At 32.9% G+C, this 144,179-nt stretch overlaps 8 protein-coding genes, 1 long non-coding RNA gene and 3 pseudogenes across 32 annotated transcripts; 8 read left to right on the top strand and 4 right to left on the bottom strand.

Annotated features, from left to right (window-relative positions):
• Window positions 1-1,739: 1,739 nt before the first annotated feature.
• LOC133817205 (golgin candidate 6) lies at window positions 1,740-63,547 on the bottom strand. Of its 17 annotated transcripts, XM_062249644.1 has the most exons (27): window positions 63,137-63,547; window positions 62,950-63,002; window positions 62,425-62,477; window positions 61,998-62,144; window positions 61,812-61,885; window positions 61,652-61,721; window positions 29,753-29,806; window positions 29,553-29,648; window positions 29,309-29,365; window positions 22,626-22,678; window positions 7,578-7,705; window positions 7,445-7,497; window positions 7,017-7,163; window positions 6,831-6,904; window positions 6,671-6,740; window positions 6,113-6,166; window positions 5,913-6,008; window positions 5,344-5,394; window positions 5,176-5,262; window positions 4,961-5,074; window positions 4,797-4,868; window positions 4,347-4,529; window positions 4,134-4,237; window positions 3,931-3,979; window positions 3,786-3,851; window positions 2,620-3,387; window positions 1,740-2,511 (listed from the first exon to the last, which is right to left on the bottom strand). In XM_062249644.1, the coding sequence occupies exons 4-27, from the start codon at window positions 62,055-62,057 to the stop codon at window positions 1,945-1,947; spliced, it is 3,147 nt and encodes a 1,048-aa protein (XP_062105628.1). In that variant the 5' UTR covers window positions 62,058-62,144; window positions 62,425-62,477; window positions 62,950-63,002; window positions 63,137-63,547; the 3' UTR covers window positions 1,740-1,944. The 17 variants fall into 17 exon arrangements, with proteins under 17 accessions (XP_062105628.1, XP_062105630.1, XP_062105629.1 ...); XM_062249646.1 differs by lacking the exon at window positions 29,309-29,365 and having other exon boundaries at window positions 63,137-63,546; XM_062249645.1 differs by lacking the exons at window positions 62,950-63,002; window positions 63,137-63,547 and adding an exon at window positions 62,558-62,644.
• LOC133817211 (uncharacterized) lies at window positions 11,296-13,957 on the bottom strand. 6 transcript variants are annotated; one of them, XR_009885513.1, is made up of 5 exons: window positions 13,594-13,957; window positions 13,136-13,461; window positions 12,610-12,752; window positions 12,022-12,233; window positions 11,296-11,876 (listed from the first exon to the last, which is right to left on the bottom strand). It is a non-coding gene; the product is annotated as an uncharacterized LOC133817211 (long non-coding RNA). The 6 variants fall into 6 exon arrangements; XR_009885515.1 differs by having other exon boundaries at window positions 13,136-13,256; window positions 13,594-13,896; XR_009885514.1 differs by lacking the exon at window positions 13,594-13,957 and having other exon boundaries at window positions 13,136-13,256; window positions 13,351-13,549.
• LOC133817207 (beta-fructofuranosidase, insoluble isoenzyme 1-like) lies at window positions 16,648-18,944 on the top strand (annotated as a pseudogene).
• Window positions 26,934-29,308, top strand: LOC133817210 (beta-fructofuranosidase, insoluble isoenzyme 1-like). Its single transcript, XM_062249665.1, has 5 exons — window positions 26,934-27,791; window positions 27,975-28,133; window positions 28,221-28,459; window positions 28,754-28,844; window positions 28,938-29,308. The coding sequence occupies exons 1-5, from the start codon at window positions 26,937-26,939 to the stop codon at window positions 29,118-29,120; spliced, it is 1,527 nt and encodes a 508-aa protein (XP_062105649.1). The 5' UTR covers window positions 26,934-26,936; the 3' UTR covers window positions 29,121-29,308.
• Window positions 32,566-46,688, top strand: LOC133817206 (beta-fructofuranosidase, insoluble isoenzyme 1-like; annotated as a pseudogene).
• LOC133817208 (uncharacterized) lies at window positions 36,624-41,611 on the bottom strand. 3 transcript variants are annotated; one of them, XM_062249661.1, is made up of 7 exons: window positions 41,292-41,611; window positions 39,678-39,735; window positions 39,323-39,408; window positions 38,845-38,883; window positions 38,534-38,614; window positions 37,951-38,043; window positions 36,624-36,853 (listed from the first exon to the last, which is right to left on the bottom strand). In XM_062249661.1, the coding sequence occupies exons 1-7, from the start codon at window positions 41,433-41,435 to the stop codon at window positions 36,800-36,802; spliced, it is 555 nt and encodes a 184-aa protein (XP_062105645.1). In that variant the 5' UTR covers window positions 41,436-41,611; the 3' UTR covers window positions 36,624-36,799. The 3 variants fall into 3 exon arrangements, with proteins under 3 accessions (XP_062105645.1, XP_062105646.1, XP_062105647.1); XM_062249662.1 differs by lacking the exon at window positions 38,845-38,883 and having other exon boundaries at window positions 41,292-41,608; XM_062249663.1 differs by lacking the exon at window positions 38,534-38,614 and having other exon boundaries at window positions 41,292-41,604.
• On the top strand, window positions 52,038-59,513 carry LOC133817209 (beta-fructofuranosidase, insoluble isoenzyme 1-like). Its single transcript, XM_062249664.1, has 7 exons — window positions 52,038-53,047; window positions 56,428-56,436; window positions 56,763-57,622; window positions 57,806-57,964; window positions 58,053-58,291; window positions 58,589-58,679; window positions 58,772-59,513. The coding sequence occupies exons 1-7, from the start codon at window positions 52,879-52,881 to the stop codon at window positions 58,952-58,954; spliced, it is 1,710 nt and encodes a 569-aa protein (XP_062105648.1). The 5' UTR covers window positions 52,038-52,878; the 3' UTR covers window positions 58,955-59,513.
• Window positions 63,548-65,055: 1,508 nt separating the features above from the next.
• On the top strand, window positions 65,056-71,927 carry LOC133813895 (beta-fructofuranosidase, insoluble isoenzyme 1-like; annotated as a pseudogene).
• Window positions 71,928-104,294: 32,367 nt separating this feature from the next.
• On the top strand, window positions 104,295-106,015 carry LOC133813896 (uncharacterized). Its single transcript, XM_062246927.1, has 2 exons — window positions 104,295-105,108; window positions 105,200-106,015. The coding sequence occupies exons 1-2, from the start codon at window positions 104,974-104,976 to the stop codon at window positions 106,013-106,015; spliced, it is 951 nt and encodes a 316-aa protein (XP_062102911.1). The 5' UTR covers window positions 104,295-104,973.
• Window positions 106,016-111,303: 5,288 nt separating this feature from the next.
• LOC133813897 (uncharacterized) lies at window positions 111,304-113,426 on the bottom strand. Its single transcript, XM_062246929.1, has 3 exons — window positions 113,407-113,426; window positions 112,566-113,365; window positions 111,304-112,502 (listed from the first exon to the last, which is right to left on the bottom strand). Exons 1-3 carry the CDS (start codon window positions 113,424-113,426, stop codon window positions 111,304-111,306), a joined length of 2,019 nt encoding a protein of 672 aa, XP_062102913.1.
• A 2,602-nt stretch (window positions 113,427-116,028) lies between these two features.
• On the top strand, window positions 116,029-117,596 carry LOC133817213 (large ribosomal subunit protein uL2z). Its single transcript, XM_062249666.1, has 2 exons — window positions 116,029-116,551; window positions 117,000-117,596. Exons 1-2 carry the CDS (start codon window positions 116,112-116,114, stop codon window positions 117,343-117,345), a joined length of 786 nt encoding a protein of 261 aa, XP_062105650.1. The 5' UTR covers window positions 116,029-116,111; the 3' UTR covers window positions 117,346-117,596.
• A 22,961-nt stretch (window positions 117,597-140,557) lies between these two features.
• LOC133817214 (uncharacterized) lies at window positions 140,558-143,491 on the top strand. Its single transcript, XM_062249667.1, has 2 exons — window positions 140,558-141,006; window positions 141,872-143,491. Exons 1-2 carry the CDS (start codon window positions 140,944-140,946, stop codon window positions 142,964-142,966), a joined length of 1,158 nt encoding a protein of 385 aa, XP_062105651.1. The 5' UTR covers window positions 140,558-140,943; the 3' UTR covers window positions 142,967-143,491.
• Window positions 143,492-144,179: the final 688 nt, after the last annotated feature.

Here is a 144,179-nt window from a genome sequence, read left to right on the forward strand (position 1 = left end):
CTTTATTAAAAAAAAAATTAGCTGAATTTATATTTTAATTCTCACCAACAAGCCGGGAGCTGCTGTGTAAGTCTTTGTCAACTCTTATGTGTAAGTTTTCATTATTCTCTCTTTTGCTAGGTTAGTGTCATTTGGAATTAGTGAAGCTTAATTGATTAACCCAAAATTTTCAAGCAATGTGTATGTAGTAGTGACAATTTTGTGTAGACGAGCTAATTCTACGCTTGAAATTCCTATTAAAGGAGCCAATTTTTTATAATTTTTGTTTCTATACCAAAATTCCAAAATTATTATTTTATATATAATAAGTAGATAAATATTATATTTTGCATTATTAGTCCTCCACCATCTCACAAACAACCATGTTGACAACAAATTAAGCCTAAAAAATTGCTAAAGGGCAAATAAAGATGCTCTATCACATCTTTTAAGACATAACTTAGCTAATTTGCACAAAATGCAAATTTTATATTTTAAATTTAATCCGATCCAATCTATACTAATAAAATTAGGTAAGTTATTATATATCTCTTCTGTTTATAAAGTGGGTAAATAATGGTTTTAACGCTTTTTTTGTTGTTGTTATATTTAACTTAATATTCCAAATATTTAACTAAATATACTTTAAAATTAATTAAAATTAAATATTTATTAATTATATTAATATAAATATAAATATTATAAAATATCATTATTAACTTCAAATATTATAAAATATCATTCGATATTATGAATTTAAATGTTATAAAATATTATTACTATAATAATATATAACATAATATTTAATCTTAATTTTTATAAAATTATGCTATAATAAATATTTAGTAATTATATTAATATAAATTCACATGTTATAAAATATTATTTTTACAATAATATATAATACATAATACATATATTATATAAAATGTCGTTTGCATACAAATAATATAGTTACTATAACTAAATAAGAAATTAGAATATCATTTATCTTCTATCAAGAATAAATAAGTTTTGTGATTTGAATAATATATGAATGTTTTGTATCAAATAGGGTAGTTTGTGATCTAAAAAGTTATCGTATAATTTTTTTCTACAAAAAAACATAAACAATGTTTTGGTTTAATTTTTCCTTTAATACGTTTATATCATTCTTTTATATATAATATTGTTTATTTATTTAAAATTTATATGACAACCATAAATACTTAATAAATTTTCTAAATAAAACTAAGCAAATATATTCCACCTAGTATATATATATATTTAACTATTTGTGAATTTTAATATTTTCACTATATCTAATAATTTATTTTAACAACAAAATAAACAAAATACTGAAATGATGAAGTAAAATACAACGTCAACTTTTATATTTGTATATTAGTTTAAATTTTTTTATTAATATTATTTTTTTTAAAAATGAATAAGATAGCTGTATTTTATAATATATTCATTATTTTTTTTTAATTCTCTTTTAAATATATAAATATATATGTATAATAATAAGTGTATCTGCCCACGTAGATACAAACTATTTGCATATCAGATTGGATCATGGATAGAATTTTTTTAAACTCAAACACATCCAAGAAGAGACCCACTTATATTAATGTGTGGTGCTTACTACGAAACAACAAATGAACCCATAACAATGCTCAAAGCTAAAACATCCAAGTCTTCTTTGTAATATTTGTCAACATTTCTCTAAGTTGCCATACTCTTAAAAGAGAGATTAGGGGTGAGTTTGCAAGAAAATCTGAGGAGGGTCTGAACTGAATTAATCATAATTTAAAGTCAAACTTAAAAGGATTAAAAATAAAGTTAGTTCAGGAATTCAAGCATAGCAAATTTTGTAAAACAATCTGTACAGTTCAACCAGAAAATGTACAAGGGTGAGAACCAGAGCAGGAAGGCAAAGCAATGCAATGCAATGGAAGTAAAATTCATATAAAAGACCCATCATCATTCTTCTTCCTCATCTTCATCGTCATCATCGTCTGCAAGTCCAGCATCATCGCCGATACCTTCAAGCAGTTGGTCCACATCCTCTCCCAACTCCAATAGCCTTGCACTTAGTCTCTCCACTCTACTCTGTTCTTGCCCAAGGCACACCAGCAAATCGTTGAGCTCTGCTTCACTCTCCTTTTGAGCTTCTTCCTTTGCTTCGGCCTTTATTGCCTCGATATCTGGAATCGTTGAAGACCCTCCTGCTCCGCTTCTTAATGCTTTCACCTCTTTTTCCAAAAGGAAATTTGCCTGCTCAAGACTATTGTAAGCATCTGATAGGCTCTTCAGATCAGATTCCATCTTGGCAGCTAAATTCTGGTACATGGATGACTCTGACTCAGTCTTGGCTTTTTCCGATTTGAGCAACTCCAACCGTTGAGATGTTTCTTGAAGATCTCGTCTAAGTTTCTCTACTTGGACCCTGTCTAAGGCTCCACTCGCTCTAGGCTCAGTTTGGGAGTGACTTCCCCCTCCAGACTTCGCCAGGTCCTCCGCCAAAACAGAATTCCGGCTAAGAAGATCCTAGAAGAAAAGACAGACAAACATCAATACATAGTCTCACACGTGCCTTTATTTCAGGAGAATTATTTAACAAAGAACTCAAGGCACAAAATCTTACAAGAAACACACCTGTATCTCATTGCATTGCTTCTCCACAAATGCTTTCAGCCTTTTGATGTACTCTGCATCGCTTTCCCCACTCTTCTGTTCCAATTCAGCAGGCACTACAGCCACCTTGCTCTTCGGATGACTGTAAACATCTATAATTGCTTCCCTAATATCTGCCTCCAGTCTCTTAACCAGGGTCACGAAAAGGGTGTCAAATATTGATGACATTATGGGATGATCTTCATTTTTCCCATCAGGCGAGTAACTCTCATCAACATCTTCAATGTCTGCCATACTAGCGGCAGTAGATCTACTCAGTGTTTTACGCGGCTGGGCGGAGCTTGCGGTAGCAAAATGGTAGCTTTTTTGCATCTCTTCAAACTTCAGAAAGTATGATGTAAGTCCAACTTTCTGGCTTACTGTATCAACTAGTGAAAAAGCATCTTTACCACTCTCAATTGATTTATTGCAAATCACACATTCTCCCAATATAACAGCAGCCAACCCCCTTGTGCACACTGGTTCAGATTCATTTGCCAACAACTCGAGCAAATATGTAAGGTGGGCTCGTGAATCTAGAAAACAGTTCACTGCACTTGGGCAGTCAACAAGCCAGGTGACTAGCAATTTCAAAATAATAGGTTGAACATATGCATTCCTAGCCCCATTAGACTTTCCATCTCTGTTTTTCATGGAAGAGGCAAGAGCCAAATATTTTACCATGCGGTGCATTAGAGGCTCAGAAGAACCTAGAGATTGCATGGGTGCCTCGAGTTCAATTTTTAAAACCTGGAAAACATCTCAAAATATGATAATATTACATGGGAGAGTCATATTCTTGCAACTTTGTAAGAAATTAGATTTTGAAGAACAAAATATCATAATATCAAAAAGGTAAATTGCTCTTGGGTTCTTTTCATCAAATTATAGGTAATATTTATAGAGCAAACAAATGCTAATTCAGTATGGCTCTAATTTAATAGACAATTTAGAGACACAATAATTTTAAATCTAATTAAAGTGAAGCCAAAACTCCATTGGCTTTAAAATGTCTTAAGCTCACAATGATCTAGAAGAATGACTACCAGATTGCTAAGTTATTTGATACTCTACGGACTTTTCAAGTTAGCCCAAATGAAGAAACATTAAAAGAATCTGTTAGTACAGAGGTGCATGCAATGACGTACCCTTTCCTTGCACTGGATATTGTCCTTGAGTACATAAGAAAGAACACTAGCGGCTCTGCAGCAAGTCTGTACATCAATACATCAGTTAAATGAACAGATATTTCAGTTTTACAAAATTTGCGATGCCAGCGAAATACTTAATTACCTCAAGATCTCCCTCACTTTCACTCAAAGTAAAACCTCGTAGCAGCATGCTGCAGTGGAATTACACTTTACTGAGCTTCATCATCAAAACTTGTTTTATATATATAGAGATATTTATAGTAAAGGGGCAATGACTTAAGAATGCTTAAAACAAAACAATACTGAAACTAAGTCCCAATTAGACTACACTTTCATTAAACAAACCTTCCAAATGACATGTTTACATCCTCCTCAATAGGAGCATGAGCCATGGGGTATGGTTGAGGGATTAATGTGGATGCCAACATTGCTTGACCATCCGCATTTTCCTGATTCAAATGTCAGTGTAACATACACAACAATATTTAGTAAAATATTCAGTGATATGCAACCAGCCACAACAAACAATTGTAAAGCGAACTGAAAAGCATTATTAACCTCGCAAAAGCTTTTAAAAACATAATCAGCTGCAACGAACTCTTGTGTACTGGAAGTCCTCAAGATTATCCGAAGAATCGAATTAAGAGCAGGTTCTTGCAGTCCTTCACCAAGAGTTTTGCTTGCAAGAGCCTCAAGATTTTTAGGATGCCCACGTATAAGATCACCAATGCATTTTAATGCCTGGAAGTGAATACACCTTTAAATATAGAAAACTAGAATAATATTTCCAACTTTCAAGTGCCTCACAAACAGATGAAATCTATCAAACCTTCCTTACTTCAGCGCATTAAGAAGGCAATTAAAGCTGAGGCATTACCATACGTACAAATATTATACATTTTAAGCTTTAATCAGGCAGTGGATGCAAGTTTTACATGGCATAAGAACAAGTGTTAACAAGAAAGAGAGAGCAAGTTACAATATCAAGTGCCAGAATAATTATCTTACCGAACATCGAACAGCAACAGGTGCCCACTGGCTTTCAACACCCAACATTAGAAGATGGTCCAATACTTTTTTCTGCATCAACCAAGCAATTTATAGTATTGAATCTGATCATTTTGAGAGTTTTTGTGGCACTAATGATAACAAATAAAAGCTTCATAACAAACCTGAACAAGGGTTGCCTTATTTGTCAACCTGTTTGCTTCTTTCCCAGGATCAGCCTCTGAACCTCCCATAATTAATAAATTAACGGTTTCTAACACGCTGAGTAGATTAATTGTCTACTGGCATGGTGTTTGTTTCATGACAACAAGAAAATTCCAGTAAGGTTTGTGCAACAGATGTACAATCACCAAAAATTACATATCCTTGAGAACCTAACCTTTTGTTGGGTGAAACTATAACTAACTCCTCGTAGCTTCAAAATTGACAATAAGGGATCAAAGCCTATTGTCTCCCTCAACAGTATCTGAACAAATATAGTAATTTATCACAAAATTGATAGAAAGAACTCCAATGCATATCGATGGAAGCAGTGAAGGCCACAAACCTGATTGGATGCATTGCTACGGAGAAGATTGTTTAACAATTCAAGACAATCCTGAGCAAAGAATAAGAAGTCAAATCCATAGCCATACACAAAAATCATTAATCTGTATGAAATATAAATAAGCAAAATTTTCAAACACAAATCTTATGAATTAGCAATTGCTTATTATGTAGGCATAACAGCATAACCACAGATGGGTCTTTCTAAAAACTTCTAGGATAAAAAATGTCCTTTGACAATCTAAGGCCATGCAGCAAAAAATGCTACTATCTGTGTTCTACCATGATGAACAAGTATGTCAGTGGTCTGTGGCACAATTTTATAATATGAAACAAGTAGCATAAATAAAAGAAAAAAATTTTAACATAAACAATCTACCAATCTAAAGGACATGAGTACCAATTATATCACGAAACTTCAAACATGGAAATAGTAGATGGATTTATTAAAAAAAAAATCAGCAATACTTCTACATTGATACCATAGCTTATAAATAAACATCAAAGAAACTACACAACACGATTAATTTAAAGTAAAGCATTAAGATAAAAAGAAACTCAATGAATTACCTGCACGACAACACCACCATCTGAACCCCCTTCCTCTTTAATAATGCTAAAAAGTTTCTCAAATGCACCTTCAAAGACCACAATTTTTTGAATTTCCTGGAGTTGTAATAAGTTTAAGCACAATCGTTCAATCAGTGGAACAGCCAAAACCAGCAGATAAAGAATTAGAAATAACAATGAACATGAGACAAAAAACTTACCTCAGCTTCCCGGGTCAAGTAAGTAAGAAGTAGTAAAGCCTCATTTCGTATAACCTAGAAGAAAAATCACAGTTATTAAATAGTATTAAAAAGAAAGAAATGGAATGACAGTACAAACAGAAGGCTTTTTCAATGTAAAGCCACAAGGTTCCAAGAGCAGAAATTTTAAGGGGCCTCCATACAATTTTCTAATGTAAGGTTGTGTGCAACCAGTACATAAAACATTATGATGTGAAGGCTATGATGTAAAAACTAGAAAAGTATATCCATAATAAAGTTTAAATTAATATACATACATAATTTTTTTTTAAAAAAAACAAAGCACCACAACTTGTATTATTACTGAAAAGAATAATACAAACAGAAGAAGGTGTATAAAGATTGTACAACCATCTTACCAAGAAAACATAAAACAGCTTTAACAAAGTACAGGAAACACAAAAATTACAGGAAGACTTGCCAATCTCTACATATATACATATATAATTATGAAAACTAAGAAATTAAAATAAGAGAACTGTAAGAAAGGCTTCTTTCATTCATTGAGCATGTTAATACCTCACGATCCATAAGCATATCCATCAAACGTGTTATACCACGAGGAATCGTGAGAATGGCTTCCTGTAATCTGAAGATGATCTCAGCAAAAATCTTTCCAAAAATTTAGAGGAAAAAAACTGAAAGTTGAAGATTTTGTGATTAACTCTAAATCTAATACCTGTTAGGAGAGTTTGTGAGAAGAGCTGTCAAGATTTGAAGAGTATAATATCGAACATAAAAATCATCCTCGGCCTGCCAAAAACTCCAAGGAAAACCACCAGGAAAGTTATAAGTGTAAGCAAATCAGAAACAAGGTAAGGCGAAAATGAACTGGTTGTTTCGCATTCCAGCAGAGAAGGCTCACCAACAAACTCAGAAGAAGTGAAATGCTGTCTGCCTCTCTGGAAAGCAAATCCGCGTTCATTAACTCAGGTTGAACCTCATTTTTTTGTGCTTTCACATGGCCAATAGGAGTCAAGGCACTTACAAGAGTTTCTAGAGCACCTCGGATCTAGATGAATAAATGTGATGAACGATTAACTTTCCCACGTAAGAAAAACAAGAAAAGCAATAAATTCAAGTTAAAATCAAAAGACTTTGTAGAAGAGAGGTAAACACCATAGTTGAATGAAGCATATAACAGCAATAAAATAGTAGTGGATTACTTTCCATAAATCATAATATACAACAACAAAAAGCCTAGTGATTTGCTATCCAGGTGGCTGGAAAACGATTTCAAATGTCTGATAAATCAAAGAAATCATATTGTACAAAAAGAGAGAGATTAGTAACCATTTCTACATCATCACGTTCTTCCTTTAACACGCTCATCAGAACAGGGAAGCCTGCAAAGTGAGCAAAAAATATCAGAAACGTCACCCACATAATGAAAAACTTAAAAAAAGCCATTAAAGCAAGCACTCACCCATTGCACCAAATGCCAATTGTGCAGCACGATTTTCTGCCACAACAGACTGAAGCTCAACCAAAGCGTTCCTCCTGTCCTCTGCCAGCTTACCATTGCTTATTCGGTCAAGCAATCGTTCAACATAGCTTTTGATGCGAACACAAAAATGTAAGTCAATTTTGACACGCATAAGTATAAGTTTTTTCAAGACATGCAAAACAATATTTGTAACATAAAAGGAATATAAAAAGGAGCTTAAGATACTAAACACGTTTTATCTTCACTTCCAGATCCTCATTAAAAATTAACTTAAAATGTGAAAACTTTTTAGTGCATTTATAGCCAACTCTCTAAAATCTAAACACACCCATATATACATAAACAATAATAGAACCAAACCAAATGATTTACCTATCTTCATTTGAACCGGAGTTCTCATTACCGAAAACCAGACCAACAACGCCCTGCAAGAAAATGAATAGCTTAATAACCAAACCCCAAGTAGCCAAAAGCACAATGACACCTACGATTAGCAATATCCAATCTAAAATCAGCTACTGAATTTGAATTTTTTTTTAAAAAAAAAAAATTGTCGATCACCTTATATCCAGATACCAAATCCATGTCGGGAAAAAATCACCAACACTCGAGAAATCCCTGAAAGAAACGGCAGAAGAATTCACGAAACCAATCGCAAAAGTAACAATCGATGATCGAATCACCCAATCGAAAGCCCTAATCTCAGAAGCGAATTAGTTTTTTTTTTCCCACGAAACGCAGAAACGTGTAACAATAGGGAGAAGTCGATCTGAGACAAAGATAGAGTAGAGTAGAGCAGCTTTCGAAAGCTCAGCAATGGTGGACTTTCTTGATCTTCTTGTTCGACAATTCACAACTAGATTTTATTTTTATTTTTATTTTTATTTTTTTCCCTCTGTTGAGATTTTAGACAAACAACCTCTTTCTTATATTTCCTTTTCTTTTCTGTTTATTTTAAGGTGTGGGGCGGAGCTGGGTGGTTTGGGCGAGTGGGGTCGTGGGATGGCTCGGTCTGGTGAATGGGTCGACGAGAGGGGTCCGTGGCTGGGTGAAGGATGTGGGGTCGCGGGATGGCTCGGAGTGGACTGGGTGCGGCTGAGAGGCAATTTGACAATGTAATTTGATATATAAAAACAAAGATATATATGTATATATTCTAAAAAAAAAATCTGAAATTATATATATATAGCTTTTTGTGAATCCGAATAACATAAATATATATATATATATTTTAGTATGTATTGATATCATTATATATTAACATATATATATATAGTAAAATATATACATATATTCCAAATCGTGCCCCAAGAGCCAGTTTTTTTTTTGTTATTATTTAGTACTATATATATCTATTCTATATAAAAAGTGTGTAGATAACGGAAGTTATTGATTTTAACAGTTTTTTAATTTTTTTTAGTTAATTTTAACAAAATATTTTTATATTTAACATAATATTTTTATATTTAACAGTAGATTGTAAATATGAATTAAACTTAAATAAATTAAAATAAGATATTTTTGAAATACTTTACAATAATAATTATTTAAAAATCATAAAATCATATATTTTATAACTTAAATAAAATTTAATCAAACTTGATATTATATTAAACATATAATATATAATCATTGGTTAAAACAAATATAAACCTAGACAAAAATAAATAAATTAATTAATTAAAATAAGATATTTTATGATAATTTAAATAATTAAATCATATTTATTTAAAAATAATAAAGACATGTATATTATTTTTTTTATCTTATAAATTTGTGTGATAGTTTGTTTTTATCAAGTTATTGTAGCTTTTTTTCTTCATCAAATTCACCAAAGGACATTGCGAGAAATATTAAAATCTAAAAATAGTTGATGCTACTGTCTACACTATGATTTTTTCTATTCTTATTTTATTTCTATTATCAATTTCTTTTTAAATATTATTCTATTTTATATATATATTATGTAATCTTGTAAATATATATATATGTCAACGTTATGTTTAGATATCATATATGTAAAGATTATTAATATAAATATTTATATATAATTCATTCGATTATAAAAATATATATTTTCAAAAAGATAGTGAATCAGTTTTTATTAAAATTATATTCAATGTTTACAACTTTAAAACTAAGCAAATGTGCATTGCACGTTGCTTTTACCTAGTATATATATATATATATAAATGACACCATGACCCAAGTTTGTTTCTCTGCCCAGATTGCTACAGTGCCCAAGATGTGCTTCAGCAACCCAACTTTGACGGAACTCCTCATTTTTTAGAAATATTTGCTGCCATTTTGCTGCAGCAAAAATTTCGCAAAACCTTCAGACTTCAAACTCACTTCTAAACACCCTGTTTCTTGCTGTTTTAACACCTAAAACACCAAAATAAACATAAAACTGATCCAAAACATCACAATAAAATGGGATTAAAATTACAAAAAGTGAAATTAAAATAAACATAAAACAAACTATAATTAAAAACACTCATATATATATTTTTTCTTTCTTTCTTTTCTTTCTGTTTTCCTCTTCTTTTTCTCTTTTTTTTTTTTACATATGCAATATCAGTTTACACTTGCTTCTTTTTGGATTGTCTTTAAATTAGTGCCTGAATCACTTGACAACCCAAATCAACCTCAGCTTTAAGGATCCTCCAAAGTGATGGAGGTCTTCTCTCAGTCGACCTCGCCTCCCCCAAAATTTGCTCATTTCCTTGTTACCTTAAATGCTCTTTCCAAATGTTCATCATATAATTCCACTACACTATTGGGAAACACCTTGCTCACTAAGAACCCACCATCACACATTGATTTCACTAGAGAGTTTGAGAAAAATACTCTATTCCCAACTTCCAACATTTGTGATTTAGGTTTGCTACTATGTTTCTTTTTCTTCGGTAGCTTTGGAGAATGTGATGGTTCTTCTTCCTTACTTATCCATGGCTCCCCACCTTTCTCAATTTCGTCAAAAGGGACCTTTTTCTTGACTCCATTACTATACTTTCCATGCATCTTTTCAATTATCTTGAAATTAGAAGCACTTATGGCCAAACAAGCTTCAACTTCATTAGGAGAGCGTATAGGATTAAAAACTTTGAATGTGACTTGTTCGTCTTGAGCTCGAATGGTGAGCTCTCCTTTTTCAACATCTATCAACGTCCTCTCGGTGGCAAGAAATGGTCTCTCCAAAATGATCGGTACATCCCTATCTTCCTCATAATCAAGAATAATGAAATCCGCCGGAAAAATGAACTCGTCAACTTGTACTAGGACGTCTTCAATCTTTCCCTCCGGATGCACCATAGAACGGTTAGCCAATTGCAAGGTGAGTGTAACACAATCGAATATCTATCAAAAATATCTTACTGACAAGAATATCTATGAACTAACACAATCGAATACTTGATTAATTAAGTAACTTTAATTAAGATGATAATAAGGTCTAATTAAACCAAAATAAAACTCTCGTGACTATTGATTTGGATATTCAATACAAAGCAATTATATCCTCTCATACACATGAAATTGTTGACCCATCTAAGAGGCCCAAAAACTCTTCCAAATTAACTTGTTGGCCTTTTATTCTTAAGGCATTTTCTTTGCCCTTAATTTTAAACTCTTGTAGACCCTTTATTCCACAGATCAAAAAAGGACTAGTAAGCCTTGTGCTGTTCATAGAAACAAGTTAATGGAATGCTTTGCTACTAATATTATTATCATTACTTCTTCCAAAATAGTTCATATACAGCTGAGCCTATACAAAACAGGGCAAACGACTATGATACCCATTGTTTAAGCCGTTGCATAATGGTACATACAAACTCTCTAACTAATAAGAAAAAAAATCCAAAGCTGATTAGTAGTTTGGCTTCTCTAACATCATCTTGGTGCCATTGTTCAATTGTCCATGCCCATTTTCACCTTCTTTAATAACACCTACGGAAGTGAGTTGGCAAGGTTCGACCTCTTCCAACATATGAACTACTGTTCTCATGGAGGGCCTTAGAGTTGGAACCTGTGATGTACAATGCACTGCAATTTTCATCACTTTAAGGGCATCTTCTTTTTGAGCCTCTGATATGGTTGAGTCCACCAAATCAGTCACACTCTCTTGGCTCTTGAATTTTCTATAAACCCAATGAACTATGTTCTTGTTCTCTCCAAACTCTGGCTCCACTGGCCTCTTTCCTGTGACCAACTCCATTAACACCACTCCAAAGCTATAAACCTCACTCTTCTCATTGATTTTGTAGGTGTATGCATACTCTGAAAAACACCAAAACAAAAACAAACTTATCAATGGCATAACATAACATACTTCTACACTTGTATATATAAAACAATTGGTAAAAATAGACTCTGCAAAATAATTTAATTTCCCCAATTCAATAAAAAAAAAGTTAATTATTACCTGGAGCAATGTAGCCAAGTGTCCCAGCAATGACACGAGTCCAATCCCCACCTGTTTGAACAATCTTAGCCAATCCAAAAACAGCAATCCTAGGCTTCCAATTCTGGTCCAACAGAATGTTACTGCTCTTAACATCTCTATGAATATTTGGCCTCTGACAGCCATGGTGGAGATACTCAAAGGAATACTGGACAACTCAAGGAAGCATTACCCTATTATGAAAAAATTATGGAGAAGTTGTCATTCAAGGTAACAGGGTTTATGCAAAGTTTGGTTCAAAGTTCCATAATTAAATCTACATCCACCTTAAACAACTTCATGAAGTGTATAATAAATATAGAACAAAGCTAGTAGTACATGCAGATAGTTGTTTGTTGTATAGAGAATTAAAGATGTTATTGCTTTACCTTAATTAGATTATTATGACATATAGTGGGAACAACTATGTATGATATAAGCTTGGTTTGCTGTGTATGATTATGTGCACAGGAGTTGGGGAATACTATTCATAATTAAAGTGTTTGCATGTTAATAGGCTTTCTCTTTGGTTGGACATGAGAGTGAGACTACAAGAAGGTTGTAACTTACTTTGTCTTGCCTGTCAGGGTTACAAGAGACTTGAGCAGCTCTACATTGATCTTGTCCGCAAGTGCACTTTTTTATGATATCAAATCAGACTTATCCTTTACATACATATAGATGGAGTTTATTGGCTTCAAAGTCAAGATGTTCTTGATTTGCAGTCAAGGAAAGCAAGACCCAAAACAATCATTGTTAGTAATTGAGAAATTACATTAGAAAAATACACATAATTATTGTGATTGGTCAACAAATAGCTAACTAAGTTTTCAGACTATTAAGTCAGTTTTTAACTCCAACATCATCAAATCGAACTTTAAGCAAATTCAACAACAAAAGTTATACAGATAATTTTTAAAAAATAAATATCCTCTTAATCTATCCAAATGCTAATCAAACTCATGGCAAAAATTAAATAAAATTTCAAAATTCATTACTTCAACTTTCTATATTCAAGCTATTTGAAAAAATAAGTACACGGGGGTTTTATGATTTATCTCAAAACGAAAGAAAAAGTGAAAAAAAAAAAAACTACATTGACTGTCCTGGGGAGTCCAGAATCGTCGTTGAGCTTCCGTTGGAGGAAGTCCGAGAGCGAAATGCTCGACCCTTTCTCCGAACCTTCCTTCTGAGAATCTTCTTTCGGAACCCCAAAACTAGAAATTCCATAACCACACACAAACAAAGACCGAAAATCAAATTGAAAACTAATAATAATAGAAAAAGAAAACAAAACTGAGTTAGTCTTACGGATTGGAAGAAGGGGTGAGGAGTGAAGAAGCCAACTACTCTGAAAGGAGTTTGCTTCGATTTCATTACTAAAATTTCAATGGTTTTTTTTTTCCTTATTAGCAACACAAACTAGAGAGAAAATGGAGGAAAATCACAAACCTTAATCCCAAACAAAATCAGAAAAAGAGAAGAAGAAGAAGAAGAATAAATCATATGAGGAAGAGACATGTAAGAGATAAGAGAAATAAGAGAGTGGTGTACCTGAAGAAAACTTGGAGAGAGCTAGGAGAAGCCATTGAAGCTTGAGAAAGCTCTCTTTGCATGAGAGGGTTGAAATAAAAATTGGTTTAAAATTTTTTTTAAAATATGAAAATGGTGTTTTAAAAATTTTAAAAAATTAAAAATAATATTAACTTACCGAACATGTTTTTCAGTTTTGTTATCAAATTTTTTATTATTTAATAAGAAAACTATTTAAAAAAAATTTACCGAACAGGGCCGTTTTTTGACAATATTTTTTTTTAAATTTATTAGGTGTCCCGAAGACGGTACTAAAAGAATGACTCTACTCTATCCAAAACAAAATTACTGTAACGACTAAAGCTAAAATAATGGATAATAAATAATCTAAATATAATAATAGAATGAACTAATATTCAAAAAAATTTAAAGATAATGACTCTACCTAAATATCTTTAATATTAACTTTATTATTAAATAAAATAAAATAAATTAAGTGTACTAATATTCAAAAAATTTAAAGATAATGACTACCTAACCATAAATAAGTTTGATTTATGTTAATATCAACTTTATTATCAAATAAAATAACAAAATTAAGTGTATTTCTCAATCTCATTATAAATACCCTATATATCTCATATCTCATATCTCATATCTCATACGTTATAGAAAACTTTCTTTAGTTTTCAACAATAGCTTATTTGAAGGTTTTATCCATTTTGATTTATATTTTCAGCTGGGTCCGGCATAGCCATGGTTCACATGAGGTCTATCTAGAATATCAGTCTCTCGACATAAACAATGTCAATACTACTTATAAAACCACTTACCATTTTCAACCAGAAAATCATTGGATTAATGGTCAGTTTTTTATTTTGATTATTACTTTTCTATTTTCTTACTTTTTTTTTTTTAATTATTGAATGGTATTAACTTCACATATCCAAACATATTTTGATTATACTAGGTAAAAGCAACGTGCAATGCACGTTTGCTTAGTTTTAAAGTTGTAAACATTGTATATAATTTTAATAAAAGTTAGTTCACTATCTTTTTAAAAATATATATATTTTTATAATCGAATGAATTATAATTCTATATTATATATAAATATTTATATTAATAATAACCTTTACATATATGACATCTAAACATAATGTTGACATAGATATATATTTACATGATTACATGACATATATATATAAAATATAATAATATTTAAAAAGAAATTAATAATAGAAATAAAATAATAATAGAAAAAGTCATAGGATAGACAGTAGTATATATTCATCAACTATTTTTAGATTCTAATATATCTCGCAATGTTCTTTGGTGAATTTGATGAAGAAAAAAAGCTTCAATCACTTGATAAAAACAAACTATTACACAAATTTATAAGATAAAAAAATAATATGCATGTCTTTATTATTTTTAAATAAATATGATTTAATTATTTAAATTATCATAAAATATATTATATTAATTAATTAATTTATTTATTTTTGTTTAAGTTTATGTTTGTTCTAGTTTTTGAATTTGGCAGTAACAACAAATTATTATATATTATATATTTAATATAATATTAAGTTTTGATTAAATTTTACTTAAGTTATAAAATATATGATTTTATTATTTTTAAATAATTATCATTGTAAAATATCTCAAAAATATCTTATTTTAATTTTTTTAATTGTTTATTTATTTAAGTTTAAGTCATATTTACAATCTACTGTTAAATATAAGAATATTCTGTTAAGTATAAGAATATTATGTTAAAGTTAACTGGAAAAAATTAAAAAACCCTTAAAACCAAGAATTTACGTTATCTACACACTTTTTATATAGAATAGATGTTGCATTGCTTATGTGGTGAACGTGAAAGTTTTATTTTTTATTCATTGAAATTATAATATATATATTATTGTGATTATTTTTTATATGTATATATACTGCCTTGCTGAAAAAATTATTTTTTATACAGTGTGATTATGATTAATTGTATATAGATTTTTTTTTTATGATAACTGAAAACAAAGTTAAAAAATAATAGAATATGAGTTATATAAAATCAATGGAACCAATTCTCTCTGTATTTTACGAGTTTAACTGTTTTTTAATTAGTTTAAGTAATATTCTTCTTAGATGTATTTGTTACTTTGAAAATAAATTAAATAAAGGAAATAAAAAACTCCAAAACTTTATATAATAATAGTTGCTAATTTATATATATTTATTCAAAGGACTCTTATTACATATTAATGCTTAATTAACATCTTTTTATAACTATCACAAAACATATATAATATTGTTTTTATATATTTATTAGGTGTACATATCATATGCATTGTTTTGTTCTATATAGTAAAGATATATTATAGACAGTGAAATTTATATTATTAATTTGGTCTTTTTTTTAACACAATTAATAGAGTTAAAGATTTAATTTCCTTGCCAATTTATTTATTCTTTATATCATAAAAGAGAATAATAAACTTAAACCATCTATATGTTTATCACATTTGTATTAGTTGCACATTGTTTTATATCATCCAATCTAACCACTTTTTTTTTTTTTTCAATCTTCATATGGGAAATGACAAATTATCTAGACCCAAATAATTTTTATTGTTTTTTATTTTTATTATTACTTTTTCTATTTTCTTACTTTTTTTTTTTTTAATTATTGAATGGTATTAACTTCACGCATCCAAAAATATTTTGATTATATACTGCATTGCTTATGTGGTGAAAGTGAAAGTTTTATTTTTTATTCATTGAAATTATAATATATATATTATTGTGATTATTTTTTTTTATATATTATTATTGATTATTTTTTTATTGTAAAAAAATTATACAGTGTGATTATGATTAATTGTATATATTTTTTTTTACCACAACTGAAAACAAAGTTAAAAAATAATAGAAAATGAGCTATATAAAATCAATGGAACCAATTCTCTCTATATTTTATGAGTTTGACTGTTTTTTTAATTAGTTTAAGCAATATATGTATTTTATATAATGAACAATAATAGTTGCTAAATAAAATTTGTAATAAAAATGAAAATGCCAGCTTAAAACAAATAGAAAAACTAAAGCAATAAGTTGAAAATAGAGAATTAACTCTAGTAAAAAAAATACAAGTTGATAAATGAGTGAAAGAAAAAAAAAGTTTGTTAAAATAAAAATAAAATAAAAGATAAATATCGATAGGTAGTTAAAAAATTTTGAAATAATTAGTTAGTGTTAATTATCACTAAAATTAAAAGACAAACAAAAAAGATCATATAATCAACGATAGGGTGAAATTTAAATTATTAATTTGTAGCTATTTTTTTTGTGTGTGTGTGAAAGATGTAGATGATTATATTGGTCTTACTTTTTTTTTTTTTTGTTGACAAAATATCAATCTTACTCTTTAAACTATTGAAAGGGATAAAGCTAATTTATATCTTTATTAAAATGACTCTTGTTACATATTAATGCTTAATTAACATCTTCTTATAACTATCACAAAACATATATAATATTGTTTTTATATATTTATTAGGTGTACATATCATATTAAGAGTGAAATTTATATTATTAATTTGTAGACTTTTTTTTTTTTACACAATTAATAGAGCTAAAGATTTAATTTACTTATGCCAATTTATTTATTCCTGATCTCATAAAAGAGAATAATAAACTTAAACCCTTTTGAATGTTTATCACATTTGTATTAGTTGTACATTGTTTTATATCATCTAACCGCTCTTTCTTTTTTCTTTTTTTCAATCTTCATATTGGAAATGACAAATTATCTAGACCCAAAGGGTGAGTATATTTTCTCTGCCATAATGTTTATTATTTATTTTTTTAAGGAATTTACTTATTTCGTACCTTATGTTTTTGTAAAATATTATTTTGGTACTCTCTTTTTTCAATAATTATATTTTAAAATCATACATATTTAGTACCCATATACTAAATATTTTAAAATACAAGATATTAAATATGTATGATTTCAAAATAAAGATTACCAAATGAACATTATTATAAACACAGATACAAAAATGACACTTTACAAAAACGCATGGTACGAAATAGTTACCTATCCTTTACTTATAAGTATTTTATTTGAACATATAATTTACATAATTTTCTCTTAAAAATCAGGCCCGATGTATTTCAATGGGGTTTACCATCTATTCTACCAATACAATCCATGGGGAGCTGTATGGGGAAATATAGTTTAGGCACATTCAGTATCAAAGGACATGGTTAACTGGGAATCACTTGACCCTGCCATATTCCCCTCAGAAACTTATGACATAAATGGGTGTTGGTCTAGATCAGCTACTGTTCTTCCTAGTAACAAGCCTGTAATCATGTACACAGGAATCGACCTCACCATTAGACAACTCCAAAACTATGCAGTGCCCAAAAATTTATTTGATCCATATCTTCGTGAATGGGTGAAACCAAAGAACAATCCAATAGCAGTGCCAGACAAGGGTGAAAATGCCAGTGCATTTCGTGACCCAACAACCGCCTGGAAAGGCAAAGATGGTCACTGGAGAATAGTGGTGGGAGGCAAAAGAGATCTTAGAGGTATGACACATTTGTATAGGAGCAAAGATTTCAAAAATTGGATCAAAGCTAAACACCCTTTGCACTCTGTCCCAAATACTGGTATGTGGGAATGTCCTGATTTTTACCCTGTTTCGCTTTCTGCTGGCAAAACTGGTTTGGACACTTCTATGCTTGGTGGAGGTATAAAACATGTTTTGAAAGTTAGTCTTGATCTTACTAGATATGAATACTATACCATTGGTACTTATCTTCCTGAAAAAGATAGGTATGTACCAGATAATACCTCTATTGATGGTTGGGTTGGATTAAGATATGATTATGGCAATTTTTATGCCTCTAAAACATTTTACGATCCCCTTAAGATGAGAAGGATTTTGTGGGGTTGGGCCAATGAGTCTGATACTCGTGATGATGATGTTGCAAAAGGATGGGCTGGAATCCAGGTAAATGAATAATACCGAACTTATTCCAATTCATTAAGCATTCTCAAATTAAATATTATGCCTTGAAGAGGACTCGAACCTCCACGCTCTTTAGCACGAGATTTTGAGTCATCTTTATTTTTATTTTTTTTGTTTCTTATGTCATTATAACGATTAACTTTTTTCTTTTATGTATTCTTATAGTTGATTCCAAGGACGATTTGGCTTGATCCTAATGGAAAACAAATACTACAATGCCCTATAGAAGAAATCAAATCTTTAAGGGATCAAAAGGTTGAAATGAACAATTTGAAACTCCAAAAAGGAGACTTTTCTGAGATTAAAGGAATAACAGCTGCCCAAGTATGTCAAAAAAATTGTCATTAATTTTTAATCAATATTTTGATAGAGCCTTATATTTAGTGATATTACCATTTTTTTGTCTACAGGCTGATGTAGAAGTTGTCTTCTCATTTCCAAGTTTAGAGAAAACTGAAAATTTTGATGAAAGTTGGGATAATGCAGAAAATCTATGTGCACAAAAGGGATACCAAGTTCAAGGTGGTATTGGACCATTTGGACTACTCACATTAGCTTCAGAAAAGCTAGAAGAATTTACTCCAGTATTTTTCAGGATATTCAAAGCAAAAAAAAAGAATGTAGTTCTCATGTGTTCTGATGCATCAAGGTTTGGTTTTTAAAAATCATATCTATTAATTATAACATGAGAAATTGGTGAAAATGAATTCGTTTTTAAAATTATTTTGCACTCACCTACTTTTAATAATTTTTTGCAATATGATTTTTGTCTAAATTTTTTGAATTATTATGAGAGATCATTTTACAAATAATTATTAAAACTAGGTTAGAGTGTAAAATTATTTTTTTTAAATAAATCATTTTTCCAACGTACCCTTATAATATATTATAATTATAAATTAATTATTTTAAAGAATTATCTATACTAATTCATTTTGTATAGGTCTTCATTATCGCCCAACTTGTATAAGCCATCATTTGCTGGATTTGTTGATGTAGATTTGACTGATAATAAGCTTTCTCTATGAAGTTTGGTAAGTAGTTAATAGTTTAGAATTAGTGAAATTGCTTTTTTTTTTATTAACTTAGATTTTTCACATTTTGATTATATATATATATATTGTGTGTGCAGGTTGATAATCATAATGCCCATTTGTATGTGTTCAACAATGGGAGTGAGACTGTAACAGTAGAGAACCTTCATGCATGGAGTATGAAACGCCCTACAACAATGAACTAGTCCAATCCAAATCATGAGTAGTATTTTTGTTAGATTTTATTTCTAGTGTTTTGGACTTTATTAGTTTCAGAATTTTATTTCTAGTCTTTCTCGATTTTAGTTTTTTCTTTTTTTCGTGAAAATATCTTTTCTATTTGGATTTTAGATTTAGATGATGAATAAAAAAAAATTGGACTTTGAAATAAAACTATTTATTTGTGTACCTTTTTAAATGACCATTCGCCTACTAGTTCAACAACTACATGGTACTACAACAAAATATTTCTTTACCGTATGTCTAAAATTTTGAATTATTTTGAAAATGCACAAAAACATATTCCAAAGTAAAATTGATCTTAGTTTATCAATAATTTTAACCTTAATAAGGTAAATGATTAATTCTAATTGTAGCTATTTATAGTATTAGATTCCAAAAATGACTGAACCTACCATTTTTTTCTCTACATTTTCAAGCTTTAAACTCTAGAAATAAGCCTAATTAATTTCTAATACTTTTAATATACTAAAACAATCATATTATACTTTTATTCTACAAAAACAACATTAAATTTTATTTAGAATATAAAACTATAAACTCACATTTGAAATAGATATTTGCAATTGCAGTGGTGGTTGTGGAAACATAACAAGGGTTACTACGTGTGGTGGTTGCCGAAAAAAGAAGTGTGAGTGGATGAAGAGGGGTGAAGAAGAAGATGGAAAATTACTAAATTAGGACTTTTGTTTTAATGTTTATTATTAGTGTCTTGTATTAATTAAAGAGTAAAATTGTCTATACAATTAATTGAGTAACAAGAGATGTCATTTTGCTAACAAGTTTTTAAGGTAGGCTATAGTGCAAATTGGACACTAAAATAGTTCTATTTCCTCTAATTACTCTAATAATATTTATAGGCATAGCCTAATATTACTACACCTTTCCTGGGGTGTTCAAATCGCCCTTTGAATTTTTGAGTTAATTTTTTTTTATTTAATTTATTTTCTACTACTAAAATTCATACATTATCTTTATTACAATTGTAGAAAAAAAAACATATTTTTTGTTAGTTTAAAAATTGTTTTAAGTAGACTATTCAAACATTAACTAAAAATTAACTTAAGGTTTTACTTCTTTTTTATATTGTCTATAAGTAAATGTGAACAATTGTGTTAACCGAGAGTGTAATGATCAAGTTTAGCCATTATCCAATGATCAACATCTTACAACTTTGATTGTAATGCCCCGAGCTTTTAATAAGGTTTAGTACTTTAATTAGCATGGTTGATATTATTGTGAATTATACTATTATATAATTAAATATGCTTAATTATATGCATTAAATGAGTTTAAAGACTCGTTTTTTATAATTAAAAAAAAGTATTTTCGTAATTTTGACTTGTTGAGGGTGTAATTCTAAATATTATGTAATATGTGCAATATGACCACATTATTATGTGGATACATGTTATTTTCAACAAGAGTGGATCATTTCGAGCAATTATAGCAAAAAAGTCACAACGGAAAAAAATACCCAGCTCGAGTCGAACCTAGAGGTATTTTGAGAATTTTCACATTTTAAGGATAGTGGTAAAATAAAATTAATGGATAGGATATTTATGCTTGTTGGATATCAGTTGATAATTTAGAGATTAGTGAGATAATTAAATTAGTGGTTTTGTGGGAGTTATAGGAAAATGACAAAAACGCCCTTGTGTGTGGTTAAAGGGGTAACGAGTTTGGAAAGGCTAAAGGGTCATTTGACCACATAATTAGAGAAAAGATGACCATCAACTTTAGAGTTGGTCATTCTCACGATATCCTCTCTTTTTCTCTACCTCTTTCTTCTTCAAACTTAGCTTCATACAAGAATGTTTAACAATTCAAGACAATTCTGAGCAAAGAATAAGAAGTTAAATCCATAGCTATACACAAAAATCATTAATCTGTATGAAATATAAATAAGCAAAATTTTCAAACACAAATCTTTTGAATTAGCAATTGCTTATTATGTAGGCATAACAGCATAACCACAGATGAGTCTTTCCAAAAACTTCTAGGATAAAAAATGTCATTTGACAATCTAAGGCCATGGAGCAAAAAATACTACTATCTATGTTCTACCATGATGAACAAGCATGTCAGTGGTCTGTGGCACAATTTTATAATATGAAACAAGTAGCATAAATAAAAGAAAAAAAAATTAACATAAACAATCTACCAATTTAAAGGACATGAGTACCAATCATATCACGAAACTTCAAACATGAAAATAGTAGAAGGATTTATTAAAAAAAAAAATCAACAATACTTCTACATTGATACCATAGCTTATAAATAAACATCAAAGAAACTACACAACACGATTAATTTAAGTAAAGCATTAAGATAAAAAGAAACTCAATGAATTACCTGCACGACAACACCACCATCTGAACCCCCTTCCTCTTTAATAATACTAAAAAGTTTCTCAAATGCACCTTCCAAGACCACATTTTTTTGAATTTCCTGGAGTTGTAATAAGTTTAAGCACAATCATTCAATCAGTGGAACAGCCAAAACCAGCAGATAAAGAATTAGAAATAACAATGAACATGAGACAAAAAGCTTACCTCAGCTTCCCGGGTCAAGTAAGTAAGAAGTAGTAAAGCCTCATTTCGTATAACCTAGAAGAAAAATCACAGTTATTAAATAGTATTAAAAAGAAAGAAATGGAATGATAGTACAAATAGAAGGCTCTTTCAATGTAAAGCCATATACATAAACAATAATAGAACCAAACCAAATGATTTACCTATCTTCATTTGAACCGGAGTTCTCATTACCGAAAACCAGACCAACAACACCCTGCAAGAAAATGAATAGCTTAATAACAAAACCCCAAGTAGCCAAAAGCACAATGACACCTACGATTAGCAATATCCAATCTAAAATCAGCTACTGAATTTGAATTTTTTTTTAAAAAAAAAATTGTCGATCATCTTATATCCAGATACCAAATCCATGTCGGGAAAAAATCACCAACACTCGAGAAATCCCTGAAAGAAACGCCAGAAGAATTCACGAAACCAATCGCAAAAGTAACAATCGATGATTGAATCACCCAATCGAAAGCCCTAATCTCTGAAGCAAATTAGTTTTTTTTTTTCCCACAAAACGCAGAAACGTGTAACAATAGGGAGAAGTCGATCTGAGACAAAGATAGAGTAGAGTAGCTTTCGAAAGCTCAGCAATGGTGGACTTTCTTCATCTTCTTGTTCGACAATTCACAACTGGATTTTTTTTTTCCCCTCTGTTGAGATTTTTGACAAAACAACCTCTTTCTTATATTTCCTTTTCTTTTCTATTTATTTTTTTGACAACTTTTTTTTTTTTTTTAAATTTATTTGGTGTGAAGGTTGGAATATGCATATGTATATTATGTATTAAGATAGGTATTTGTCGCACGGTGGTACTGTTGTTGTGGTTTTGCTACCGTGATGAGGTTCCATCACTCCTTTTCCCGAGTGTTTTTTGTGGGTTGTGTCGAGAATTTTAAATAAATACTATAATGTATACATTATTTGTAGCATGTAATGAATAAGAAAAAACAACTAGTTTCACGGAGATTAATTATATGTGTATCCAAAATATTTTCCAAATATACATAATAATTATTTAGATAAAAATAAATAAATAGTAAAACCTATTCTGTTCCAAAAAAAAAATTTGACTGTAACAACTAAACCTAAAATAGTGGATAATAAATAATCTAAATATAATAATAGAATGAGTTAATATTCAAAATTTTAAAAGATAAGGACTCTACCTAACCATAACCATAGATATCTATGGTTTCTGTTAATATTAACATTATTATCCAATAAAATAAAAAAATTATTTGTATCTCTCAATCTCATTATAAATACCCTATGTATCTCTTTCTATTTCGTTGGTTAAAGAAAACTTTCTTTAGTTTTCAACAATGGTGTATTTGAAGGTTTTGTCCATTTTGATTTATATTTTCAGCTGTGCCCGCTATAGCTACGGTTCACATGAGGTTTATCCAGAATACCAGTCTCTCGACATAGACGATGTCAATACTACTTATAAAACCGCTTACCATTTTCAACCAAAAAATCATTGGATTAATGGTCAGTTTTTTATTTTTATTATTACTTTTTCTATTTTCTTGCTCTTTTTTTTTTAAATTATCTAATGGTATTACTATTAACTTCACATATCCAAACATATTTTGATTATATACTGCATTGCTTAGGGTGAAAGTTTTACTTTTTATTCATTGAAATTATAATATATTACTGTGATTATTTTATATATATATATATATATATATACTGCCTTGGTAAAAAATTTATTTTTTATACAATGTAATATGATTAATTGTATATATATTTTTTTTACGATAACCGAAAACAAAATTTAAAAAGAATAGAAAATGAACTATATAAAATCAATAGAACCAATTCTATATTTTATGAGTTTAATTGTTTTTTTAATTAGTTTAAGCAATAGATGTATTTGTTACTTCAAAAATAAATTAAATAAAGGAAAAAAAAGTTTTTTAAAATAAAAGATAAATATCGATAGGTAGTTAAAGATATTTTAAATAATTAATTAGTGTTAAGTTTATTAATTTGAAAGATATTTGAAATAATTATTTATTTAAAAATAAATAAAAGACAAAAAATCATATAATTATAAATAGGGTAAAATTTATATTATTAATTTGTAGCTGATTTTTTTCTGTCTTACTTTTTTTTTTTTTGACAAAATATTGGTCTTCCTCTTTAAACTATTAAAAGGTTAAAGCTAATTTATATATCTTTATTAAAATGACTTATCACATATTAATGCTTAATTAACATCTTTTTATAACTATCACAAAACATATATAATATTGTTTTTATATATTTATTACGTGTACATATAATATGTGCATTGTTCATTGTTCTATATAGTAAAGATAACTATAGACAGTGAAGTTTATATTATTAATTTGTAGACTTTTTTTTGACACAATTAATAGAGCTAAAGATTTAATTTACTTATGCCAATTTATTTATTCCTGATCTCATAAAACAGATTAATAAACTTAAACCCTCTGTTTATCACATTTGTATTAGTTGCACATTGTTTTATATCATCAAATCTGACTGCTCTTTCATTTTTTTTTTCAATCTTCATATGGGAAATGACAAATTATCTAGACCCAAATAATCTTCATTGTTTTTTATTTTTATTAGTACTTTTTCTATTTTCTTACTCTTTTTTTTTTAATTATTGAAGGGAATTAACTTCAAGTATCCAAACATATTTTGATTATATACCACATTGCTTATGTGGTGAAAGTGAAAGTTTTATTTTTTATTCATTGAAATTATAATATATATATATTATTGTGATTATTTTTTTTATATATTATTATTGATTATTTTTTTTATTGTAAAAAAATTATAGAGTGTGATTATGATTAATTGTATATATATATATATATTTCTTTTTTTGATGAGTTTGACTGTTTTTTTAATTAGTTTAAGCAATATTCTTCTTAGATGTATTTGTTAGTTAGAAAATAAATTAAATAAAGGAAATAAAAAAACTCCAAAACTTTATATAATGAACAATAATAGTTGCTAAATAAAATTTTTAATAAAAATTAAAATGCCAGCTTAAAACAAATAGAAAAACTAAAGCAATAGGTTAAAAATGGAGAATTAACTCTAGTAAAAAAAATACGTGTTATCTAAAATACTTCTCGACTTCTTCGTATTCTTTTTTTCTTTGGTTGAATTCTTTTCGGAAACTTTACCAGAATTTATTAATTGTTTTTAAACTTGCACGTAATCTTTCACCAATGTGCTGGTATACAGTATACACTATTATTGAATACATAAATATATATAATATTTTAATAGAGAAAATGGTGTGATGAAGCCAAAAATTTTAAGTATGAAGTAAAAAAACAATTAAATTATTATATAGGAAAATTTACACATGAAAATTAATTGTTGAATTAATTTAGAAAAATAACGTGTGAAACTTTTATTTAAAAATTTATCAGGCTTCACTATACCAAAAAAAAAATTCCACTTCTCTTTCTTCGACCACCACATGCTCCGACCAATTAGGAAAAGTTTTTTAAAATAAAAATAAAATAAAGAGTGAAAAATAAAATAAAAGATAAATATCAATAGGTAGTTAAAGAAGTTTTAAAAATAAATAAATAACAAAAAAAAGATAATATAATCGTAGATAGGGTGAAATTTAAATTATTAATTTGTAGCTGATTTTTTTTTATTATTATTTTTTGTGTGTGAAAGATGTAGATGATCATATTGGTCTTATTATTATTTTTTTTTTGACAAAATATCGATCTTACTTTTAATAGCTAATTTATATCTTTATTAAAAGACTCTTGTTACATATTAATGCTTAATTAACATCTTTTTATAACTATCACAAAACATATATAATATTGTTTTTATATATTTATTAGTTGTATATATCATATTAAGAGTGAATTTATATTATTAATTTGTTGACTTTTTTTTTTACACAATTAATAGAGCTAAAGATTTAATTTACTTATGCCAATTTATTTATTCATGATCTCATAAAAGATAATAATAAACTTAAACCCTTTTGAATGTTTATCACATTTGTATTAGTTGTACATTATTTTATATCATCTAACCGCTGTTTCTTTCTCTTTTTTTTTCAATCTTCATATCGGAAATGACAAATTATCTAGACCCAAATGGTGAGTATATTTTCTCTGTCATAATGTTTATTATATATTTTTTAAGGAAATTTACTTATTTGGTACCTTATGTTTTTGTAAAATATTGTTTTGGTACCCTCTTTTTTCAATAATTATATTTTTAAATCATACATATTTGATATGTACTCAATATTTTAAAATACAAGATATTAAATATGTATGATTACAAAATAAAGATTATCAAATGAACATTATTGTAAATACAAATATAAAAAAGACACTTTACAAAAACGCATGTACGAAATGGTTACCTATCATTTACTTATAAGTATTTTATATGAACATATAATTTACATAATTTTCTCTTAAAAATCAGGCCCGATGTATTTCAATGGGATTTACCATCTATTCTACCAATACAATCCATGGGGAGCTGTATGGGGAAATATAGTTTGGGCACATTCAGTATCAAAGGACATGGTTAACTGGGAATCACTTGACCCTGCCATATTCCCCTCAGAAACTTATGACATAAATGGGTGTTGGTCTGGATCAGCTACTGTTCTTCCCAGTAACAAGCCTGTAATCATGTACACAGGAATCGACCTCACCATTAGACAACTCCAAAACTATGCAGTGCCCAAAAATTTATCTGATCCATATCTTCGTGAATGGGTGAAACCAAAGAACAATCCAATAGCAGTGCCAGACAAGGGTGAAAACGCCAGTGCATTTCGTGACCCAACAACTGCCTGGAAAGGCAAAGATGGTCACTGGAGAATAGTGGTGGGAGGCAAAAGAGATCTTAGAGGTATGACACATTTGTATAGGAGCAAAGATTTCAAAAATTGGATCAAAGCTAAACACCCTTTGCACTCGGTCCCAAATACTGGTATGTGGGAATGTCCTGATTTTTACCCTGTTTCGCTTTCTGCTGGCAAAACTGGTTTGGACACTTCTATGCTTGGTGGAGATATAAAACATGTTTTGAAAGTTAGTCTTGATCTTACTAGATATGAATACTATACCATTGGTACTTATCTTCCTGAAAAAGATAGGTATGTACCAGATAATACCTCTATTGATGGTTGGGCTGGATTAAGATATGATTATGGCAATTTTTATGCCTCTAAAACATTTTATGATCCCCTTAAGATGAGAAGGATTTTGTGGGGTTGGGCCAATGAGTCTGATACTCGTGATGATGATGTTGCAAAAGGTTGGGCTGGAATCCAGGTATATGAATAATACCAAACTTATTCCAATTCATTAAGCATTCTCAATATTCAATATTATACCTTGAAGAGGACTCGAACCTCCACGCTCTTTAACACGAGATTTTGAGTCATCTTTATTTTTATTTTTTTGTTTCTTATGTCATTATAACGATTAACTTTTTTCTTTTATGTATTCTTATAGTTGATTCCAAGGACGATTTGGCTTGATCCTAATGGAAAACAATTACTACAATGGCCAATAGAAGAAATCAAATCTTTAAGGGATCAAAAGGTTGAAATGAGCAATTTGAAACTCCAAAAAGGAGACTTTTCTGAGATTAAAGGAGTAACAGCTGCCCAAGTATGTCAAAAAAATTGTCATTAATTTTTTAATCAATATTTTGATAGAGCCTTATATTTAGTGATATTACCATTTTTTTGTATACAGACTGATGTAGAAGTTGTCTTCTCATTTCCAAGTTTAGAGAAAGCTGAAAATTTTGATGAAAGTTGGGATAATGCAGAAAATCTATGTGCACAAAAGGGATCCCAAGTTCAAGGTGGTATTGGACCATTTGGACTTCTCACATTAGCTTCAGAAAAGCTAGCAGAATTTACTCCAGTATTTTTCAGGATATTTAAAGCACAAAAAAAGAATGTAGTTCTCATGTGTTCTGATGCATCAAGGTTTGGTTTTTGAAAATCATATCTATTAATTATAACATGAGAAATTGGTGAAAATTAATTATTTTTTAAAGTTATTTTGCACTCATCTACTTTTAATAATTTTTTGCAATATGATTTTTGTCTAAAAATTTTGAATTATTATGAGAGATCATTTTACAAATAATTATTAAAATTAGGTTAGAGTGCAAAATTATTTTTTAAAAATAAGTCATTTTACCAACATACCCTTATAATATATTATATTAATAAATTAATTATTTTAAAGAATTCTCTATACTAATTCATTTTGTATAGGTCTTCATTATCGCCCAACTTGTATAAGCCATCATTTGCTGGATTTGTTGATGTAGATTTGACTGATAATAAGCTTTCTCTACGAAGTTTGGTAAGTAGTTAATAGTTTAGAATTAGTGAAATTGCTTTTTTTTTATTAACTTAGATTTTTCACATTTTGATTATATATATATATTGTGTGCAGATTGATAATTCTGTGGTGGAAAGTTTTGGAGAGAAAGGAAAAACATGCATCACATCAAGGGTTTATCCAAGTTTGGCCATTGCTAATAATGCCCATTTGTATGTGTTCAACAATGGGAGTGAGACTGTGACAGTAGAGAACCTTCATGCATGGAGTATGAAACGCCCTACAACAATGAACTAGTCCAATCCAAATCATGAGTAGTATTTTTTTAGATTTTATTTCTAGTGTTTTGGACTTTATTAGTTTCAGATTTTCTAGTCTTTTTGGATTTTAGTTTTTTTTTCTGAAAATATTTTTCTTTTTGGATTTTAGATTTAGATGATGAATAAAAAAAATGGACTTGGAAATAAAACTATTTATTTGTGTACCTTCTTAAATGACCATTCACCTACGAGTTCAACAATTTCATGGTAATCCTCCACACCCTAAACAGATCTAAAATTACTAATTTAGACCGTATGTCTAAAATTTTTAATTTTTTTGAAAATGCACAAAAACATTTTCCGAAATAAAATTTAAGTAAAGCATAGCTTATAAATAAACATCAAAGAAACTACACAACACGATTAATTTAAGTAAAGCATTAATATAAAAAGAAACTCAATGAATTACCTGCACGACAACACCACCATCTGAACCCCCTTCCTCTTTAATAATACTAAAAAGTTTCTCAAATGCACCTTCAAAGACCACAATTTTTTGAATTTCCTGGAGTTGTAATAAGTTTAAGCACAATCATTCAATCAGTGGAACAGCCAAAACCAGCAGATAAAGAATTAGAAAGAACAATGAACATGAGACAAAAAGCTTACCTCAGCTTCCCGGGTCAAGTAAGTAAGAAGTAGTAAAGCCTCATTTCGTATAACCTAGAAGAAAAATCACAGTTATTAAATAGTGTTAAAAAGAAAGAAATGGAATGACAGTACAAATAGAAGGCTCTTTCAATGTAAAGCCACAAGGTTCCAAGAGCAAAAATTTTAAGGGGCCTCCATACAATTTTCTAATGTAAGGTTGTGTGCAACTAGTACATAAAATATTATGATGTGAAGGCTATGATGTAAAAACTAGAAAAGTATATCCATAATAAAGTTTAAATTAATATACATACATAATTTTTTTTTAAAAAAACAAAGCACCACAACTTGTATTATTACTGAAAAGAATAATACAAACAGAAGAAGGAGAAAGGGCTTCTTTCATTCATTGAGCATGTTAATACCTCACGATCCATAAGCATATCCATCAAACGTGGTAACCACGAGGAATCGTGAGAATGGCTTCCTGTAATCTGAAGATGAAAAATCTTTCCAAAAAATTGCAGGAAAAAAACTGAAAGTTGAAGATTTTGTGATTAACTCTAAATCTAATACCTGTTAGGAGAGTTTGTGAGAAGAGCTGTCAAGATTTGAAGAGTATAATATCGAACATAAAAATCATCCTCGGCCTGCCAAAAACTCCAAGGAAAACCACCAGGAAAGTTACAAGTGTAAGCAAATCAGAAACAAGGTAAGGCGAAAATGAACTGGTTGTTTCACATTCCAGCAGAGAAGGCTCACCAACAAACTCAGAAGAGGTGAAATGCTGTCTGCCTCTCTGGAAAGCAAATCAGCGTTCATTAACTCAGGTTGAACCTCATTTTTTTGTGCTTTCACATGGCCAATAGGAGTCAAGGCACTTACAAGAGTTTCTAGAGCACCTCGGATCTAGATGAATAAATGTGATGAACGATTAACTCTCCCACTTAAGAAAAACAATAAAAGCAATAAATTCAAGTTAAAATCAAAAGACTTTGTAGAAGAGAGGTAAACACCATAGTTGAATGAAGCATATAACAGCAATAAAATAGTAGTGGATTACTTTCCATAAATCATAATATACAACAAAAAGCCTAGTGATTTGCTATCCAGGTGGCTGGAAAACGATTTCAAATGTCTGATAAATCAAAGAAATCATACTGTACAAAAAGAGAGAGAGATTAGCAACCGTTTCTACATCATCACGTTCTTCCTTTAACACGCTCATCAGAACAGGGAATACAAAAAGGAGCTTATGATACTAAACACGTTCTATCTTCACTTCCAGATCCTCATCAACCCGTTAAATTAAAATGTGAAAACTTTTTAGTGCATTTATAGCCAACTCTCAAAAATCTAAACACACCCATATACATAAACGATAATAGAACCTCACCAAATGATTTACCTATCTTCATTTGAACCGGAGTTCTCATTACCGAAAACCAGATCAACAACACCCTGCAAGAAAATGAATAGCTTAATAACAAAACTCCAAGTAGCCAAAAGCACAATGACACCTACGATTAGCAATATCCAATCTAAAATCAGTTACTGAATTTGAATTTTTTTTTTTAAAAAAATTGTCGATCACCTTATATCCGGATACCAAATCCATGTCGGGAAAAAATCACCAACACTCGAGAAATCCCTGAAAGAAACGCCAGAAGAATTCACGAAACCAATCGCAAAAGTAACAATCGATGATCGAATCACCCAATCGAAAGCCCTAATCTCGGAAGCAAATTAGTTTGTTTCTCCCACGAAACGCAGAAACGTGTAACAATAGGGAGAAGCCGATCTGAGACAAAGATAGAGTAGAGTAGAGTAGCTTTCGAAAGCTCAGCAATGGTGGACTTTCTTCATCTTCTTGTTCGACAATTCACAACTGGATTTTTTTTTTTTTTTTTTTCCCTCTGTTGAGATTTTAGACAAAACAACCTCTTTCTTATATTTCCTTTTCTTTTCTGTTTATTTTTTATTTTTATTTTTTTTAAATTTATTAGGTGTCCCGAAGACGGTGGTATGATGTTCCATCACTCCTTTCCGTGGGTTTTACTAGAATTGGGGATGATTATGATGTACTACAATGTATACAACACTTGTAGAATATAATGAATAAAAAAAAAACAACTAGTTTCGTAAAGATTAATTATGTGTACCCAAAATATGTGCTAAAACATCACACAATGTTACTGTTTAAACTATGAATCTCAATTTTAAATATATATTTTAAGTATGACTGACAATTCGTGTAAACGTGTTAGATTCGTGAAAACTAAAAGAATGATCTACAATAGATTAGAGAAACTTTTTGGTAAAACCTACGTGTGGGATATTATTCTCTAATGTATCCTAGAGAATAATATCCCACACGAAATAAGTGTGATATTGTTGAGTTATTAATAAGAATATTAATAACCATATGAATCAATCAAATATTCTCCAAACTTGTTTAGCGAACATTACTTCTATAAAAAGATAAAGTTTAAATCAAACACCACTACCAAATGAGAATACTATACTATGTTTTGGACAAATTTTACTTACATTATAACATACATAATAATTATTTACATAAAAATAAATAAATGGTAAAACCTATTCTATTCCAAACAAAAAATTATTGTAACGACTACAGCTAAAATAGTGGTTAATAAATAATCTAAATATAATAATAAAATAAACTAATATTCAAAAATTTAAAAGATAATGACCCTACCTAATCATAAATATCTTTGGTTTATGTTAATATTAACTTTATTATCAAATTAAAAAAAAAATAAGTGTACTAATATTCAAAAATTTAAAAGATAATGACTCTACCTAACCATAAATATCTCTAATTTATGTTAATATTAACTTTATTATCAAATAAAATAAAAAAAAATAAGTGTATCTCTCAATCTCATTATAAATACCCTATATATCTCATCTCTCTTTCTATTTCGTTCGTTATAGAAAATTTTCTTTAGTTTTCAACAATGACTTATTTGAAGGTTTTATCAATTTTGATTTATATTTTTAGCTGCGCCCGGCATAGTCATGGTTCACATGAGGTCTATTCAGAATACCAATCTCTCGACATAGACGATGTCAATACTACTTATAAAACCGCTTACCATTTTCAACCAAAAACTCATTGGATTAATGGTCAGTTTTTTATTTTGATTATTACTTTTTCTATTTTCTTACTTTTTTTTAATTATTGAATGGTATTAACTTCACATATCCAAACATATTTTGATTATATACTGCATTGCTTATGTGGTGAACGTGAAAGTTTTATTTTCTATTCATTGAAATTATAATATATATATATATTATTGTGATTATGATTAATTGTATATAGATTTTTTTTTATGATAACTGAAAACAAAGTTAAAAAAGAATAGAAAATGAGCTATATAAAATCAATGGAACCAATTCTCTCTGTATTTTATGAGTTTATCTGTTTTTTTAATTAGCTTAAGCAATATTCTTCTTAGATTTATTTGTTACTTCAAATATAAAGGAAATAAAAAACTCCAAAACTTTATATAATGAAAAAGAGTATAATGAACAATAATAGTTGCTAAATAAAATTTGTAATAAAAAAGAAAATGCCAGCTTAAAACAAATAGAAAAAGTAAAGCAATTGGCTAAAAATAGAGAATTAATTGTAGTAAAAAAAATACACATCAAAAAGTTGAAAAATTAGTGAGGAGCAGAAGCATGGTGGGCCCATAACCCACAGGCCCCAGGATCGTAACCTGCCTTTGATACCAATTGAAAGTGTTATACCTAACTTATTGAATCAATAATTGATCTACTAGAACAAAACAAACAATCTAAAGCAAAATAAAATCACACATAGAATTTTACAAGCTTCATCTGCACTGGGAACGAATTCTAGCCGACTAATGCTTGGATCGGGTAAGATGTAACTTTCACTAATAAATCCAATGTTAATTATAATAACCAGTTCAGAAATGAAATCAACATCTTTACAATACAAAAGTTACAGATTACCCTAAAAACTTGAATAATCACTCAAGAACAGTTTCCAAATCCCTTGGAACTTGTGAACCGAATCCCTCGATTCAAACACTCGAGATCCCCTCGAGCCAGCTAGTTGAAGAAAAAAAAAAGTTTGTTAAAATAAAAATAAAATAAAGAGTGAAAAATAAAATAAAAGATAAATATCGATAGGTAGTTAAAGATATTTGAAATAATTAGTTAATGTTAATTATCACTTGCAAAATCTAAGAAAAGAGTTTTAAAAATAAATAAAAGACAAAAAAAAATCATATAATTATAGATATGGTGAAATTTATATTATTAATTTGTAGCTGATTTTTATTTTTATGTTTATGTTTGTGAAAGATTTAGATGATCATATTGGTCTTACTTTTTTTTTTTTGACAAAATATCGGTCTTACTCTTTAAACTATTAAAAGGGATAAAGCTAATTTATATATCTTTATTAAAAGGACTCTTATTACATATTAATGATTAATTAACATCTTTTTATAACTATCACAAAACATATATAATATTGTTTTTATATATTTATTAGGTGTACATATCATATTATGCATTGTTGTATATAGTAAAGATATATTATAGACAATGAAATTTATATTATTAATTTGTAGACTTTTTTTTTGGCACAATTAATAGAGCTAAAGATTTAATTTACTTATGCCAATTTATTTATTTATGATATCATAAAAGAGAATAATAAACTTAAACCCTCTATATGTTTATCACTTTTGTATTATATGCATATTGTTTTATATCATCCAATCTAACCGCTTTTTCATTTTTTTTTAATCTTCATATGGGAAATGACAAATTATCTAGACCCAAATAATCTTCATTGTTTTTTATTTTTATCATTACTTTTTCTATTTTCTTACTTTTTTTTAATTATTGAATGGTATTAACTTCACATATCCAAACATATTTTGATTATATACTACATTGCTTATGTGGTGAACATATACTACATTGCTTATGTGGTGAACGTGAAAGTTTTATTTTTTATTCATTGAAATTATAATATATATATTATTGTGATTATTTTATATATATATATATTGCCTTTGTGAAAAAATTATTTTTTATATAGTGTGATTATGATAAATAGTATATAGATATTTTTTTTTTACAATAACTGAAAACAAAGTTAAAAAAGAATAGAAAATGAGCTATATAAAATCAATGGAACCAATTCTCTATGTATTTTATGAGTTTAACTGTTTTTTTAATTAGTTTAAGCAATATTCTTCTTAGATGTATTTGTTACTTCGAAAATAAAGAAAATAAAAAACTCCAAAACTTTATATAATGAAAAACAGTATAATGAACAATAATAGTTGCTAAATAAAATTTGTAATAAAAAAGAAAATGCCAGCTTAAAACAAATAGAAAAAGTAAAGCACTTGGCTGAAAATAGAGAATTAATTGTAGTAAAAAAAATACACATCAAAAAGTTGAAAAATTAGTCAGGAGCGGAAGCATGGTGGGCCCATAACCCACAGGCCCCAAGATTGTAACCTGGCTCTGATACCAATTGAAAGTGTTATACCTAACTTATTGAATCAAGAATTAATCTACTAGAACAAAACAAACAATCTAAAGCAAAGTAAAATCACACATAGAATTTTACAAGCTTCATCTGCACTAGGAACAAATTCTAGCCGACTAGTGATTGGATCGGGTAAGATGTAACTTTCACTAATAAATCTAATGTTAATTACAATAACCAGTTCAGAAATGAAATCAACATCTTTACAATACAAAAGTTACAGATTACCCTAAAAACTTGAATAACCACTCAAGAACAGTTTCCAAATCCCTTGGAACTTGTGAACCGAATCCCTCGATTCAAACACTCGAGATCCCCTCGAGCCAGCTAGTTGAAGAAAAAAAAAAGTTTGTTAAAATAAAAATAAAATAAAGAGGGAAAAATAAAATAAAAGATAAATATCGATAGGTAGTTAAAGATATTTGAAATAATTAGTTAGTATTAATTATCACTTGCAAAATCTAAGAAAAGAGTTTTAAAAATAAAAAAATCATATAATTATAGATGGGGTGAAATTTATATTATTAATTTGTAGCTGATTTTTTTTTTTTTTTTTTTGTGAATGATTTAGATGATTAAATTGGTTTTACTTTTTTTTTTTTGACAAAATATCAGTCTTACTCTTTAAACTATTAAAAAAGATAAAGCTAATTTATATATCTTTATTAAAATGACTCTTATTACATATTAATGCTTAATTAACATCTTTTTATAACTATCACAAACCATATATATATAATATTGTTTTTATATAATTATTAGGTGTACATATCATATTATGCATTGATTTGTTCTATATAGTAGAGATATAGACTCTGAATTTTATATTATTAATTTGTAGACTTTTTTTTTGACACAATAGAGCTAAAGATTTAATTTACATATGCCAATTTATTATTTCTGATCTCATAAAAGAGAATAATAAATTTAAACACTACTACAAAAAAATGATTTTTAGGACTAACATTTTTAAGAGCCTAAAAAACTGAGTCCTAAAAGAATATTTTTAAGACTCGCAACGCGAGTCCTAAAAAATCTAGTGCTGAGTCCTAAAAAATTTGGTTGAGTACCTTTAATTAAGTTTATAACTCGCATTGCGAGTCCTAAAAGAATGTTTTTAGGACTCACAACGCGAGTTCTAAAAAATCTGGTTGAATGCTTTAGGTAATATTTTAGGACTCGCTTTGCATGCCCTTAAAAGTAATTTTTTTTTTTTTTAATTCTGCTACAATTTTCATTTTGATTTAGAAAAAATATATCCCAATAAGTATCCAAAATATATTATATATGTTAGATTTCTAAAATTTCAAAAGAAAATACAACAAAATAATTTTTTATTAATTAATCAAAAATATCATTTCAGTATTTAGTCTACTCGGCTTACAAAATCATATTACATGATAGTTTATACTACAATCAAATTTTATCATCGACAAATATTAAACAAGAAATGTATACAATGTTAGTGAAATATATTTTTTATTCTAAAAACTTCAATTGTCAATGTTGTCTAGTATTACGCCAAAGAAATGCATCTCAATATAGACCTGCACATTATAAAAAAATTATTTAATTATAAATATATTATAATTCAAACTTATAAATAAATACACACAACAATTATAATTAAGCATCTTTTAAGAGACCCTTTTAATCATAATCCACCTCTTAATCTCTAATTTCATTAAAACTTTAATGCCGGCTTATTATTTATTATGATGTTATGGTTTAAGTGGGAAGGAGCTTAAGTGATAAGACATTAGTACTACTTAATTACTTGATTAATAAAGAAACATCACTAATTTGAATCCTATCTTGGATGTACAGTGGGTTTCAACTAAACCTTATTTTTTTAGCCTATTCAAGTAATTAAAGATTTATCTTAGATCTAAGTATGTATTTAAAATTCTATAATTAACTTGATTATTAATTAGACCGTCAAATATTGAATATCCGGATCACAAATTTATCATTGTGGCAGTCATCTTTTTCATATTTCCACACAAAACTAAGTAAAAAAAAATCTATAGAAAATCGGATAGCATATCCCCTAATTTACTAGCCTAGCCATCTGTCACAATCAACACAAATATGTCAAACAAATCAAACAACACACAGGTTTCAATCCATATATCACCGCAGCACACAAAATTCTCAGAACCTACTTCACTAAGACATGCAAGTTCTCAATCTTCCGTTATCACCGCAGCACACAGAGTTCTCAGAACCTACTTCACTACGGATGAATATCTAAGATATTCAAACTCCACTAAAGTGTAATACTAAAGCAATTAGAGAATAAACACATACACATTCCTTCGTTTGATCAAGGGGAAACATAATTACCAAATCAATTACTAGTTCTATTGTTAAGAGACAAACTCAGAATAAGACATTATCCACTCTAAGTTTAAAAATAGATATCAAGAGCTACGAATGAATATCTAAGATATTCAAACTCCACAAACTCCACTAAGTACAAAAATATTTGACAGATAGCCATAAATAAGAAGTCTTAACTCAACTAGGAAACTATTATTTTATAATTCAAACTCAGATAAACTCTAATAAAAATCTTTAAAATATATGAAAGCAAAACTGCAATCAATTTCTAATTACATGAAACGTGTTTGGTATTAATTACCTGTTCTACACCTTGAACTAAGGACCTTTCCTTTCTGGAAGCATCACCATGTTCAGCTTCAGCAGCTAAATTGTCATGGACATCCACAGCATCCTATTAACAGTGGCAAACGTGAGAAGTAAAGGCAGTGAGAATATTTACAAAAGAAATTCATAGTGCTTATAATAACAGACCAATTTCAAGCAAAAAAATATTCTAAATGTTATTGCTGCAATGCAGGAATAAAATCCACAATAGCAAGAACTACTAAAAAAGACTCCAGCAATCAAAACCATCACACAAGAAAAAGAAACAGACAATTTATTCTTCCTTATGATACTACAACAAATAGATGTAGCTGTTTCGCATATGAATATGTAGAAAGAAAAAATTCTAATACTGTACAACTTCCAGTTCTCGTGCTGCTCAAAATAATTCAGTTCTTAATTAAAAATCATAATATATATTAAAAATTTCATTAACCTACTGGAATTGCACCTAAATATATTTCATAATCTGCTGTCTTTCATTCTTGTACACAAGCTAATCTATAGAGAACAGAATTCAATAGAGTATTATTTAGAGGACCTGGACTATTACTTACATGGGAGTTCGAAATGAAAATTGCACATTTAAGTTTAAATGGCCAGCTTTGATGTACACTCAAATACGTGAGTATGGCCACCTAACAAAAATAATTAAATGAACTAAGGACTAATTATGTTGATCAATCAATCTAAGTTAAGAACTCAGTATATATGTTATCCTTTGTTGTACTTGATTTCTCATGTCTTGGTACACACAACACAATCAAACTGGGTAATGCAACCACTTATTACCTAATTTGTATAATGCTAATTATGGAACATAAACTATATGATGAGAACTTTGTATTAACACTTGTGTTTTACCAACCTTCATATAGCCTTTGATCAAAGTGAATCTGGTAGAACCCTGTTCGATAACACCAGTTCATATAACTCTTTAAGTTTTCTCCATTTTGCAAAGAGAATCAATTACAATACTATATGTTGGATGTCAGCTATAATAAGAGTAAATAATTTATATCATTAATTTGACATCAAATGTTGGGTGCAAGTAGACCTAATATGTGTATATAGAAAAAGCACTCATAAAAGCACTTATCACACTTTAGTCATCCCTTTCCTATTGCAAAACAAAAGATAAGTCAAAATAAATGGTTATAAATCTCATTTCACAAAAGAGAGAAACAGGGCAATTCATTACCCTAACTGCTAAGAAAAATCCACAAGTTAAGTTATAATAATTTATCATTAGGAGGTTATAAATCTCATTAAACATTTTACAACATGGATTGAAGATTCAATTGAAGTTTTACAACATGTTTAGAGGTTGAGATAGATAGATTTACCTGAACAACATTTCCAACCAAGATCTCTTGAAATCCAAGTCCAAGTATTCCATCAAAATTAGCAGCCATAAATGTGAAGCCAGGTTCTATAATTGTCTCATTAAAATCCCAACAATAGAAGTCGTACTCATTAAGTGTAACATTATATCAAGAAACGACCATATATAAATTTTATTTTATTTTTAAAAAATATTTTCCAAATCACAATACAAATCAAAAAATTAAATCAAACTCTAAAACTAGCTCAACAAATGGTTGGAATGAAGATCAGACATTCCAACCCAAATAAATGAATTAATGAACTCATTCTGTCAAAACCCGCACTGCCCAACCCAAAACACACATACGTACATACCTGATATGAGAGAGATAGAGCATCTGAGAGAGAAGCTATTTTCACCAAAAGCTTTCCCCTTTCACAAAAGAAAAACAGAGAACAAATTAATACAAAAAAAAAGTAGATATAGTTAAGAAATGCAAAAAAGAGATGAGTGAGAGATAGAGAGAGAGGGAGCCAAGAGAGACAAAGAGAGTAGAAATAAAAATGTAGAAAAAAAATACAAACTTGAAAATGGAACAGATCTTGAGCTGAAATGGGTTTGCGTTCATGGAGAGATATGAGAGGTAGAGGAAAGATGGAAGAGCAGAAAAGTCAAAATTGGTCCAATGAATCTCATTAGAGATACATGAACTCAATAATAAATGCTACTTAATCAATAAAAGAAAACAAATACTGATAATTACTTTATTGAGCCTGAGTAGGCAAGACAGCAGTGCAGCCATCACTGACAATTACTTACAAGGAATAACATCTCCCAGCACCCAATATCATATCCTTTAAAAAATCTTAATAAAGAAACATATACAAAGAGTTTCAAACAAGCAAGGATAATAACTTATATACCGTACTTTTAAAATAACTAAGCCAAAGAAATATATATATATATATATATATGTACGTACATACCTTTATATATATAAACATATGTAGGTCAATTAGAACTAAACTAAAAGATAAGAGAGATCTATGCATATAATAATCCTTCCACCCAAACACTAATAAAAAAATAAATGACATGAATCGGTATTATTGAAGCTACTAGAACTTAATTACTACTACTAATAATTATATTTAGATATATTCTCTAGTTGATATTTTGCCCAAAGTTCAGAAGATAGACAAAGAAACAGAGAGTGAGCTTGTTCATAGCTTTCCTAGCAAATTTCTTTTGCAAAAAAAAAAAAGATATCTATCAGCAAATTCAACAAGATCCAATCACTAAAGTAAAGCATAGTAACTTCATCAAATGAGCACATTACATAGAGGCATTTGATCAAATACCTAGCAGTAGTTTTTTCCATGTATTAAATCCTGCAGTTTCCTAGTCCTTGATAAGTACAGAAGATGCTGAGACATGAATCAAACTTCCAACTTGTCATTTTAAAGCTTAAAATGAAACAATTTTAACTCAAAAACAAAGAAAACCAATATCATGAATATTTAGAAAGAAGTATCTTCTAAACTATAATGTAGTCTAGAATGTCAAATATTACACCTAAAATGAACAAACTAGAGTTGTCGAAAAGCTACTTCTATCTTCAAAGAACAGAATCGTTGAGAAGCCTCGAAGATTGTCGGAGATCATAATAGCTGACATTTGCACAATAAAAATGAGACAGATCTGGAAGAAGCAAAAAACAAACCTAAATGAAGAAGGAGATAGGCTCAAGAGCAATGAGGAGGAAGAGGAGGCGTTGACGATAGTTGTATTTGCCAGCGATTAGGTCGGCGGCGAGGTCATTCCCGGTGGGAAGGAGGAGACCTTGAAGGAGAAGATCAATCTAGGATCATTCCCGGTGGACCCAAATGGAAAAAACACTTCAAACACATAACCCATATGAATAGGAAAGGAGGAAGAGATTACTAAATAAATGGAAATAAATAATACATGAGCTAAAAAAAACAAACCTTTCCACCGAGATAGATCCTCTCCATGGCCATAGCTCTCGTGTCTCTCAAAGTCCCGAAGCCAAACAGCCCTCTGCCCAGCCCCTGCGCCGTCGAGCCCAGACCCGAGACCCCCCCACCCGCCGTCGAGCCCCCCCGAGCCATCAGTCGTTGTTGTCGAGCCCAGCCACAAGCCACCAGTCGTTGCTGTCGAGCCCAGCCCCGAGCCCCCTGCCGCCGAACAGCCCGACCCCCCTGCCGCCGTCGACCACCATTCCCCGAGCCCCTGCCGTCATCGTTCGGGCCTAGTAGAGAGCATGCGAGAGAGAAAGGGAGAAAGGAAAGTAAGGATCGGGTAAGGAGGGAGGGAGAGGGATTTGGCACTTATATTTTTTTATTATTATTTTATTAATAAAAATCAGATTATATTATTTAGATAAAAAAATATGATTATAAAACTCCTAATTTTATACTCCTAATACTGCAAAAAAAAAAAAAAATCACAACTATACAAATTCCCTACAAACTTATAATAATTATTATTTAAAACTTAAACTGCTATTTAATTTAAAAACTAAGTAAAAGTGCACTTTAGCTATCTTTATTTTAAAAATATATATTAATTTATTTTTATTAATATTTTTTTAATTTTCATATAAATTTAAAATAAATAAACCATGCCACATATTATAAAAATTATAACTAGTAAATTTATATATTAAAATTATTTTACAATATTTTTCCAATCAATAAAACAACTTATTTTTAACTAATACTAATTTTATAAATATGTTAAACAATAAGTGATTTTATGCTCTTTTACTTAACAATTTTAAGGACTTGCTTTGTGAGTCCTTAATACTCTTTTAAGACTAGCAAAGCAAGTCCTTAAAAGTCATCATTCCTAATTTTTCAGCCCAGGTGTTTTTAAGACTCGCATAGCAAGTCCTTAAAATTGTTAAGTAAAACACTCATTTTTAGCCCATATTTTTTTAGGACTCGCTTATCTTTTTAGGACACTCATTGCGAATCCTAAATTGTGTTTTTTCACGACTCTCAATGAGTGTCCTAAAAACTCTATAAATATTTTTAAGGACTTGTATTTATGTGTGTGTCCTAAAAAAGTGTCCCGTAAAGGGTATTTTGTAGTAGTGAAACCCTCGTATGTTTATCACATTTGTATTAGTTGCACATTGTTTTATATCATCCAATCTAACCGCTCTTTCATTTTTTTAATTATATATATATATATTTTTTTTATGATAACTGAAAACAAAGTTAAAAAATAATAGAAAATGAGCTATATAAAATCAATGGAACCAACTCTCTCCGTATTTTATGAGTTTGACTGTTTTTTTAATTAGTTTAAGCAATATTCTTCTTAGATGTATTTGTTAGTTATAAAATAAATTAAATAAAGGAAATAAAAAAACTTCAAAACTTTATATAATGAACAATAATAGTTGCTAAATAAAATTTGCAATAAAAATGAAAATGCTAGCTTAAAACAAATAGAAAAACTAAAGCAATAGGTTGAAAAATAAAATAAAAGATAAATATCTATAGGTAGTTGAAGAAATTTGAAATAATTAGTTAGTGTTAATTATCACTTGTAAAATCTAAGAAAAAGTTTTAAAAATAAATAAAAGAAAAAAAAAAGATCATATAATCATAGATAGGGTGAAATTTAAATTATTAATTTGTAGCTGATTTTATTTTTTGAAAGATGTAGATGATCATATTGGTTTTACTTTTTCTTTTCTTTTCTTTTATTTATTTATTTATTTTTTTGACAAAATATCGATCTTACTCTTTAAACTATTAAAAGGGGTAAAGCTAATTTATATATTTATTAAAATGACTCTTGTTACATATTAATGCTTAATTAACATCTTTTTATAACAATCACAAAACATATATAATATTGTTTTTATATATTTAGTAGGTGTACATATCATATTAAGAGTGAAATTTATATTATTAATTTGTAGACTTTTTTTTACACAATTAATAGAGCTAAAGATTTAATTTACTTGTGCCAATTTATTTATTCATGATCTCATAAAAGAGAATAATAAACTTAAACCCTTTTGGATGTTTATCACATTATTTTATATCATCTAACCGCTGTTTTTTTTTTTTTTCAATCTTCATATCGGAAATAACAAATTATCTAGACCCAAATGGTGAGTATATTTTCTCTATCATAATATTTATTATTTATTTTTTAAGGGAATTTACTTATTTGATACCTTATGTTTTTGTAAAATATTGTTTTGATACCCTCTTTTTTCAATAATTGTATTTTAAAATCATACATATTTGATATGTACTCAATATTTTAAAATACAAGATATTAAATATGTATGATTTCAAAATAAAGATTACCAAATGAACATTATTGTAAACACAAATACAAAAATGACACTTTACAAAAACGCATGGTACGAAATGATTACCTATCATTTACTTATAAGTATTTTATTTGAACATATAATTTACATAATTTTCTCTTAAAAATCAGGCCCGATGTATTTCAATGGGGTTTACCATCTATTCTACCAATACAATCCATGGGGAGCTGTATGGGGAAATATAGTTTAGGCACATTCAGTATCAAAGGACATGGTTAACTGGGAATCACTTGACCCTGCCATATTCCCCTCAGAAACTTATGACATAAATGGGTGTTGGTCTGGATCAGCTACTGTTCTTCCTAGTAACAAGCCTGTAATCATGTACACAGGAATCGACCTCACCATTAGACAACTCCAAAACTATGCAGTGCCCAAAAATTTATCTGATCCATATCTTCGTGAATGGGTGAAACCAAAGAACAATCCAATAGCAGTGACAGACAAGGGTGAAAACGCCAGTGCATTTCGTGACCCAACAACTGCCTGGAAAGGCAAAGATGGTCACTAGAGAATAGTGGTGGGAGGCAAAAGAGATCTTAGAGGTATGACACATTTGTATAGGAGCAAAGATTTCAAAAATTGGATCAAAGCTAAACACCCTTTGCACTCGGTCCCAAATACTGGTATGTGGGAATGTCCTGATTTTTACCCTGTTTCGCTCTCTGCTGGGAAAACTGGTTTGGACACTTTTATGCTTGGTGGAGATATAAAACATGTTTTGAAAGTTAGTCTTGATCTTACTAGATATGAATACTATACCATTGGTACTTATCTTCCTGAAAAAGATAGGTATGTACCAGATAATACCTCTATTGATGGTTGGGATGGATTAAAATATGATTATGGCAATTTTTATGCCTCTAAAACATTTTATGATCCCCTTAAGATGAGAAGGATTTTGTGGGATTGGGCCAATGAGTCTGATACTCGTGATGATGATGTTGCAAAAGGTTGGGCTGGAATCCAGGTATATGAATAATGCTTCCAAGATTTTGTGATCAACTACTGAACTTATTCCAATTCAATAAGTATTCTCAATATTAAATATTATGTCGTGAAGATGACTCGAACCTCCATGCTCTTTTGCACGAGATTTTGAGTCATCTATATTTTTATTTATTTTTGTTTCTTATGTTATTATAACGAACAATTAACTTTTTTCTTTTATGTATTGTTCTTATAGTTGATTCCAAGGACAGTTTGGCTTGATCCTAGTGGAAAACAATTACTACAATGACCTATAGAAGAAAGCGAATCTTTAAGGGATCAAAAGGTTGAAATGAGCAATTTGAAACTCCAAAAAGGAGATTAATAGAAGGCTCCATCAAAATATTGATTAAAATATTAATGACAATTTTTTTGACATACTTGGGCCCAAGTATGTCAAAAAAATTGTCATTAATATTTTAATCAATATTTTGATGGAGCCTTTTATTTAGTGATATCACCATTTTTTTTTATACAGGCTGATGTAGAAATTGTCTTCTCATTTCTAAGTTTAGAGAAGGCTGAAAAATTTGATGAAAGTTGGGATAATGCAGAAAATATTTGTGCACTAAAGGGATCCCAAGTTGAAGGTGGTATTGGACCATTTGGACTACTCACATTAGCTTCAGAAAAGCTAGAAGAATTTACTCCAGTATTTTTCAGGATATTTAAAGCACAAAAAAAGAGCGTAGTTCTCATGTGTTCTAATGCTTCAAGGTTTGGTTTTTGAAAATCTTATCTATTAATTATAATATGAGAAATTAGTGAAAATTACATCTTTTTTAAAGTTATTTTGTACCTTAACCTACTTTTGATAATTTTTTGCAAAATGATCTCTGTCTTTTGAATTTTTTCACAATTTTCGATTAGTTGTCTAACTTATGAGAGGTTATTTTGCAAAAAATTATTAAAATTAAGCAAGAGCGAAAAAATACTTTAAAAAATAGGTAATTTTGCAAAAGTACCCTTATAATATATTATATTTATAAATGAATCATTTTAAAGAATTTTCTATACTAATCATTTTGTATAGGTCTTCATTATCGCCCAATTTGTATAAGCCATCATTTGCTGGATTTGTTGATGTAGATTTGACTGATAATAAGCTTTCTCTACGAAGTTCGGTAAGTAGTTAATAGTTTAGAATTAATGAAATTGCTTTTTTTTTATTAACTTAATTACTATAAATTTTTCACTTTTTGATTATATATTGTGTGCAGATTGATAATTCTATGGTGGAAAGTTTTGGAGAGAAATGAAAAACATGCATCACATCAAGGGTTTATCCAAGTTTGGCCATTGCTGATAATACCCATTTGTATGTGTTCAACAATAGGAGTGAGACTGTAACAGTAGAGAATTTTCATACATGGAGTATGAAACGCCCTATAACAATGAACTAGTCGAACCCAAATCATGAGTAGTATTTTTTTTTTTTAGATTTTATTTCTAGTGTTTTGGACTTTATTAGTTTCAGATTTTCTAGTCTTTTTGGATTTTAGTTTTTTTTTTCTGAAAATATTTTTCTTTTTGGATTTTTTATTTAGGTGATGAATAAAAAAAAATTGGACTTGGAAATAAAACTATTTATTTGTGTACCTTTTTAAACTAGTTCAACAACTACATGGTACTACAACAAAATACTTCTTTACGGTATGTCTAAAATTTTGAATTATTTTGAAAATGCACAAAAACATTTTCCAAGGTAAAATAGTTTATCTATAATTTCAACCCTAATAAGGTAAATGATTAATTCTAATTGTATCAATTTATAGTATTAGATTCAAAAAATGACTGTACCTACCATTTTTTTCTATACATTTTCAAGCTTTAAACTCTAGAAATAAGCCTAATTAATTTCTAATACTTTTAATATACTAAAACAATCATATTATACTTTTAATCTACAAAAACAACATTAAATTTTATTTAGAATATAAAACTATATAAATTCACATTTGAAATAGATATTTGCAATTCTTGAGTGTTGGAGTTGTGGAAACATGTCGAGGGTGACTACGGGTGGTGTTGTCGAAAAAAGAAGTGGGTGAGTGGATGAAGAGGGGTGAAGAAGATGGAAAATTACTAAATTAGGACTTTTGTTTTAATGTTTATTATTATTGTCTTATATTAATTAAAGAGTAAAATTGTCTATACAATTAATTGACTGACAAAAGATGTCATTTTGCTAACACGTATTCAAGGTAGGCTATGGTGCAAAATGAACACTAAAATAGTTTTATTTCCACTAATTACTCTAATAATATTTACTTATAGGCATAGCCTAATATTACTACACCTTTCTTGGGGCGTTCAAATCCCCCTTTGAATTTTTGAGTTTAATTTTTTTTTATTTAATTTATTTTCTACTACTAAAATTCATACGTTATCTTTATTACAATTGTAGAAAAAAAAAACATATTTTTTGTTAGTTTAAAAATTGTTTTAAGTAGACTATTCAAACATTAACTAAAAATTAACTTAGGTTTTACTTCATTTTTATATTGTCTATAAGTAAATGTGAACAATTGTGTTAACCGAGAGTGTAATGATCAAGTTTAGCCATTATCCAATGATCAACATCTTACAACATTCTTGTATAATATGATGGTTGATATTTTTGTGCATCATACTATTATATAATTAAATATGCTTGATTATATGCATTAAATGTGTTTAAAGACTCATTTTTATAATAAAAAAAAGTATTTTCGTAATTTTGACTCGTTGATGGTATAATTCTAAATATTATGTGATATGTGCAATGTGACCACATTATTATATGGATATATGTTATTTTCTTGCAGCAAGAGTAGATCCTTTCAAATAATTATAGCGAAAAAGTCACAACAGAGAAAAATACCTAGCTCGAGTCGAGCCTGGGATGTATTTTGAGAATTTTCACATTTTAAGGATAGTGGTAAAATAAAATTAATGGATAGGATATTTATGCTTGATGGATATGAGTTGATAATTTAGAGATTAGTGAGATAATTAAATTAGTGGTTTAGTGGGAGTTATGGGCAAATGACAAAAATCCCCTTGTGTGTGGTTAAAGGGGTAACTAGTTTGGAAAGGCCAAAAGGGTCATTTGACCACATAATTAGAGAAAAGATGACTATCAACTTTGGAGTCGGTCATTCTCACGATATCCTCTCTTTCTCTACCTCTTTCTTCTTCAAACTTAGCTTCATACAAGAATGTTTAACAATTCAAGACAATCCAGAGCAAAGAACAAGAAGTTAAATCCATAGCTATATACAAAAATCATTAATCTGTACGAAATATCAGAAACGTCACCCACATAATGAAAAACTTAAAAAAAGCCATTAAAGCAAGCACTCACCCATTGCACCAACTGCCAATTGTGCAGCACGATTTTCTGCCACAACAGACTGAAGCTCAACCTATTAGACTATGGTGTCCCACATGGAATATGTGTAAGAATATTGAACTATTAATAAGAACATGTGTAATTCCACTAATTACCAATTAGTTTTTAGATGGAGCCTCATAATTCTTGTCATGGTATCAAGAGCCAATTCCCAAAGCGTTCCTCCTGTCCTCTGCCAACTTACCATTGCTTATTCGGTCAAGCAATCGTTCAACATAGCTTTTGATGCGAACACAAAAATGTAAGTCAATTTTGACATACATAAGTATAAGTTTTCTCAAGACATGCAAAACAATATTTGTAACATAAAAGGAATACAAAAAAGAGCTTATGATACTAAACACGTTCTATCTTCACTTCCAGATCCTCATTAACCCGTTAAATTGAAATGTGAAAACTTTTTAGTGCATTTATAGCCAACTCTCAAAAATCTAAACACACCCATTTACATAAACGATAATAGAACCAAACCAAATGATTTACCTATCTTCATTTGAACCGGAGTTCTCATTACCGAAAACCAGACCAACAACACCCTGTAAGAAAATGAATAGCTTAATAACAAAACCCCAAGTAGCCAAAAGCACAATGACACCTACGATTAGCAATATCCAATCTAAAATCAGCTATTGAATTTGAACTAGTTGTCTAAATTTTTCGACCAGTTATCTAAAATTTTCAACCACCTGTTTAAATTTTTCGACCACTTAATTAAATTTTTGACAAGCTGTCTAGATTATGAGAGACCATTTTGCAAATAATTATTAAAACTAGGTTAGAGTGTAAAATGAAATTAAAAAATAGTTCATTTTGCCAAAAAACGCGTATTAGTACCCAAGGTGACGAGGTCTCATCAGTCTTATTCGTGGGTATTCCTAGTGGGTTGTGTCGAGTTGTGAATTATAAATATAATTGGGATCATTATCATGTATTACAATGTATTTGCACCGCTAGTGATGAGGTTCCATCAGTCTTATTCGTGGGTATTCCTAGTGGATTGTGTCGGGTTGTAAATTGTAAATATAATTGGGATCATTATCATGTATTACAATGTATACATCACTTGTAGTAAGTAATAAATAAATAAAAAAACAACTAGTTTCACAAAGATTAATTATATGTGCACCCAAAATATATATCAAAACATTAAATATATATTTTAGGTTAGACTAACAATTCGTGTAAACGTGTCAGATTCGTGTCGATAGTATTATGACACGACACGATTAAGGTAAATACGAACACGACACGATTATTAAACGTGTCAAAAACTCAAACACAAATACGAAAACGATTATTAAACGTGTCAGCCAAACTCATTTATTTCTGTGCCGTATCTTCGTGTCATGACCCAAATTACCATCACTGTGAGTACATATAATTACTCTTATGCAGTATTAAGACACTAAAATAAGGATAATTCCTGATCACTTTGATTAGAGATGCACACCCGTTGGACCTTTTATCAATCATGATTACAGATATCATAAATCATTTTTGTTTGTTTCAAACAGTATTTCGGTCTTTGCAAACCTTTTGCAATTGGATGGACTCCCCAATTAGGCGTGTTTGTGATGTGGGCAGTGTGGCATTTGACATGTAGTTTGAATAATTTTAAATTATAAAAATGTGGTGCAATGTAGTTTGAGTGATTTACACTTGTTATTAAATAATTAAAAACAAGTTAAATTAACAATTAACAAAATATATACACTTATTCCAAATCTTATATTCATAATTTTTATAATATCTAACTCAAAATTAAGCAAAGCATTAGTATTAGTATGAATATATACATTAATATATATAACTTACAACTCAAAAATCAATACATTATCAATAATTTAAGCTAAACATTTTCAATACAGGTTTACAAAATAAAATAATAACAATAAAGTATAAACTAAGAAATATATAATTTTGTAATAATTAAATTGATATTTTTCTAATATTACAGTGTAGTGCATTATGAAACTTTAAACCATACACCGTACTGCATTGAGCAGTTTGGACAATCTGCAACTGTAATATTTTGGTGCGATGCAAGTTCCAAATCACATATTTTAGTACGGTATGGTGTAGGGACGACCCTGAATAGGATTGGGCCCTAAGAAATATTAAAAATTAGAGGCCCTTTTTTGTATGAAGTTTTTTTACGTTTATGATATTTTTCAAAAGAATTAAAAATAAGGGGGCCATAGGCGTGGACCTAGCCCACCTTAGCTCAGGGCCGACCCTGTATGGTGTGGTGTGAACAGTGTGGTGAACAACCTTAGTTAAAGCAACACTAGAGTCTTTCTCTTTTTGGTTTTAGCAATTAATAATAACACTTTTCATGTAAACGAACTTGATATTTTGTTGTATGATATAAATATTTTTTAGTTCTATTACATATTGGTCACATTGATAATAAAACAGTTTCTAGTCTAGTTAAGTATGCTATTAGGTTAGACAATGAACTTCCCAACATATCATGTTTTCCCTTTGTAATCTTAAGGATGATTCTTATCACTTTCAAAATAAAAAATACATGTACAATTTTAGCATAAACCCGTCCATATTCTATATATGTAATAAATTCTAATTTATATATTATTAAATTACTAATATATTAATAAAAATATTAGTGAAAACTAAAAAAATGATCTATATTATTTTAGGACATTGTGTTTTGGTTTAATTCTACGATAGATTATCAGTTTTAAAAAAAATTATATTTTTGGATCATGTATTTGTTAAATGTTTAAAAATGATCACTGAACTCAAATTTAGTCAAAATATTTTCAAATATAAATCTATATAGGTCGTTGTTGTCAGAGATCTACACATTTTCCAAGTAGATAACCTTGTAAATAAAACTCAAGGGCAAAATTCTTTTGACAAAATTCGAATTTATGAGATTATTTTTAACCGTTTAACAAAACACAATGACCAAAAATATAATTTTTTAAACCAGAGGCTCCATTGCAGAATTAAGCTAATACATAAGGATCTACAATAATATAAACACCTAAAATAATTTTATGTTCATTTTGTTGGTATCTACAAATAAATAAATTAACATTTAGTTTATACTATTTCATTTTTATATATTTTAAAGAGAAAATAGTTATCATTAATGAGCAGAATCAATTACAACAATAACATGAACACAAACTAAAGATGGAATGTCCTCCCAACAAGATACAAGAGAGCAAACTTAGCAGGGCTATAAATGACTTTATTAGCATCTTCTCTAAAATCAGATATATTAGATAATAATGTCCCACATGAAACAAATGTTAAAATATTTATCATATGAATCAATTAAATATTTCCCAAACTTGTTTAGCGAACATACATTGTTTTTACTTACATTATAACGTTTTTGCAAAGTTTACTTACATTATAACATACATAATAATTATTTACATCAATGGAACCAATTTTCTCTATATTTTATGAGTTTAACTATTTTTTTAATTAGTTTAAGCAATATTCTTCTTAGATGTATTTGTTACTTCAAAAATAAATTAAATAAAGGAAATAAAAAACTCCAAAACTTTATATAATGAAAAACAGTATAATAGTTGCTAAATAAAATTTGTAAAACAAATAGAAAAAGTAAAAAGCAATAGGCTGGAAATAGAGAATTAATTGTAGTAAAAAAAATACACATCAAAAAGTTGAAAAATTAGTCAGGAGTGAAAGGAAAAAAAAAGTTTGCTAAAATAAAAATAAAATAAAGAGTGAAAAAAAAAGATAAATATCAATAGGTAGTTAAAGATATTTAAAATTATTAGTTAGTGTTAATTATCACTTGCAAAATCTAAGAACGGAATTTTAAAAATAAATAAAAGAAAAAAATCATACAATTATAGGGTGAAATTTATATTATTAATTTGAAGCTGATTTTTTTTTTTTTTGTGTGAAAAATTTAAATAATTATATTGGTCTTATTTTTTATTTTTTGACAAAATATCAGTCTTACTCTTTAAACTATTAAAAAAGATAAAGTTAATTTATATATCTTTATTAAAAGGACTCTTATTATATATTAATGCTTAATTAATATCTTTTTATAACTATCACAAAACATATATAATTTCGTTTTTATATATTTATAAGGTGTAGATATCATATTATGCATTGTTTTGTTCAGGATATTTAACGCAGAAAAAAAGAATCGCTTTCTAGAGCACCTCGGATCTAGATGAATAAATGTGATGAACGACTAACTTTCCCACGTAAGAAAAACAATAAAAGCAATAAATCCAAGTTAAAATCAAAAGACTTTTTCGAAGAGAGGTAAATACCATAGTTGAATGAAGCATATAACAGCAATAAAATAGTAGTGGATTACTTTCCATAAATCATAATATACAACAAAAAGCCTAGTGATTTGCTATCCAGGTGGCTGGAAAACGATTTCAAATAATAATTATTTACATAAAAATAAATAAATGGTAAAACCTATTCTGTTCCAAAAAATTTTTACTGTAACAAATAATCTAAATATAATAATAGAATGAACTAATATTCAAAAATTTAAAAGATAATGACTCTACCTAATCATAAATATTTCTGGTTTCTGTTAATATTAACTTTATTATCAAATAAAATAAAAAAATTAAATGTACTAATATTCAAAAATTTAAAAGATAATAACTCTACCTAACCATAAATATCTCTGATTTCTATTAATATTAACTTTATTATCAAATAAAATAAAAAAATTAAGTGTATCTCTCAATCTCATTATAAATACCCTGTATATCTATTCTCTCTCCCTATTTCGTTCGTTATAGAAAACTTTATTTAGTTTTCAACAATGGTTTATTTGAAGGTTTTATCCATTTTGATTTATATTTTCAGCTGCGCCTGGCATAGCCATGGTTCACATGAGATCTATCCAGAATACCAGTCTCTCGACATAGACGATGTCAATACTACTTATAAAACCGCTTACCATTTTCAACCAAAAAATCATTGGATTAATAGTCAGTTTTTTATTTTTATTATTACTTTTTCTATTTTCTTACTCTTTTTTTTTTAATTATTGAATGGTATTAACTTCACACATCCAAACATATTTTGATTATATACTGTATTGCTTATGTGGTGAACGTGAAATTTTTATTTTTTATTTATTGAAATTATAATATATATATGTATTATTGTGATTATTTATATATATATACTGCCTTGGTGAAAAAATTATTTTTTATACAGTGTGATTATGATTAATTGTATATAGATTTTTTTTTACGATAACTAAAAACAAAGTTAAAAAAGAATAGAAAATGAGCTATATAAAATTAATGGAACCAATTCTCTGTATTTTACGAGTTTAACTGTTTTTTTAATTAGTTTAAGCAATATTCTTCTTAGCTGTATTTGTTACTTCGAAAATAAATTAAATAAAGGAAACAAAAAACTCCAAAACTTTATATAATGAAAAACAGTATAATAACCAATAATAGTTGCTAAATAAAAAAGAAAATGCCAGCTTAAAACAAATAGAAAAAATAAAGCAATAGGCTGAAAATAGAGAATTAACACTACTACAAAGCTGAGCTTTCCCGACACCCAACAACAACAGTCAACTCTGTTGACTGTCGTAATTGCTTAGCGGGACTCAACACCTGTTGCTTTTGACTGTCGCTATTGACTCCAACGCCGACAGTTAATTTGAGACCAATGCCGACAGTTAAAATGTGTCGCTATTGACCCTAACGCCGACAGTTAATTCGAGACCAATGCCAACAGTTAAAATGTGTCGTTGTTGACCCCAACGCCGACAGTTAATTCAAGACCAATGCCGACAGTTAAACGATGTCGCTATTGATCTCAACGTCGACAGTCATAAAATGTCGCCAAAATTCAAATAAAAAATTATAATTAATGAATAATAAAATTTTAAAAATAAACTAAATTATGTAAATATGTATTTATTAAAATCTTTTAACACTAGATTTTTTTTTGTTTCTAAATTTTTCATATTATTAACTTTTGTATTTATAATAATTTTTATATCAAATTTTAAATTAATTATAATATTAAGAGTAACAATACTATAATTTAATTTTATAAAAAATATTAATTACTAAAATGTCGCCTAAATTTAAATAAAAAATTATAAATAATGTATAATAAAATTTTAAAAATAAACTAAATTATGTAAATATGTATTTATTAAAATCTTTTAAAACTAGGTAGTTGAAAAATACACATAAAAAAAAAGTGTTAAGTTGGCATTAGAATATTAACGAGATGAAACCATCTTTTTATTGTTTGAAAAGTTTTCATGTTAATGGTAGTTTTGATATACGATTCTAGCCTTCTAGGTATCAACAAGTCTCCAGAGTTGGATTTATTTTTCTAGATTTTGGCTTCTTAATAAAAAACTTGTCTTCAAAAAGTTATTAAAAAACTTACATTAAAAATATTCCAACCAAATATAAAATAAAGTAAAGAGTAAAATAATTAGTTAGCGATAATTATCACTTGCAAAATTTGAGAAAAGAGTTTTAAAATAAATAAAAGATAAAAAAAAATCATATAATTATAGATAGGGTGAAATTTATATTATTAATTTGTAGCTGATTTTTTTTTTTTTGTGTGAAAGATTTAGATGATCATATTGGTCTTACTTTTCTTTTGACAAAATATCGGTCTTACTCTTTAAATTATTAAGAGGGATAAAGCTAATTTATATATCTTTATTAAAAGGACTCTTATTACATATTAATGCTTAATTAACATCTTTTTATAACTATCTCAAAACATATATAATATTGTTTTTATATATTTATTACGAGTACATATCATATTATGCATTGTTTTGTTCTATATAGTAAAGATATACTATAGGCAGTGAATTTTATATTATTAATTTGTAGACTTTTTTTTGACACAATTAATAAAACTAAAGATTTAATTTACTTATGCCAATTTATTTATTGTTGATCTCATAAAAGAGAATAATAAACTTAAATCATCTGTATGTTTATCACATTTGTATTAGTTGCACATTGTTTTATATCATCCAATCTAATCGCTCTTTTATTTTTTTTTTCAATCTTCATATGGGAAATGACAAATTATCTAGACCCAAATAATCTTCATTGTTTTTTATTTTTATTATTACTTTTTTTTATTTTTTTACTCTTTTTTTTGTTAATTATTGAATGGTATTAACTTCACATATCCAAACATATTTTGATTATATACTGCATTACTTATGTGGTGAAAGTGAAAGTTTTATTTTTTATTCATTGAAATTATAATATATATGTATATTATTGTGATTATTTTTTTATATATTATTATTAATTATTTTTTTTATTGTAAAAAAAATTATACAGTGTGATTATGATTAATTGTAAATATATATATATTTTACGATAACTGAAAACATAATTAAAAAATAATAGAAAATGAGCTATATAAAATTAATGGAACCAATTCTCATCTCTTTTTTTAATTAGTTTAAGAAATAATCTTCTTAGATGTATTTGTTAGTTAGAAAATAAATTATATAATGAACAATAATAGTTGCTAAATAAAATTTGTAATACAAATGAAAATGCCAGCTTAAAACAAATAGAAAAACTAAAGCAATAGGTTGAGAATAGAGAATTAACTCTAGTAAAAAAAAATACGAGTGATAAATTAGTCAGGAGTGAAAGAAAAAAGAAAAGTTTTTAAAAATAAAAATAAAATAAAAAGTGAAAAATAAAATAAAAGATAAATATCGATAGGTAGTTAAAGAAATTTGAAATAATTAGTTAGTGTTAATTATTACTTGTAAAATCTAAGAAAGAGTTTTAAAAATAAATAAATAAATAAAAAAAAATCATAGATAGGGTGAAATTTAAATTATTAATTTGTAGCTAATTTTTTTTATTATTTTTTGTGTGTGAAAGATGTAGATGATCATATTGGTCTTACTTTTTTTTTTTTGTTGACAAAATATCGATCTTACTCTTTAAACTATTAAAATGGATAAAGCTAATTTATATCTTTATTAAAATGACTCTTGTTACATATTAATGCTTAATTAACATCTTTTTATAACTATCACAAAACATATATAATATTATTTTTATATATTTATTAGGTGTACATATCATATTAAGAGTGAAATTTATATTATTAATTTGTAGACTTTTTTTTTTACACAATTAATAGAGCTAAAGATTTAATTTACTTTATGCCAATTTATTTATTCTTGATCTCATAAAAGAAAATAATAAACTTAAACCCTTTTGAATGTTTATCACATTTGTATTAGTTATACATTCATTGTTTTATATCATCTAACCGCTTTTTTTTTTTTTTTTTCCAATCTTCATATCGGAAATGATAAATTATCTAGACCCAAATGGTGAGTATATTTTCTCTGCCATAATGTTTATTATTTATTTTTTTAAGGGAATTTACTTATTTGGTACCTTATGTTTTTGTAAAATATTGCTTTGGTACCCTCTTTTTTCAATGATTGTATTTGGTGCCCATATACTCAATATTTTAAAATACAAGATATTAAATATGTATGATTTCAAAATAAAGATTACCAAATGAACATTATTGTAAACACAAATACAAAAATGACACTTTACAAAAACGCATGGTACGAAATGATTACCTATCATTTACTTATAAGTATTTTATTTGAACATATAATTTACATAATTTTCTCTTAAAAATCAGGCCCGATGTATTTCAATGGGGTTTACCATCTATTCTACCAATACAATCCATGGGGAGCTGTATGGGGAAATATAGTTTGGGCACATTCAGTATCAAAGGACATGGTTAACTGGGAATCACTTGACCCTGCCATATTCCCCTCAGAAACTTATGACATAAATGGGTGTTGGTCTGGATCAGCTACTGTTCTTCCCAGTAACAAGCCTGTAATCATGTACACAGGAATCGACCTCACCATTAGACAACTCCAAAACTATGCAGTGCCCAAAAATTTATCTGATCCATATCTTCGTGAATGGGTGAAACCAAAGAACAATCCAATAGCAGTGCCAGACAAGGGTGAAAACGCCAGTGCATTTCGTGACCCAACAACTGCCTGGAAAGGCAAAGATGGTCACTGGAGAATAGTGGTGGGAGGCAAAAGAGATCTTAGAGGTATGACACATTTGTATAGGAGCAAAGATTTCAAAAATTGGATCAAAGCTAAACACCCTTTGCACTCGGTCCCAAATACTGGTATGTGGGAATGCCCTGATTTTTACCCTGTTTCGCTTTCTGCTGGCAAAACTGGTTTGGACACTTCTATGCTTGGTGGAGATATAAAACATGTTTTGAAAGTTAGTCTTGATCTTACTAGATATGAATACTATACCATTGGTACTTATCTTCCTGAAAAAGATAGGTATGTACCAGATAATACCTCTATTGATGGTTGGGCTGGATTAAGATATGATTATGGAAATTTTTATGCCTCTAAAACATTTTATGATCCCCTCAAGATAAGAAGGATTTTGTGGGGTTGGGCCAATGAGTCTGATACTCGTGATGATGATGTGGCAAAAGGATGGGCTGGAATCCAGGTAAATGAATAATACCGAACTTATTCCAATTCATTAAACATTGTCAATATTCAATAGTATGCCTTGAAGAGGACTCGAACCTCCACGCTCTTTAGCACGAGATTTTGAGTCATCTTTATTTTTATTTTTTTTGTTTCTTATGTCATTATAATGATTAACTTTTTCTTTTATGTATTCTTATAGTTGATTCCAAGGACAATTTGGCTTGATCCTAATGGAAAACAATTACTACAATGGCCTATAGAAGAAATCGAATCTTTAAGGGATCAAAAGGTTGAAATGAGCAATTTGAAACTCCAAAAAGGAGACTTTCCTGAGATTAAAGGAGTAACAGCTGCCCAAGTATGTCAAAAAAATTGTCATTAACTTTTTAATCAATATTTTGATAGAGCCTTATATTTAGTGATATAACCACTTTTTTTGTATACAGGCTGATGTAGAAGTTGTCTTCTCATTTCCAAGTTTAGAGAAAGCTGAAAATTTTGATGAAAGTTGGGATAATGCAGAAAATCTATGTGCACAAAAGGGATCCCAAGTTCAAGGTGGTATTGGACCATTTGGACTACTCACATTAGCTTCAGAAAAGCTAGAAGAATTTACTCCAGTATTTTTCAGGATATTTAAAGCACAAAAAAAGAATGTAGTTCTCATGTGTTCTAATGCATCAAGGTTTGGTTTTTGAAAATCATATCTATTAATTATAACATGAGAAATTGGTGAAAATGAATTATTTTTTAAAGTTATTTTGCACTCTGACCTACTTTTAATAATTTTTTGCAATATGCTTTTTGTTTAAAATTTTTGAATTATTATGAGAGTTCATTTAACAAATAATTATTAAAACTAGGTTAGAGTGCAAATTTTTTTTTTTTAAAATAAGTCATTTTACCAACATACCCTTATAATATATTATATTTATAAATTAATTATTTTAAAGAATTCTCTATACTAATTCATTTTGTATAGGTCTTCATTATCGCCGAACTTGTATAAGCCATCATTTGCTGGATTTGTTGATGTAGATTTGACTGATAATAAGCTTTCTCTACGAAGTTTGGTAAGTAGTTAATAGTTTAAAATTAGTGAAATTGCTTTTTATTTTATTAACTTAGATTTTTCACATTTTGATTATATATATTGTGTGTGCAGATTGATAATTCTGTGGTGGAAAGTTTTGGAGAGAAAGGAAAAACATGCATCACATCAAGGGTTTATCCAAGTTTGGCCATCGCTGACAATGTCCATTTGTATGTGTTCAACAATGGGAGTGAGACTTTGACAGTAGAAAACCTTCATGCATGGAGTATGAAACGTCCTACAACAATGAACTAGTCCAAATCATGAGTAGTATTCTTGTTAGATTTTATTTCTAGTATTTTGGGCTTTATTAGTTTCGGATTTTTATTTCTACTCTTATTCGATTTTTTTTTTCGTGAAAATATCTTTTCTTTTTTTATTTTAGATTTAGATGATGAATAAAAAAAAAATTGGACTTGGAAATAAAACTATTTATTTGTGTACCTTCTTAAATGACTATTGGCCTACGAGTTCAACAATTTCATGGTAGTCCTCCACATCTTAGATAGATCTAAAATTTTGAATTTTTTTGAAAATGCACAAAAACATTTTCTGAAATAAAATTTATCTTAGTTTATCTATAATTTAATCCTTAATAAGATAAATGATTAATTCTAATTGTAGCTATTTATAGAAGATGGAAAATTACTAAATTAGGACTTTCGTTTTAATGTTTATTATTATTGTCTTATATTAATTAAAGAGTAAAATTGTCTATACAATTAATTGAGTAACAAAAGATGTCATGTTGCTAACAAGTTTTCAAGGTAGGCTATAGTGCAAAATGTACACTAAAATAGTTCTACTTCCACTAATTACTCTAATAATATTTATTTATAGGCATAGCCTAATATTACTACACCTTTCCTGGGTGTTCAAACATATTTTTTGTTAGTTTAAAAATTGTTTTAAGTAGACTATTCAAACATTAACTAAAAAATAACTTAAGGTTTTACCTCTTTTTTATATTGTCCATAAGTAAATGTGAACAATTGTGTTAAACGAGAGTGTAATGATCAAGTTTAACCATTATCCAATGATCAACATCTTACAACTTTGATTGTAATGCACCGAGCTTCTAATAAGGTTTAGTACTCTAAATAACATGATTGATATTGTTGTGAATTATACTATTATATAATTGAATATACTTGATTATATGGATTAAATATGTTTAAAAACTTGTTTTTTATAATAAAAAAAAATATTTTCGAAATTTTGACTCGTTGATGGTAAAATTCTAAATATTATGTGATATGTGCAATGTGACCACATTATTATGTGGATACATGTTATTTTCAACAAGAGTGGATCCTTTCAAGCAGTTATAGCAAAAAAGTCACAACGGAAAAAAATACCGGCTCGAGTCGAGCATAGGGTAGGGGTATTTTGAGAATTTTCACATTTTAAGGATAGTGGTAAAATAAAATTAATGGATAGGATATTTATGCTTGATGGATATGAGTTGATAATTTAGAGATTAGTGAGATAATTAAATTAGTGGTTTAGTGGGAGTTATAGGCAAATGGCAAAAATGCCCTTGTGTGTGGACAAAGGGGTAACTAGTTTGGAAAGGCTAAAGGGTCATTTGACCACATAATTAGAGAAAAGATGACCATCAACTTTGGAGTTGGTCATTCTCACGATATCCTCTCTTTCTCTACCTCTTTCTTCTTCAAACTTAGCTTCATACAAGAATGTTTAACAATTCAAGACAATCCTCAGCAAAGAATAAGAAGTTAAATCCATAGCTATACACAAACATCATTAATATGTACGAAATATAAATAAGCAAAATTTTCAGACACAAATCTTTTGAATTAGCAATTGCTTATTATGTAGGCATAACAGCATAACCACAGATGAGTCTTTCCAAAAACTTCTAGGATAAAAAATGTCATTTGACAATCTAAGGCCATGGAGCAAAAAATACTACTATCTATGTTCTACCATGATGAACAAGCATGTCAGTGGTCTGTGGCACAATTTTATAATATGAAACAAGTAGCATAAATAAAAGAAAAAAAATTGTAACATAAACAATCTACCAATCTAAAGGACATGAGTACCAATTATATCACGAAACTTCAAACATGAAAATAGTAGAAGGATTTATTAAAAAAAAATCAACAATATTTCTACATTGATACCATAGCTTATAAATAAACATCAAAGAAACTACACAACACAATTAATTTAAGTAAAGCATTAATATAAAAAGAAACTCAATGAATTACCTGCACGACAACACCACCATCTGAACCCCCTTCCTCTTTAATAATACTAAAAAGTTTCTCAAATGCACCTTCCAAGACCACAATTTTTTGAATTTCCTGGAGTTGTACTAAGCTTAAGCACAATCGTTCAATCGGTGGAACAGCCAAAACCAGCAGATAAAGAATTAGAAATAACAATGAACATGAGACAAAAAGCTTACCTCAGCTTCCCGGGTCAAGTAAGTAAGAAGTAGTAAAGCCTCATTTCATATAACCTAGAAGAAAAATCACAGTTATTAAATAGTATTAAAAAGAAAGAAATGGAATGACAGTACAAATAGAAGGCTCTTTCAATGTAAAGCCACAAGGTTCCAAGAGCAAAAATTTTAAGGGGCCTCCATACAATTTTCTAATGTAAGGTTGTGTGCAACTAGTACATAAAATATTATGATGTGAAGTCTATGATGTAAAAACTAGAAAAGTATATCCATAATAAAGTTTAAATTAATATACATACATAATTTTTTTTTAAAAAAACAAAGCACCACAACTTGTATTATTACTGAAAAGAATAATACAAACAGAAGAAGGTGTATAAAGATAGTACAGGAAACACAAAAATTACAGGAAGACTTGCCACTCTCTACATATATACATATATAATTATGAAAACTAAGAAATTAAAATAAGAGAACTATAAGAAAGGGCTTCTTTCATTCATTGAGCATGTTAATACCTCACGATCCATAAGCATATCCATCAAACGTGTTATACCACGAGGAATCGTGAGAATGGCTTCCTGTAATCTGAAGATGATCTCCGCAAAAATCTTTCCAAAAATTTGGAGGAAAAAAACAGAAAGTTGAAGATTTTGTGATTAACTCTAAATCTAATACCTGTTAGGAGAGTTTGTGAGAAGAGCTGTCAAGATTTGAAGAGTATCATATCGAACATAAAAATCATCCTCGGCCTGCCAAAAACTCCAAGGAAAACCACCAGGAAAGTTACAAGTGTAAGCAAATCAGAAACAAGGTAAGGCGAAAATGAGCTGGTTGTTTCACATTCCAGCAGAGAAGGCTCACCAACAAATTCAGAAGAAGTGAAATGCTGTCTGCCTCTCTGGAAAGCAAATCAGCGTTCATTAACTCAGGTTGAACCTCATTTTTTTGTGCTTTCACATGGCCAATAGGAGTCAAGGCACTTACAAGAGTTTCTAGAGCACCTCAGAACTAGATCAATAAATGTGATGAACGATTAACTTTCCCACGTAAGAAAAACAATAAAAGCAATAAGTTCAAGTTAAAATCAAAAGACTTTGTAGAAGAGAGGTAAACACCATATTTGAATGAAGCATATAACAGCAATAAAATAGTAGTGGATTACTTTCCATAAAACATAATATACAACAAAAAGCCTAGTGATTTGCTATCCAGGTGGTTGGAAAACGAATTCAACTGTCTGGTAAATCAAACAAATCATACTGTACAAAAAGAGAGAGAGATTAGCAACCATTTCTACATCATCACGTTCTTCCTTTAACACGCTCATCAGAACAGGGAAGCCTGCAAAGTGAGCAAAAAATATCAGAAACGTCACCCACATAATGAAAAACTTAAAAAAAGCCATTAAAGCAAGCACTCACCCATTGCACCAAATGCCAATTGTGCAGCACGATTTTCTGCCACAACAGACTGAAGCTCGACCAAAGCGTTCCTCCTGTCCTCTGCCAGCTTACCATTGCTTATTCGGTCAAGCAATCGTTCAACATAGCTTTTGATGCGAACACAAAAATGTAAGTCAACTTTGACATACATAAGTATAAGTTTTTTCAACACATGCAAAACAATATTTGTAACATAAAAGGAATACAAAAAGGAGCTTATGATACTAAACACGTTCTATCTTCACTTCCAGGTCCTCATTAACCCGTTAAATTAAAATGTGAAAACTTTTTAGTGCATTTATAGCCAGCTCTCAAAAATCTAAACACACCCATATACATAAACGATAATAGAACCAAACCAAATGATTTACCTATCTTCATTTGAACCGGAGTTCTCATTACCGAAAGCCAGACCAACAACACCCTGCAAGAAAATGAATAGCTTAATAACAAAACTCCAAGTAGCCAAAAGCACAATGACACCTACGATTAGCAATATCCAATCTAAAATCAGCTACTGAATTTGAATTTTTTTTTAAAAAAAAAATTGTCGATCACCTTATATCCAGATACCAAATCCATGTCGGGAAAAAATCACCAACACTCGAGAAATCCCTGAAAGAAACGCCAGAAGAATTCACGAAACCAATCGCAAAAGTAACAATCGATGATCGAATCACCCAATCGAAAGCCCTAATCTCGGAAGCAAATTAGTTTTTTTTTCCCACGAAACGCAGAAACGTGTAACAATAGGGAGAAGCCGATCTGAGACAAAGATAGAGTAGAGTAGAGTAGCTTTCGAAAGCTCAGCAATGGTGGACTTTCTTCATCTTCTTGTTCGACAATTCACAACTGGATTCTATTTTTATTTTTATTTTTTTCCCTCTGTTGAGATTTTAGACAAAACAACCTCTTTCTTATATTTCCTTTTCTTTTCTGTTTATTTTTTATTTATTTATTTTTTTAATTTATTAGGTGTCCCGAAGACGGTGGTGTTAGTCCCAAGGTGGGACTGTTGTTGTGGTTTTGCTCCTCTCGGGATAAGGTTCCATCACTCCTTTCCGTGGGTTTTACTAGAATTGGGGATGATTATGATATTCTACAATGTATACAACACTAGTAGAATATAATGAATAAAAAAAAAACAACTAGTTTCATAAAGATTAATTATGTGTACCCAAAATATGTGCTAAAATATTACACAATGTTACTTTTTAAATTATGAATCTCAATTTTAAATATATATTTTGAGTAGGACTAACATTTCATATAAAAGTGTAAGATTCGTGAAAACTAAAAGAATAATCTACGATAGATTATCTATTTTTTAAAAAAAACAAAAATTGAACCATGTATTTGTCGAATGTTTAAAAATGATTAGTGAACCCAAATTTGGTCAAAATATTTTCAAATATAATTCTATATAGGTCGATGCCCGTCACAAATCTACACATTAAGTAGATGATCTTGTAAATAAAACTCGAAGGCAAAATTCGAATTTATGAGATTATTTTTAACCGTTTGACAAATACAATGATAAAAATTATATTTTTTAAACGAGAGGATCTATTGCGAAATTAAGCTAATACATAGAGATCTAAAATAATATAAACACCTAAAAGAATTTTATGTTCATTTTGTTGGTATCTACAAATAAATAAATTAACATTTAGTTCATTTAGTTTATACTATTACATTTTTATATATTTTTAAGAGAAAATGGTTATCATTAATGAGTATAATCAATTATAACAACAACATGAACTAAAGATGAAATGTCCTCCAACAAAATACAAGAGAGTAAACTTAGCGAGCTATAAATGACTTTATTAGCATCTAGTCTAAAATCAGATACATTAAAGAATAATATCCCACACGAAATAAGTGTGATAATGTTGAGTTATTAATAAGAATATTAATAACCATATGAATCAATCAAATATTCTCCCAACTTGTTTAGCGAACATTACTTCTATAAAAAGATAAAGTTTAAATCAAACCCCACTACCAAATGAGAATACTATACTATGTTTTGGACAAATTTTACTTACATTATAACATACATAATAATTATTTACATAAAAATAAATAAATGGTAAAACCTATTTTGTTACAAATTTTTTTTTACTGTAACGACTAAAGCTAAAATAGTGGATAATAAATCATCGAAATATAATAATAGAATGAACTAATATTCAAAAATTTAAAAGATAATGACTCTACCTAACCATAAATATCTTTGGTTTCTGTTAATATTAACTTTATTATCAAATTAAAAAAAAATTAAATGTACTAATATTCAAAAATTTAAAAGATAATGACTCTACCTAACCATAAATATCTCTTATTTCTGTTAATATTAACTTTATTATCAAAAAAAAAATAAGTGTATCTCTCAATCTCATTATAAATACCCTATATATCTCATCTTTCTTTCTATTTCGTTCGTTATAGAAAATTTTCTTTAGTTTTCAACAATGGCTTATTTGAAGGTTTTATCAATTTTGATTTATATTTTCAGCTGTGTCCGGCATAGTCATGGTTCACATGAGGTCTATCCAGAATACCAGTCTCTTGACATAGACGATGCCAATACTACTTATAAAACCGCTTACCATTTTCAACCAAAAAATCATTGGATTAATGGTTAGTTTTTTATTTTAATTATTACTTTTTCTATTTTCTTACTTTTTTTTTTAATTATTGAATGGTATTAACTTCACATATCCAAACATATATTTGATTATATACTGCATTGCTTATGTGGTGAACGTAAAAGTTTTATTTTCTATTCATTGAAATTATAATATATATATATTATTGTGATTATTTTTTATATATATATATACTGCCTTCGTGAAAAAATTATTTTTTATACAATGTGAATATGATTAATTGTATATAGATTTTTTTTTACGATAACTGAAAACAAAGTTAAAAAAGAATAAAAAATGAGCTACATAAAATCAATGGAACCAATTCTCTCTGTATTTTATGAGTTTATCTGTTTTTTTAATTAGTTTAAGCAATATTCTTCTTAGATGTACTTGTTACTTCGAAAATAAAGGAAATAAAAATCTCCAAAACTTTATATAATGAAAAACAGTATAATGAACAATAATAGTTGCTAAATAAAATTTGTAATAAAAAAGAAAATGCCAGCTTAAAACAAATAGAAAAAGTAAAGCAATAGGCTGAAAATAGAGAATTAATTGTAGTAAAAAAAATACACATAAAAAAGTTGAAAAATTAGTCAGGAGTGGAAGCGTGGTGGGCCCATAACCCACAGGTCCCAAGATCGTAACCTGGCTCTGATACCAATAGAAAGTGTTATACCTAACTTCTTGAATCAAGAATTGATGTACTAGAACAAAACAAACAATCTAAAGTAAAGTAAAATCACACATAGAATTTTACAAGCTTCATCTGCACTGGGAACAAATTCTAGCCGACTAGTGCTTGGATCGGGTAAGATGTAACTTTCACTAATAAATCCAATGTTAATTACAATAACCAGATAAGAAATGAAATCAACATCTTTACAATACAAAAGTTACAGATTACCCTAAAAACTTGAATAATCACTCAAGAACACTTTCCAAATCCCTTGGAACTTGTGAACCGAATCCCTCGATTCAAACACTCGAGATCCCCTCGAGCCAGCTAGTTGAAGAAAAAAAAAAGTTTGTTAAAATAAAAATAAAATATAGAGTGAAAAATAAAATAAAAGATAAATATCGATAGGTAGTTAAAGATATTTGAAATAATTAGTTAGTGTTAATTATCACTTGCAAAATCTAAGAAAAGAGTTTTAAAAATAAATAAAAAGACAAAAAAAAATCATATAATTATAGATAGGGTGAAATTTATATTATTAATTTGTAGCTGATTTTTATTTTTATGTTTGTGTGTGTGAAAGATTTAGATGATCATATTGGTCTTACTTTTTTATTTTTGACAAAATATCGTTCTTACTCTTTAAACTATTAAAAGGGATAAAGCTAATTTATATATCTTTATTAAAATGACTCTTATTACATATTAATGCTTAATTAACATCTTTTTGTAACTATCACAAAACATATATAATATTGTTTTTATATATTTATTAGGTGTACATATCATATTATGCATTGTTCTATATAGTAAAGATATACTATAGACAATGGAATTTATATTATTAATTTGTAGACTTTTTTTTGGCACAATTAATAGAGCTAAAGATTTAATTTACTAATGCCAATTTATTTATTTCTGATCTCATAAAAAAGAATAATAAACTTAAGCCCTCTGTATGTTTATCACTTTTGTAATATTTGCATATTGTTTTATATCATCCAATCTAACCGCTCTTTCATTTTTTTTTCAATCTTCATATGGGAAATGACAAATTATCTAGACCCAAATAATCTTCATTGTTTTTTATTTTTATTATTACTTTTTCTATTTTCTTACTTTTTTTAAATTATTGAATGGTATTAATTTCACATATCCAAACATATTTTGATTATATACTGCATTGCTTATATGGTGAACGTGAACGTTTTATTTTTTATTCATTGAAATTATAATATATATATTATTGTGATTATTTTATATATATATTGCCTTCGTGAAAAAATTATTTTTTATACAGTGTGATTATGATTAATAGTATATAGATTTTTTTATTACGATAACTAAAAACAAAGTTAAAAAAGAATAGAAAATGAGCTATATAAAATCAATGGAACCAATTCTCTATGTATTTTATGAGTTTAACTGTTTTTTTAATTAGTTTAAGCAATATTCTTCTTAGATGTACTTGTTACTTCGAAAATAAAGGAAATAAAAAACTCCAAAACTTTATATAATGAAAAACAGTATAATGAACAATAATAGTTGCTAAATAAAAAAGAAAATGCCAGCTTAAAACAAATAGAAAGAGTAAAGCAATAGGCTGAAAATAAAGAATTAATTGTAGTAAAAAAAATACACATAAAAAAGTTGAAAAATTAGTGAGGAGTGGAAGCATGGTGGGCCCTTAACCCACAAGTCCCAAGATCGTAACCTGGCTCTGATACCAATATAAAGTGTTATACCTAACTTCTTGAATCAAGAATTGATCTACTAGAACAAAACAAACAATCTAAAGCAAAGTAAAATCACACATAGAATTTTACAAGCTTCATCTACACTGGGAACAAATTCTAGCCGACTAGTGCTTGGATCGGGTAAGATGTAACTTTCACTAATAAATCCAATGTTAATTACAATAACCAGATAAGAAATGAAATCAACATCTTTACAATACAAAAGTTACAGATTACCCTAAAAACTTGAATAACCACTCAAGAACAGTTTCCAAATCCCTTGGAACTTGTGAACCGAATCCCTCGATTCAAACACTCGAGATCCCCTCGAGCCAGCTAGTTGAAGAAAAAAAAAAGTTTGTTAAAATAAAAATAAAATAAAGACTGAAAAATAAAATAAAAGATAAATATCGATAGGTAGTTAAAGATATTTGAAATAATTAGTTAGTGTTAATTATCACTTGCAAAATCTAAGAAAAGAGTTTTAAAAATAAATAAAAGACAAAAAAAATCATAAAATTATAGATAGGGTGAAATTTATATTATTAATTTGTAGCTGATTTTTATTTTTATGTTTGTGTGTGTGAAAGATTTAGATGATCATATTGGTCTTACTTTTTTTTTTTGACAAAATATCGTTCTTACTCTTTAAACTATTAAAAGGGATAAATCTAATTTATATATCTTTATTAAAAGGACTCTTATTACATATTAATGCTTAATTAACATCTTTTTGTAACTATCACAAAACATATTTAATATTGTTTTTATATATTTATTAGGTGTACATATCATATTATGCATTGTTCTATATAGTAAAGATATACTATAGACAATGGAATTTATATTATTAATTTGTAGACTTTTTTTTGGCACAATTAATAGAGCTAAAGATTTAATTTACTAATGCCAATTTATTTATTTCTGACCTCATAAAAGAGAATAATAAACTTAAACCCTTTGTATGTTTATCACTTTTGTATTGTTTGCACATTGTTTTATATCATCCAATCTAACCGCTCTTTCATTTTTTTTTTCAATCTTCATATGGGAAATGACAAATTATCTAGACCCAAATAATTTTCATTGTTTTTTATTTTTATTATTACTTTTTCTATTTTCTTACTCTTTTTTTTTAATTATTGAATGGTATTAATTTCACATATCCAAACATATTTTGATTATATACTGCATTGGTTATGTGGTGAAAGTGAAAGTTTTATTTTTTATTCATTGAAATTATAATATATATATATTATTGTGATTATTTTTTTTATTGTAAAAAAATTATACAGTGTGATTATGATCAATTGTATATATATATATATATATATTTTTTTACGATAACTGAAAACAACGTTAAAAAATAATAGAAAATGAGCTATATAAAATCAATGGAACCAATTCTCTCTGTATTTTATAAGTTTGACTGCTTTTTAATTAGTTTAAGCAATATTCTTCTTAGATGTATTTGTTAGTTAGAAAATAAATTAAATAAAGGAAATAAAAAAAACTCCAAAACTTTATATAATGAACAATAATAGTTGCTAAATAAAATTTGTAATAAAAATTAAAATGCCAGCTTAAAACAAATAGAAAAACTAAAACAATTGGTTGAAAATAGAGAATTAACTCTAGTAAAAAAAAATACGAGTTGATAAATTAGTAAGGAGTGAAAGAAAAAAAAAATTTGTTAAAATAAAATAACAAATAAATATCGATAGGTAGTTAAAGAAATTTAAAATAATTAGTTAGTGTTAATTATCACTTGTAAAATCTAAGAAAGAGTTTTAAAAATAAATAAATAACAAAAAATAGGGTGAAATTTAAATTATTAATTTGTAGCTGAGTTTTTTTTATTATTTTTTGTGTGTGAAAGATGTAGATGATCATATTGGTCTTACTTTTATCTTTTTTTTTTTTTTTTTTTGACAAAATATCGATCTTACTCTTTAAACTATTAAAAGGGATAAAGCTAATTTATATCTTTATTGAAATGACTTTTGTTACATATTAATGCTTAATTAACATCTTTTTATAACTATCACAAAACATATATAATATTATTTTTATATATTTATTAGGTGTACATATCATATTAAGAGTGAAATTTATATTATTAATTTGTAGACTTTTTTTTTTACACAACTAATAGAGCTAAAGATTTAATTTATTTATGCCAATTTATTTATTCCTGATCTCATAAAAGAGAATAATAAACTTAAACCCTTTTGAATGTTTATTACATTTGTATTAGTTGTACATTGTTTTATATCATCTAACAACTGCCTGGAAAGGCAAAGATGGTCACTGGAGAATAGTGGTGGGAGGCAAAAGATATCTTAGAGGTATGACACATTTGTATAGGAGCAAAGATTTCAAAAATTGGATCAAAGCTAAACACCCTTTGCACTCGGTCCCAAATACTGGTAATGTAGGAATGTCCTGATTTTTACCCTGTTTCGCTTTCTGCTGGCAAAACTGGTTTAGACACTTCTATGCTTGGTGGACATATAAAACATGTTTTGAAAGTTAGTCTTGATCTTACTAGATATGAATACTATACCATTGGTACTTATCTTCCTGAAAAAGATAGGTATGTACCAGATAATACCTCTATTGATGGTTAGGCTGGATTAAGATATGATTATGGCAATTTTTATGCCTCTAAAACATTTTATGATCCCCTGAAGATGAGAAGGATTTTGTGGGGTTGGGCCAATGAGTCTGATACTCGTGATGATGATGTTGCAAAAGGATGGGCTAGAATCCAGGTAAATGAATAATACCGAACTTATTCCAATTCATTAAGTATTCTCAATATTCAATATTTTGCCTTGAAGATGACTCGAACCTCCACGCTCTTTAGCAAGAGATTTTGAGTCATCTTTATTTTTATTTTTTTGTTTCTTATGTCATTATTACGATTAACTTTTTTCTTTTATGTATTCTTATAGTTGATTCCAAGGACGATTTGGCTTGATCCTAATGGAAAACAACTACTACAATGACCTATAGAAGAAATCGAATCTTTAAGGGATCAAAAGGTTGAAATGAGCAATTTGAAACTCCAAAAATGAGACTTTTCTGAGATCAAAGGAGTAACAGCTGCCCAAGTATGTCAAAAAAATTGTCATTAATTTTTTAATCAATATTTTGATAAGCCTTATATTTAGTGATATTACCATTTTTTTTTATACAGGCTGATGTAGAAGTTGTCTTCTCATTTCCAAGTTTAGAGAAAGCTGAAAATTTTGATGAAAGTTGGGATAATGCAGAAAATCTATGTGCACAAAAGGGATCCCAAGTTCAAGGTGGTATTGGACCATTTGGACTACTCACATTAGCTTCAGAAAAGCTAGAAGAATTTACTCCAGTATTTTTCAGGATATTTAAAGCACAAAAAAATAATGTAGTTCTCATGTGTTCTAATGCATCAAGGTTTGGTTTTTGAAAATCATATCTATTAATTATAACATGAGAAATTGGTGAAAATTAATTCTTTTTTAAAGTTATTTTGTACTCACCTACTTTTAATAATTTTTTGCAATATGATTTTTGTCTAAAATTTTTGAATTATTATGAGAGATCATTTTACAAATAATTATTAAAACTAGGTTAGAGTACAAAATTATTTTTAAAAAATAAGTCATTTTACCAATGTACCCTTATAATATATTATATTTATAAATTAATTATTTTAAAGAATTCTCTATGCTAATTCATTTTGTATAGGTCTTCATTATCCCCCAACTTGTATAAGCCATCATTTGCTGGATTTGTTGATGTAGATTTGAGTGATAATAAGCTTTCTCTACGAAGTTTGGTAAGTAGTTAATAATTTAGAATTAGTGAAATTGCTTTTTTTTATTAACTTAGATTTTTCACATTTTGATTATATATATATATATTGTGTGTGCGGATTGATAATTCTGTGGTGGAAAGTTTTGCAGAGAAAGGAAAAACATGCATCACACCAAGGGTTTATCCAAGTTTGGCCATTGCTGATAATGCTCATTTGTATGTGTTCAACAATGGGAGTGAGACTGTGACAGTAGAAAACCTTCATGCATAGAGTATGAAACGTCCTACAACAATGAACTAGTCCAAATCATGAGTAGTATTCTTGTTAGATTTTATTTCTAGTGTTTTGGGCTTTATTAGTTTTGGATTTTTATTTCTACTCTTTTTCAATTTTAGTTTTTTCTTTTTTTCCGTGAAAATATATTTTCTTTTTTTATTTTAGATTTAGATGATGAATAAAAAAAAATTGGACTTCGAAATAAAACTATTTATTTGTGTACCTTCTTAAATGATTATTCACCTACGAGTTCAACAATTTCATGGTAATCCTCCACATCGATCTAAAATTACTAATTTTGACTGTAAGTCTAAAATTTTGATTTTTTTTTTAAATGCACAAAAACATTCTCCGAAATAAAATTTATCTTAGTTTATCTATAATTTAAACCTTAATAAGATAAATGATTAATTCTAATTGTAGCTATTTATAGCATTAAATCCCAAAAATGATTGAACCTACCATTCTTTTTCTACATTTTTGAGCTTTAAACTCTAGAAATAAGCCTAATTAATTTCTAATATTTTTATTATACTAAAACAATCATGTTATACTTTAAATGTACAAAAACAACATGAAATTTTATTTAGAATATAAAACTATATAAACTCACATTTGAAATAGAAATTTGCAATTCTTGAGTGTTGGAGTTGTGGAAACATGTCAAGGGTGACTACGGGTGGTGGTTGCCGAAAAAAGAGGTGGGAGTGGATGAAGAGGGTTGAAGAAGATGAGAAAAATTACTAAATTAGGACTTTTGTTTTAATGTTTATTATTATTGTCTTATATTAATTAAAGAGTAAACTTGTCTATACAATTAATACAAAAGATGTCATTTTGCTAACAAGTTTTCAAAGTAGTCTATAGTGCATAATGGACACTAAAAGTTCCATTTCCACTAATTACTCTAATAATATTTATAGGCATAGCTTAGTATTACTATATCTTTCTGGGGTGTTCAAATCGCCCTTTGAATTATGGAGTTTTAAATTTTTTTATTTAATTTTTTTTCTACTATTAAAATTCATACATTATCTTTATTACAATTGTGGAAAAAAAACATATTTTTTTGTTAGTTTAAAAATTGTTTTAAAGTAGACTATTCAAACATTAACTAAAAAATAACATAAGGTTTTACTTCTTTTTTATATTGTCTATAAGTAAATGTGAACAATTGTGTTAAACGAGAGTGTAATGATCAAGTTTGGGGATACTTGATAAGTATCAGTTTTAGGATTAGATTACTTAAATTAGCCATTAAATAAATTCAGTTGAATTTTACCTATTGTTATAATGACATTTCCCATAGTACCCTTGCTTATACACATATAATTTAGGTATGACTAAATTGTGTAACTGGTAGATTCAAATAAATATTGGGTATAAAATTAATTTTTTTTAAAAGTGGCTAAAAATTGAATGACATCTCTAAAATTGGACACTTCGTGTAATTTTCACATCAAGTTTAGCCATTATCCAATGATCAACATCTTACAACTTTGATTGTAATGCACCGAGCTTCTAATAAGGTTTAGTACTCTAAATAGCATGATTGATATTGTTGTGAATTATACTATTATATAATTGAATATGCTTGATTATATGGATTAAATATGTTTAAAAACTCGTTTTTTATAATAAAAAAAAATATTTTCGTAATTTTGACTCATTGATGGTATAATTTTAAATATTATGTGATATGTGCAATGTGACCACATTATTATGTGGATACATGTTATTTTCAGCAAGAGTGGATCCTTTTGAGCAGTTATAGTGAAAAAGTCACAATGAAAAAAAATACCCAGCTCAAGTCGAGCTAGGGGTATTTTGAGAATTTTCACATTTTAAGGATAATGGTAAAATAAAATTAATGGATAGGATATTTATGCTTGATGGATATGAGTTGATAATTTAGAGGTTAGTGAGATAATTAAATTAGTGGTTTAGTGGGAGTTATAGGCAAATGACAAAAATACCCTTGTGTGTGGTTAAAGGGGTAACTAGTTTGGAAAGGCTAAAGGGTTATCTGACCACATAATTAGAGAAAAGATGACCATCAACTTTGGAGTTGGTCATTCTCACGATATCCTCTCTTTCTCTACCTCTTTCTTCTTCAAACTTAGCTTCATACAAGAATCTCTCAATCAAGGTTCAAGGCCTCATCAATTTTCTAAGTTTGATAGAAGAATGTAAGCATTTAGAAGAGGGTTAGCAACGGCTAGAATTCATCCTCATCCTAAGGAAAATCAATCTCAAAGCAAAGGTATGAACTTCCCACCATGTTCTTCATTTTAGTTGTTTTGTTTTTGAGTGGGAATTTGGGATTTAGTTTGATTTTCGAAATTTATGATCTTGAGTTGTTTAGATGGGTAAATTGAGGGTAGAAATCGGTTTAAGAACTGTTTGGTGGCTTGATTTCCCATTGAAAACCATAAATTGAGTTTGAATTCAGGATTTGGGGGAAAATGGGTGATTTTGAACCCTAAAGTTCTAATTTGAGTTTATAGTTTGGAGTTGGATGTTTAATTGGTATCTGTGAGGAAAACAGAAACTAGAAAGAAACGATTTGATTCTCATTAACTGAAAATGAATATTACAAGCTGAGTATATATATGAAGTAAATGTTTGTTATAACAGAAATTAAATTAGTTACAGAGATATAACAAACTTAGTTTAGCTATTCCTAACATCCCCCCTCAAACTTAGAGTAGGTATAGAAACCACTCTAAGTTTGTGTCTAAACAGTAGAAACCGAGTAGCAGCCAATGGTTTGGTAAAAATATCAGCATTCTGGGCAAAAGAAGGAGTATGTTTGACAATAATTTGCTTCCGAGCCACTTTTTCTCTCACAAAATAAATGTCAATTTCAATATGCTTAGTTCTAGCATGTTGAACTGGGTTGGCTGCTAAGAGGACAGTACTCAAATTGTCACACCATAAAACTGGGGGAGAAACAACAGGAAGGAATAGCTCAGAAAGAAGAGAAGTTAGCCAAGTAATTTCAGCAGTAAGATGGGCTAAGCTTCGGTACTTAGCTTCAGTACTAGATCTGGAAACTGTATGCTGTTTCTTAGAGGACCAGGATACAATATTGTTGCCAAGATAGACATAGAAACCAGAAGTTGAGCGGCGGTCGTCAGGGTCCGAGGCCCAATCAGCATCACAGAAGCCTACAAGGTCAAGAGAAGAAGGTGTCTGAAAAAATAAACCACAATCTAACGTGGCTTTAATATACCTCAGCATTCGTCGCAAAGCCTTCCAATGAGAAAGAAGAGGATTCTGCATAAACTGTGACAACCTGTTGACTGCATAAGAAATTTCAGGCCTTGTAATTGTAGCGTACTGTAATGCACCTACTAAACTTCTGTAAGCAGTAACATCCTCCACAGGATCACTGCCAGATGCTGATAATTTCTCATAGGCACATATGGGAGTTGGCAACCCATTTGCAAACTGCATTTTAGCTCTACACAGTAAATCAATCAAATGTTTTCTCTGAGACAAATATAATCCATCTGAACTATGAAGAAGTTCAATTCCAAGGAAATAACGTGCTAAACCCAGATCTTTCAGAGCAAATGAGTCATGTAATCGGCCTATAACCTGATCAATCATAGCATTAGAACTTCCAGTAACTAAAATATCATCTACATATACTAAAATGAGTAACATATATGTAGAAGTGGTGCAAATGAATAATGACTGGTCAGATTTAGCACTCCGAAAACCCAGTTGAACCAAAGTGTTTGTTAGCCTATCAAACCAAGCCCTCGGGGCTTGTTTTAAGCCATACAATGATTTATGCAGTCTACACACTTTATTTGAACTATTGGGTTGAATAAAACCAGGGGGCTGCTTCATATAAACTTCTTCATGCAATAAGCCATTTAAAAAAGCATTATTCACATCCAAGTGTCTAATTTGCCAACATTTGAACAAAGCCATAGTTAGAATCACTCTTATAGTAGTAGGCTTAACAACGGGACTAAAAGTTTCTGTAAAATCAAAACCATACCGTTGACTAAAACCTTGTGCTACTAGCCGTGCCTTGTGCCTCAAAACAGAACCATCAGGATTTTCTTTAAGTTTGAAAATCCAGCGACACCCAATTGCCTTCTTGCCAGGCGGAAGTTCAACCAAACTCCATGTGCCATTTCGAACAAGAGCTGAATACTCCTCAGTCATAGCAGACTTCCATGAAGTATCTTTTAGAGCATCAGTCACTGTTAGAGGTTCCTTGGAAGAGATCAAGACTTTTGGCTTATAAACTCCAGCCTTTGACCTTGTCACCATCCCATGAGTATTTTGAGGCTCTACAACCTGTGACGGCAGCGATGTATGTACAATTTCACCTGCAGTATTATTCTCAATAATGGGAACAGAAACAGGGGTAGGTTGAGATGTTGAGGGAATAGTAGGTGTAGAATCAGTAGGCAACGAAGGAGGATTAGAGGCAGAATGTGAGGAAAACAGAAACTGGAAAGAAACGATTTGATTCTCATTAACTGAAAATGAATATTACAAGCTGAGTATATATATGAAGTAAATGTTTGTTATAACAGAAATTAAATTAGTTACAGAGATATAACAAACTTAGTTTAGCTATTCCTAACAGTATCTAAGTGAGTTATATGGAGTGTTATATTGATTTTGGTGCATAATTATGGGTATGGCACAAGATTGGGGTCGGTTTTGGGTCATTTTGGTCAATTTTTGGACTCTGAAATCGTGGGAAAACGCAGGGGACAAATCTGGTTTTTCTAGGCACAATTTGCATTTATGGGGACCTACCGCACCCAAGGATCGGCGCGACTGCGCTAGTGCCCTGGAATCCCTAGATCGACTGTGAGCGCGACTGCGCCAGGTGCCCTGAAATGACATTTTTCTGACTTTTGTTAGTTGGGTTCAAGATTCCTAGGATCTGATTTGGGGACCGTTTGGGGGCTTGGGGGACGATTCCACTGGCATGTTGAGTGGAACTAAAGGTGCCAAGAGTTAGGGTTTAACTCTTAAGCCCATAAATGGTCAAGTCAATCTTAATTCTAAGTGATAATATTTCTATTAATTATATTATTTGAGTTTTTTTTATTTGTTTGTTAAAGTTTGTCCCTTCGACATGGTTAATACTTGCATCTTGGAGATTTAGTAATATTTTTGAATGAGAGAAACTATCATAGATACAAAATCTATAGCTTTTGTAAAAAAAAGTGAAAATATGACTTCCTTAATAGCTTAATCCAAATGGTTAAATGATTGAGCGCTCATATTGTGATTCACTTCACGAATTATCATTCACAAATGACTTAGCGGGAGTTAAAGATAAAATAAAAATGAGGGGTAAAATGATAATTTACACCCAGTTCATTAGTAAGTCATCGATAGAGGATTGACAAGCGAAAATGTTTATAATTATGGATCGCGTTTTTATACGGGTAAACACATTTTATGAATCAACAGTTCAAATTCGAGTCTATAGTGGAGTAATTTGAAATTAATAAGTTGTGATGATATTTATCTGTTAAATGAAATCATAAGAACTTATTGTAGCGTGCATTCATGGATCCATGGTCCTTGTAACGACCCAAATTCGCTAATAAGGCTTAAGGGTCTTGATTAGTGTGCCGGGAGGGCATGAATGGGATTAGAGTGAATATTATTGACTTAAATGTGTGAATATGTGATTAATGATGATTATATGATAATTAATGATGTTATGTGATAATATGAAATAAACATGTGATATATGTGAGAACTACATTATTATGTGGGCAGGTTCATAGAGCGCAACTCGAGACGATCCTAGGGTCAGATAGTGGGAAAAGTCACAACGGGACTTAAGATATGACTTTGGACAAGTTAGGGGTATTTTAGGTATCGGGTAGTGATTTGGACTATCGGGTCATGAAGTTAAATATATGGAGATATATTTGAGGTTAGAATGTCTAAGTGGGAATATTGGGGAATTTTACCGTTTTGGCCTCGGGGACTGTTCCGGCACCCCGCGCCGTGGGATTAATTTAACGAGTAAGATAAAATTAGAAAGCCTTTAGAAAATTAGACCGGCATTACCATTTTCCCTACTCAGCTGGTTACTCTCACTCTCACTCTCAAGGCAGGAAAAACAAAGGAAAGGAAGCTAAGTAAGATTCAAAGAAAGACAGAGAAATCTGAGGAAGTTATTGGGAGATTAAGCTGGATTTTTGGAGGCTTAGCTCAGGACATACTCAAGAACTAAATCAAGGCTAAGGTAAGCACTTAATTTCCTTTTCTGTGATTAGAACTTCTGGGTTTTCTTGTTGGGTTATTGAGGAAGCTGTGGTTTCATATTTGAAGGCAGAATTGAGGAGGAAACTTGGGGATTTTGCTAGGTTTTGGCTTGGTGAAGTGGTTCAGCAGAAGAGGTAAGTTTCAACCCATGATTTAAAGGTTTTAATTTGGATTTGAATGGCTGATTTGGGTGTTTATAGCTTTTGAGTTTCAGAAATTTGAAAGAGGTGATTAGTGTATGTTATGCTGAGTTTTCTGTGGAATTATGTGGTTTAAGTCATGCCAAAGGAGTTGGGATTAATTGGTTATGAGTTGGGGAGCTTTGGGATGGTTTAAAGTGAGGTTTTGAGCTTTAAAGTGTTGGGTTTTCTGGGCACGAAGGGAAGGGCCGCGGCTCTGTTCTAGAGCGCTGCGACCCTAGGATGAAAAAGGGCCAAGGAGGCTCGGCCAAGGGAGGGCGCCGCGGCACCCAAAGCAAGGGCCGCGACGCGTGTCTTTGCTCAGGATAGTCTTGGTTCTGCTTTGAGGCTAGGGCCGCGGCTAAGCTTCAAGGGCCGCAGCCCTTGGTTGTGCACATGAACTTTTGAGGGTTTTAGGCATGGGAATGTGGTTAAGTATGCTCGGGATTGATTTCACCACCGTGCTTGGTGGAATTTGGATTCCCGGGAGTTGGTTTTGTAACCGAAAACCTATAATCGAGTATTAATGGAACCCTATACATTGGTTGTGACTAGGTGATAAAGGCTTAGGCTCGGGATCGGATCGTGCTTGAGGGGCGTTGCTCATAATCAAAAACCGTACAGATTAAAGGTAAGAAAACTGCACCTGGTTGAATATATGTGATGAGACTAAGGGCTCCCTATTGTAATTTCTTGAAATGATGGTATTATGTCATGCAAGCTATTTAGTGAGCCAACGGCCTAAGGGTGCCAAGGGCTACACTAGCGCACAGGGTGCGGCTCGGCCCCTGGTAGCCGAGGACAGCTTATTATGCATTGAGCTCGGTTTAAGCGGGCCGGAGTCAGTGGGTTAAACAGAGGGTGCGGCTGATGGACCCAAAACGGGTATGTTTAAAAATTTATAAATCGCAAGCGCACGAATCATTCATAAAGAATAGTGATTGTGTAAGCAAGGATATCTGTTGACGCCGTTTTTCGCCAAACAGTGAAAGAAGAGCACAAAAACAATAATAGATAATGGCCAAATACAATAAAACAAATCAAACACACGATTTTTACGTGGTTCAGCAGTTAAATCTGCCTAGTCCACGAGTCTCTGTTATTAAACTCAAGATTATCTCTGAAAATTCTTAAGCATGAATTCTTCAGAGTTTTCTCTCAAGGATCAGAATTTTTGGTCCTTTACAATGGCGCATGGCTTCTCTATTTATAGAGAAGGATGCAGAATATTATCCCACATATTTTGGGTAGTTACTCTTTTTGTGAATAAAATAAATGGCCTTAAATGCCTATAATCAGATATAAAAGGAAATGTCCCTGAAGACCAGGAAACACATAACTAATCAAATAATATCCCACGATTCTAGGGGATTTACATTAATAAATGAGGATTACATCTCATATTTATAATACTTGTAGATATTCAATGTGGTTACTGCGTATCTCTAAGGCTTTAGTCTCCCAGGTTTCCTGTCACCTTTCGAGCTGGAGACATCTTCCGAGGTCACCCAATCTGTTCGAGATCGTATGCGCGTCGAGCTCGGGAACCCTGATCCGAAGTTGTCTCCGAAGATGGATGTGTTCCCGGGGCTATCTTTCGAGATCATGAACTCTTCGAGGTCACCATACTCGAGATCGTCCATATCCTGCAAGCTCGGCATATGATCCGGGAGCTTGCTTCCAACCTTATGAGTCCACTTATTTGCGAATCCAACTTTCGAGGTCATAATTAACATGGCTCGAAATCGGGGTATAACATTTTTCCCCCTCAAAAGTATTTGTTCGAATCCTAAGAGAAGGAAACTTTTGATCTACTTTCCCTGAGAACTGCACCGTCACACCTTTGAAAATGGACACGCGTCAGCTGGGTATTGCTCACTTTTGGTACTCGAGTGCCTTGGAAACACGCCCACGATCGACCGTCTGACAACTTTTCGGCGCCTTCTTGTCATTGATCCCCATCCGTTCGATCTAGTGAGGATTTCACTCGACGCTCCTGATTAATTCCTTTTCCCCACTTATATATACAAGACCCCACTCTTCATCTTCTTCTTCACTTTTACCTTCATTCGCCATAAGCAAAAAAGAAAAACAAACTCAGAGACCTCTTTGCAAAATTCCTATTCTGTGCATGTTTTCTCGACCAAAGAAGCAAAGGAATCCTGGTCTGTTCGAGTCAGTGAGCTCTTTCCTGCAACCTCTTCTTTGATCGACGATCTCTCTGCAATCGCCATTACTGTGTAAGTATGCCATTTTTTTATTTAAACTGTTCTTGCTGTGTATCTGTTTATACTGGTTTGCATCCACGATAGGAAGTTTTAACACGATAGGCTTTCATGCCTTTTAGACTTTCATTCTGGATTTTCATCTCTGGTTTATACCCAGTTTTGACGTTTGAATGTGGTTCCCATTTTTTGGGTTTTGAAATTTTTAGGCAACGTTTCTTGTGCACTAAGCTTTCGGATAAAAACGTGGGTCTTGATAAATGCACGAAACCCAAAGACGCCTTTCCTGGTTAACCGCCACTCTTCTTTCCCTTGAATTTCGGGATTTTCAAAAAATCATCCACGCTCCTTTTCTTTTTCGTGGAATACACGCCCCTGACTCTTCAATAAGGATCTTAGTATTTAGTGTCTCGTTCCTAAATTTCCGAGCTCACTCCATCGAGCTCGTAATTCTTGCATGCATGGCCCTCACCATATTTTCTTTCTCGCTAGATGTCACAGAATCTGGAAAGACGGTGGGGGTCATTGCTGGCAATCCCTTACGAGCCAAAATCTCCGAGCCCAGAATCGCTCTTCGCCCGGAACCAACGCCGGATAAGAGAGTACGAGTTTGCACGCGAGCAGGAAGACATTCGAGCCCACTATCGCCGCCAGATAGACGAGGTCATTGAAAAGAAGAGAAGAGTTCTTCGGGAGGCCCTCTATCCGGAGCTCAATTCAGGACCTAGGCCAATCCCCCTCGACCCTGCGCTAAGAGTTACTGTTGCATATCGTCCAGGGGAACTCCAGTTTTCCTTAATGGGGGAACTTTCCTCCTCACAGCCGAGGAGAGAAATGTTCGAGGCCAAGCTCTACTGGAGCACGGTTACCACAACCAGCCAAATATCTGAAATACTGGCCTTCCATGGCCTTCATTTGTCAGGCACCTTGAAGTGTCGAGCTCCGACTGGTCAAGAACGGAGCTGTTTCGCCCCTGGCGGCCGCGATGCCACAATGAAATATGCGGCATGGAGCCAAGAACATATGAGGGCAGGAGCACTGCTGCCCTTGAAGTCTTTTTTCAAAGACTTTACTGATTTCGTTGGGTTGCCTCCGTTCCAACTCAATACTAATTCGTACAGGGTGCTGTCTGCCCTGAGGTCCTTATTCCACGAGCTGGGGTGGGAAGGACCTTCACCTCAAGAGATTTTATATCTCTTTTGTTTGAAAAGTAACCCCTCCCGAGTTCGGGGAGGGGATGGTTTTTACTATCTCTCGAGCTATCCCAAAGAGACGAAGGTTTTTGGGGATCTCCCCAATCACCCGCCTGATTTCAAGAGGGCCTTCTTCTGGACAGATGGTCTGTCCCCGTCTCGACATTACTCGTTCAGGCGGATTCGTAAGTATTCTCGTTACTTTTATTCCTGAGCTCGAGACTTTAGTTCTTAAATCCACATTTAGTTGAAATGTGTTTCGTTTTTCAGCTAACTTTCAATGTCCCACCCCTAATGAAGCGATGAAGAGGCACAGAGAGGCCTTACTCCAACTCCCTTATGGTAGGAGGTCTCTCTCGTACCTATTACATGAGGGTAAGCTCTGAGCTTGCAGGCTGTTGGGAGAGGGCCAATCAACCTCTGACTGGTCCAGCAAAAAATATGAACGCTGGGAGGAGGTGCCACTGCCCACAGGCGCCCTTCCTCCGAGGAGAGAAATGAGGCCATCACTCCCAGTTTGTCTGAGGAGTCCGCGGTCTGGGAATGAGGCCAATGATGAAGCCTCGAGCTCGGACTCAGATGAAGGTAAAGTCCTCCCTACCTCGAGGATGTGGTCCCCCACACTACTAGAACACAGGCCCAATAGGTTAGTCTCGTGCCCACAGGATAGATACCACTTCTACATATGGAGTTGGGTAGATGACTGTGTCCATAGGTTCGATAGTGGGCTCGGGAAATACGATACCATGTACACCACGGACGAGGTGTGGAATGGGATAGCTGTCCAGTACGGGACCAATGATTATAGGGACCTCTCGAGGTTATCACCTACTTATAGGGAAGGCACTCCCCCCGCCTCCTCTGAAGACGGGGGAATTTCATGGTCCCCAAGCTCGAGCTCGGGGGAGAGTTCCAGTTAGGTTTCTTCTATCATCACTCTATATGTCTGATACTGAAATTACTTGATGTACACTTCTCTTTTACTGACTCACTGTGTTGTGACTTGTGCAGGCGAGATGGACTCCGACCTTGACACCCTTATCGACAATGCAGGCGCCAAGAGGAGCAAACGCCCTAGGGTGGGGTCACTGAAGACCGGTCAGCCGGGCAAAGGCTCCAAGAGATCCAAGAAGACACCTCCCCTTGCCCCGCCGGTTTCGAGCTATTTTGCTGCGTCGATTGTCCAGGCCAGCGCCTCCACGACAATGCCATCCTCGCAGGCCATCGTCTCCGCGGTTGTACCGACTTCGCTGGTTGGTGCCCCTGCCATTGTTGAGTCCCAACCTCCTGTGGTGGGCGAAACGTCTTCTGCTCAACTTTCCAAAAGGCCTTCTGCTTCTCGAGTTCAGAAGCTAACAATCTCCACCCATATGGACTCGTATGTGGTGGACAATGCTGCTGGACCTCACGGATCTACGCTGATCTCGGATGTCATGTCCCGGATCGGCCAGAGCTATGGCAGTTTCGAAGCTCCCCAGTGGCAGTGCCTAACTGGCACCCGAGACCGCACTGTCCTTTACGAGAAGAGTATCGAGCACACTGCTGCGGTAAGTATCCTTCTGTATTCCTTTTGCTTACATTCATACTGACCTGAGGCTAATGGTGGTTTCTTCCTTTTTTCAGGCTCTTGCCTTCACTGCCCAGCTCAATTACGAGCTGAACAACGAGATCCATTCGAGCAGGACTCATGCTCAAGAGGCGAAGGACCTCCACCTTAGAGCGAATGACGATCTGAAGGCGGCGAATGCTAAGCTTGAGGCAGTGGTTAAGGAGCGTGAGGACATGGCCAAGGAGCTCGGAAAGCTGAGAGCTGAACTCGAGGAGCAAAAGAAAGATAATACCCAGCTTCGGGAGACCAATAAGAAGCTCGAAGAGGACAAGGCCGCCACCTTCGACATCATAGAGGATGCCAAAACTCGCCTTCTTGCCGAGTACAAAGAAAAGAAGGAAAAGGCGGTCGACTCAGCCATGTACCGGATGTGGGCTTATAATGAAGATCTGGACACCAGCTTCTTAGGTCCCCACGAGGCGCCGCTTCTTGAACGATGGAATGCTCGGCTCGAGAAGGAAGAGGCTGAACAGCTCGAGAAGGAGAAGGCTGCTCCGGACACCGTTTCGGAGGGAGCTCAGGAGGATAGTCATGCTATTCGTCCTGGGGGGTCCGGTGCCACGGACGCTGAGAAGGCCAAGGAGACTCCTCTTCCTTGAATCTGACCTCGGGGAGATCAGTTATCGGGGTTGCGTCCCCTTATTTCTGTAATTATTTTAATATATGCCCACGGGGCTGATACAATTTCTTTTACCATTCTTTTATATGCTTTACATTTCTTGGCTCGAAATATTTTGCATATTTTTATATTGATGAACCGGTTATGTTTATTTAATTCATACAAACATAGTTTGGATTTAGGCTCGAAATTCGATGCATTCATGCATAGTCTATTCGAGTTATCCGCTTCCGACCTCGTTACTTATCAAGGTTGGATATTACTTTAACCATGAACTCAAGAGTACTTGTATGGTATGTAATGTGAATGATCTGGTTATATCTTTTTTTTTGTTTAGTCACTTTTCCTCATCCTCATTTTTGTTCCGAGGTTAAGAGTTTGAAACTATTTTTCTCTTAAGATATTCCAGCCTCGATCTCGACTTGTCTCGTGATAGGTTTAGGCTCCTACTCATTATCGATCAATTTTTTGGCTGGTTCCAGACCTATTAAGTTTGCACATCTGGTTAACTCCAAACGTTTTAGGTTTTTGGTAGTTCGGTTTTGTCCGAACTATCTAAGCTCGCGTATTTGGTTATATCCAAACACTTCATATGTTTTTGATAACTCAGTTATCTAGGCTCGCGTACTTGGTTATCTCCAAATACTTTTTATCTTTTTGATAAGTCAGTTATGTCCGAACTATCTAAGCTCGCGTACTTGGTTATCTCCAAATACTTCATGTATATATATATTTTTTATTTTTTAATCTGATGGTATATATACCAATGATGCCCCCTTAATATCCTATGAGTGTGACCATAGGTTATTAAGTTAAGAGAGATTGCAAAAATAAAAAGAAATTACATATGGAACAAAATAGACCTTTTATTTGATGAAATTCAAAAACAAACAAACAAACTAGTATAGATAGAAAGCCATGGTTACAGGCAACACTTCCTACACTATTGATAGTAAGGTCTAAGGTGTTCGCCATTCCATGCTCGCGGTATTGGGCTCCCATCCAATCTCGCAAGTTTGTACACACCAGGTCGGATGACTGACTCTATCTGGTATGGTCCTTCCCAGTTCGGCCCGAGCACTCCAGCTGCTGGATCTCGGGTTGCCAAGAATACACGTCTTAATACCAGATCTCCCATTCCGAACTTTCGATCTCGAACCCTCTTATTGAAATATCGTGTAGTTCGTTGCTGGTAAGCAGCGTTTCTCAGCTGAGCCTCTTCTCTTTTTTCATCAATCAAGTCTAGAGTTTCTTCGAGCTGAGTGTGATTAGAACTTTGATCGTAGACCTGAGTTCGAATCGTTGGGATTTCGACCTCGATGGGCAACATTACCTCGCAGCCGTATGCTAGAGAGAACGGGGTATGCCCTGTTGAGGTCCGAGCTGTGGTTCTATACCTCCAAAGGACTTGAGGTAATTCCTCAGGCCATCGTCCCTTGGCTTCTTCCAACTTTTTCTTCAGAGAACTCTTGAGAGTTTTGTTAACGGCCTCGACCTGACCATTCGCCTGAGGGTGAGCCAGAGATGAAAAACTCTTTATTATGCCATTCTTTTTGCAAAAGCTGGCGAACAAGTCGCAATCGAACTGAGTTCCGTTATCGGATACGATTTTTCTCGGTACTCCGTATCGGCATACGATGTTCTTTACCACAAAATCAAGGATTTTTTTCGAAGTTATGGTTGCCAATGGTTCAGCCTCCGTCCATTTCGTGAAGTAATCAACGGCGACTACAGCATACTTCACTCCGCCTTTTCCAGTTGGGAGAGAGCCTATGAGGTCGATGCCCCATACTGCGAAAGGCCATGGGGATGTCAACATGGTTAGTTCGGATGGTGGAGCTCGGGGTATCGTGGCGAATCTCTGGCATTTGTCGCATTTCTTCACATACTCAAAAGAGTTTGTTTTAATGGTTGGCCAGAAATATCCTTGGTGTATGATCTTCTTGGATAGGCTATGCCCCCCGGTGTGGTCTCCGCAGAACCCTTCATGAATTTCTTCAATGATCTTCTTTACTTCGGGAGGGGTTACACATCTAAGCAGCGGCATGGAATATCCTCTTCTGTATAGCTTTCCGTCTAAAATGGTGTAACGAGGAAGCTGATACATCAACTTTCGAGCCTGATTTCGATCTTTTGGAAGAATTCCATTTTCGAGATAGTCAACTATTGGACTCATCCAGGTCGGTTCTGTTTCAATCATACACACATCTTCCTTGTCTGGCTCAGTAATGCTGGGTGCTGATAGGTGTTCTACGGGTACAACATTCAGCTCTTCATTTTCGGCGGAAGTGGCGAGTCGAGCTAAGGCATCTGCATTTGAGTTTTGTTCTCGGGGAACCTGTTCAATTGCATAAAATTTGAAATACTCCAATGCGGATTTTGCCTTCTCCAGATAAGCTGCCATTCTTGTGCCACGAGCCTGGTACTCTCCCAAGATTTGATTAACCACGAGCTGGGAGTCGCTGTAGCAATGTATAGCTTTGGCTTTGAGCTCTTTTGCTATTCGTAGTCCCGCGAGTAGAGCCTCGTACTCAGCTTCATTATTAGATGCTTTAAAGCCAAATCTTAAAGCAGAGTGAAATTTGCTCCCTGCAGGAGTGATCAGGATAACTCCTGCCCCCGCTCCATTTTCATTTGACGAGCCGTCGAAGTAAAGTTTCCATAGCTCGTGGGCCGTGGTTATTACCTCGTTGTCGGCTATCCCAGTACATTCCACTATAAAGTCCGCCAATGCTTGTGCCTTAATGGTCGTTCTTGGATGGTAGGTGATCTCGAACTGTCCGAGCTCAACAGCCCATTTAAGGAGTCGACCTGACGCCTCTGGTTTAGACAGGACCTGCCTAAGTGGTTGATCTGTCAGTACATGGATGGGATGTGCCTGAAAATAGGGGTGGAGCTTACGAGACAAATGAATTAGACTGAGGGCGAGTTTCTCCATCAATGGATACCTTGACTCTGCCCCCAGTAATCTCTTACTGATGTAATAGACAGGTTTCTGCACCCTCTCTTCCTCTCGAATGAGCACCGCGCTTATCGCGTGTTCTGTGGTCGAGAGGTATAGGTACAATACTTCTCCCGTTTCGGGTTTTGACAGGATGGGTGGTTCAGCGAGGTGTCTTTTGAGCTCCTGAAAGGCCAGCTCGCACTCCTCTGTCCATTCAACCTTCTTACTTCCTCTCAATAAGTTGAAGAATGGAAGGCCACAATCCGTTGACTTCGAGATGAATCTGCTCAGGGAGGCCATCCTGCCAGTCAAGCTTTGGACATCTTTATGCTTCCGAGGTGAAGGCATATCAATCAGGGCCTTTATTTTGTCGGGATTAGCCTCGATTCCACGAGAGTTGACAATGAAACCCATAAATTTTCCCGAAGATACCCCAAAAGTGCACTTCTGAGGATTTAGCTTCATGTTGTATTTTCTGAGCACGCCAAAGCACTCTTCGAGGTCATCAACATGGTTCTTGTTAAGTTGAGACTTTACAAGCATGTCATCAACATAAAATTCCATGTTGTTCCCTATTTGCTCTGAAAACATCATGTTTACGAGTCGCTGATATGTAGCTCCAGCGTTCTTGAGCCCAAACGGCATAACATTATAACAGTATAGCCCTTTATCTGTGATGAAGCTCGTATGTTCTTGGTCGGGGGCATGCATGGGAATCTGGTTGTATCCAGAATATGCATCCATGAATGACATCAAGCCATGCCCTGCCGTGGCATCCACGAGCTAATCAATTCTTGGCAGCGGAAAGCAGTCTTTTGGACAAGCTTTGTTGAGATCCGAGTAGTCAATATAGGTTCTCCATGTCCCATTGGGCTTTGGGACCAACACTGGATTGGCTACCCAGTCAGGGTAAAAGGCATCCCTAATGAAATGGTTTGCTTTTAACCTGTCAACTTCCTCCTTTAATGCGTTCTTTCTGTCCTCGTCCAGCTGTCTTCGCTTTTGTTGCTTCGGGGGAAAGCTTTTGTCTATGTTTAATGCGTGGCTCGCAACATTCGGGCTTATCCCCACCATGTCTGAGTGTGACCATGCGAAGACATCCTAGTTTTTCTTCAGAAAGCAAATTAATTGCTATTTTGCCTTGTCTCGGAGGTGTTTTCCGACCTTCACCTTCTTCGAGGGATCAGCTTCCTCGAGCTGAATTTCTTCGAGCTCCTCTAAAGGTTCGAGGTCAACTTTCTCCTCAATCCTTGGGTTGATCTCTTCGTCAATTTCTAAGACTGTTCCATCTTTATTTTGTATGATAGCGAGTGTTTGAGCGCTCGTTTGTTTCTTTCCCCTCAAAGAGATGCTATAACATTCCCTTCCTGCCAATTGATCTCCTTTTAATGTCCCGACCCCGCTCGGAGTTGGGAACTTAAGGGCCAAATGCCTCACAGATGAAACTGCCCCCAGCCCGACCAGGGCGGGTCTCCCGAGCAGTACATTGTAGGCATATGGTAACTCTACTACCACGAACTCCATTATCTTGGTCACCGAGACCGGATAGTCTCCCAAGGTCACAGGGAGTTCAATGGATCCCATACAGGCAGATCCTTCTCCTGAAAAGTCGTACAACGTAGTTGCACACGCCTTCAGGTCGCGAAGGGAGAGTCCCATTTTCTCGAGGGTCGCTTTATAAAGAATGTTGACCGAGCTCCCATTATCTATGAGAACTCGGTGGACTCTTTTGTTGGCAAGCTGAAGAGTAATAACCAATGGATCATGATGAGGGAACTGAACATGGGAAGCGTCCTCCTCAGTGAAGGTTATTGGTTGTGTTTCAATCCTTTGGCTTTTTGGTGCCCTAGGTTCGGGTTCATAAGGAGACCCGTCCCCTGTCTTCAGCTCGTTTACATATCTCTTTTGAGCATTTCTGCCCCCTCCTGCGAGATGAGGCCCTCCCGAGATGGTTATCACGTCCTCTCCATCTATCGGCGGGGGCCTGTCTTCTTCCCGAGGTCGGGAGTTATTATTTTGTGCCGTCGATGGCGCGGCTACTCTCTGGCTCGTAGTAGTCTGTCCAGTACTCTGGTTTTTGACATACTGTCGGAAGTAACCTCTCGAGATCAACCCTTCGATCTCGTCCTTCAGCTGTCGACATTCATCAGTTGTGTGTCCGGTGTCTCTGTGGAACCGGCAATACTTACTGGAATCCCTCTTGGATTTTTGATTTCTCATTGGGTCCGGACGCCTGAAGGGAACCTGGTTTTCATTAGCCAGGTATATGTTTTCCTGAGACTCGTTGAGCTCAGTGTGTACTTTATACTCGGAGAAATACCTCTCTCATTTCTTTTTCTTTCCTCCCTCAGCCTCGGGGTTATTTCCCTCGCTCTTTTTCCTCTTTGAGGGATTTTCCGAGGCAAGCTTTGATGCCGCTAGGTTCGCCGAGGTTGAGGCAGAGTTGATGTTTATCGTTGTAGTTTCGGACTGGGAGGTCGCTTTGAGCGTCGACCTCGCTTCCTCTACATTGACAAACCTCTGCGCTCGTCTGTTAAACTCGGTTATCGAACTTACCAGTTTCCCTTGCATATGTTCCCAAAGGGCACTTCCGGGTAAAACACCAGCTCGGATAGCCATAAGGTGCCCACTGTCATCCACATCTCGAGCTCGGGCGACCTCCAGATTAAATCTCGTCAGGTAGCTTTTCAGTGTTTCGCCTGGCTGTTGTCGGACGTTGGTCAGAGTGGATGCCTCTGGTCTGACTCCCACCATAGCTCGGAACTGCTTCTTGAAGTCTTTAGACAACTGTTCCCATGAAGTTATTGAGTGTTTCTTGTACTTTTCGAACCAACTTTTGGCAGGTCCTGCCAATGATGTTGGAAACAACATGCATCTGAGCTCGTAACCCACGTTATTGGCTCTCATAATAGTGTTGAATGTACTCAGGTGACTACATGGGTCGGTTTTTCCTTCAAACGCTGGGACGTGAGGAATCCAGAATCCTTGAGGAAATTGGGTGTTGGAAATATGTGGAGCAAACGGCTCGAGATCCTCATCAGAGTCCTCATATCGACCATTTCCTCGTTCATTCTTTAAAAGCCTAAAGGCTTTTTCGAGCTGATCGATCCTTGCTTGGACTGGGTCAGTAGGAGGTGTTGTATGGAATTGACTATCATTGATCATGATTCCAGGCTCGCGTCTCCGTGAGGGATCTCTACGCTTATTCAAGCGATCCCTCAGGTCCGGATTTGTCTGATCTTCCTTCCCCCTACTCTGATTTAGATGACTTCGTAGGTCATGACGATTCTTGCGACTTCCAGTATTTTTACGACCTCGGTCGTGATTACTGACGGACCTGGTCTCTCCGTACTCGTCACTGGTGAAACTCATTGATCGGTCATTTCGTGATGTATTCTTCCCATGTCGCCTCGTCTCCGCAGTGCGAGACCGAGACGTCTGACTTTTCTCAGAGGGTGCGCCTCTCCGTTCCTGGAATGTCTCCCTGTTTCCTTGTCTTTCCCTCGTACGCCCTTGATCCTGATCTCGAACAGGTTGAGCGTTTTTGTGGGGAGGTGAAGGATATCTTATGGGAGACGGAGGGAACCGTATAGGCGACAGTGGCTGTCGCCCTTGCCTCGGCCTAGAGGGTCCAGAATTTGCCCGAGATGGGTCAGTCGTGTTCGGTGCACTACCAGGAACCTGAGTCCGAGCCTCGGCAGGAGTTCGGTTATTCTCAGTTCCTGCAGGCACTTCCACAGGTGGATTAGGCGGGACCCGAGCTCGGGTACTCCTCTGGGGCCTAGGAGGAACAGATGGCTCTGCTGGCGCCGAAGGTTGAGTCGGCCTCCTTGTGGCAGCATCCTTTCGTGGCCGCCCACGGGGCCTCCGGGGAGGAACATGCACGTCCCTTGGAGGAGGGACTTGGTTTTCGCGCGGAGGCGGGGGCTGAGCCACCTGCGCCTCTGCGGCTATCCTAGTCAGCTCCTCATTCCGTTTGTTGGCCTCTGCCAACAGCTGTTTCAACTGCCGGTTTTCCAGTTCTACAATAGGAACGTAACGCTCTGGGTTGTAGTACATGTCCTCATCCCTTGGTGGAGGCGGTGGTCCCCGAGAATCAGAAGACCCACTTCTCTCCTCAGCATCCGGGTTCTCCATTGGTTGTTTTCCAGGACGCCTTGGGTAACTTTCATCAGGCGTGTTCTGATTGTTCGTGGCCATGAATCTCTGAGGGATGAATGCTTAAGGCTCTCAATGAAAGCACCAAACTGTTGACGCCGTTTTTTGTCAAACAGTGAAAGAAGAGCACAAAAACAATAATAGATAATGGCTAAATACAATAAAACAAATCAAACACACGATTTTTACGTGGTTCAGCAGTTAAATCTGCCTAGTCCACGAGTCTCTGTTATTAAACTCAAGATTATCTCTGAAAATTCTTAAGCATGAATTCTTCAGAGTTTTCTCTCAAGGATCAGAATTTTCGGTCCTTTACAATGGCGCATGGCTTCTCTATTTATAGAGAAGGATGCAGAATACTATCCCACATATTTTGGGTAGTTACTCTTTTTGTGAATAAAATAAATGGCCTTAAATGCCTATAATCAGATATAAAAGGAAACGTCCCTGAAGACCAGGAAACACATAACTGATCAAATAATATCCCACGATTCTAGGGGATTTACATTAATAAATGAGGATTACATCTCATATTTATAATACTTGTAGATATTCAATGTGGTTACTGCGTATCTCGAAGGCTTTAGTCTTCCAGGTTTCCTGTCACCTTTCGAGCTGGAGACATCTTCCGAGGTCACCCAATCTGTTCGAGATCGTATGCGCGTCGAGCTCGGGAACCCTGATCTGAAGTTGTCTCCAAAGATGGATGTGTTCCCGGGGCTATCTTTCGAGATCATGAACTCTTCGAGGTCACCATACTCGAGATCGTCCATATCCTGCAAGCTCGGCATATGATCCTGGAGCTTGCTTCCAACCTTATGAGTCCACTTATTTGCGAATCCAACTTTCGAGGTCATAATTAACATGGCTCGAAATCTGGGTATAACAATATCGAACCCAAAGGAGTTGTCTAAAATCGAAAAGAAAACTATTTTAAACCAAAATTAATAAATTCTAACCTACTTCCAAAGATTGATGAGAATTTTTGACAAGAAGATAAACTAAAAGATAATAATAAAGATATTAAAGACAATATATAAATATAAATTAATAATAGAAATGAAGATGGTAAAATAAGATTATTAAGGATTAAAATCCACAAAATATAAGTTCAATAATATTTATAAGTACATTGATTTCCAAGTTTTAGTGATAGTTAAAATAAATCAAACTATCATTTTCCAAATAGATTTATAATTTTAAGCACAAATTACTTCTAAAAAGATAAGATTTTTCTTCACTTTTCAAAATTATAATTTCAAAGCATTTAGTGTAAATCAATCTAATGAAATAACAAATAAATCAATGAACATTATTTATAAGGCAAAACATAATATTTTTGTTCTAAGCATGGATGTGTACAATTTAATGACACATCTTACACAAAGAATATTATGTATTTGCACTAATGAAGAACAAAGTTTAAATATGTGCTAACAATCCAAAATACATGATATTTAAGATAAAAGAATATATTTGAAGAAGAAAATTCCATAAACCTTGTTGCACAAAATGGGAAATCAACATACAAAATAAATACTATCTAGTTACATATTGTTTCATCATCACCTTAATAATCTTAAAAAGATTAGAAACACATAACTAGAATAACAAATACAAACTAAAAATTACAAACATAAATAGGAAAATTTGGAGGATGAACCCCCAAATTGTTCCTCTAAAAATACATAGAAAAAAATAAAAAGAAGAAGAAGATGAAGAGAATAGAGAGGTTTTGAAATGTGTAGAGTTTTTGGTATGGTAACCTCCTAAAAATATGACACCCTAAATGGTCTTCAAAACTCCATATTTATAGCCAAAATGAGGTATTAAAATAATCAATACAAATTAATTAAATTGATTAATTTAATTTAATTAATTATAATATGGCAAATAGGGATAAATTATAGGGTGTAATAATGATGTTTTGGGGTAAAATGTGTAGAAAGTAGGGTAAAAAAATGGTATTTTGAGACAAATGGACAATTTGGTTTGTTGGGCTCAAAAATGGGAAAAGGAGGCTGCTTTGTGCTGTTTTGGCAGGGAAGCAGGCTGGGCGTGTTTGGAGGTGCACGGCATCAGGAGGGGCAGCTGCTTGGGTTGGTGGGCCGAAGATGCTGGCAAGCCCAAATGAATGTTGAGGCAGGGAGTGTGATGGAGTTGGAAAGCTGAAAGAGACCTTGGTGTGCAGCTGAAGTAGCTGAAGGGAAACGTGTGGTGATTACAGCTGACAGCATTGTTGAAGGAGCTGAATGGAGGTAGCATTGATTGCTGAAGTGGGGAGGTGTGTTGAACGTGAGGCACAGCAAGGGAAAAATGGCTGAGTGCTGATGGAGTGGATTGGGCCTTGGGCCCGGCTGCTTTTGGTATTTCAAAAATACCAACTTTCTTTACTTTTAAAGCTTTATATCTTTTCTTTTCAAAGCCCAAAAATACAATAAATTCCCTACAAAATAAACATAAAATAAATCAAATTAATTCTTTGAAAATATTAATTATAACTTAATTTATATTAACATTTAGTTTCAATAAAACACACATTTTCTTACTTCTAACTAAACACAATAATTTAAATAATTAAACTACAACAAAATAACTATAAAAACACACAAAAATATATAAAATCAAAATAAGACTAATGAATTCAAAATTACTTAAAAACTTAATAAATCAATTAAAAACTCAAGAATTAAGCAACAATTAGCACATAAAAAGTGGTAAAATAACTCTATTTTGTAGAGTTATCAGCGGCCTAAGTCGTCGGCCCTGAATATTATGTGATATGAGTGATATGATTGATTGATTGATTGCATCTTGAATCTGAGTATATGTGTTGAATGTCTATTGTGAGTTATTTGATGAGAGTTCATGCTTGATGAATTAACTGTCTGGTATCATTTACTGTGTTGTATATGATGTTTTCTTGCTGGGCCTTGGCTCATGGGTGCTACGTGCTGCAGGTAAAGGCAAGGGTAAGCTCGATCAGCCCTGATTGGAGAGCTCTGCATGGTGAATGTACATGGCAGGCCGCTCAGCCGCCACGGTTGAGAAGATTACAGGGACAAGAGGACCAGAACTGTAATGCCCCGAATTCTCCGATGTGTTTAACGGTGTGAATAGTAGGCCGGGAGGGCCATACTTGCTTAATTATATTATTAATTGATAAAATGCATGTATATGTTGATTATATTATAATATGATGTGAAATGCATGCATGTGAGTCCATATTTCTAATTACAGGGGTGTGATGGTAATTTGGCCCGTTGAGGGTAAATTGTTTATTTGCATGCGTGTTGGTGATATATTTTGAGACCACATTATGATGTGAGTTTGTTCGAGCCATTTGGCATGAGACGATCATGGTATGTTAATTATCGGTTTGGTCATAACAGGCTTAAGCTCGGGGCTCGGGGTGAGTCTCAGGGTGTTTTTAATGATTAGAGTGTTACCGGGCATTGAAGGGTAACGGGATGTGAATTATTGGTGTTTGAGAATAATGAGATTAGCGGGAATCGGGAGGCGTTAATTATGATTAACGGGATAGGTGGAAAGTACCAATTTTACCCTTAGAATGGTTTAAGAAGCTTTAGATGATTTAAGGGTATTTTGGTCATTTGGGGTTTGGATATATATGACTTTGGAGGGTTGTAGAATAAACAGAGCAAAACAAGGCTTTCTTCTTCCTTCCCGTACACTACTCTTCTCCATTTCCTTCTTTGGTGTTCTTAAGCTCTAAGAGGGGTTTCAAGCTAGGAAATCCAAGGGCTGGGTTGGTGGACTTAGTTCAGCCATTGAAGGAGGTTCAAACTTGGGTTTAAGGTGAGTTTTAGTCAGTAATTTCTGGTTATACCCTGTTTTAGTTTTGAGTTTTCAGCTTTTGATTTCTTGATGAAAGTGTGGATTTGAAGAGGTTTTGATTGAAGATAAGTTTGGGTTTTGATGAGGGTGAGTTATGGGTGGTGTTTAGAGGTTAAAATGAGTGTTTGGAGGAGGTTTTGGGTTGGTTTGAAGGGCTGGTGTGAGAGGAAAAACGCAAGGGAGGATTTCTGGTGCGTGCAGCCTTTTTGGCTGGTCTGGGCTGGGCGCCGCGGCGAGGCTGTGGTGCGCCGCGGCCCTTGGCGCTAACAGAGAAGGCCACCTTTGTTTGAGGGGCGCGCCGCGGCGCAGCAGGGGAGGGCCGCGGCCCTTAGTGGAATTTTGGCCAAAATGGAGTTCTTAGCATGGGGATTCAAGCCTAAGGCCTCGGGGTTGAACCTACTACCCGGTTGAGTAGTGTTTGAGGTCCCGGAGGTTAGATTTGGTTTGGGAACCTTTTATTATTCATTTTATTGATGGAATCCCATATTTGGTTATGACCAGGTAACCGCTAAAGGACCAAAATGTTGATCGTTCTCAGGGGTCGTTCTTTTATTCGTTCTAGCTCGAACCAGAGGTAAGAAAACTGCATCCCAAGTGTGACATGCATGGATATTCATGAGGCATGTTGGTTGTGTAAATGTGGACATGGATTGAATATAGAATGCTTAGCATATGTTGCTCACTTGTGCATGGTACTGACTCATTAGTCAGATTTGGCAAAGGTGCTAGTATCAACTGTGAAGCTGTGACTTATTAGTCAGGTTCGGCAGTGGTACTGGGCACTGGTCACGTTGCGCTGACTCATTAGTCAGGACGGCCTTAGCGTGTTAACGCGAGCCAACAAAGATTAGATCTAATCAACTATCAGCATTGAATGACTCAAAGAGCATTAATGCCAGGCCGACCCCGAGGGTCGATGAATGAAATAAGCGCTTGGAGGCTAGTGGCTTACCTAGCAGCCACTCTCCCACTTGAAATAGTGACATGCTTGTCAGTCACTCAGTATGGTTTACCAGAACCTGTTGAAGGCTAGTGGCTTACCTAGCAGCCACTCTTCCATTTGAATTAGTAACTTGCTTGTCAGTCACTCAGTATGGTTTGTCAGGACCTCATGTGATGTTCACTCATTTGTTTGAAAGCTTTATGCTCAGTGTGATCATAATGATAATCATTTGATAATGCTTATGTAAAGTGTTATGTTTTCTTGCTGGGCTTTGGCTCATGGGTGTTATGTGGTGCAGGTAAAGGAAAAGAAAAACTCACCCAGCCTTGAGTGGAGAGCTTAGGTGGTGATGTGTACATATGCGGCCGCTTGACCACCACGGCCAAGGAGTTCTCAGAGGAACTAGGGGGTTTACCCTATTTTTGCCGCTTAGCTCGGCAGAATTGTAAATTTAAAACAGTAATGACCATTTTGTACTGAGAACCACTTGTAAATGTTTTGATTAGCTCTGCAGAGCAGTTCGTAATGAAAGTATCCATTTCCTTTTTATTAGTTTACCTTAACTAGTTAATAACACTTAGAGCACATTTTTTACCAAAGGACTTGGGTAGCGAGTCAAATTTCTGGTCCACCGTTCACCGTAACTGTTCTGGGGTAACCAGGGCGTTACAAAAACCTTGTATTTTGCCTTAGTATGGCTAATGTTTACTTTTAACTGTTGAGCTTTGCAAAGCAGCTTTTAAACACTGATCTTTTGGGGATCCCTTCTGTAAACTGTTTATAATTTATAAAATGTATCCTTTGAGGCCAAAATGTCTTTTAACCCTAGAACACTGAAGCTGATGACACGTTTTTAAATTAATGACTTGATTAGCAAGTCTTGCACTTTATAAGTACACAGTGTAGCGATCTTGGCTATCCAGAGCGTTACAGTCCTTATGTTGTCTTTGATTAAATTAGACTTAATAGTCTTAAAATATTGATTTAATCATCAAATATAAATATCAAGTTGGCTAGGTCAGTGGAAATAAATAATCATAAGTAAAGAAATAAGAGATTGAGTATTTAGTTGGAAATACTTAAGAAAGATTTTTTCTAGTCACTTGAGCAATTTTATTAATATTGATTAATTAGTATTGATATAAATAAAATAAAATAAATTAAGGTTCAAATTATAATTAGTGAATTTGACAATGATTTAATTAATTAATACTAAAACAAATAAATAAAGTTTTGAATTTGAATCAGATTGGAAAACAAATTCAAAACAACTATTTTGGCATGTTTACCACTTTAGTGGGCGGCCAAATAAGATATTCCGAGGCAAATAGTTGAAAAATATCTCAATTATCTATTTAATTATTTAATTGATAATTAAATATATTAATTAATGTCCTAGGTTTTGGTTATAAATAGAAGTGTTACTGTGATGGCAAAGGTTAAGCAATTTTTTGGTAAGTGAAAACTCTACAAAATTAAACCCTAGGTGCCTCCCTCTTTTAGTTTTCTATCTTATGTGTTGAGAACCAGCTCACACTAAATTAGGTTTGATTAGATAAAAACTTGGAAGAATGTGATACTATTCTATCAGTTTTGATTAATGACAATACCTAACAATCAATAAGGACAAAATGTTAGAGAATCAAAATGGAGGAGTCATTTAATTCTGATGTGTACATGTAAGTGATTTATGTGTATTTCATTCATATCTTGTTTTTCAATATACACATATTCCTGATTTTCATGTGTTATTCTTGTTTTGAATATGAAAATCCTAATTTAAACTATTATGCATGAGATCCTACAGTCCCACCAACTTTTGACATCAAATGTGACCATAATCAGATAATGGCTCGACGCAATCTAGATTGTCAATCCATATCATCCATGTGGAGTAATGGAGCAACACTGATAACTCTACAAAATAGAGTGATTTTACCATTTTTTATGTGCTAACTGTTGCTTAATTCTTGAGTTTTTCATTGAATTATTAAGTTTTAAAGTAATTTTGAATTTATTGGATTTATTTTGATTTTATATATTTTTGTGTGTTTTTATAGTTATTTTGTTGTAAAATGTTGTAGTTCATTATTTGAATTATTGTTGTTTAATTTGAGGTAAAAAAAATGTTGTATTATTGAACTTAAATGTTAAATATAAATTAAATTATAATTAATATTTTCAATAATTAACTTGATTTATTTTATAGTTGAAAATATTTTATTATGATTTATAATGTAGGGAATTTATTGCATTTTATGCTTGAAAATAAAGAAGAGAAAGGTGTAATTTTGAAAGAAAATAGCAAGAAGTGGCATTTTCTAGCCCAAAGCTGCCTAAGGGCCCAGGCCCAATGCCTGCCGGCCCAGGCGTCCAGCCCCAGGCCTGCTCCACTCCTTCGGCCCACCCATTTCCTTCAGCCTCCTGGGTCACCTGCAACCTCAGGCCCAGCCAAGCCCACTTGGGCCTCCTGCCCAGCCGAACACCTTCAGCACCACACGGGCCTGGCCCCATTCGACCCAGCTGCTTCCTTCAGCTCCTCCCAGTAGTCCACGTCCCCACACGCCCCAGGCCCAATTGCCCAGCTCCAAGGCCCACACGACCCAAGCCTCCAACACAACTGCCATCAGCTACCACAGCCCCTTTTTTACCCCAACAAAAGCATATATGTTCATTTGTCCCCTTTGCCCAAAAATGCTATTTTTTCCACAAACTTCTCTACACATTTTACCTCAAAATCATCATTACACCCTGTAATTTACCCCTATTTGCCGTATCATTATTAATTTAATCACTTTAATTAATTTAAATTGATTATTTTAATACTATCATTTTTGCTATAAATAGAAAAATTTTAAGACCATTTGGGAAGTGCTTATTTGAGGAGAGGTTTTACACTTTAATTTCTACACTTTCAAGACCCTCCATTCTCTTCATCTTTTTCTTTTTTTTGGTCATTTTTCTATGAGTTTTTAGAGAAAAATTTGGGGGTTCCTCCTCCAAATTTTTCTATTTATGTTTGTAATTTTTGGGTTTGTAATTTCTATTATAGTTGTGAGTTTCTAATCTTTTTAAGATTATTAAGGTGATGATGGAACAATATGTAACTATATAGTATTTATGTTGTGTGTTGATTTCCCATTTTGTGCAATAAAGTTTATGGATTTTTTTCTTCAAATATTTTATTTCATCTTAAATATCTTGTATTTTTTATTGTTATAACATATTTACACTTTGCTCTTCATTAGTGCAAAATCATAATATTCTTTGATTAAGGTGTGCCATTAAATTGTGCACATCAAATGCTTAGAACAAAAATATTATGTTTTGGCTTATAAATAATATTAATTGATTTATTTGTTATTTCATTAGATTGATTTACATTAAATACTTTGAAATTATAATTTTAAAAGTAAGGATAAATCTTGCAATTCCATGATAATTTGTGCTTAAATATAATATCTAATTTGAATAAGTGATAGTTGATTAATTTCTACTATTAATGAAACTTGAGAATCAGTGTACTTATAAATATTATTGAACTTATTTTCTGTGGATTCTAATACCTTAATAATCTTATTTTATCATCTTGATTTCTACTAGTAATTTATTTATATATATTGTATTTAATTTCTTTATTATTATCTTTTATTTTATTTTCATTATACAAAAATCTTATCAATCTTTGGAGATAGGTTAGAATTTATTAATTTTGATTTAAAATAGTTTTCTTTTTTATTTTAGACAATTCCTTTGGGTTCGATCTCATGCTTACACGAACAATATATTTCATATACGATTCGTGCGCTTGCGAGTTATAAATTTTTAAAGCATACTCGTTTTGGATCCATCAAACACCTACTTTCTCCTCTCATTTCTCATGTATGTCAGTACCACTTTTTACCCTTTAAAAGATGTTATATGATAGTGGCTGAGTTTGGAGTTAGGTTCATTAATCCATTTTATTAGCTTTTAGGGTGTGGCCATGCAACCATCTTAATGTAATTATACCAAATCCCCCATAATTTAAAATTTGAGTAAGAAACTCTTGCTTAACCTTGTTAATCATTCATTGCTGCTTATGAATAGAGTAATGAGAGTCATTTGTAAAAACACAATATTTTGGAACAAGACAAAACTCTACCCATTTGTTAACTCAAAGATAATTTGAACTTCTACAAGTCCTTAAAAATTACAATGACTCATGGGTTAGACTTCATTACAAGTTGAACCACATAAAAACTTTATCTCATTTGACCTTCATGCTTTTAATTTCTCAGTTGACGAAATTCCGTGTCAAATTTTTTTAAGTTTCTTTATTTTATTTTACTTTCATACTTTTTGTTAGGAAGTTTCTTTATTTTTTAAACATACCAATATTTTTTTTTAGGATTTTGTTTAGTTTTTAGATTATTATAAATTAAATGTTTTAATATTATATATATTTAATTTTAAAATAGGAATTAATTTAAATAATATTTTTTAATTCATTACATGTTACAAATAATGTGTACATTATAGCTCAAAACACAACAATGATTCCCAATATATTTGTACAAACCCCAACCCGATACAACCCACCAGGTACACTCTTAGGGGGAAGGAGTGTCGAACCTTGCCACGAAAATGGGGGACAACAACACCACAATTATTATCATATGGGGGACCTGCAACACCACCTTATTGGGGTACAAATCTATACATATTATATAATATGCACAAATTGATGGTATGGGGTTTCCCAACATTGAGTTACAAAGCTCAAGGCCCAACCACCCCACCAAGAGGTAATTGGCCAGTTTAAATAATGTTATGTGTGCATTTAACATAGTGATATTGTAACAAACACACAGTTTTATAGATAGAATAATAGAAGGTACTTTTGTTAAATGAGAACATAAGTACAACTCTGACCAAAGTATTAATACATTGAGGAGTATTATGGTAAACCTCCAATTTCCACATCTTAGTCAACCTCCGCCTCCAAAAATATATGTCGGAGTATTTTATTCCAAATTTTTTTCATGACGGTGTTCGTTGTAGTTACAATATCCTCTCCGCAAATTTTCAAAAAATTATGAACAGTTAACAATGTCGAAAAACAAAGGTCTTTGTATTTTCTAATAATCCAGTTTACCACACGTGTTCAAAAAAATACAAATCTATTTTTGGCACTATAAGCTATTCGAAATTTGTTTAAGATTTACAGGTTGGATGTTGTAACTACAACAAACACTGCTATGAAAAAAAATACTCCGGCATGTGTTTTCGGGGGCAGAGATTGACTAAGAGGTTGAAATATGAGGTTGTTGTTAGCACTCCTCTAATACTTTTGCTGCAAATATCTACTGAGATTTGTTAAATATAATTGTGAAGTTGTTTGCATAATATGGGGCAAAACACTTAACGATTTTCACTTAAGTTGAAGTGAAAACATGAGATTTTGTAGTATGCATCTATAATTGACTTTTATGGGTCTAGAGTGATACAATGAGGTATCTAAGTATATCCAACAAGTTTGGAGACATTTGGAGATGTTTTGGGTCACCAAGTGTTGGGTTTTATGCCCTTAATATAACCATATTTCTCATGTAACATGTTTTTATTATCAATAAAAGAAGTATAAATCATTTTGTTTATTCAATCACATTGTTCACCTGTTTTATTACATGTTTATTCAATTAATACAAACATTCATAAAATCAAAAAATATGGATAGTTACAATTATAATGACCAGGTCACAGTGGATTATAATTGTAATTACTGATTAGGTAATCTACAATATGATCTACTTACACATTCGGGGTGTGATGTCTTGTCCAAGTCATTGACCAAGTAGATAAGATCGGAAGTATTTGGTTACATTGGACTAGGACCGATATTAAATATTGATAGATAAATATGTATCGTTGTTATCGAATCTAATCAATGTCACAATATTGACCATATGTTAAGTCAATCTTAATTATGAGTGATAATATTCTACTAATTATATTATTTTAATATTTTGACTTATTCGTTACCAGCTTACCCTGCGGTCTAGCCCATACTTACATCTTGGAGAGTTAGTAGTATAATTGAATGAGAATATTATTCATATATATGAAATCTATAATTTCTGTATGAGAAGTGAAAATATGATTTCCATAATTGTTTTGTTCAAAAGGTTAAATGATTGAAATCTCATTTCTGTGATTAAGTTTACAGAAATATCACTTACAAGGAACTTAGTGGGAGTTAAGGATAAAATATTGATGAGGGATAAAATGGTAATTTGCACCCGACTCGTTAGTAAGTCATTGATAGAGGATTGACTGATTGTAATGATTATAACAATGGATAACGTATTTGTGGTTTGGAAAATGTGTTCCATGAATTCAGGAGTTAAATTCTTAATCTGTAGTGGAGTCATGAGGAATTAATGAATTGTAAGATAATTTATTTAATAAATAAACTCACGAAAAATTATTGAAGATTGTATTCATGGATCCATGGTAGTCATGTCGTCTTTTAACAAATCAAGTTTAAGAGTCTCGAACAATTGATTTAATTATCAAATTGACAAGGTCAATTTAGTGATATTTACATGCAATATAAATTTGGGAATAAAAGAGTCTTTGAGAAAATTTGTTAATATTAATAAATTTGTGTCAATATAAATAAATAATATTTATTTAATTAAAAGATAAATAAATAAAAAGACTTTGAATTTAGGCCCAACTGAGATTTAAATTCAAGATAAAGAGATTAAGCCCAAGTCTATATGTGGGAGTCCAAGACTTTGGATTTTTTGTTTATTATTTTAATTAATTTAATTAAAATAAAACTCATTAAGTTGCCTATATAAGGAATGTAAGGTCTAGGGTTTTCATAAGATAGCCCCAGTCGATTTATTTGGGTAAGTAAAAACCTAGACATTGTAATCTCTTTTTGGCCGCTCATTCTCATGTTCTTCCGTCTTCTATCTCATGTGTTGAGAACTTGCCCACTCATTATTAGACTTGATTTAGAGGTAGGCTTGGAAGACTTTGGCACAGCCTATGCAGTTTGGATTCTTGACAATTCATAGCATTCATAAAGGACAAGTGATAGAGAATCTAAAGGAATATGAGACATTTTTTCGCTGCATATTCGTAAATTTCTACATCTTTGTGTCTGTTTTAATTTATGAATTTGATGTTTAAATGTATGACATGCGATTCTATGATTATATTATGTTTTTTGGAAAAATAATGGGGAGCATACATCTAGATTTATTCGGAGGAATTTGTCAAAATGACCATCTAACAAACTGATATTTGCAAAATAACATTTCATTTTATTTTTATTTTTAATTTATTTAATTTATTAAAAATTAATGAAATGGCACTTAATTAATTTAAAAAATTCACATTAACAACAAACCCTAAAATCCCTTCCCTCACGATACAGTGCATGTTCTCTTCTCTTCACCATTTGCTTTCTTCCATTGTTAAGACCAAAAAGACCAGCCATCTCCAAAAGTCCCTAACTCACGTACCCTTCTCTTCTCCTCTCAATTATTTGCTTTCTTCCATTGCTAAGACCAAAAAGACCAGCCCAAGTCTTTCTCTGTCACGATACCCTTCTTTTCTCCTCTCCCTTTGCTTTCTTCCATAGCTAAGACCAAGAAGACTAGCCCTCCACTCCATTTCTTTCTTCCTCTGCTAAGACCAAAAAGACCAGCCACAAATATCTTTCTCTTTTCCTTCTTCTTCTTCTTGTCTTCTTCATCAACGACCAATCCCCCCTTCCCCTATTTGTAGTAAGACTAAAAAAACTATTTTCTTCTTTTCATTCTTCTTCATTCTCCATTAATATTTTTGGGATTTTGTTCTTCATTCTCTTATTTGCAATAATTATTCTTCCACAATTGTAATGGAATCAACCAATGATGTATTAACTACAATTCCCACACCATCAAACGAATGTGAACAAGTAAGTATTATGATTTTTTATTTTTTTTCTACATGAAAATTAGTGTTTGAATGTTATCTTTATCATATAAAAATGAAAGAAAAAAATAGATAAAATGCAACAATCAATTTTACACTTTGCATTTCGAAATTTTCATTATTCAATACTTGAAAATTAAAAAAAAATGAAGTTGTGAAATGTGCGACTATGTGCGACCCACATGGTCGCACATGATTTGCAAAATATATGGAATATATTGTGCGACCCTATGCGACCATGTGCGACCATGTGGGTCGCACATGGTCGCACAAGGTCTTTTAGTTAAATTTTTGGTCGCATAAAGTCGCTTAGTTAATAAATTTGGGTTGTTTAGTTAAATTTGTAATTCATGTTATAGTTTTTATATTTATATTCTTATTATTTATATATTTTTATTCATTTGGCAAATTATTATTGTAGATGCCTAGAACTGTATTAACGACAGAGCTTCCTTGCATACCCCGTGTCATTACTACTAATACAGTTGCAAAATCTAAAGTTACCATCAGATCTGTGCTGAGTGTAATAGACCAAATAAAAGATTGGCTTTCAAATTCTGACAATGTCGTTTTTAAACATTGCACCCAGTTGGGTCGTTTGTTGGACCTCGACACTCGAGGCTCTTTCCCTGACACCTTAGCAAACCAGATAGTTTTGAGGATGGTAGATTGCCAAAAGAGGCATGAGTTATGGTTTTTGATTAATGGCAAACCTATGAGGTTTTCTCTCCAAGAGTTTGCAATAGTATCTGGATTGTACACTAGTGGCGGACCAACACCTGAAGAAATGAATGTTGTTTCTTCTGAGAACAATTTAAAGAAAAAGTACTTCAATGACAAGATGTCTATTAAAATAGAGGACATAGCTAATGCTCTAGATAGCATATCAAAAGAATGTAGGACTAAGGACAGAGTGAAGTTGTGCTTTATCTATTTGCTCAGCGCATTTCTAATAATGCCAAGTCCTGGTTCGATAGTAGATCTTAAATGGCTACAGATAGTGGACAGGCTAGATATATTTGACAAATATTGTTGGGGGAAGCTGGCATATGAGAAACTAATAGAGCAAATCACGAAAAAAGATATGAAGAATAATCCCACTGAGAAGGAGATTAAGTGGAACTTCTTTAGTTGTCCTTGGATATTTATGGTAAATTTTTTTATTATGATTATATTTTTATTAAGTTTATTTATTTTTGGATATTTTTTATTACATTTTGTGATATGATTTGAATTATTGTTTTGTCTCTTATAGATATGGATTTGTGAAGCAATGCCAAAGTTGGGCGACATGGTAGGACAAAGAATCCCAGGAAACCATATTCCTCGATGGCTTGGTTGGAAAATAAATGATAAGCATAAACTCACAGTTACAAGAATATCAGAAGTAATAGAAAATGATGTTGAGGTATTTATCCACATACAAAATTATTTATTGTCTTGTATTAAAAAAATATGATCAAGGCAACTTATGTTAGTTTATTTTCTTTGTGTATTAGTTTTTTGTGCGACCTACATTAGCTCCAACTTCAAAGGAGAAGGAAGAACTTTTTTATGAAAGGCTTGGTTGCTACGAGGACAATGAAGATGACGTAATTGATCAGATTTCTTCATTTTTAGTGGGTGATGTCATTCTACGTGATCCACAGTGTTCTGCGCCACATGTGGAGCCTCCATCTTCGGGTTTGGAGCCTCCATCTTCGGGTGTGGAGCCTCCATCTTCGGGTTTGGAGCCTCCATCTTCGGATGTGGAGCCTCCATCTTCGAATATGGAGCCTTTCCAAATCAGTCCAATTCGTCAAATATCATACATGCATCCATCTTCACAGCCTCCCTCTTCTTATGATGCTCGTAGTGAGTTATTGGAATCAGTGAAGCGTTTGATAGCCGACCAAGAAAAGTTGCACAATGCAAGATATGAGGAGATTGAACGTGTAAATAAAGAAAGGCACGACGCAATAATGGCAACCATCGCCGACCATGCTTACTTGAATAGAGTGAGGCATGAGACACTATTAGAAAGATTTGATGTTTTGATTGACATCTTTCGACCTATAGCTGCACAACTTTCTGGAGCTGGAGGAGAAAAGACTACAAAAGATAACCAACAAGTAAATTTTATTTGCAATAACTTTAATATAGCTATTTTTATTGTCATCTATATTTTTATTTATAATAATATGCCTTGTAACTTCATGGTTGTAGGATTCACCATCTTATGCACACTTTTTTGGAGATGGATTTGTAACACATATAGGAGAAAGGAACATGGAGGGTGGCCAAGCCTCCACGCCTGTAGGAGAGAAGATTGTTGAGAATACAACATCTGGTTTTCCTACACAATCTGCAGAAAACGAAGTCACCACACAGTCTCATATGTCTGCAAATTCCTATGAGACACCGCCATCCATTATTTATGAAGGAATTACTAATGAAGAGCCTGGTGACGAGGTAGAACAAATCGTTCGAGATGGTCGACTGTTGAGGTTTAGAAAACGGGCCCCAAGCTTGAAATCACCATTCACACCGTGGCCGAGGAAACGTCGATACTCTAAGTTAGAACCTGCTATTTTCGACCCTTTTAGGCAACTTATTGAAGATGATGTGCAAGCATTCTTTAGGTGGTACAATGGCGATACAGGTGGTACAAGTTATATTCGTTGTGGCCAGATGTCACATGACAGAAGATTTTTTGAGATATTGTTGGCAAAGCAACGATATATTGATAGTGAGGTAAGCTTTATCATTCAAATATATCATAATAATTATATAATACTAATTATATTCACATCATAATTAATAAATATTTTTTTGGCAGCATGTCGATGAAATTACCTATTTATTTAGAAAAAGAATGGATAAATTTCATAATATCTTTCCAAAAGATATATGCATATTGACTGATGAGTTTGGACAACATGTGCGTGCACTATACCACGCGTCTCGACAGGAAAATAGTAATGTATGTAAAAAAACTCCAGAGCTAATGTTGTTTGTTGATGGAATCAGACCAGTTAGGGCGACAGTTTGGTCGGACGTCAATTACTTCTATGTGCCTTGGAATGACGGTGAACAACACTGGATGTTAGTGGTAATTGACATCCGTAATTGGACGATATGGATTTATGACTCGATTCCAAGTCACTGGATCTCTATAGAGGCCATGAAAAAATCTGTGCAACCACTTGCAGAATATTTTCCTTTTTTACTTCAAGGCAGTGGCCATTTTGAAAACTTCCATCATCAGTGCAATCGTCACATGAATATAAAAGTAGCCCCTGCAGATACTGTTCCTCTTAACAAGAGAACGTAAGTTTTATTTTATATATTCTTTTTTAAATCCAAACTTGCAAATTTGGTACTAACGTAGTTAAATTTATCTTTATAGCGGAGATTGTGGTATATTCATGCTTAAGACAATGGAAATGCACATTGCCGATAAGTGCGACAAGTCAGCTACATTGGTGCTCAACGACAACAACATAGATACATTCAAACAGGCATATGCAGTTCAATTATATGTGGGTAGTGCGGATCCTTAGCTAGCTAGATATACATAGTTTCTAATTTTTGTATACTTTTTGTGGGAAAAATGACTTTAAAAGACCTTAATATAGTATATACGGCCATCATGGTCTTTTGGGTTCTGAATTTTCACTATGCGACCCAAAAAGACCTTGAATTTGCACTATGCGACCATAAAAGACCTTGAATTTGCACTAAGCGACCATCATGGTCTTTTGGAGTTCAAAAGACCTTGAATTTGCACTGAGCGACCATCATGGTCTTTTGGAGTTCAAAAGACCTTGAATTTGCACTGAGCGACCATCATGGTCTTTTGGAGTTCAAAAGACCTTGAATTTGCACTGAGCGACCATCATGGTCTTTTGGAGTTCAAAAGACATTGAATTTGCACTATGCGACCATAAAAGACCTTGAATTTGCACTATGCGACCATAAAAGACCTTGAATTTGCACTAAGCGACCATCATGGTCTTTTGGGGTTCTTCCACCAATTTTAAAGAAGACCTTCAATTTGCACTGAGCAACCATAAAATACCTTAAATTTGCAGAAAACGACCATAAAAGACCTTGAATTTGCACTATGCGACCATAAAAGACCTTGAATTTTCACTAAGCGACCATCATGGTCTTTTGGGGTTCTTCCACCAATTTTAAAGAAGACCTTGAATTTGCACTTAGCGGCCCTAAAAGACCTTAAATTTACACTATGCGACCATAAAAGATCTTGAATTTGCATTAAGCGACCATCATGGTCTTTTGGGGTTCTTCCACCAATTTTAAAGAAGACCTTGAATTTGCACTTAGCAATCATAAAAGACCTTAAATTTACACTATGCGACCATAAAAGACCTTGAATTTGCACTAAGCGACCATCATGGTCTTTTGGAGTTCAAAAGACATTGAATTTGCACTATGCGACCATAAAAGACCTTGAATTTTCACTAAGCGACCATCATGGTCTTTTGGAGTTCAAAAGACATTGAATTTGCACTATGCGACCATAAAAGACCTTGAATTTTCACTAAGCGACCACCATGGTCTTTTGGGGTTCAAAAGACATTGAATTTTCACTATGCGACCATAAAAGACCTTGAATTTTCACTAAGCGACCACCATGGTCTTTTGGGGTTCTTCCACTAATTTTAAAGAAGACCTTGAATTTGCACTTAGCAATCATAAAAGACCTTAAATTTACACTATGCGACCATAAAAGACCTTGAATTTTCACTAAGCGACCATCATGGTCTTTTGGAGTTCAAAAGACATTGAATTTGCACTATGCGACCATAAAAGACCTTGAATTTTCACTAAGCGACCATCATGGTCTTTTGGAGTTCAAAAGACATTGAATTTGCACTATGCGACCATAAAAGACCTTGAATTTTCACTAAGCGACCATTATGGTCTTTTGGAGTTCAGAAGACCTTGAATTTGCACTAAGCAACCACAAAAGACATTGAATTTGCACTAAGCGACCATCATGATCTTTTGGGGTTTTTCCACCATTTTAAAGAAGACCTTGAATTTGCACTAATTAAATGAAATTCATAGATAAAATCACTTATAACATAGTAATTAAATGGTCTTATACTTTTATATTGTAATTCAATGATGTAATTAAATAGTTACAAAGACTTATATGATGTACTTTAATGGTGAAAGCACTTATATAATCTAATTATATATTGTAATTAAATGATTGACTCACTTACATAATGTACTTAGATGATTACAAACAATTATATAATATGGTCGCACAGGATCGCACATGGTCACATAATCTAATTATATATTGACACACTTAGATAATGTAATTAAATTGTTAATCAAACTTATATAATGTATAGAAATGATGTCATCACTTATATATTGTAATTAATTATCAAAAAATTAATTAATCAACTATGGTCGCATAGGGTCGTACATGGTCACATAGACCAATATTAGGATATACTCTGAAATACACCATGGTCGCACATGGTCGCACAGGTCGTATAAACCAATATTATGATACACTTTGAAATACACTAAGGTCGCACAAGCTGTAATGACCCACTAATCTAGACTCTTGGACCATTATCGAACTATACATACAAATTCTTACTAAAACATACATTTGCGAAAATACCATAATTTATTATAAACTTGTAGAAACAAAGGTTACTTTCATAAAAATAAGTAGGATATGGGTACCCATCGTCTTTAAAACAAAAACAACTTAAAGTAAAAAGGGTTACATAGAAAATGCGGAAAATACATTTGAAACCATAAAAAAACACAAACAAGACTACATCCTCGAATCGAATAACGCTCGGCTCCTTGACTCCATTCACCATCGATACACATCCTCTAAGCGTCACGAATCTTACCGCCTCTAAAGCTTATTTCCTGCACATAAACAGAAGGGAATGAGCCTAATGCCCAGCAAGGAAAAATCTAACACATAGTCATACACATCAATTTCATAATAACGTAAAGACATATCATAACACATAATGCACTTATTATAATGGTCATTATTACTTGGGGTCCCATAGACTAAACAAGCTTATGCCCATGAGATTAGTGGGGTCCTACCAACTAAATAGGCTTATGCCCACAATCTTTTTGGGGTCTTGTTAGTCAAATAGGGCATAAGCCCAAGCCTACAACATACACATCAAAAACATATTCATAACATATGAAAACATAACACATAGGATAACATAAACATATAGATTCTAGCCTATTTTCCTTACCAAAGTTACCGGGATATGTGGACTGAGTTGGGACTTTTTGGAACACTCCTAATAACCATTAGAAAGAGTGAGTCTAAAGAAGAAAGGAGATGAAATGAAAGGGATGGAAAGACTAAACCATAAAAAACATACTTACCGACTTATATGCTTAAGAACTTGGATTCCCTAACCAAAATAAGAATAAGGTTAGGGGACTGAGTAGAAGGTTTTGAGAAAGGAAATAACATAAAATACAGAAAGGAACTAGAGTTTTGGGTTTACCTCAAAGATTTGCAAGATCAATCTAACCTCCACCGAAATACTATAGAACTCACTTCCCAAAGTGTTTGATAAGCTTATGATGTTTAAGCTTATGATTTTCCCAAACCAGGTGTTTACACTCTCACACTCACTTAACACTAGCAACTTCTGAACTTAGAGTAAAAGGTGAAGAAATGGCTGGGCACTAGGTCCTATTTATAGAGTTTGGGAATGAAAGTATCTTGATTTTACTTGAATAAAAATAATGGCTTTTTAGATGAAAATCATTTGAATAATCGTTCAGCAGAGGCTGAAGACTCGTTCAAAAGATGCTGGACTGTTGAAGAAGTTTGAATGGCTGAAAGGAAAAGAATTCAAAAGAGTTTGAATTCATGCCGGAGGAGGCGATATATCGCCCCCTGTAGGCGATATATCGCCTGGGCCAGTATGCCCGAGGCGACCGTGCATCGTTTCGTGTTTTCCGTATCGACATGCTGCGACATATCGCCCCCTATAGCTGCGATATATCGGCATACGCTGAATATTTAAACACGAAATTACACATTTTTAGCTAAGTTTGAATGGAGTAAACAGCCTTGACTAAGCCTTCAACGTATTCAAAGCTGCTGACTGACCCTATAACATTCAAACTTTACTCTTATTTAATTTAATCCTCAAAAATACTTAATCCTTAATTACCATTCATAACATGTGCTTAAAAATCCTATTGGTTGATGTCTAAACCTTATAATATAATAAATAAAATCCTTAATATCAGTCACATTAATCAAACCTTAGGTTATACTTAATATTCTTAAACTATAGGTTAAACTTAGAAAATCTATAAGTACTACTATGAGTGTCCAAATAATTCCCGGTCTGAACCAAAAATCCACAGTAACAAAGATAATGCTATAAATACTATCATACTATTATCTATCTTAGCTAAGTAAAGTTCTTGGACTCTACACAAGCTTTCTCAAGATCCACATTAAGCACTTTAATTAGCATAAATTTGACAGATAGATCTGAATCAAGTTTGCATAGATCAAATACAAGAAACATTAAATATAGTATTTAGAGAACTAAATAATAATAAATCACACATGAGTTGTGCTTCTAACATCTGATGGCACTTGTCGACTAGGACATTTTTTTGAATTATGTCCTGATTGTCCACATGCTCCACAATTATATTTTTTCTTAGGGACTTCACCTTGGGAAGGTATGCGATTGATTTTTGGTCTTCCTTTAGTCTTGTCTTCAGGAGGTGCTATCACTTGTACTGCAATAACATCTTCAGAAATGTCGGTCCATTGTGAGTTTGGAGGAACAGGATAAATAGTTTCAGCATATGCTAATAACCAATATTTTGACGTGTAGTATTTTGAACACATAGAATATATGAGTTCCCCAGTATTTTGGGGTTGTGCCTTTCCTGCTGCTGCTATTGCATGGATACATGGAAGGTTATCAATATCGAAAACTTTGCACGTGCAACTCTTTGACCTTAAATTTACTATTGAATCGAGTTCTCCACACATCACATTGTACTCATTCTCGTTTAACTGGAGAGTTATCAATGAACCGACTTCATCCCATCTTTTACGTAATATTTCTTCCCTCCTCGGTGTCAATGGAGTTGTCACTGCATATGCTTCCCGTCGACGTTCAAGGAACCATTGTCCCATCGTGCTTATGATAAAATCGGTCATAGCAATAATAGGGTACTCTCTTGCCTTTCGCATCAAATTGTTCACTGACTCAACTATGTTAGTGGTCATGACTTCATATCGATTACCACCAAAATGTGCTCTAGACCACTTTCTGAACTTGACATCATTCTCAAGATACTTAGTGACACGTGGATATATTTTGCGAAGTTGGTCGAAGTGTTTATTAAACTCTTCGATACGGTACGCTATTGCAGCTTTCTTATACAATTTAGTCCCTGCAGCACTTTTGAAACGGTGTTTTATATTCTGTTTTACATGCCAATAACATGCCCCATGAGAAGCCATAACATAAACATGACGAACTGCATGTTTGATACTTTGATGTCTATCAGAAATAAAACATAAGTCTGAGCTATCAGGTATCAACTCCTTCAACTTCTCTAAGAACCATGTCCATGAAGCGTTATTCTCACTGTCAACCAAACCCCATGCAATGGGGTAAGTATGATATTCACTATCTTGTGTAGTTGCTACTAATAACACACCCTTATGCTTAGTTTTGATCCAAGCCGCATCAATACCAATTACTTTCCTCATGTAAGTGAACCCTCTTATGGCCACACCTAAAGCCATAAAAAAGTACTTGAACTTATTTTCTTAATCAAGTTCAATGTGGGTAACTGTACCTGGATTTGCCCGCTTCAACATGTGACAATACGAAGGGAGCAAGGCAAAATTTTCTTTGGCCGTTCCTCTAATCAAATTTTGAGCCCACTGTTTTCCTTTCCAAGCTTTCCAATAACTGACTTGAACTTTCATTTCCTCACGCATGAATCCTGCGAGGCTTCTTGGGTTGAGTGGGTCTTTACTATTCTTAAAGTGTCCCTGTACACGAGAACCAATAACACGACTGGATGCTTGTCTATGATTGGCATTTCGGTTCATTAATGAGCAACTGTGAAGACTATAGTATTGTCGAATGACAAAGAAATGTGAATCTTTCATCTTTGTAGCACGGACTCTCCATGAGCAATCTTCACTAATACAACGAACCTCCTTCACAGACTTGGTTGTTCGCATTTCAAATCTCCCATTAATGGCGATGATGCTAAGATAATAACTCAAATCATCCTTACTCTCAAAGTGTTGACCCACTTTTAAATCAGATCCATCATGTCTGCCACTATTTTGACTTGCTTCTCTATTAAATTGTGCAAAATTTCTCATAAACGTATCAAAATGTTGATAAGGGATAATCTGGCCTCCCCCGACTATATTGTCATTCCCAATTACATCATTATTTTCTTGAACTACTTTCTCACATTCCTCGAGTACATTGTTACCTCCCTCATGTACTATATCATCTGGTGTGGGATTGGAACTAATGATGTCTTCACCACTCTGCGCTATATCTTCACTTGGGACATAGCTTGGATCATTTGGAAATTGATCTATTACATGACACCCAAAATAGTTATCGTAAAAGCTTCCATTATCAAAAACATCATCATCACAACGAAATTCAACATCATCACCAGTGAATCCATTACCATCACCATCATTGACAAGCTTCATCTTTCCTTTATCATTATTCTTTTTGACGCACACATACAAAGGAATCACTTCTTTAGCTTTGTACAACTCCTTCAAAAGATCCTCTACATCAGAATCACCACAAATCTTACTTGGTGCCATCTTGTTGAATGTTTCACTAGCCACCTTATGAGTTATTTCAATTTCATATAAATTTCGATCAACACCTACTTTTTCATAGACTTTATTCACTAGTTGATGAAACTTGATACTCCGGTCAACCACAAATCCCTTGTTGCAACCAGTACCAAACCATTCCCAAATACGATTACTTGTAATCTTCCACTCACCATTATAGTCCATGCATATAAAGATGTGATCCATACCTGTCATAAAGTTAAATATTCAAATTAACAAGTGCAAAATAAGAATACCACATGTGTGAATCTGAAAATTACACTAAGATCGCATATGGTCGTTTAGTATAGTTTTTCGATTACATTGAGCGACCATGTGCGACCTACATGGTCGCACATGGTCGCATAGTATAGTTTTCCATTTACACTAAGCGACCATGTGCGACCAAAGGGTCGCCTTTGGTCGCATATGGTCGCATATTACAGGTCGTCTTCAACCTCGAACTGAGGTTATTTTCACACCAGATTTTTATTTTTTTCTTAGAAAAACCTAAATTTATGCTTCATGTTGTTATATAATTGTAAATAACAAATACTCAATCGTTAAACGTGAGATTATAGTCAATTACTAACCTTTACAATTCTTGGATGGAATTTTCACTTCTTCTTTAATGGTTTCTTGATTTTCTTAAGTCAAATGTGAATATGAATATCATTGAAGAAGAAAGACTTGAGTATTGTAATGGAGATGAAGAGAAGAACTCAATGAAGATGAAGAAAACTTTAGAAAATGTGGAGAGGAAGACCTTCAAGAGAGGTCACGGTCTTTTTCCCTAGGGTTTACTCCCTTTTTTTTTTCTTTAAATGATAAAGAAAAATTAATTTAATGTTAATTATATTTATTAAATTAATTATTAAGTTAAGTTTAAAAGGTGGTCATTTTGCTAATAAAAATATTTCAAAAATCATTTTGCTAATAAAAGTTTTCATTATGGTCAGTTTGCAAACTGACTCATTTATTCGAAATAATATCAACAAAATCATGAACAAGAAGCGATGAGATTTTAAACAAGAGATTAATAATATTTTTTTGAGGATAAAGTTTTAAGTGTAGAATCTAAGTTAAAATGGGAGATCAAATAAGTATAAATTCAAATTAAAATTATATATATTTTTGACATTGGGAGAGGGAGATTCAAACTTTGGGACCTCCTCTTAGTGAAAAGATGAGTAGTACCACTAAGTTATACCAATGATCACAAAATTAAAATTAGGAAAATTACACACAACCCTGTAAATTATATATATATTTTTAAAATACGAATAATAGTTTGTAACAATTATGTTAATGCTTGTAATAATTTTCTATTTAGTTTGTAAATATTTTTTACAAAAAAAACTTCGTATTTATGATTATGCCACTCAATATTTTTGTAATTTTTTTTTAATTTTGTGTTTCTAGTATTTTTTTTTTAATTTTGAGGCATTTTTGTAAAGTTCCTTCTTTATTTTAGAACTAACTTAGTATCCAATTGTTTAAACAATATAATTTTAATAACTTGTATATGATAAGTTAGTTCAAAATTATACATTTTAACTAATTTTGGTAAATATTTATTAATTTACCATATACAATATATTAAAATTATATAAGTTAAACATATTGTTACTAGGATGTAAATTTTCCCTACTATGATGGGGCCTTACAGATACTCACCTCTAATGGGGCGGGGATTCCCGTCTAAATGGGGAACGGGGTGGGTACGAGGGCTATTTTCTCACCCCGAATGTTAAACGGAGCAGGGATGTGGATAACACTCCCCACCCTAATAGGGTCCCGTTTAATTTTTTATTTATTTTATAACATTTTTTATATATATTTTACGTGTTTCTTTATGTGATTTTGTAGCATATTAGTATATTTTTTAAAAAATTAAATTTTATTTTGGACATATTTAATATTTTAAGTGATTAAAACAATGTAATATATATATTGATTTTAGGTAATCTATTTTTGTTTATTTTATTTTTTAATAAATAAGTACTCGCGAGAATTCCCTGTCTCATCCCCGACGAGGAATATGTGGGGATGAAGATTAAAATAGTTGACGGGATAGAATGGGGGAGCATCCCTACCAATTACGGCCCCGTTTCCATCTCTAACTGATAGTGAAATTATATATTTTTTATAAATAATATATTATTTTGAATTTTTTCTTCTTAATTAGCAAACAACATTTGAAAAAAAAAAAACCAAACAACATTAGTAAATAAATTCCCACCACATTTTCTTTCTTTCTTAATTTTTGTCTCCCTTACCCAACAGTAGACTCTGTAACAATTTTAGAAATTTTGTCATAATTTCTAACAAATATATTTTAATAGGGACTAGTTTGCAAATCAATGAACAACTAAGAGGCCTTAACGAAAATGGCAGTTTTTATTATTATTTTAAAAATTCATAAGAAAATTTTACGATATGAGTAATTGGGTCAGTCTAACAAGTAATAGTCTCGCACTTCTTCTTCTTCGCCGTCGCCTCTCAAAACCCTAACCCTAGCGATGGGACGAGTCATTCGGGCACAGCGTAAGGGTGCCGGATCGGTGTTCAAGTCCCACACCCACCACCGTAAGGGTCCAGCTCGGTTCAGGTCTCTGGACTTCGGCGAGCGCAATGGTTACCTGAAAGGAGTCGTGACTGACATCATCCACGACCCAGGGCGCGGTGCCCCACTGGCCCGAGTCACATTCCGTCACCCATTCAGGTACAAGCACCAGAAGGAGCTTTTCATCGCCGCAGAGGGCTTGTACTCTGGTCAGTTCATCTACTGTGGGAAGAAGGCCAATCTCGTCGTTGGTAATGTCCTTCCTCTTAGATCTCTTCCTGAAGGTACCGTCATTTGCAACGTTGAGCACCACGTCGGTGACCGTGGTGTTCTCGCTAGGGCATCTGGTGACTACGCCGTCGTCATCAGTCACAACCCGGATAATGGAACTAGCAGGTATGGCTCAAGATTTGATTTTTAATGGTATGTTTTGATTAATCTGTGTGTATGTTTGTCAGCATAATCACTAATTTCAAATATTTAAGATGAAAAACAAATGTTATTAGATGGTTTCTGCTAGGTTCAATTCCATTGCACATGTATTTGTATAATTTTTTTGGCTTATAATTAGAATTTACAAGGCATGATCTTATTTTGATGATGCTTAAGCTCAACTGAGAAGTTGGAGTCCATTTTGGATTTTCGATAATATCAGTATCTATGTTATGTGTTGTTGATGTTATTTACTAAGACCATTTGCATTATTATTGCCCTTTGGATTGTACCGTGTTTCATTGATGTATTCATGGAATTGAATTGGCAATCCAAATTCCCAATCGGGCTTTGTTAGATTTCTGAGTTTGGGGTTTTTGTTTCCATCTTACATTGTTTTCATTTTGTGTAGAGTTAAGCTTCCATCCGGAGCTAAGAAGATTTTGCCAAGTGGCTGCCGAGCTATGATTGGTCAGGTTGCGGGTGGAGGCAGGACCGAGAAACCAATGTTGAAGGCAGGAAATGCATATCACAAATTCAGAGTCAAAAGGAACAGCTGGCCTAAGGTTCGTGGTGTTGCTATGAACCCTGTGGAGCATCCTCATGGTGGTGGTAACCACCAGCACATTGGTCACGCCAGTACCATTGCAAGAGACGCTGCTCCCGGGCAGAAGGTCGGTCTCATTGCTGCCAGGAGGACTGGTCGTCTCCGAGGGCAAGCTGCCGCCGCTGCTTCCAAATCCGACAAGGGTTCTTAGGAAAAGGTCCATTTTTGAAATTTTCAGCGGTAACTTTCGAACACTTTTGTACTGTTTTATTAGTCTTCTTAGGAGTGGAGCTCAGTTTTTGGAATAGGGATACCATTTTGAATTATTATAATCTATTTGTATTTCTTTTTAATTTGCTTTTGTGGGAAGGTACTGCTGAGTTGAAATATTTTTGCCTTAATGTAATGAAACTTTGTTTGACATGTTTTGAGTTTAGTGGGAATGCGTGCTAGTTTTTGCCAGTTTTGTGCACTCTGCAATGTTGTACTCTATGGTGTTTTTTATCGCTCAGAGGATTATAAATAAGTAAACTAAACATACATTGACAAATATGTTTTAGGCTTATTTTTCGAAATGTAGTCATTCATTTGTTACCCACATATGGATTTTATCCTCGCCCGAAACAACATAAACATCTTTATGTTTTTGTTTTAATGTAATTATATTTAGTTAGTTAAATGTACTTCTATTTTGAAAAACTTCAATGATTTTTTTTTTATTTAAAAAAAAAAGCAATTCTACCCAAAATTTCATTGATTACTTGATTTGATTTGAACGTGAAGGGAGGAGAGCTTCTTATGACACATTTTCTTTTCTACCCAAGATAAAAGTGCTAATAAATTGATTTTTTATTTATAAAAAACAAAAGTAAAAAATAATTTTATTTTTATATTTTAAAAACTGAAAACATTACCAAACCCTTGTTAAAGTCTATTAAACAATCAAAATAACTCTTTCAATCGATGTGGGATTATATATATTACAAAATGTATAGGTTTGTATCCGAGTTGCAAGTCCCCTGTGGTGTTGCTGTCTTGTATTGGAGTTTGATAATAAAATTTGGGGATCATTAACATGTTCTGAGCTACATTAAGGTAAAATGGAACTTTGTTTGGAGGAGAAATATTAAACCATAGACTTATAATAAAATTTAGTCTTGTATTGGAAAAAACTTTGTCACAGTGAAATTAGTTTTTTTTCTTTCCCTAAAGTGGAAGCAAACAAAAAAAAACTATCTACATAGTGAATCAGCTAAATTGGTATAAATCAAAGCATTTATAATATAAATATAATCAGTCCTATCAATAGAAAAACAAGCACATATAAATGTAATCTCTTTCATAAATCGATTATATTGTATAATTAAGAAAAAATTATGAATAAAATTACATGATAGTAGTAAGTATTACTTAAAATCTGTCAGAAATTAATTCCACAACAGGATTACATCAAAGTCTATATATCACAAATGACCTTTATCTAATTTTAAGTTGGAGTACTCCCTCTATCTTAATTTTTGTGATCCTATTTTTAAAGCGCAATTATCAGATAAGGTTTAAGTTTATTAATTAAAATTATTATTAACTAATTAATAGAAAAAGGAGTTGGGCATGTCTGCCATAAAAAGTTGGGGATTTTTCAAAAATATGGCTTTTTAGCCATCAATGTGCAAAAATATGGGAGTTTAACTTTCTTTAATTTGTATGGGAAAATTTAGTTAAGAAAACTTAGTTTATGGGAAAACTAATCCCATATTGGAAATCAAAATTAATCAAAACAAATGAGCAAAAGGAGGGGTACTATTTTTTTTTTCATTTTTATTCATTTATCCATTTTTTTCTTTCATTTGTATTGTTTTGTTTTTTTATTTCATATTTTTTCAGTTTTTTTTTTTTCATTTTATTTTTTCTTCATTTTTGTATTTATTATTTTCTCCTTTAATTTTTTTTTTCTTTTTTCACACATATGAGCTTTTTTTTCTTCTTCTATTTTTTTTTTCATTTTTTTCTACCAATTTTTTCATTCATATTTTTTTTTCTTTTCATTTTTCCATTATTTTTCTTCTTCTTCTTTTCATTCTTATTTATTCATCTATTTTTTTTTTCATTCACATTTCTTTTGTTTTTTTTCATATTTTTTTTTTCATTTTTGTACTTATTCTTTTCTCATTCTATTTCTTTTTTTTTCTTATTTTTTTTCACACATATTATTTAACATTACATAATTATTCTACTATTTTTTATTTATTTATTATCTTTTATTATTGTAATTTTTTTTTATAGTTTTTCCACTATATGTAAAAAAAATTCAAATTAATTTTTTCAGCATTTTCTTTTTACTGTAACACTTATAGGAATACCAAAATTTGGAAAGAAAACTAATAAAAATCTGAAAACGTGAATGGGTAACTGGTTACCTTCACATTCTTTGTGTGTATATTTATGAGGGTAACTGGTTACTTTCACGTTCTGGTGTGTGTATATTTATGATTTCTTTATGGTAACTAGTTATTTATGTTACTAAAATCATAGTTACTTATTATTCATTTTTTAATGAAGTGTTCTTTCATTTTTTTCCTTCAAATTTGATGTTTCTTTTCATATTTAATATAAGTAACTCGTCACCCCTCTTAAGTAACCGGTTACCTCTCTTATGGCAGAAAGTTACCCATCTCAGAATAACTGGTTACCCCTCCTGGTGCATGTTATTTAACCTAGCTCTAAGATTTTTTTTTAAGATCAATCAAGTAACTGGTTACCCTACCCAGAATTTGAAAAAAAGAATGTACAACCTAAAAAAAAGGAAAAAAAATATTTACAATAAATAAAAAAAATAATAAACACAATTCATATTACAAAAAAAAAATTGCAAAACAACCATGGAAAAATTTAATATAAAAATAGTTATATAAAATTAATATAAAAAAATAATCAAATAAGCTAAAAAAAATAATCAAATTACAAACATACCCTTCCAAATTCATAAAACTTGATTAAGAGTGAAAATATGGCATAAACAAACTTTTATTACAAAAATATGGGAAACTAAACCCATAAAAGTGAAATTAAAACAAAAAAGCCATAGATTAAATTTTCTTGAAAAAAAGCCATATTTTTGCACAATCTATTAAAATTCCCATATAATATGTAATTTTCACTAAAAAGTTTGCAATTTTTGGTGTTTTTGTAACACATAAAAAACCAAACCAAACCAAACTAAAAGAGAGAGCGAAAGCCCAAAAGATGAGGCCACTAGACCACCCCCCCTTGCCTTGTTTCCACACCCATTCTTTTCTTTTATGATGGAAATTACATTATGGGTTTTTTTAATAAAGTGTGTAAAAATATGATTTTTTTTTTCAAAAAAGTTATTCTATAGCTTTTTTTTAAGAATTTTTACTTTTATAGGTTTAGTTTTCTATATTTTTGTATAAAAATTAGTTCATATCATAGTTTTACTCTTAATCAAGTTTCTCATATTTAGTTGGTTAGCAATTGTATTTCTCATACTTTGTTTTTTTTCTTTAATAAATTTTTTCATACAAGTTAGGAAAAATATAATCCACATTTTTTTACACAGTAATGACATAAAAGTCATATTTATGAAAAATTCTCTTTATTTTATAGAATTTTAAAAAATAGTATTACTTTGTGAAAATAATTAAATTATTATTTTTTCAATTTTTTATTTTTATTTTTAATGGATATTTTTCATATATCTTTGATATTATAAACTTTGGACAGTTTGTCTACAACAAAGCCGGCGGAATGATCTTTTAATTTGTTTTTTCATTATTCAATAAAATTTTGTGAAATTGAAAAAAAAACAAAAATTATGCTATATGTGCAAAAATTGATTCTAGTAAATTTTAAATACAAATATTCTAGTAGCTAAATATAAAAGCTACCAATAACAACAATTATTATACTTTACAATTTTGACGAGTGCAAAATGAAATGAAGGATGTTTATTTAGTTATAATTTTAATGAAATTTGTTTTGACAAATTTTTATTATAATTTTTCAAAGGATGAAGATAATAATATTTGTATAATATATCCTTCATCTTTAATCATGAATTATATTGTGACTAAAACTAATTTTGTTTATAATGAGTTATAATATAAACTATATCAAACTTTCCTTCTCTCTCTCTCTCTTTTTTTTTTTTTAAAAAAAAAATCTCTTTATAAATCTCAAAAACTACGTATAAAGTTGATTGATGTAATATTTAACAATGTATATAATTTTCAATATTGCATATTTTTCATTTGTTCACTATTATAATATTTAAATGCTTGTTAAAACACATTTTCCTTTTATTAATGTTACCTTGTAAAATGACATTTTTTTAATAATTTTTTGTAAAATAATTTTCTAAATACACTAATTTTCTCAACATCCTATTTAAAAAAAAGTTTATACATTTTTAGACCATGTGTTTTGTCTCATTACCTGTTTAGACCTTGTATTTAGACAAATTACTTTTTGGACCATGTGTTTTCTAAAATAGTTCAAATAGACTCCTAAATCCGATTTTGATCAAAGTTTTTTGAACTAAAATCACAATTAATTCATCAAACTAATAACTCAGAATAAAAATATAGTCATTCTGTCTAAGAATTGTCTTGTTATACTCAATTTTTTGTTCATTAAAATCAGGTTTAGGAGCCTATTTGAACAATTTTACAAAACACAGGGTCCAAAAAATAATTTGTCAAAATACAAGATCCAAATAGGTAATAATACAAAACACATGGTCTAAAACATTATAAACCATTTAAAAAACATCTAGATTCCACTTAATATACTAGCAAACATTGTGAAATTTATCACACTATACTATGTAGGTTATAATCACAATGATAAAGTATGGCCATGGTACTTTTCTTTTCTAATATTTTAAATTATCATATTTACTTTTTTATTTTTTAATTAATTATAACATTCATACATATAGGCAAGAAATAAGTGAAAAGGACAAATAAGCCCTTCCAATTTGGTGGGTACTAAAAAGACATCACGTGGCATTAAAGAAAAGAAAGTTAGGGTTAAGTTGGGAAATAAATCCTCAAATGAAAAGTCCTTGGTTGGGTGCCTATATATGATTTTGATGAACAAACTTAATCCAGTTTGGTTGACCCTTCTCATTGTAAACAAAAATAAAATAAATTTTTAATCCATTTTTTTTAAGATTACTTACAAGCCAAAAATGATTAATTAAACCTAATTATTTTGAAAAATTCACAAAAATCAAACATACAAGGACAAAAAAAAACACAACAAGTCTTATTGAAGTAGGTCTCATATTCTCATGTAGTTGATCCATGTTCACAAATTTAATAAAAAAATTATTTTCATAATAATTGAACCAATTAAAAAATGAATCAATTATGGTAAATGTGTAATGTAATTATGTAAATAGTTTTGGATATTTTTTTAGGGAAGGATTTTGGAAAAATTAATGTGTATAAAAAGTGTGTACATAGTATTATTTAAAATTAATTATTTGGCACAAAAGTATTAATAGGGGTTAAGACTATGTTTAGTACATGTATAATCCAACTTCTAAAACACATATGATCATGGACGAAGGTAGAAGTCTAATATAAAGGGGGCCAACATATAATTTTTTTAGGTGGTCAAATACATGATTTTGAAAAGGTTTATATTTTTTTAGACCCTGTATTTTTTTCCATTACCTGTTTGGACTCTGTATTTTGATAAATTACTTTTTGGACCCTATGTTTTGTAAAATGGTTAAAATAGAACCCTAAACTCGATTTTGGTCAATGTTTTTTCAACTAAAATCATAAATAATTTACCAAACTAACAATTCAGAACAAAAATAAAATCATTCTGCTTAAAACCTGTATTGTTATATTTAATTTTTTCTTCATCAAAATTGAGTTTAGGGTTCTATTTTAACTATTTTACAAAACATAGAATCCAAAAAATAATTTGTCAAAACACATGATTCAAACAAGTAATGAAAAAAAATACAGGGTCTAAAAATTTATAAACCTTTTTAAAAAAAAATAGGGATTATTTTAAAAAATAACATTTAATTTAAAACGAAAAGAAAATTAGGCCCTTCTTCCATAATGTAGCTCCCTTCATATATTATATATGAAATAAAAAACAATAAAATATTGTGTGCATAATAGTTTGAAATGATACTATAGTATTAACAAAAATAAAAGAAAAAAGGGCAGGATTTATTTATTTTTAATTGAATTTTTTTTAGAGATTTAGAAGCATGCAACCTTTCTAAACCAATTTTTTAAGAATTAATTTTTATTTTTTTAGAATCAAAGTCAAAGCATATGTAATGTGATTCTCCTCTTAGATAAATATCGATTCCAAATAATTTTAGTACTAATAAATTTTGTAAACATCAATAAAAAAAATGTGAATCAGGTCACTCTTCCATCTCACTTACTTGTGGTATGAATAGATTCTCAAAATAATAGTAGAACCAATTTTACATTTTTCTCAGTAATACATATCTAATTAGAACTAATCCAAAAACTCCCAGTCTAATTAACAATAAATATGGAAAGTAATTCGTGAAAAATATAAAAAGTACGAAAATAGAATATTTGTGTTTTGGGTTTTGGGAAATAAATGCAATACAAGAGGTTGCAAAAAAAATAATAGTGAGAGAAGTTTCTAGGAAAAAGCAGAGAAACCCCACATAGTCCATATCCACTACATTAATATTGGTATATCCATGAAATCGACAAATTGCTCTCAAAATAGGAGTTTCGTTCTTTGTCTTTGCAAATCTTGTCCAATTTTCCATGTCAGGAACCTTGGTGGTGACGTGCCTCATGGGTTTTTTCCTTTCTTCCCACTAAATTTAATTTGTACTTACTATCTATGATCATTCTTAGTTGAGGAAAAAAAGATGCAATGAAATAAAGAAATTTTTATTTTTATTTTTTTTTTGTTATAATTTGAGATATTAAGATGACATGTTGGGACACCCTTTATTTATTAGCACCCCTTCTTTATCAGAGAGGTGCATAGTTCGAACTTTGAACCCCAACATGTACATTTGTATATATATTTACACACAAGTATTTGTTCGTGGTGGTAGTGCGGTTGTTGATGTCCCCGTTGTGGAGAGGTTCGCACTACTACAAAAATATGTTTTTATGATACATTTTTAGGATACTCACATTGATGCGTGTTCTAAAAACATATTTTTGACTTTTTAAGACACACATTGAGAGTTCTTAAAAAATTTATTTTAGGACACGTTGTGTGAGCCCTAAAAATTGACGTGTGTCCTAAAAATTTGAATTTTTTTTAACAAAAGTTTATGGATTTTTTAGGACACTCATTGAGAGTCCTTAAAGAATTTCTTTTAGGACACGCAAAGCAAGCCCTAAAAACTTATGTGTGTCATAAAAGTTCTTTTTTTTTTTAACAAAAGTTCTTGGACTTTTTAGGACACTAATTGGGAGTCCTTACAGAATTTCTTTTTGGACACGTAAAACGAGCCCTAGAAACTTATATGTATCATAAAAGTTTGAATATTTGTTTTAACTAAAGTTTTATTATATATTAAATCACAAAGAAAAAAAAAAAACCCATTCTCTTTCTCTTTCCTTGGATTCCCTCTCTCTTCCCCCATTTTTCTCTCTTTCTCTCTCTCTCACGCAAGCCCGCTGCCCAGCCACGAATGGAGGCTTTCCGACCACCCCCTGCCTACATGCGCCAGTCCATAGTGTTCCCCGGCCCCCGAAACCCCCAATCTCGCGAGCTCCTAGCCTCACGTGCCCCTTAGCCCTCTCGACGAAGCCTCCAAAGTTCAGCGACCATGTTGGTTTCCGAAATGTTTTGGGTATTTTACGACCACCTCGAGCCACCCCAAATCAAATGACCACCACCACTGCATTTCTTGTGCTTTGGGCTTCAAAACCCACTAAATGATCGATCCGAACCACTACCGTGGGGTGGTGGCGCTTCCGTCATCATCGGAGCTACTGCAGGAGCTTTGACTACCAATTAATTTTTTAAAAATTAAAAATAAAACTTTTCAAGATTCGTAATTCGAGGCCTAAAAACATTCTTTTGCGAGTCCTAAAAAACCTCAGTTTTTAAGGCTCTTAAATAGAGAACTCGTGAGTCTTAAAAACTTTTTAGGGCTTGCTTTTGTAGTAGTGTCGTCACTCCTTTCCTCGTGGATATTCCTGATGGGTAATGTTGGATTGAGAAATTGTTATAATATTGCGGATCATCAACATATTTTGTGATATCAATATACATATATTGCAACATATAATGATATTAAAAAAATATGACATTTTAATGGAATGCATAATAGTTTTTTTTTCCATACTAGATTTTATTCTCAATTTCATTCTTTTTTTTTTTTGTATCATATCTTATGTTTTTTTTACCAATGAAAGCCGGGTAAATTGGTATAGTAATAGTAAAAACAAAACAATAAATAAATAATAATTATAATAACTCATCAAATGCACAAACATTTGTAAAAATAATAATAAATATATTCACAATAAAAAAACACATACAATTATTTTTTTTAAATAAACCTACAATATGAAAAGATCATTAGCATAAAAAAAGAAATATATAATGTATATCACATCAATAAAAGAGCAGCTCCATCCCTAACAACAAAAGTTGAGCAAAAGCCATTGTCTTAGAATGCATCTTATCAACATACACTATGAAAACATTTAAGTCACGTTTTGTTGGAATTAATGTAAACAAACAATTAAGAATGAACGAGAATGGAATGAAATAAATTTAATATGAATAAAAAAAATTAATATATATTTTTTATTTTGTATTAGAATGACATTTTTTCTTCTTTTTTTTTAAAGAATAACCATTTTATTATAATGTCATTCCTTAAATTATAACCAAACAAAAAAATAAAATGAAAAGTAATTCATTCTTATTCCATTACTTCTAACCAACCATATTAGAGTTGGCTTGAATAAACTATATATATATAAAAAAAAATATCCAGCCGCATAAACTTAGAAAAGAAGTCATCTTTTTTACTTTTTCCAATTCTAAAATAACAAAGTTGATTTTAGATAATATTACACACTGATTAAAACTTACTATAAATATGAAAGCCCAAACCTTTTAGATTAGATTTATAAAGACAAAATCAAATTGGGGGTGACCATACTCTAAGAGCAACTCCAATAGTGGTTATCCATTAGTTGTTTAACATCTCAAAATCATCCAAAAATATAATTTTTTATTTTCTCTCTTATCCACATCATTTTTGACAATTTTTTTCATAAAAATGCTCTAATGTTAAGTCACCCTAAAAGTTATATTTATATATATATATATAATATAACCAAAACAAAAAAAACTACCGTTGCCTAACAGAGACAACGGTGCTTAAATATTAAAACTCTCCAGTACTTCAAAAAAGAACAAGCCACAATATTTGTCAGAAAATGATCAATAGCTACCTAATAAGCCACACCATTGTGGCTGCTCTAGGAAGTAGAGAGCATATAGGCATACCTTAGAAGTAGCATATTTGTTAATTATCTTAAAATAATGCTAAAGGGCACTAAGTATTAGGTCTTTGCACATGTAAATTTTAGGACAATTAATGAGAAAGATAGAAAGGCATTTATAATGATTATTGTTTGGTAAAGTAAAGTAATATTCTCATCGAATTGCATGATCCACGACAGTATAACTCCATGTTTAATACCACCCCACACCCCACCCCACGTGACTAAGGGAATATTTGCCCATATGCACACCCTTAATTACAATTGTTATTAATTAACTATTAATTACTATTCCTTTACATTTTTAAATAAGCATAATAATTCTACTTTATCAGTTGTTATTATTTTAGGAAATCAGACAATAAATTTGCATTCCAAAGATACTATTTTTAGACACTACACGTGTTATTATTATACTCTAATACAAATAAATTATATACTAAAAAAACATTATCACAATATTATGTCCACTTAAAACCAATAAGTGAGATGTATAAGGTAAATATAAGCGTTTAAAAATTAGTAATAATATGTGCACATAAATTATGAGTGTTGTTCTTTTAGAAAAAAAAAATTATGAATGTTGTTATATGACACTTTAATGCGCCTAATATTACATGGTATAGTATATGGTGATAAGTGTTGTATTGAATTACACGTATTTAGATTAAAAATAAAATATGTGAAATTTGATATTGAATTATCTTCATATACAATATTTGTAGGAAAAACATATATTATATAATACTTGAATAAACGCAATATGATAAATACAATATTTATATCTACTAAATTAAGATATACATAAATATTATAATTATAAATAATACAATATAAATAACTTATAATATTATAATTATAAATAATATAATATAAATAACTTATAATATATATAACAATATTATAATTATAAATAATATAGTATAAATAACAATTATAATTAATTTACACAATAATTATAAAGAAAAAAATTAAAAACCAAGGCCTATGTAACACACAATTTCTTTAAAACAGATTCGCCGCCATCTAAGAACTCTAAAGAATAAAAATGAGAAAAACAATATTGAACATATATATATATATCTTAATCTTCAATGGAAGACAAATATATATATGAATATAAGTTTTTTTTTTGTGTAAAAGAAACTAAGACCACTAAGGTCTATTTATAGTTTCTAACAATGGAGATTTTTCATTCATAAACAACGTGGGACAAAAAAAAATTACTATTCATTAATGATTTTTTCTAACAATATTATCTGATATTGGACCTATTATGATGTTTCGTATCAATATTCATAAAGAGCAATGATATGTGCACAAATATTATACTAACCGATGTCACCGTTTCTTTTAGCCAATCACATTTATTTCAAACGAGACTTATTCTTTTAAAAAACAGTGTCACATAAGTTTGTGTAATATTTTAACGCATAATTAATTCATAAAATATGAACAAAAAACTTGGGTATTGCCGATAGGGATGGAAAATATGGAGCTTCGAAGGAAACAAAACATGACAACTCCATACATACTTTGTTTGCATGATATAGCTATAGATACATAAATATTGCAAATAAATATAAAACTTATGAAGGTTCTATATTTTGGGTAAGGGTAGATCCAAAGGTTTGTATTATATATAAGTAAATTTTACATTAAATTAGAAACAAATGGATTCAAAAAATTCAGTGGGGACTCCAATAATAAGTGGTCTCCAATATCATATCATTAATTTACTATATAAACATTAATTAAACATTGTTTAGTCAAAAAAATACATGTGGCAATATCATACGTGGAATTTTTTTTTCTTCTTGTTAACAAAAAAAGATTACAATGATTATATTATGGCCATTTGTGATTCTTGAAAAGGAATCTTTAGAATAATACCATAATAACAAATATAAAAGAAATTAAAAAAAATGAAAAATGTGTTATGCCATTTGGCATATTGGCCACTAAATACAAGTGGGTACAAACACACACATGCATTGTGTTTGTGTTGTATCCATTGTTGATTGACAGTCTGTTTTGCCATAACCTTAATAAATAATAATAGGTTCCACATCATATTCTCACTTTTTATTTTTTTATTTTTTTTTTTAAAATTCATTGTATTCCCCTAAGTACGAATTATATATATTTTTTTAATAAATAGGTTCCACATAAAAAAATTCAATCAATGCTTATAATTACAAAGTCAATCTTTGTTTTGTTGTCTAATTGAGAAAATTCCATAATATTTTAATATTCACACTTTGATATAATCTATCTAATAGATTGAGATCTTCGTACAAACTCATATAGAAAGTTTATTATATCCATTCTCATTAGTTGCTTTCTTAAAGTACAATATTAATCAATACATAAACCTTTGAGATCTCTCTTTAATTACAAAGTTAATTTTTTTTTTTCATTTTAATTCCTATTTGCCATCACTATAAAGATTATGAGCTTATTATAAGCATAACTTTACTTTTGGTTTTAGATAATAATAAAAAATAAAAGTGTATATGCTTTTTATTTTTTATTACGGTTTGGATATTATAATTTGAGAGAATTTTTTGAATGATAAAATAAATATTTTGATGTATTTATTAATTATAATGAAGACAAAATAATAAATTTATTATTGAAAATAAATATTATAAAAATTTTATTCAAACTATTTTATTTATGTATCTTATAAAAAATTACAAAAGACAAAATACTTTTAAAAGTTTATTTAAATATTATTAAAAACAATTTTGGCTCTGAAAGAGTTTTGAAAACATAGCAATTATTCCCTATAAATTCTATATATTTATGCAGTACTCTAAATAAATGACATTCATAAGAGTACTTATATTAGATGAGCTAAAATGTGTTATTCTTTATAATATAGAGAAAAAATAGTTAAGTAACTTTCCATTGGATAATGTAAAGTTATATTTTTTTAGCTAAATGAATAGTATTTCTTTATATGTAGTGAAATACTATTCATCAAGCTATAAATATTTTATTATTTTTTTATAAACTTTTGTATATATATGAGTGTGATACTACTATGTTTAATTATTTTATTTCTTAAAATTAATAAAATATTTTTAAAAATATAATATATAAATAATGTAAAGAATCAGATGGTATAATGTAAAAGTTTTGAGGTAAATTATAAAAATGTATGTTTTTGTGATATATTTTATAATACACTTTCTTTATAATATTTAGCTAAAACTCATAAAAACATCTTTCATCAGCTCCTTTATACATATATTTATAATAGCTGTTAACCGAGATTTTCGGCAACTATCTTAAAGTGGGGTATTAACTGATAATAATAATGAAAATGGAAGATTGACACAAAATTTTTACGTGGTTGGGGAGTTAACTAGCCTTAGTCCACGAGTCTATGTATATATATCTGTATTAGAGCTAGGAACCGTTTTTACAATGGAATGGTCTGATTATATCTCAACAGAGTTTCTGCCTCTCTCTCTTTTACGTTGCATTCCAACTTGTATTTATAGATTGAAGGGGGCATCGGGTTTGGGCCGGATCCACCCCGGGCCCGTCTGGGGGACGTGCACAAGGGGGCTTCCTAGAGGAGGCCCAAGCAGAAAAGATAAACAACACACTGACCTCCAATCAGCTCAGGCCCAACGAGTTGCCCTGAGACGCAAGCCTTCTCCCGACAAAACGGCGCCTTGGTTCTGACCAATTCGAGTTACGAGGCCGATTCAGGGGACAAGACCGGTCAGAGTATTTGGCTGCGCAGTCCTGACACACCAGCAGATAATCCCGAGGTGACCCTTTCCGCAGACGAAAAGTGGGGGGACAAAGCTCACGCGAAATGAGGCGGTTTCAGTGTCCTGGCCGCCTGGGGGAGAAACGATCCAGGTTCGTTTACCTTTGGCCTGCTACGTTTACTTCGAGCCCGGACCATTCCAGGTCCGGGACAGGGACGCGATGGCCGCGACGGTCCGGGCACTTCGGACACGGCCAGGACCGTCCAATCTGAAGATGAACCCGGAGGAACGTCCCGGACCACTCTACATAGGCCCAGTCCGTAGTCCTTGGGTAAGGCCCATATACCAAATTTGGTCCCCAGAACGCGGGCCGGGGCAAAGGCCCAGAACCTGGACAGGAAATGGGGATAACATTTACCCCCCAAGCCTTCGCCCGGGTCAGCCGGGGGGAGGGTTGCACCACCCTCGCGGTTCTTGCCAAGTTGCCTCCCCAATTTTTGTCAGGGCCAGGAGGCTCAACGGGAAGGCCGTGGCAGGTTACCCAGCCCGGACCACTAACTGTATTCCAGGGACGTTCACCCTTGGCCCGCGTCCAGAGTAGTGACACACGTGGCGCCACGTAATTGCTGGAAGGGCCTCGAAGAGTCGCCTAGGCTTCCTAGAGTCCGCTAGGCCTAGGTTAGGGTGTCAGCGCACGTCACGAGGCGTCCCATCCGCACGGGGAGTGTCATCATTAATTTCCTTGGAACGGGGTGGACCGTAGGATGGGGCGTCCTTTGGCATCCGCCGCTTCTGGGCCGTCGGATTGGAGGTGCTGAGGATCCAGACCAGAAAGGGCTCATAAATGTCCTCTGCGCGATCTTCGGTCGTCGGATGAAGAGGCGTCTGACCGTTGGATCGGGGGCCAGGATTCGGGGGCTGATATAAAGCCTCAGACTACAAACCTTCGACACTTTTCCACTTCCGAAACAGCTCAAGAAAAAGAAAAACTAGAGCGCTCGCTAGAGCTTTGCATGTCCGACCTCGCCGACGAACTACTTCGCCGTCTACTAGTGCTGCGCCACCGCCTGTTCCCCAGGGCCTCAACCTTCGTCCTGCAACCCGACGACGCCTCTCGGACTTACCCCGTCGACGAACTGCTGCACCGGCTGTGCCACTTCAAGAACGAGGTCCTGCCGTCCTTGCGATCGGACAACTGCCAGCCTCAACCGTCGGCATCACACAGTAAGTATTTATTCATCCTATTGCCAACTTTGTGAATCTAGGCGCACGCACCTAGGTTCAGTGTTTTAAACTCTGCTAGGAATGCGGTCTGGTTTGGGTTGCACCTTTTAGGCTGCTCCCCGGACAAGGGATGGGTCTTAGTAGCTTCTCCTCCCGATCAGGGTCCCGGGGCTTTTCGGGGTCCCGGACCTGATCCGACGGGACTCCAAGCAGTCCTTAGGAGACTCCCTGTACCTCGACCGACTCTTTTGGGTTTAGGTACTGACTGCTTGGTCTTTCTTTCTTTGTCCCCAGATCGTCAATCATGGCCACGGGCGTCACAATTCACTCTGACAAGGAGGTCAATAGGGCTCCTGTAGTCGCTCCCGGCTCCGGGACGCCCAAGGGCAGCAGGTGGGAGATGGACGTAACGCCCAACCTGTTCCGGAACTACCGGATGATGCTGCTCCTGGAGACACGGCTGGGCATCGAATCGACTCCGGGCCTATTCCACAACCGTATGGCCAGGTTAGAGGAGCGGGCGCATACGTCCATGGATGGATTCGGGGCCTGGAGCGCCGGCCACATCAGCGCGGGGGCTACGCTTCCGCTTCATGAATATTTCGTGCGATTCCTGACGTATGTGGGGATCGCACCATTCCAACTACTGCCACAGGCGTATCGCCTGCTCGCCGGGTGGAAGGTCTTCTGTGCCGCGAAAGAGATCGCGGACCCTACCCCAGCAGAAGTCTTGTACTTCTATAAGTTGGTGCCGCAGGTCAGCGTCAAAGACAAGAACCTGGACGGCTTCTACAAGCTGCAGCCGCGGAGTGGCTACCCGGCTCCTACCAGCACCTAGAAGCACCCCCCGGATGTCAGGCATTACTGGTTTATGACATCCGGGTTCCTTATTGACAAGAATCCCATGCTGCTGCTGCTGGATTTCCAGCGAGTGGGTAAGTAGTTCTCCGGACCCTCGGTTTTACTCATCTTACGCTTTCCATCTCTCATCGTATCTCCCGGGTTGCAGGTTCCTTCATTCAAACCCCCCTCACCGCCTTTCTCCTGGAGAGGAGGAGGTTTTACGCCAAGCTGACCGCGGAGGAGCTGGACGTCGGGAGTTACGTCAACGACAGAAATCTCCGGCTAATAGGGTTGCTCGCGGCCTCCCAGACCATTGTTGTCCCTAGCCACCAGGGCCTCCCGTTTGAGAGGAACGTCGAGGTCCGGGAGCAACTAGCCCTTGACCACATTGCCGAGGTGGTGAGAGCGGCGCGGGCCACCGCGGCTCAGCGTAAGAAGAAACAACTTCCGGCGGAAGAGGCCACGTCGGAGGAGCTGGAGGAGCTTTTCGAAGATGCCCTGCCAAACATCGGGACTCCCGGAGCTAGCGTATCGGGGCGAGGTAACTCCCCTTTAGTCTTAACTTACGCCCCTCAAGTTGGGGACTTGGCTAGGGATAGGCTAGAGCCGCCGGGCCCCGCGTTTGGGGCTAATGGGGGGATGAGGCCTTCATCTCCCGTCCCTGTAGGATCAGAAACCCTAATGTTCCTGTCCGGGTTCCTCCAGTACGGGGGGTTCCTAACCCAGGACGACGTAGGAGACCGGATACACTCATTTGCTCTAGGGGAATTGGGTCTCGCCCGGGGCCTAGACAAGGGTTTGTCCCGGGCTGTACATTTTTCTGTTGTGCTTTCCCGCTAGGCTTATTGTGCTAACCCGTTTTCCTTTATTTTTTCAGAGGACTCCAACATGTCTGACCCGGCCAGTGAGATGAGGAGGCTCATCAAGGAAAGGTCAACCTTGAAGGCGGCCAGGAGGTCAAATGTCGCGGCCGGCGCGGAGCTCCCCCCGACCAGCGAAAGATCCGGGACAACGCCCGGTCCAGGTGAGGCATTGGCCGTGGTACCATTCCGGGCCGTGGAGCCGGCCGCAGACGGTCTCCGGACCGGCCCCCCGGTAATTGATTTGGAAACGGGCGGAGCCGCAAGCCGGAGCTCTAGGAAGAGAGGCCCCGGAGATGATGCCCGGGAGGGCAAACTCGGGAAGAGGCCTCGGACGACGTTGTCAGAGACAGCCGAGGAGTCACACGGGGAGAGTAGGCTAACCGCGAAGGAGATCCCTGCTCCGCCTGTCCTTCCTCTCCGCCCAACCCTTCTCGAGGAGGGGGAGTCCGCTCTGTGGGACGAGAAGTCCCGGCTGGTCAACCGGACCTGGGAGAGCGGCCAATGCTGGAGAGACGACGCTTACAAGGACCTGATGATCCGTCGCCAGGTCGAGTTTTCGGATCGTCCCGCCGAGTTCAGCGCTCCTCAGCCGATCGTGGATCGGCTAGCTGCTGAGGTGGGCTTCCGCCCCAAGCTGGGCCAGGACATTGCCCCCATGGCCGCTGATCTGCTCGATCAGGTCGGGAGCACTATGTCTAACCTCCAGCTGAACAGGTACGCCACGATAGCCAATCCAGACGGGCTGTTCATCTCTCAGGCTCTCCGCCACCAGGCTACCGCGGTAATTTTCAACTCACGTCCTTTAGTCATTCGTTGGTGGTGACTTCTTTTTCTAACTTTCGTTTGCCCCAGGTTGCCTTGTTATCTCAAAGGAGTGCCGATTTGATGGCCGAGCTTGCCCTCAAGATGGAGACGGCCAAGCTGGAAATAGAGGCGGCCGTGAACCAGAGGGAGACCGTCAAGGAAAATCTCAGCAAGGAGACAACTCGCCTCCAAGAAGAGCTGGCCCGCGCGAAGGCGGAGCGCGAGGAAATTAGCCGTGCCAAGACCGGGGTGGAAGAGGAGTTGTCCCGGACGACAAAGGTTGCTGACGAAAGGGCGACTCTCTTGGAGACGGCTGCGGCACAGTCCGTCCTGGACAAGGAGGAGATCCGGATCCTAAAAGCCCGTGTCCTTGAGCTGGGTGACTCCTTTCTTCAGGAGAAGGCGGCACACGACACCACCCGTCGGGAGAAGGAGGAGGCTGACAACTTAGTGGATGTCACCTTTAACGAGGCCATTTATATGGCCTGGTGCAAGGACAAGAACATGAACCTCCTTATCTTCCCCGATCCCGACTCGAAGCGTGCCAAGTACGAGGCCAAGGAGAGGGAGGATGCGGACCTCCGGGCGGACGCGCTGTAGGCCCTTGTCTCGGCCTCGTTCTTTTTGTTAATTAGTTTAGCTTGTAATTTAATTTCAAACACTGCTTCTTCCTTTGGTTTTTAAAAGATTTCTACTTTCACCATTCAGTAAGAAGTTGATGTCGCGACTAACTGATTGCAGGGGGTTTTGTCCCGGTTCCAACGACCGGGACTGGACCCAACGACTAGTCTTTGCTCTGTTCGGGGCCCTTGGGACTTTGTTTAACCCGGAGTGTGCTTTCCCTGGAATTTTAGGTCCTGGGTTTGTTCCGGGGTTGACCTGATGCTTCTGTGCTTCGAGGATCAACACGTCCGGGTCGGATAGATTTTATACCCCCGGACGGTGCTCGTCCGGGTGGGACCGACCTTGGGCTTCTTTTACTTTTATACCCCCGGGCGTCGTTCGTCCGGGATGGGACCGTCCTTGGGCTCGGTCCTCTTTTATTTGTACCCCCGGACGTCGTTCGTCCGGGGTGGGACCGGCCTTGGGCTCGGTCCTATTTTATTTGTACCCCCGGACATCGTTCGTCCGGGGTGGGACCGGCCTAGGGCTCGGTCCTCTTTTATTTGTACCCCCGGACGTCGTTCGTCCGGGGTGGGACCCAACGACTAGTCTTTGCTCTGTTCGGGGCCCTTGGGACTTTGTTTAACCCGGAGTGTGCTTTCCCTGGAATTTTAGGTCCTGGGTTTGTTCCGTGGTTGACCTGATGCTTCTGTGCTCCGAGGATCAACACGTCCGGGTCGGACAGATTTTATACCCCCGGACGGTGCTCGTCCGGGTGGGACCGGCCTTGGGCTCCTTTTACTTCTATACCCCCGGGCGTAGTTTGTCCGGGGTGGGACCGGCTCTTGGGCTCGGTCCTCTTATTTTTATACTCCCGGACGTCGTCCGTCCGGGGTGGGACCGGCCTTGGGCTCAGTCCTCTTTTATTTGTACCCCCGGACGTCGTCCGTCCGGGGTGGGACCGGCCTTGGGCTTGGTCCTCTTTTATTTGTACCCCCGGACATCGTTCGTCCGGGGTGGGTCTGGCCTTGGGCTCGGTCCTCTTTTTTTTGTACCCCCGGACATCGTCCGTCCGGGGTGGGACCGGCCTTGGGCTCGGTCCTCTTATTTTTATACTCCCGGACGTCGTCCGTCCGGGGTGGGACCGGCCTTGGGCTCGGTCCTCTTATTTTTATACCCCCGGACATCGTTCGTCCGGGATGGGACCGGCCTTGGGCTCGGTCCTCTTTTATTTGTACCGCCGGACATCGTTCGTCCGGGTTGGAACCGGCCTTGGGCTCGGTCCTCTTTTTTTTTTGTACCCCCGGACGTCGTTCGTCCGGGGTGGGACCGACCTTGGGCTAGGTCCTCTTATTATTTGTACCCCCGGACGTCGTTCGTCCGGGGTGGGACCGGCCTTGGGCTCGGTCCTCTTTTATTTGTACCCCCGGACGTCGTTCGTCCGGGGTGGGACCGGCCTTGGGCTCGGTCCTCTTATTATTTTTATACTCCCGGACATCGTTCGTGCGGGATGGGACCGGCCTTGGGCTCGGTCATCTTTTATTTGTACCCCCGGACGTCGTTCGTCCGGGGTGGGACCGGCCTTGGGCTCGGTCCTCTTATTATTTTTATACTCCCGGACATCGTTCGTGCGGGATGGGACCGGCCTTGGGCTCGGTCCTCTTTTATTTGTACCCCCGGACGTCGTTCGTCCGGGGTGGGACCGGCCTTGGGCTCGGTCCTCTTTTATTTGTACCCCCGGACGTCGTTCGTCCGGGGTGGGACCGGCCTTGGGCTCGGTCCTCTTTTATTTGTACCCCCGGACGTCGTTCGTCCGGGGTGGGACCGGCCTTGGGCTCGGTCCTCTTATTATTTTTATACTCCTGGACATCGTTCGTTCGGGATGGGACCGGCCTTGGGCTCGGTCCTCTTTTATTTGTACCCCCGGACGTCGTTCGTCCGTGGTGGGACCGGCCTTGGGCTCGGTCCTCTTTTATTTGTACCCCCAGACGTCGTTCGTCCGGGGTGGGACCGGCCTTGGGCTCGGTCCTCTTTTATTTATACTCCCGGACGTCGTCCATCCGGGGTGGGACCGGCCTTGGGCTCGGTCCTCTTATTTTTATACTCCCGGACGTCGTCCGTCTGGGGTGGGACCGGCCTTGGGCTCGATCCTCTTTTATTTGTACCCTCGGACGTCGTTCGTCCGGGGTGGGACCGGCCTTGGGCTCGGTCCTCTTTTATTTGTACCCCCGGACGTCGTCCGTCCGGGTTGGGACCGGCCTTGGGCTCGGTCCTCTTTTATTTGTACCCCCGGACGTCGTCCGTCCGGGGTGGGACCGGCCTTGGGCTCGGTCCTCTTATTATTTTTATACTCCCGGACGTCGTCCGTCCGGGGTGGGACCGGCCTTGGGCTCGGTCCTCTTATTTTTATACTCCCGGACGTCGTCCGTCCCGGGTGGGACCGGCCTTGGGCTCGGTCCTCTTTTATTTGTACCCCCGGACGTCGTTCGTCCGGGGTGGGACCGGCCTTGGGCTCGGTCCTCTTATTTTTATACCCCCGGACATCGTTCGTCCGGGATGGGACCGGCCTTGGGCTCGGTCCTCTTATTTTTATACCCCCGGACATCGTTCGTCCGGGATGGGACCGGCCTTGGGCTCGGTCCTCTTTTATTTGTAACCCCGGACGAACGACGTCCGGGGGTACAAAAAAAAAAGAGGACCGAGCCCAAGGCCGGTCCCATCCCGGACGAACGATGTCCGGGGGTATAAAAATAAGAGGACCGAGCCCAAGGCCGGTCCCACCCCGGACGAACGACGTCCATGGGTATAAAAATAAGAGGACCGAGCCCAAGGCCGGTCCCACCCCGGACGGACGACGTCCGGGAGTATAAAAATAAGAGGACCGAGCCCAAGGCCTGTCCCACCCCGGACGAACGACGTCCGGGGGTACAAATAAAAGAGGACCGAGCCCAAGGCCGGTCCCATCCCGGACGAACGATGTCCGGGAGTATAAAAATAATAAGAGGACCGAGCCCAAGGCCGGTCCCACCTCGGACGAACGACGTCCGGGGGTACAAAGTCCCAAGGGCCCCGAACAGAGCAAAGACTAGTCGTTGGATCCCACCCCGGACGAACGACGTCCGGGGGTACAAATAAAAGAGGACCGAGGCCAAGGCCGGTCCCATCCCGGACGAACGATGTCCCAAGCTATGCACAAACTCCAATTAATCTATCTCTACATTTACATAACATTTACATATCCTTTATATAATTTTTTAATATTATTATTTTTCTTTATAAGCTTTCTCTCTCCATTTAGTATATATTTATTATTTCTTTTTTATTTTTCAATTATTTTATTTTACGTTAAGTAATAAAATATGTTTAAAGATATAATATTTAAATGATGTAGATAAATATATAGAGAAGCTGATGTATGGTATAATGTAAAATTTAGAGGTAAAATAGATAAATGTGTGTTTTGATGATGTATTTTAAATGATGGAGTATAACACCCAATATGAGTGCTCTAATAATTAGTTTACAGCCAAAATTCATTAACCAAAATTTTATTTTGTTGGTTTAAAATTTGGCATAAAATTAAAATTAAAGATACATATTTACTATGATAATTTTCTAATATATTAAAAATGATCAAGTAAATAACTGAGTGAATGTGTGATCTAAGATTGGAATTTTTGAGTTTTATTGAATTATTTTCTTCTCCATTATTATGTTAAAATTTACTTATCAGATTAGTCAAAATTTTAAAACACAATGCCTACATTTAGAAGCATGCCTTTTAATTTTCAATTTTATTATCAAACAATGAAGTCATACACTGAATTTAATTAAAATAAAATAGAATAAAATATAAGTATAAAACACGTATTAATTCTTAGGTAATGTGGCATGAACATACATATAATGTCCAAAATTTAACAAATTTGAATTGAACATGTAAGATTAATAATAAAAGAATAAGTAGCAAAAATCTTAATTGGAGTATGCAAAATTATTAATTCAAATATTTTTTTTTCTTCTAAAATTAAAATGCACGAATATCTATTAATTTAATAAAATCATTTGGCTACTAAATTATCTTATTTCTAGTCAAAAGTGTGTAATCTAGTTTTAATCCCATAATCACGGAGAAATATTTTTAATGTATTTAATTTTTTTTAATGTATATTTACCAATGCAAAACTACATAAAAATAATATATATATATTTTTTCAAAAAGATTAAAATCCAGCTATAGATTTAGTACTACACGCGCTGGCTATACTATGCTAAATCAAAATTTAAACCATGAAATAAAAATGTGTATTTAGTGGCAATAAAAAAAAACTCATACCAAGTCAAGTGACTTTTTTTTAGTGAAGGGGTCAACACCAAATTGAAAAGTGCCTTTTAGGTTCTGCCAATTTAAAAAAAAAAAAAGACAACTCAGCTTTTTCATATTTATTTTTTAATTACTTAAATTTAATTTATTATATTATTTCAAACTCATCAAATAAATAAAAAATTAATACACCCTATTTTTATTAAAAATTAATGTATAATATATATTTTTATCAATTTTTGCTCATATTTTTCTATTTTTTCATTTTTATATTTTAAAAAATATATATTTAAATAAAATAAAAATTTAAACAAAAAATAAATAAAATTTGTTTGATTTTTTTTCACAATGATACATTATTTTAAAAAAATTATGAAAATAATTGGAGTATGGTTTACTATATGAAATAAATGTAAGAATATTGTGTCATTAATAAGAACACGTGTAACTCCACTAATCACCAATCAGTTTTAAAATAGAATCTTGTGATCCTTGTCATGGTATCACGAGTCAATTCTTTATGAGACATTCGATCCACACTGATCCAAACAGTGAGCCAACTTAAAAAAAAACTTGAGATTTGCATAGTACAAAAAAAAGTTGAAAAATTGTCACTTATAATCAGGTAAGTCAAGATTGGTGAATGAAAAATCACTACCATCTTAAAGAGATATTAAAATATGTTGTTCCGCATGGAATAAATATAAGAATATTATGATATTAATAATATTATGTCATTAATAAGAATATGTATAACTCAACTAATTACCAATAAATTTTTAGATGGAAACTCGTATTCTTTGTCAAAAACAAAATAAAATAAAATTATTAAAATTAACAAAAAAATATATTGAAAAAATGTTAAAAATAATTATTTTAACGGAAATATTATTGAGAAAACCTTTAATTCCATTACCGTTTATGTGAAGGCAGGAGGAAAAGGAAAGATATAGACAAGGGACGTCTTGACCGGGACCGGGTCAATCGGCGCGTGGGGACAAGCTCCGCCGTTAAAACCACGTTAGATATTTAGACCAAATTACTATTATAACCTTAATTTACACCTCTCTGTCAAATATATTGAGGGGTATAATTGGGAAATCAAGGAGGGAGGGACAATCACATTCATACTCCAGGATGAAAGAATATACCAAATCAATGGCTAATTCTAATTCTGTCCCAATAGCCATTGATTTTTACAGACAATTAATACATTGTAATCTCATTAAATTTACCAATTTGCCCCTGCGTTGTTTATTAAAATTCGACCGTTGATCAAATCATTTCCTATTCATCAAACGGCTTAAAAGGGACGGAATTATCTTTGAGTATGACTAGTAAAGTTTTTTCCCAGAGTTTTGGATTTTAGGGTTATTTATTTATTTATTTTTGGATAATAAAAAAAAGAAAAGAAAAAGAAATTAGAGGTTAAGGTTTATTTGTTTATTTATTAATTTTGTTATTACAAGAAAGGATAAAATAATTAATTTTCTGTGTAGTAATAGAGAGAGAGAGAGAGAGAGATATCTGATGAAAGAGCGAAAAACTACCAAACGGCTATAAATGGCGTTACAGAGTTTCTGAGCAGAGAGAGAAAGAGAGCGCGAGATAGAGGGAGAACGAGACACTGAGACCTAAAACCCAGAAAGGGTTCGTGTGTAATCCCCTTAAGATCGCTGTTTTCTTCGGGTTTTGCCTGCTTCAGATATTTACTGGAGTTTTAGGGCTCTGGTTTTTTGAGCGGTTGATCTGGTTTGTGTGATCTCAACATTAACCCAGTTTCAAAGAAGAGAACGAGAGAGTTGGGAACGAAGGATTGATTGGGCATTATTAAAAAAAAATATTTTTTTTTTTACTTAAAAAAAAAAATATTTAGTGAGATTGGTGTTCATCATGTCTGATGGTTATTATAGTTCAAAGAAGACAGACGATATTTGCGAGGACGTTTGTGGCCAGGTACTTTCATTGTTGATATATATCTTTTCTGGGTCATGGGAAGTTTTTCATTTTGAGTTATGGTTTTGGGATTCTATTGAATTGAGTTTTAATGGAGTTTAAGATACTCTATTTTTAATTATTAATTTTTCTTAAAAAAATATTATAGCTTTTTGTTTTACATCAATACCGAATGTTTTTGTGGCTCAAAATTTGAGCTTTTGTAAGTTTTTATTAACGAGTTTTTAAGCAGTGTTTTTGTATATATTTACTCAACTTTCCCAGATTCAAATTCTTATCATTTTCAGAAACAAATTAAGGTTTTCTTATATCCCAACCTAAATTTTGGTTAACGGGACAATGTGTTACAAGGGTAATATTGAAATCTGGGAATTCGGTTATTACGAAGTTGTGGTGTAGATCCTTGTTTTCCTATCCTTCTGACTTTTCTTCTGCTATGGTACCATTTGGAGTAAAATTCCTTTTTGGAGGGAGTCTCAGTCTGGTAACATAGCTATTTGGCAGTAAAGTTTCGGTATTGAGAAAAGTGGATTATGCTCTTTAAAATATCATGGATTTTGGTTTAATTTTGATGTGACGATTTATATGGACGAAGATTAGGGCGTATGGTATTTAAACCTCTTACTTCTTGTTGTCCTAATCTGTTTGGTACCATGAAAATGCTTTTTGAGTGTCTAATTTCCACGAGTCCAATGGTTTTGAAACTCTCTTTTGTTGTTGTATTCGATTATATTGCTGTTGTCTCTCCCAAGTCGAAATAACTTTTTTGTTTGCAAAAATGGTACACAGAACTTTATTTTTTGAATTTCAAGTTGTATGTTGAAAATTCAGTTATTTAATGAAGTTATGGTGTTTCTGTGTACAGGGACCTCGCGCGGCACTAAATATGTCCAGACTCCGGTGCATTTTGAGAGGATTTGATTTGAAGACATATATTTTCATATTTGTGCTTATCCCAACATGTGTCTTTGGTATATATTTACATGGGCAGAAAATATCTTATTTTCTAAGACCACTATGGGAATCTCCTCCTAAGCCCTTCCATGAAATCCCACACTACTACCATGAAAACATGTCAATGGAGTCTCTTTGCAGACTTCATGGATGGGGAATTCGCGAGTCACCACGTCGAGTCTATGATGCGGTTCTATTCAGTAATGAAGTAGACATCCTTACAATCAGATGGAATGAATTGTATCCATACGTGACACAGTTTGTGCTTCTTGAGTCGAACTCAACATTCACTGGTTTGCCAAAACCTTTAATTTTCGCTAGCAACAGGGACAAATTTAAGTTTATCGAGCCTCGGCTGACTTATGGTATGATAGGGGGAAGATTTCATAGAGGTGAGAACCCTTTTGTGGAGGAGGCATATCAGAGAGTAGCATTGGATCAGCTTCTCAGACTAGCAGGCATAGAAGAGGATGATTTACTAATAATGTCCGACGTTGATGAGATTCCCAGTGCTCACACAATCAACCTGTTGAGGTGGTGCGATGAAATACCGCCTGTTCTTCATTTACAGCTAAGAGACTACTTGTATTCTTTTGAGTTTTTCTTGGATAACAAGAGCTGGCGAGCTTCAGTTCACAAGTATCAAAGCAAAACCAAGTATGCACACTACCGACAGACAGATTATCTCTTGTCCGATTCAGGCTGGCATTGTAGTTTTTGCTTCCGACGTATTAGTGAATTCATATTTAAGATGAAAGCTTACAGCCATTACGATCGAGTGAGGTTCTCTCATTACTTGGACCCCAAAAGGATTCAGGATGTGATATGCAAAGGTGCTGATTTGTTTGACATGTTGCCTGAGGAATACACTTTTAAAGAGATTATTGGGAAGTTGGGGCCTATTCCTCGATCATATTCTGCAGTTCATCTTCCAGCTTACTTGTTGAACAATGCTGATAGTTACAGATACCTTTTGCCTGGTAACTGCAAAAGAGAGAGTGGCTGAGAGTCTTTTCAGATTGAGTTGCCTAGGTAGATTGGCTGAAGCTGTTAAATTGCAAAATGTAGATTGACATGAAGAGGACTATATTTGAAGGGTTCACAGTCATGGTGATGTATAACCGCACAAATATACACCTTACTTCAAACAGAATCTTAGGTCATCTTTAGTGCATAGTGAGAAGCTGGAAAGAACTTGATGGGGGTCCTGGAATATCAGGAAATTCTATATATATTCCTCTTTTTTCCTTGGATTGAGATTTCTTCCAGCACGGAGGGGTAATCAAAATCTTCATATTTGAGGGTGGTTTTTTGAGGGAGTAAGATAAGATAGCTGTTCATTGCTTTAGCAAGCTAATGTACCACTTGTTGGTATGTGACATAAATCCTCCATATGCATCACTGTGACATTTCCCAATATTTTCTATAATGGGGATTTTGATTTTTCAGACTTATTTGTTAGTATAATATTCTTTTTACAACTTTGTTAATTATGTATTAACTTATATAAATATTATTACTCCCTTGGATATTTTTAAGCATTATTGCTCATTATCTATTTTTCTTCTCACTGGTTAAATTATGGTCATGCACTAGGTTTTCATTTTTTGTCACAAGTAGATTATCTTTTTTGTGACTCAATAGCCTGCACCTGTCAGGCTGTTATTTTCCTTAAGATGTTGATATTATACTCAAATTTCAAGATTGGAGATGTATCATCTTTTGTTTTATGTTTTTAGTGGAAGTAGACTTAGTCAATATGCAATTTTTTTTTATTTAAAAAAAAAAACCCTTTTTAATTGTGTAGCTTTCAAGAACAGAAAACAATAACATGTTGATCATATATTTTTGTGTCTAAATTAGATAGTGCTTCATGTGCAACTTTCTACGTTTAGGATGACCCCCACCAATTAATCCCCATTGTTTTGAGAAAAAAAGATAAGGTTCTCTACAAGTGTTTATGTGAATAATATTTATTTAAATCAGTTGGTATACATTATCTAGTTTGAAATTTCATAAACAATTGCTTAGGAATGGTCTTGGTCTAGGTCTACTCAATCAATATTCATGAACCAATTTTGAATTGTCTTTGGGGTGTTATTGCACTCTACGAGTTTTCCAAACCGAGTAGTGTACTAGGCCATATTTGGTAAAAATAAAAATGTGATGGCTCTTAAAATTTTTGTCTAGTGCAACCCGATATGCAATTTAGGGTTTCA

The sequence above is a fragment of the Humulus lupulus genome, chromosome 2 (assembly GCF_963169125.1).
Source record: "Humulus lupulus chromosome 2, drHumLupu1.1, whole genome shotgun sequence".
In the NCBI taxonomy this organism is placed as follows: domain Eukaryota; kingdom Viridiplantae; phylum Streptophyta; class Magnoliopsida; order Rosales; family Cannabaceae; genus Humulus; species Humulus lupulus.

Coding starts and splice junctions, on each gene's coding strand:
- LOC133817210 (XM_062249665.1), top strand. CDS start 26,937: ATGTATTTCAATGGGATTTACCATCTATTCTACCAATACAATCCATGG. Junction 28,134..28,220: donor AAGGAGTAACAGCTGCCCAA/GTATGTCAAAAA, acceptor TTTTGTATACAG/ACTGATGTAGAAGTTGTCTT. Junction 28,845..28,937: donor AGCTTTCTCTACGAAGTTTG/GTAAGTAGTTAA, acceptor TATTGTGTGCAG/ATTGATAATTCTGTGGTGGA.
- LOC133817208 (XM_062249661.1), bottom strand. CDS start 41,435: ATGGCTCGGGGGGGCTCGACGGCGGGTGGGGGGGTCTCGGGTCTGGGC. Junction 38,884..39,322: donor TGGTTGGAAATGTTGTTCAG/GTAAATCTATCT, acceptor GTTATCGAACAG/GGTTCTACCAGATTCACTTT. Junction 38,044..38,533: donor TTTTCATTTCGAACTCCCAT/GTAAGTAATAGT, acceptor CACTGTTAATAG/GATGCTGTGGATGTCCATGA.
- LOC133817209 (XM_062249664.1), top strand. CDS start 52,879: ATGGTTTATTTGAAGGTTTTATCCATTTTGATTTATATTTTCAGCTGC. Junction 57,965..58,052: donor AAGGAGTAACAGCTGCCCAA/GTATGTCAAAAA, acceptor TTTTGTATACAG/GCTGATGTAGAAGTTGTCTT. Junction 58,680..58,771: donor AGCTTTCTCTACGAAGTTTG/GTAAGTAGTTAA, acceptor TTGTGTGTGCAG/ATTGATAATTCTGTGGTGGA.
- LOC133817205 (XM_062249644.1), bottom strand. CDS start 62,057: ATGAACGCTGATTTGCTTTCCAGAGAGGCAGACAGCATTTCACTTCTT. Junction 61,886..61,997: donor CACTTCTTCTGAATTTGTTG/GTGAGCCTTCTC, acceptor AGTTTTTGGCAG/GCCGAGGATGATTTTTATGT. Junction 5,395..5,912: donor ATGGTGGTGTTGTCGTGCAG/GTAATTCATTGA, acceptor TTCTTTGCTCAG/GATTGTCTTGAATTGTTAAA.
- LOC133813896 (XM_062246927.1), top strand. CDS start 104,974: ATGCCAAAGTTGGGCGACATGGTAGGACAAAGAATCCCAGGAAACCAT. Junction 105,109..105,199: donor TAATAGAAAATGATGTTGAG/GTATTTATCCAC, acceptor TTTGTGTATTAG/TTTTTTGTGCGACCTACATT.
- LOC133813897 (XM_062246929.1), bottom strand. CDS start 113,426: ATGGATTCACTGGTGATGAT. Junction 113,366..113,406: donor ATGGATTCACTGGTGATGAT/GTTGAATTTCGT, acceptor TGATAATGGAAG/CTTTTACGATAACTATTTTG. Junction 112,503..112,565: donor GTTGAAGCGGGCAAATCCAG/GTACAGTTACCC, acceptor TTATGGCTTTAG/GTGTGGCCATAAGAGGGTTC.
- LOC133817213 (XM_062249666.1), top strand. CDS start 116,112: ATGGGACGAGTCATTCGGGCACAGCGTAAGGGTGCCGGATCGGTGTTC. Junction 116,552..116,999: donor CCGGATAATGGAACTAGCAG/GTATGGCTCAAG, acceptor CATTTTGTGTAG/AGTTAAGCTTCCATCCGGAG.
- LOC133817214 (XM_062249667.1), top strand. CDS start 140,944: ATGTCTGATGGTTATTATAGTTCAAAGAAGACAGACGATATTTGCGAG. Junction 141,007..141,871: donor GCGAGGACGTTTGTGGCCAG/GTACTTTCATTG, acceptor TTCTGTGTACAG/GGACCTCGCGCGGCACTAAA.